At 54.7% G+C, this 141663-nt stretch overlaps 2 protein-coding genes and 1 pseudogene across 3 annotated transcripts; all 3 read right to left on the reverse strand.

Annotated features, from left to right (window-relative positions):
* Positions 1-19462: 19462 nt before the first annotated feature.
* LOC140901069 (cAMP-dependent protein kinase catalytic subunit alpha-like) lies at positions 19463-31699 on the reverse strand (annotated as a pseudogene). Its single transcript, XR_013634859.1, has 8 exons — positions 31690-31699; positions 29725-29786; positions 27813-27941; positions 27535-27633; positions 20876-20958; positions 19998-20124; positions 19660-19755; positions 19463-19543 (listed from the first exon to the last, which is right to left on the reverse strand). The product of XR_013634859.1 is annotated as a cAMP-dependent protein kinase catalytic subunit alpha-like (transcript).
* Positions 31700-37250: 5551 nt separating this feature from the next.
* LOC140900709 (cAMP-dependent protein kinase catalytic subunit alpha) lies at positions 37251-82755 on the reverse strand. Its single transcript, XM_073318385.2, has 10 exons — positions 82516-82755; positions 47437-47498; positions 46076-46204; positions 45803-45901; positions 43283-43365; positions 42420-42546; positions 42083-42178; positions 41843-41965; positions 40361-40525; positions 37251-39591 (listed from the first exon to the last, which is right to left on the reverse strand). Exons 1-10 carry the CDS (start codon positions 82559-82561, stop codon positions 39466-39468), a joined length of 1056 nt encoding a protein of 351 aa, XP_073174486.1. The 5' UTR covers positions 82562-82755; the 3' UTR covers positions 37251-39465.
* Positions 82756-92459: 9704 nt separating this feature from the next.
* Positions 92460-99878, reverse strand: ASF1B (anti-silencing function 1B histone chaperone). Its single transcript, XM_073318709.2, has 4 exons — positions 99672-99878; positions 96555-96670; positions 95486-95662; positions 92460-94073 (listed from the first exon to the last, which is right to left on the reverse strand). The coding sequence occupies exons 1-4, from the start codon at positions 99778-99780 to the stop codon at positions 93876-93878; spliced, it is 600 nt and encodes a 199-aa protein (XP_073174810.1). The 5' UTR covers positions 99781-99878; the 3' UTR covers positions 92460-93875.
* Positions 99879-141663: the final 41785 nt, after the last annotated feature.

Below are 141663 nucleotides of genomic sequence, written 5' to 3' on the forward strand. Positions count from 1 at the left end.
GATAATATCGATGTTGATTCTCAAGCACTTTTTTCAACTGTTAGTTATTTAAATGTTCACAGTTGTGGGAAATCCTGGAGGGGGCAGACAATAAAACAGTAGATGTTGAGATTCAAAAAGTTAAAGATACCTAACTGGTGCCCCGCTCTAACTCCAGCTTCACAACACATTTTAAGGTAGGACTCTAACGAGCTCTCAAGGAGCATTTTTCTTACTTTGCCTGTCTGTACATTTCAATTACTATTGATGGAAATAGTCTGTCCTTGGTTTGTGTGTGTCTGGCGAAACTGACATTTACTTACATTTACTGATAAGAAACAACATTTACAGATAAGCAAAGTAAGAAAAATGGTCCTTGAGAACAGATTAAAGTCCCGCCTTCTGAATGTGTATGAAACGTGTTGTAAAGCTGGAAATCAAAAGAGATGCAATGACAAGGAACCGGAAATAATTCAGCAAAACACCTCCCTGTAAATGATTCAGCAAAATGCCCCACATTTTAAAATCTCACCCCATGCCCCCAAGGGCGTGAAATATACACTGCTATATAAACCAGCCTGAATACAAGAGTTAGAATCATAGAATATCAGGGTTGGAAGGGACCCCAGAAGGTCATCTAGTCCATCCCCCTGCTCGAAGCAGGACCAATTCCCAGTTAAATCATCCCAGCCAGGGCTTTGTCAAGCCTGACCTTAAAAGCCTCTAAGGAAGGAGATTCTACCACCTCCCTAGGTAACGCATTCCAGTGTTTCACCACCCTCATAGTGAAAAAGTTTTTCCTAATATCTAATCTAAACCTCCCCCACTGCAACTTGAGACCATTACTCCTTGTTCTGTCATCTGCTACCATTGAGAACAGTCTAGAGCCATCCTCTTTGGAACCCCCTTTCAGGTAGTTGAAAGCAGCTATCAAATCCCCCCTCATTCTTCTCTTCTGCAGGCTAAACAATCCCAGCTCCCTCAGCCTCTCCTCATAACTCATGTGTTCCAGTCCCCTAATCATTTTTGTTGCCCTTCGCTGGACTCTCTCCATTTTATCCACATCCTTCTTGAAGTGTGGGGCCCAAAACTGGACACAGTACTCCAGATGAGGCCTCACCAATGTCGAATAGAGGGGAACGATCACGTCCCTCGATCTGCTCGCTATGCCCCTACTTATACATCCCAAAATGCCATTGGCCTTCTTGGCAACAAGGGCACACTGCTGACTCATATCCAGCTTCTCGTCCACTGTCACCCTTAGGTCCTTTTCCGCAGAACTGCTGCCTAGCCATTCGGTCCCTAGTCTGTAGCTGTGCATTGGGTTCTTCCGTCCTAAGTGCAGGACCCTGCACTTATCCTTATTGAACCTCATCAGATTTCTTTTGGCCCAATCCTCCAATTTGTCTTTCTGTATCCTATCCCTCCCCTCCAGCGTATCTACCACTCCTCCCAGTTTAGTATCATCCGCAAATTTGCTGAGAGTGCAATCCACACCATCCTCCAGATCATTTATGAAGATATTGAACAAAACCGGCCCCAGGACCGACCCTTGGGGCACTCCACTTGATACCGGCTGCCAACTAGACATGGAGCCATTGATCACTACCCGTTGAGCCCGACAATCTAGCCAGCTTTCTACCCACCTTATAGTGCATTAGATAAGGAACAGACTGTTCACTGATGCTCAAGAGCTTTTGTTTAATCCAGGTTGTAGCTTCAAAGTGATCGTGGCCCACTTGCATTGTATGTAAGAGAGCAGTATGACTGCTCAGAGCTCCAGTATGAAACTGCAGAAAAACCTGAGAGTCTCTGGATTAAGTTTAGAAGTGTGAGCAACAACGGTGATGTCCTGGTGGGAGTTTGCTATTGACCACCGGACCAGGGGGATAAGGTGGACGAGGATTTCTTCTGGCAACTAACAGAAGTTACTAGATCACAGGCCCTGGTTCTCATAGGAGACTTCAATTACCCTGATATCTGCTGGGAGAGCAGTACAACGGTGCACAGACAATCCAGGAAGTTTTTGGAAAGTGTAGGGGACAATTTCCTGGTGCAAGTGCTGGAGGAACCAACTAGGGACAGAGCTCTTCTTGATGTGCTGCTCACAAACAGGGAAGAATTAGTAGGGGAAGCAAAAGTGGATGGAAACCTGGGAGGCAGTGACCATGAGATGGTTGAGTTCAGGATCCTGACACAAGGAAGAAAGGAGAGCAGCAGAATACGGACCCTGGACTTCAGAAAAGCAGACTTTGACTCCCTCAGGGAACTGATGGGCAGGATCCCCTGGGAGAATAACATGAGCGGGAAAGGAGTCCAGGAGAGCTGGCTGTATTTTAAAGAATCCTTATTGAGGTTACAGGAACAAAGCCTCCCGATGTGTAGAAAGAATAATAAATATGGCAGGCGACCAGCTTGGCTTAACAGTGAAATCCTTGCTGATCTTAAACACAAAAAAGAAGCTTACAAGAAGTGGAAGATTGGACAAATGACCAGGATACAGTATAAAAATATTGCTCGGGCATGCAGGAGTGAAATCAGGAAGGCCAAATCACACTTGGAGATGCAGCTAGCAAGAGATGTAAAGAGTACCAAGAAGGGTTTCTTCAGGTATGTTAGCAACGAGAAGAAAGTCAAGAAACGTGTGGGCCCCTTACTGAATGAGGGAGGCAACTTAGTGACAGAGGATGTGGAAAAAGCTAATGTTCTCAACGCTTTTTTTGCCTCTGTCTTCATGAACAAGGTCAGCTTCCAGACTACTGCACTGGGCAGCACAGCAAGGGGAGGAGGTGACCAGCCCTCTGTGGAGAAAGAAGTGGTTCAGGACTGTTTAGAAAAGCTGGACAAGCACAAGTCCATGGGGCTGGATGCGCTGCATCCGAGGGTGCTAAAGGAGTTGGCGGATGTGATTGCAGAACCATTGGCCGTTATCTTTGAAAACTCATGGCAATTGGGGAAGGTACCGGATGACTGGAAAAAGACTAATGTAGTGCCCATCTTTAAAAATGGGAAGGAGGAGGATCCGGGGAACTACAGGCCAGTCAGCCTCACCTCAGCCCCTGGAAAAATCATGGAGCAGGTCCTCAAGGAATCAATTCTGAAGCACTTAGAACAGAGGAAAGTGATCAGGAACTGTCAGCATGGATTCACCAAGGGCAAGTCATGCCTGACTAACCTAATTGCCTTCTATGACAAGATAACTGGCTCTGTGGATGAGGGGAAAGCAGTGAACACTTACTTACAAAGGAAAGCCAGGTAATAGTAATGGGGGATTCAATCAATAGACATCTAAACAGCTGAGTTTGTGATGACTGGGAGAACCGCATGGTAAATTGCCTGCCTGGTGCAAAAGTTGCAGCTCTCACCAGACATCCAGACAGACTTATGTGCAGTGCTGTGGTATGTAACCTAGCGTTTAAATCGGCCTCTGTACGAGATAGCTAATGTGACAGTGAATTTTTAAAAAGTCTCCAGATGTGATCCCTGGTAAGCCTGAGTTCAGTACCAGGCAAATTGTTGAAACTATAGGAAAGAACAGAATTATCAGACACCAATCCACTAGAATTCTTTGAGGGGGTCAACAAGAATGTGGAGAAGGGTGATCCAGTGGATATTGTTACCTCAAGGGGAATAATGTAATTCTTCAAAAGGGAAAACTCTAGAAATGGTAGAGGAGGGGGACATAGAAAAGGAAAACCCCTTTTCTCAGAAGGGCAGACTCGACTCTCTTCCGTGTCTGTCACCAGTTAGATTAGCTGACAATAGATGTGTCCCTCCCTCCCTATGTGGTACAGTGAAAATAAAGAGAAGACAAAGTAATATAGTACAAACAAAGGTAAGCGTATTAAGGGCAAAGGTACAGAAACTGGGTAAAATGGGGGGAGAAATAAAAGCATAAACAAACAGTGAATCAGTGACTGGTTTAGGAGCTTGAAGCTCAGACCCACAAAACATCCCTTGGTATTTGAGAAAACAACAAATGATACCCCAATAAAGAAGCCTTTCCCTACTATTTCTAGGCATAGTGGACACAATATACGGATGTGAGGCTCAGGACCTTCTGGTTTTAATGAAATCCAACATCAAGTATAAGAACTGTGACCCTTGGACTCCATCTTTGTAAGCTGACTTGTTTACAGTTAAGACACTGGATTCCCCTGGCTCAAACCGGATAGAACCAGCTTTTCCCGCCAGAGCCAGCCCCAACATTCTATTCCCTCAGAGCTCTCCCTGCCATAGAGACTGTAGGAGATCTTGTTCAGCGTCTGCGCGGGGCTGTCCGTTCCAGTGGCAGCACGTGTACGGTCAGGTCTTCCCACCGCTCCAGAGCCAGTGGGAAGAACACCGTCCATCCCGTAGCGAGACTGTGTCCTCCATCATGCACCACAGGGGCAGCAGGAGCTATGTTTTTAGCTGCCTCAATTCTGCTTTAATTGGGTACTGCCTATGAGCCTTGTGAGTTGGTCCTCCTACAACTATAGGCTCCATGTTTACTATCCTACAATCTTGTTTATCTCTTGCCCAAACTTCAGGGTGAAGGGAACACAGTGTCTCCACTGGACTTCCCCCCCAGTCTGGTATTATTGCCTTACTACTGGCAATCATGGCTATATTTTGAGATGGTCTTTCCTGCTTGGACCCTCCGGCCCATTCAATGCTGCTGGCTCTGGGGTTGATTACCACTCCTCTCCCCCCGCCCCAGTTCCTTAAGGAGATCTATGCTGCAATTTGTGTCTCCCTGCTTGGGGCAAACCCAGATTTGGCTTACATATGATTTGACGGGTAAGGGGGAGGTCTTGGCTGGTTATCGATATTGAGGCTTCCATGTCTATTAACATACTGCACGGTCGGCCCCCCACTCGTGCGTTAAGAAACATCCTGGGGTCCCAGCCACGGATGCTGCTGTTACCTATTTGCTAGCCAGTAGTTTGAGCAAAAAGAGGAGGGACCTGAGGGTGACTATGAGGGGATTCCTGCTGTGGCTCCTGCTGCCCTTGTGGTGCATGATGGAGGATGCAAGTAGCATGCCGTGTGAAAGGGAGGACTGGGAATGGGTCACTAACCCCCCCTCCTCCGGTTTTGCTTTGCTTTAATTGCCGTACTAAAGAAATGCTTAGCTTTTGCAGGACACGTGCAGTACCAGTAAACCAGTCTGGCCAGAGGTAAAGGTAGAGCTATGGTTAGGACATGAGCAGTCAGAACATAAGACGATTCAAATAAAATCATACACTGATGATTATGTCAATAGGGAGACTAGTATCATCACAATTCTAATAACAGCTGACTGCCCAGTTGTTCGTTGGTGTCAAGTGTCAGAAATTATGGAATTTTATGGAAGCATTTGGCGGGAAACATGGAATTGCATGGAATCCCCACTTATAATGAAAGACACTATCAAACCACGTTGTGGCCCTCTCAGACGGACAGTGTCTAAATTAATGCAACCAGCATCCAGATTACCTTTAAAGGCGGACAGCTGCATACTAATAGTGAAGGGGAAAACAAGGCTTTCCCTCATTTAAATATAATTACCTTGCATACTGCAACAATACAGGCATTGAACAAAACACACAGGCCTCTGTGCTGGAATTTGTGTGGGACTATGTAGCGAAGAAACCAAGTACTCATAAAAGGTCATGTGCCAATTATACCGGCACAGTGCCTGTGGAGGTTGGGCCTGTTGACTCTGTGTGGGGCCTACCACTTAAGGCACGGATGAGGTAACCCTGGGAGCATGGTGGACATTTGTTGAACAATGGCCCAAACTAGAATGTCCACAGCTGGGAACAATTAACTGAGTTATCAAAGACAGGGTGGAACCACCAGACTGTGTGTTATGCCCTGAACAAATTCCTCTTCCAGAGCCAGGATTGGTAATGATAGGACCAACGTTACCAGTCCTCACCTCGGTCCTGTTACGAATTACACCTGGTAGGACACGCATATAACTGCTGCGAATTATACCTCGTAGGACACGCACACAAATGCTGCAAATTACACCTGATAGGACACGCACACAAATGCTACGAATTACACCTGATAGGACACGCACACCAATGCTACGAATTACACCTGATAGGACACGCACAGTTCAAATCTAGGCTGAGGCACAGAAACGAAGTCCACAACTGCAGAGTTCCCAAAAGACACTAAGTTTATTACGCTCGAGCGTGGTGCCCCCCTGCTAGCTAGGAGGGGACCCTGAATACAGATTGTACAAAGGTTATATACTTTTTAGCAAAGCATGTTGCCCTCGTGCATCGTGCATCGGAAACCTTAGCCAATAAACAAACCCTTTTCTTATCTACCACCTATCCCTGCTTGGTGCATTCCTCGGGCTATACCAATATGTTGATTACACAGCATGGTCCTAAAGCCATGCATCAGTAACCTTTATTATCAGGATGGGATGCCTCACATCAAGGCCAAGAGAGAGGGAGTTAGAGACTGACAAAAACCAGATACTGAGAGTCAAGGCAGGCTGGAGACAAGGAGGAGGATTTTCACAGGGATTCAGTATCTAAGGATTACTCCTCCTGGTGTATGATGTGCTGGCATTTAGACAATGGTGGGCCCCAAACCAAAATGGAGTCACATGTGCTAACTTTTCCTTAACAGTCCTCACCACACCTACAGGGTCGAGCTGCACATCCCCTCAGAGAAAGTAAATAGACTATGTGCAAGGGTCAGGCCTCGAATGGGTAGGAACATTACTAGCCTGACAAATCAAATTGGTGAGCGCCTAACTAGACAGAGAAGGGGGTTAGTAGATACTATTGCAGGGTGGTTTGGTGCACATAATTCTGTTGGCAACATCTATGCCATAGCACACCAAGCTGAGAGGAGGAACCGACTTGAGTCAAGGCTGGCAGATGTCATAATATCTAATGCCCAGGGAGGATTGGATACTAATAGGGGCAGTCAACTGATCCTAGACAGCTTAAAGGATCTGTCAAACTCTGTATCCACCTCATTGGATATAACAAATTACCTGGGTCAAGAATTCACCAGCCTGTTAATAAATGGTACCAAAATAAAGGAATTGGAGGAAAGTTGTTGGAGAGCAGGGCAAGCATATGCATCACCACACAAGGAATTGTAACCGATCTCCTGGACAGCCGGGTCCACCCAGCCCTTATGGAAGTGGTGGGACCCCATCTCCCCAGTACCTCTCGATGGGAATGGGGAAACAGAGAATCAATGAGAGTCCAAAGACTGGTTTGGAAAGGTCGCAGCATAATCTTCAGGCTCCTAGTGCTTCTGGGAATCCCTCACTCACAATGAGCTAGAATGGTGACCTCTCTGCCAATATGGAGGAGCGGTCATGTTACTAAAATAGAAGAGATTGCATATTCTGAGGTCGCGGGGAAAGCATTGTACCCTAGTGAATGTTGCCCCCACTGATAAGGAAATTCTATGTATATGCCCTTATAATGTTCTAACAAATCTGTCTAGGTTCGAGGTGCCTGTCACTGAGAAACAGGTGCACAGGGAGCTGGTCCAGATGAATGGTACCTACTGATGTGTGACTGCCCAGAACCACTCCATCGAGTTAAATGGAAAGCCCTGCCCCTTGACACATCCATCTGTGTGCATGACAATCCCCTGAAGGGCAACCCTGACTGTTGACGGGACAGGGCTCCACCGTACTCCGCCAATGACGGGTAACCTAACATGGGATCCGGAATGGCACTATGGCAGCAAATATCTAGAGGAGGGTCTACAGGCCCTGCAGGCGAAGATCGAGGAGTTGGTGGCCGAGGCCCAGAGACACACTGGGGAAGGCCGTCTGAGGTACACTCAGATAGGGGAGACCATAGATATGGCCGGTGTTAAGTACTCTGAGGCACAGAATCTGGCAGTGGAGGTTAAATCAATGGGCAATGCTATCTCAGGTGACGAGATCCCCTGGGGATGGATCTGGGTGCTATTCTTCCAAATTATGTGGGTAGTGTCCATCCTGACATTCCTGATGGTGCTGATACTTTACCGGCGACTCTGAAGTAAGCTGAAAACGTTAAAATTGTATTTTTTCATATTCTCTGTGTATAAATAAAGTCTGCTGCAGTTTCCACGGCATGCATCCGATGAAGTGAGCTGTAGCTCACGAAAGCTCATGCTCAAATAAATTGGTTAGTCTCTAAGGTGCCACAAGTCCTCCTTTTCTTTTTGCGAATACAGACTAACACGGCTGTTACTCTGAAACCTGTTAAAATTGTTATATTTGATCTGGGGGGTTAGGGAACCCTTTGGTCAAGAGGAGGGACTGAAGGGCCATAATCCATTTAATGTGGGTGTAAAATCTTAACTACAGTTTCTGTTAAGAACTTTTCATATAGGCCTGTATGAGGGCTAGCTAACAGAGAACAATACATGGCTAAGAGAAAGCTGGGGTAAACAAACAACCTTGTGTGTTTCAAGTCAGTGAGCGGAGTCAGCATAACTCCAATGTAATTGAGTGTCCTGATCGTGAGTTATAGACACATGAAGTGCTGAGAAAGGCCTCAAAGTTAACTCCCTGATGCAGGGAGAAGATAGTGGTACAATACCCCTCAGATTCCAGACAGAGTTAGGGGAGAGGCCTAATATGATTGACATCAGTTATGACATCCTCCCCTCACAGATGTATGCCAATCCTACCCCACAGAAATGCAAGGGTAAAACTATAAACCATTGTTATGGTTAAGTACTAATTACTGCTTTTTTGCTTTAAATCTCCAGGAATGTATCTGTTGGCCAACAGAGGGCTGCTACCTCATTCCCCTGGACTCCAAAATTAGGATTTAACCTATCCATTTTAATAGAAATAGTTTAAGAGTAATTACCTGTGTTTTAGCAATATGTTAATTTGAACCATGGGCGGAGCCATTATGTAATCTTTTAGACCATTGGCTTATTGTGCTTATCTTGTCTTGCTGCTAGAACCTATCCAGGGGCTTGGCTTCTCTCCGCCCAATGAACACCCTATATAATCTATTGTAATCAATTGTTCTGCAGTGTCTCTGAGCCTGATAAGCAAAGTGACACTCCGCCAGCGCTGTGCGTAATAAACTCCTGTGCTTGACTCTACACGGTGTCCATTTCTGTTCATTCAAACACCCTAATGAGTATTTTATTTAAAAAGTCATAGTTTTAAAACAAAATAATCCATTTCAGGCTGTACAACAAACACAGGTTTTGTATTTTTTTCTACCACTTTAAAAAACAACAACAACAACCCCACAAACATTTTTAAAAACACAACTCATTTTGCAAAATAAAAACCAAACTGCTTTAAAACCAACTTTTAAAATCCATTTTAAAACACATTTTGCACAGAAACCCCTGTTAGTTTGAAACACACCAAACCAATAGTTTGCAGCCATATTCTTTTTTAAAAAAACCCAGCAATATACTTTTTAAAAAAATAAAACACACCTATGTTTTGCACAAACTCACTCCCCCCCAGCAGTTTAAAACACCAAACCAACAGTTGTCAACAAAATACATTTTTAAATACACACTTATCTCTAGCTTAGGCCCCTGAATCACTAACAATTTAAACATTAAAGTCAACTCTTTTAAGAAGACAAACAACCCCATTTAAAAAACAAAACAAAACTCTTTTTTTTTTTGAATAAAAACCAAACTGATTTTAAAACCAACTTTTAAAAACCATTTTAGGGCCCCCTCCTCTAACATTCCCTTTTGTGATCTGGGGTGGGGGAACTGAGTTGTCCACACAACTGGGCTGCTTTTGGCTATTTTTTTTCCCCTTTAGTTTAAATACATTTTTCTTTGAGGCCTTCTTAAAGTATTAAACAGTAAATCACCATACATAACAATCCTTAATGTTACTGTACCCATTCCCAAGTGTGGGGCCCCTTGCAGATATCAATGAACGTCTTGGGGCTTGTTTGTTTGTTTTTTAAACATGTTTCTTTCATGCTTAAAGTTTGAGGGTTGTTTTTGAAATAAAATGGGTGTACAACCATAGTAAGCACCTGACAAATACCCTCAGCTTTTAAATGTTTGATTGTCTTCAGAGCAAATGCTTGTTCTAAAGTATGGTGGAGGTTAGTGAACCCGTGGAGCATTTCAGTTTTGGGTTAGACTCTTCTTTATTTTTGTAAATATATTATTTTAATAACTTTGAGTTCCTAGAAAGAGTGACCCATAGAGTTCTACCAACACCTGGGGTCATATTTAAACTGTCCAAGAGCATCTGCGAACTCCTGAGGTTTTATTTCATTTCATATTAATCAGAGCTCACCATCCTCACCCACCCACCTCCCTTACAGTGGGTGTACACCCATCAAATGTAATTACTCATCACTGATACGATTAACCCTGATGGCAACAAGGATGGGTAATCTCAGTCACCCTGGCAATTTAGTGGGGGTGTGGTTAAAACCATTCAGTTTAACAGGGTGGGTCAACTCTATTGTACTCAAACACATATCTGAACAATCCCTGTTTTTTTTAAATTGTAAACAGATTTTTGGGGGTGCCCCCCCCCATAATTCTACAACATACATTTCAGCTTTTTGCTGTAAATGGGTCTCTTTTACACAAAGACAACAGATCACACTGCAATAAAGATAGGTACCATTATTTAGTAAGGACAGCATGGCCAAATAGTGATATTATATAATATATATTTTCGGAGTTAAAAACAGGGAGCATACCTCCTCTTGCCATCCAGCAGAAATTCAATTCAAGATAGTTTCCACTGAAAGAGGGCTGAAGTTTTTATACCATCCTAACTCTTTGTTTCAAACAGACTTCAAAAGTCTGTAGTTAGCAGGTTGATTCGATCACCACAACTCTGAATTAATACATACTTAAGGACTTTAGGACCCTGTAGAGAGGTTAGCCAGGCTCGTCTCCCACTGCCTCACTAAATTGGGGAATAGGTCTTGCGGGGAATTAGTCCGGCCGCAGGAGTCTTCCTCTGTGGCCTTTGTGAAGGTAGAAATAAACACAGTAAGCCCAGGTCCTACGTCAGGGTGGGGCACTGGTGAGTCAGGCACTCAGGCAGGAGCGGAGCAACAACAGTATATAATAGCAAGCCCAGGCCCGAGGTGTCAAAGGGCCTGGGAGAGTGGGAGACCGCTACCCACGAGTTGGGTGGCAGGGGGGATGCAGGCCCTCCCACTCCACTGCATCCCAGCCCAGGGCCCTAGCAGCGGCAGAAGACCGGCTGCTGCGTCAGTGGGGATCCTGGCCACAACACACTGACATGGGTTCTGGTAGTGCTGCAGCCAGACTAGTGTAGGCTGCCCCCGGGCTACTTCCAGACTCCCCCTCTTAAGGTACCTGGGTCTGGTTGGTGTCCTCAGGGAAGTCCAGCACCATGGGTTCCTCGGGATAGCTGGCGAGGGGTAGACTCAGCAACTGCTCCAGGTAGCTGGTGCGGGGGCAGGCTCAACAACTCCTCCGCGTAGCTGGCGCAGGGCAGGTCGGGCCAGTCCTTGGATTTACCGCAGGCTGCTGTGGTTTCCCAATTGCGAGCTAGGTCGGAGGCATCTGGCCTCTCCAGGGGCTGCTCTCTCAATGAGCTCTGGGGTGTCACACCTGACCCTCTGGAGGGCTCAGAGCTCCCTGGCTCCGCCCACTCTGGTGCCCGGAGGGACTCGTCTCTCTCCGGGGTGGCAGGGAACCACACCGCCTCAACCCCCCTCAAGTCTGGCTCCCGCTCGTCGGGGCCAGACTCTTCTATACCTCCTAGGTGGGACAGAAAGTCTGCATTTGCGTGCTCTTTACCAGCCCTATGCCAGATGGTGAAAGCATAGGGCTGTAACACCAGGTACCAGCACAGTAATCTAGCGTTGTTGTTTTTCATTTTGGTTAACCACTGGAGTGGGGCATGGTCTGTGCCTAGTGGAAATGAGGCCCCAAGAAGGTAGTACCCCAGGGCATCACAGGCCCATTTCACCGCAAGTGCTTCTTTCTCTATAACCTCATAGTTCTTCTCGCGATTGTAACGATACTGGTTCTGGTGGGACCCAACTGAGAGTGCCAAGTCAGGACAAATTGCTTAAAGCAGGGCAGATACAGCCCAAGGCTGAAGTTCCTTTACTAGTAAGGCAAACTAAACCAGCCCAACAGAGAAGACTTCACCCCACTGGCTAACCACAAGTCACACAAGCAATTCCGTTAGATATCCGATGAAGTGAGCTGTAGCTCACGAAAGCTTATGCTCAAATAAATGGGTTAGTCTCTAAGGTGCCACAAGTACTCCTTTCCTTAGACACTCCAGTTTCCCAGTATCACCACCAGTGCCACTCGTTATGGGGACAAATGGTTATGAAAACCAATACCCCAGTAAAAGAAAAAAGGTTCTCTCGGTCCCAAAGGACCAAGCCCCAGACCCAAGTCAATATACAAATCAGATCTTACCCACAAATCATGCTGTTGCCAATCCTTTAGAATCTAAAATCTAAAGGTTTATTCATAAAAGGAAAAAGATACAGATGAGAGCTAGAATTGGTTAAATGGAATCAATTACATACAGTAATGGCAAAGTTCTTGGTTCAGGCTTGTAGCAGTGATGGAATAAACTGCAGATTTAAATCAAGTCTCTGGAGTACATCCACAGCTGGGAGGGGTCATTCAGAGCTTCAGTTTGTAGCAAAGTCCTTCCAGAGGTCAGAAGCAGGATTGAAGACAAGATGGGGGAGCTGCAGCAGCTTTTTATAGTCTCTTGCCATGCAGTCTCTGCTTTCTTTGTCCAAAGACAAGCTGCCCATCGCATGGCCTGGAAAAACCTCAGAGTTCTGTCCATAGGCATGTCCCTGCATGCCTTGCTGAGTCACAAGGTGCCTTCTCTCAATGGGTCAGTTCAACAGCTGATGGTCCTTAATAGGCCATCAAGCAGGCTAGGCAGAGCTGACACCAACGTGCCTGGGGTGTCACCCAGAAGCATAGCACAAGTTTGAAAGACAGACAGTATAGAGCCAATACTTATGACTTTAAGCACAAAAATGATGCATGCATACAGATAGAAAATCATAACCAGCAAACCATAACCTTGTCCATAGACACCTTACACAACAACCTTTGTACAATATTTACTGCAAATATATAACAGTGGGAGCAACAGTGATCTATATGGTTACACATTATGTCAATAACGTCACACCCCCAATGCAAAATTGATGCAGGAAGGGATGACACAAACATCACTGACTGCATCCCAAGAGCTTTCCATCCTCGGTTGTCTTACCTCAGCTAGTATTGGGTTAGAAGCTGTACCAGTGTATAACAGAAATGGTTCATTAAAGTCATGTTCAATAACATGATTGAATCTCTTTACAAACTCAAGGTAAAACTTGAATGGAACAATAGTGGATTGGATCTGCTCTTGCAGCATGGTTCCTGTATGTCTCATGTGATCTTGCCAAGAGCTAAAGAACATAGCTACTTTATCCATACAAGCTTTGGCAAATGTTTGGAATCCAATAAACATCAAGTTAATGTAGATATTACTGTTGTTTATAGTACAGGAATCTTGGCATTTAGCCATGAAAGCAATATGGTAGTGTGCCTCAGCTTCCCGTTTCTTACAGCACATTAGGCTTGGAATGTCTTTTCCCCTGTGAAAAGTTCCAATACTGTTTACAGGTGTGAAACATTAGTATAACAAGGCCCTTTAACATAAAGTGTGTTCTGATGTATCGCTTTTAACACATTCAAGGGATTTTCCAAAAGATTATGCACATTGTACATTTTTTCAGTTTTTGGTAATAGCAACTCAATAGTTACACAAATTACCATTAGCAATAACAATAAATTCATTGCAAGTATCCATTTACAATCATTTTTGTCATGCCACACCTTCGGCTCAATGCCATTGGGGTTTTGGCATTTTAGGGATAACCTGTGGTTTCCCTTTGCAAAATCAAGTTCTCTTTTTCCTCCTTGTCCTGAAGGATCAAACCCTGATTTTTCTTGCTTAACAGAATTCATTGGCTGATTGGGTGTGCTCTCTTTGCTAACAGCTATTAGCAAGTCTTTTTTCTCCCTGCCAGCCAGGTAATTTGCATTAACACAGACACTAGCTTTTAGATTCTTAGCTGCTACCAATTTCAAGACTGGACACTCATTCTTCCCTTTAGCCCAGGGGTTCTCAAACTGGGGATCAGGACCCCTCAGGGGGTCACGAGGTTATTACGTGGGGGGTTGTGAGCTGTCAGCCTCCACTCCAAACCCTGCTTTGCCTCCTGCATTTATAATGGTGTTAAATTTATTTAAAAGTATTTTTCATTTATAAGGAGGGTGGGGTTGCACTCAGAGGCTTGCTATGTGAAAAGGGTCACCAGTACAAAAGTCTGAGAACTTGTGCTTTAGCAGGATTGGGTTCTTTTCCCCCACACCTTTTTCCTAGAAGGTTGAAAACTGAAACTTCCTGCTTACAGGAATTTGTGTTTACCAACTGCAGACCCTGAAGCAGATTTCTCACTTAGAGAATCAGCATGGAGACATTCCTGTTCCAACACCATGGTCTTCCCAATAAGTTGGCCAAACACAGCCACTTGGTCATAAGGAATTTAAACTGCCCTAACAGCTTTTACTCCACCTGAGACCTTCTCAAAGCTATCCACACTGGATCTTTCAAAAGGAAAGTCAGTGGATCCATTCACAACAGAAAATTTTTGGCTGTTAGGAATTGAAACTTCCTTGATTAAAGCACTTTCACACCCTTCAACCACAGCAAACTGCTTGCACAGGTTACTATGAGGATTTCTTTCTTTAGGAGCTTCTCTAAGCAACATTTCACCCTTCACTGAAATTCTGCCCTTACCCTCTTCACCTAGGACTTTTTCTAGAATCTAAAATCAAAAGGTTTATTCATAAAAGGAAAAATATATAGATGAGAGTTAGAATTGGTTAAATGGAATCAATTACATACAGTAACGGCACAGTTCTTGGTTCAGGCTTGTAGCAGTGATGGAATAAATTGCAGGTTTAAATCAAGTCTCTGGAGTACGTCCACAGCTGGGATGGGTCATTCAGTCCTTTGTTTCAGAGCTTCAGTTTGTAGCGAAGTCCCTCCAGAGGCAGGGCCGGCTCCAGGCACCAGCTTTCCAAGCAGGTGCTTGGGGCGGCATTTAGAATGGGGCGGCAGTCCGTGTCCTGCTGAGGCAATTCGGTGGCAGCTCCGCCACTCTTCCCGCTGCAGTGGCTTTGGGCGGCAGCTCTGCCACTGTTGTGGTGGTGGCAATTCGGCGGCAACTGCTTAGGGCGGCAAAATTGGCAGAGCTGCCCCTGTCCAGAGGTCAGAAGCAGGATTGAAGACAAGATGGAGGAGCTGCAGCAGCAGATTTTTATAGTGTATCTGCCTTCCCTCAATGGGTCAATTCAATAGCTGATGGTCCTTAATGGGCCATCGAGCAAGCTAAGCAGAGCTGACACCAACGTGCCTGGGGTGTCATCCAGAAGCATAGCACACGTTTGAAAGACAGACAGTATAGAGCCAATATTTATGACTTTAAACACAAAAATGATGCATGCATACAGATAGCATAATCATAACCAGCAAACCATAACCTTGTCCTTAGCACCTTACATGACAACCTTTGTACAATATTTGCTGAAAATATATAACAGTGGTTGCAACAGTGATCTATACGGTTACAAATTATGTCAATAACATCACAAGGGGGAATAATTTCTGGCTAAGATATAAGACCGGGTGGTCTTCTCCGTCGATTTCTTGGGACAGGATGGCCCCGATCCCCACCTCCGAGGCATCCTTGTGGAGGATGAAGTCACTGTCAAAGTCCGGGCTATATGGGACCGGCTCCCAGCAGAGGCACTCCTTGAGTGTCTGGAAGGCATCTCCACATTCTTGGATTCACAGCACACGCCGGGGGCTGTCCTTAGTCAAAAGCCCTGTCAAGGGGGCTATGATGGAAGCGAACTGGGGGATGAATCGCTGCTAGTAGCCGGTGAGCCCCAGGAATTGTCACACTTGGTGTTTCATGGTGGGTGGCAGGCAGGTTGCCAGTACTTGAACTTTCCCCACAAGGGGTTTCATCCGTCCTTCCTCTATGGTGTATCTGTATCTTTGGTTGCCTCTTTCCATCCAATGTGGCCCTTTTTTGGACTGGCCGTTAGTCCTGCCTTTCGCAGGGATCTCAGGACCGTGGCTACGTGTTCCAGGTGGTCCTCCCACCAGTGGCTGTAGACTACCACATCATCCAAATACGCCGCTTCATAGTCTTGATGGGGCCGTAGAAGGCAATCTATTAGTCGTTGGAACATCTCCAGGGCCCCATGGAGGCCAAAGGACAGCCAGGTAAATTGGTAAAGTCCCGTTGGGGTGGCGAATGCCGTCTTCTCCTTAGAGATGGGGTCGAGCAGGATCTGCTAGTACCCCTTACTGAGGTCAAGGGTGGTGATGAAACGGGCCTTCCCTAAGCGACCAAGCAGTTCATCCACACGGGCCATAGGATATGCATCGAACCTTGAGATCACGTTGACCCACCGCAAGTCTATACAGAAGTGCCTTGTTCCATCGGGCTTGGGTACCAAGACCACCCGACTGCGCCACTCACTCTGCGATGGCTCAATGACTCCTAGAGTTGGCATGGCCTGTACTTCCTCCTCGACCTCCTGCCACATTCGGTGTGGCAGGGGCCTGGTTGTCTCCCAGATTACCTTCCCCGGTTCAGTCTGAATAGCATGATGGACCAGCGTCATGTAACCGGATAGGACCATAAAGGTTCTCCTGAAAGCCTGCAGGAGACATTAGGCTTGTGCTTGTGCTGCTCCTCCGCGAGCTGGGGGCCTGTGGGGTCCTCTGTCAGGGGTGTGCCGGGACTCAATTCTGGTTCTGGCAGGTAAAGGTTAATTAATAGGCCCTCTCACTCCCACCGTGGTTTCAATAGATTCACATGATATTGCTGGGTCTTCTTGCACCGGTTGGGCTGGTGGACCTCATAGGTGACAGGCCCGAACTTCGGGCCACCTCATAGGGTCCCTGCCAACGGGCCAGCAGCTTTGATTCGACCAATGGTAGGAGGAGCAGGACCTGACCACCTCGCTCAAAGGCACCAACCTGAGCTTCCTGGTCATAGGTTCATGCCTGGGCTTCCTACATGGCTTTTAAGTTCTCGCGTGCTAGGGCTCCAGCCTGAGCGAGGTGCTCCTGGAGCTGGAGGACACACTTCAGGAGGCCCTGGGTTGAAGACGGAGACTGCTCTCATGTCTCCTACTTTAAGTCTAATAGGCCCCACGGGCGGTGGCCATATAGTTACTCGAACGGGGAAAATTTGTTGATGACTGGGGTACCTCGTGGATTGCCAGCAGTAAGGGCGGGAGTAGCTGGTCCCACCAGCCTAGCTTCTCTGGGGGAATTTGCACAGCATCTCCTTTAGGGTCCAACTGAATCGTTCCACCAGCCCGTTAGTCTGTGGGTGGTAGACGGAGGTGCGTAACTGTTTAACTCCCAGTAGCTCGCATACCTGATGCAACAGCTGGGAGGTGAAGTTGGTACCCTGATCCATTAGGATTTCCCGGGGCAGGCCCACTTGAGCGAAGACCTTCACTAGTTTGCTGGCGACGGTTCGGGGGGCAGTGCTCCACAATGGCATGGCCTCGGGAAAATGGGTGGCATAATCAGCAATGACCAGCACATACTGGAATCCCGTGGCACTTCTCAGGAGCAGGCCCACCAGGTCCCTGGCCATCCGCTCAAAGGGCATCTCCACTATGGGCATGGGAACCAAAAGGGCCTTGGGTACCTGTGGGGGAGCCACTAATTGGCACTCCGGGCAGGAGCTACAATAGTTCCTCACCTCCTGGTGAACGCCGGGCCAAAAGAACTGTGTCAAAATCTGGGTGTGGGTCTTTTCATGGCCCAAGTGCCCTGCGGCAGGGATGTCGTGTGCGAGCTTCATTACTGCTCGTCAGTGGCATCGAGGCACCAGCAGCAGGGTCTGTGGTTCTTCTGTGCGGGGATCCCGTTCCACCCGGTAAAGATGGTCATGGCGTAGCTCAAAACAGGACCACTGATTTGCACGATGCGGGTCAATCTCGGCCCCACTGACAGCAGCTAGTTGTTCATAGGCCCGACTAAGGGTGGGGTCTGCTCTTTGGTCACGGCAAAAGTCAGTGTTAAGTCAGAGTTTGACAGCCAGCCCAGGTGGGAGGTCCTCAGATTCCTCAGTCCCTTTCTCGGGGTCCGGGGCCTCCTCCTCCTCTGGTTGGGCCTTGGGGCAATCTCCTTCCAACGGAGAGGTCGAGCGGAGGATCTCCTCAAACGCCTGCCAGTCATGCCCCAGAATCACCAGGTAGGCTAGTCGAGGAGCCAGACCGATGACCATCCGTCTTGTGACCCCGGCCACCATTAGCAGGATCCGGGCACTGGGGTAGGGCTGCACGTCGCTGTGGATGCATTGCAGCCGGATTGTCCCCAGGTGGGGGTCGCCCTGGGGCCCCAAGGTCTGACGGATTAGCGTCTGGCCACAGCTCGAATCAATCAGGGCTAGGATTGGGTGGTCCCCAACAACTACCGGAACCATGATCTTAGGGCCTTTGGCAGCCGGGTCTCTTCCACACAGACGTGGCCGAACCTGCAGTCCATCTCAGTGCAGTCACGCTGTAAATGTCCATATTTCCTGCATAAAAAACAGGGCCCAAGTTCCGAGCGATCACCCCGGGTGGGGGCTCCCATCGGACCCCTGGGGGGACTCTGATTGATCCTCGAGACACTCAGCATGGGAGGCACAGATCCTTGTCGAGGTGGGAGTTCAGGGCATCTGGCCCAAAGCAAGCCTCTTGCCCGTAGGGGAGGCTCCGCACTTTGGTCTGAGTGTCCCCTTTCTTTTCGGGGTTAGGGAGCTCTGGCCCTGGGGGATGCGCTCTGGTAGCTGGCCCCACCAGCGCTTTGGCCACGAGGAAGTCTTCCATCAATGCGACTGTGGCGGCTAGTGTCGCTGGCCGATGGCGAAGCGCCCAGGCCCTTCCTCGCGCCGGGAGGATGTGTATGAACTGTTCTAAAATAATTTGCTCCGTGACCTCATCCGCGGTCCTCCTCTCTGGCTATAGCCACTGCTTGCACGCTTCCTTCAGCTCTTGGGTCTGGTGCCTGTGGGGTAGGTCTGGCTCTGGAACAGCTGCTGAAAGGTTTCTGGGCTGACGTCCAAGGCATCCAGGATTGCTGCCTTTACCTGGCTAGTCCCTTGCATCCTCCGTAGACAGCCCACTGTATACTGTTTGGGCTGTCCTGGTCAAGTATGGGGCCAAAAGAGTGGCCCATTGGCTCACAGGGGTCGAGGGATCATGCCCAGGTTCTCCACCACGTGTAGAGAGGTTAGCTGGGACTCATCTCTCTCTGGGGCAGCAGGGAACATCACCGCCTCACTAAATTCGGGAAGAGGTCTTGCAGGGAATTAGTCCGGCCGTGGGTGTCTTCCTCTGCGACCTTTGTGAGGGCAGAAATAAACATAGTAAGCCCAAGTCCTAGGTCAGGGCGGGGCAATGGTGAGTCAGGCCCTCAGGCAGGAGGAAGGTAACCAGCTGCCATTTCATAGATGAGGATGCCCAGAGCCCACCAGTCCACAGCCTTGTTATAACCCTGCCCAGGGAAAGCAGGCCAGGGTCACTCACCAAATATTTGGGAACCGGAAGGAACCACCTGGTGGCCAGGGATCAGCTAGAGATCAAGCAGCAGACAGGCCCTCCCCAGAGTACCTTGCTGAGGATGATCTCGGGGGCCAGGTATTCCGGGGTCCCACACAGAGTCCAAGTTCAGCCTTTCACCCACTTGGCAAAACCAAAATCCGCCACCTGGAGCCAAAACACAGAGAGGAGAGAAGCTGGATCAGCCCGGGGGCTGTGACAGCAGGAGGGGAAGGGAGGAAGCAGATGACTGATGTATTCTGGCCGTGTTATGTTTCTGGGGGTGTCTTGGCTTTGGGAAGGGGATGGCAGCAGAGAGAGACTTAGACAGGCAGGAGATCACGGCAGGGAGCCAGGAGCCAGCGCTGCGATGGGGACGGGAAGGAGTGGAAGAGGGGCGGCAGCGTCACCTCGATGTAGCCCTGCTGGTCCATCAGGAGATTCTCTGGCTTCAGGTCTCGGTAGATGAGATCCAGCGAGTGCAGATACTCGAAGGTCAGGACAATCTGAACAGCGTAGAACCAGGTGTGAGGTTCACTGCAATGAGGTGGGAGGAGAACGTGGGCATCCCGGGCCAGATCCGCCCCCTTTCAGCCAGCCCAGCACCCTTGGTCCCCTGCCGCCCCCACCTTCATCTTCCTTATAGATCCCCACGCAAGATGCCCCAACCCTTATTGGCCCGGTGGCCCCATCTGCCCAAGCCAGACCACTAGCCCTAGTACACACATCCCACCCACCATTGCTAGACCCCTGACTCCATCCAGCCTGGCAACCCAGGGCAAGCCCCTCCCAGACCAGCGTCTCGCCCCTAGCCTCAATACAGACACCCATGGACCCCCAGCTCCTTCCAGCATGACTCCATCTAGCCTGGCATCTCTGCCACTGACTGTGGCTAATGCTGGCAGAAGACCTCAGCAGCTCTCCCCATGGGGAATCCCTTCCTGACCAGCCCAGCTGGGGATCAGGTCACACCCTGCAGTAGGAGGATCAAAGCCAGCGTCGCTGCAGATGCTGCTAGTGGATAAAAGGTCTAGTTCTCTACTGAACTAAATCCCAAATTTACAGCTGTGGAAACTGAGGCACAGAGTGATTCTCCCCCCTTCCCACAAGGAGTGAATGGCGGAGGCAGGAATAGGATGCAGGAGTCCCGACTCCCAGTCCCTCTGCTCTAAGTGCTAGATCCCACTGTCCTCCCTGAGCCAGGGATACAACCCAGGAGTCTAACCGCCACCCAGCTCTAACCATTAGCAACACTGTCCCCAACATCGGCTCCCGTGGCAACGCTCACCTGAACCTCCCGATCCGCCGTAGGTGGGAGAACATCTCCCCGCCCAGGATATATTCCATCACCATGTATAGATTGGAGTTATCCTAGAAGGAAATGCAGCAGAAACTGAGTGCAAGGCATGGAGCCACTCCGGCCCCCCGTCAGTGCCTGTGACACCGGGATGAAGCTGCTCACCACACCCCTGCTCCTTTATTAGCCCCATCCTTTTCAGGGCACTAACCCCACATGCCTCAAGGGAGCCTGATGCACTGGCCTAGCTTCCCCATAGCACACAATGCAGTGCACCCGCTGTCTGGGCGATAACAGCCTACTACTGCCACCAGCTGCTGCTGTTACTCCTTTGGCTCAAGGGCCAGAGGGGTTGCGCCATGGTGCCGAAGGTCCCAGGCACACACCTGCAGTGGGAGTTGCTGCACAGATGCGGCTGGGGAACAGACTCACTAATGAGAGGGCGCAAGCTTTATTTGCTTGGAATATTTCATACTAGAGCCCTAGAAAATTCAACCCCTCCCCTCCTCTGGTTTAGGGGCAGGGACGGGCGGGGACAAGATGGATTTCCCAGCTGCGATGTCTATGATCAAAGGGGAAACCCAACGTGCCGCCAGGTCGGACACCCCAAAAGAGCAGAAGCAGGAAGTGAAACTTGTCAGAAGCAGAGTGTGAAATTGACCAGGCTGGCTCCATCCTCTCTCAGGGCTGCAAAGTCAAAGAGCAGCCTCCGAAGTAACTCCGCTGAGCCCAACAAAGCCATTCCGCTAGTGAGACCCGACCCGGCTCAGTGATGAGAACATGAGCACTAAGCACCCGTGCACAAGCCAGCGGCGACCACTGCCCCTGCCCTCGAGCCCTGTATCATTTTCCAGCTAGCCCTGGAAAGAGGGTCCAGCTGGGGCATGGGCACAGCGCCCCATGCTGGATGGTCAGAGACCTTTTTCTGCAGCCACATTAGGAGAGCAGGAGCCAAGAAGAAGAAAGTCACATCCTCACATTCCATCTAAATTATATCAAAACAATGGAATATCGGGCTATTAAGAAGGCTCCTGTCCGAAGAGTGCCCAGCATCACCAGGCAAAGAAACAGATCTTAGGATGCTCAAAGATCACTTAGCAGCAGTGTGGGTGTGAAATCTCTACCTCTTGATTGTTTTCCCTTTCTGGTCTCTGCTTCTCTGTTGTTTATCGGTCTGGTTCTTTGATTGTTTCTGTTATATAACTAATTTTGCCAGGTGTACATCAAAAAAGGTGGCAAGGTGCGCCTGGGTAAAGAATTGCTTCACACTATGTTTGGATTGGTCAGAGAATTATTTTGTAATACTTCAGTAAAATGATGGGTTAAGGTAGAGCTAAGCAGGACTCAAGTTTCACTCTATAAACTGGGGTCCAAAAGGAAGTTCTTGGGAACCAGCTCCAGGACACAGCCCAAGATCAGCGCTACCAGACCTCAACACCCTGCCAAGCACACCGTGCAGAAGCTGGAGTCCCAGGATGACCTGATCCTGACTGGCCAGCAAGGAAAGGTGACCTGCCTTATTGGGAGTGATGGGCATTGTATGAGTAGCATGTGTATTCTCTTCTGGCAACTGTGATGAAGTGGGGGGTTCTCTTGGTTTTTCCTTGTTTTTTTCAATGGTTTGCATGCAGAGGGGGTGGGACTCAGTTTCCCTGCTTGTTACTGGTTGAACGAGGTGATGGGAGAGGGAGTTTCATAGAATCATAGAATATCAGGGTTGGAAGGGACCTCAAAGCAGGACCAGTCCCCAACTAAACCATCCCAGCCAGGGCTTTGTCAAGCCTGACCTTAAACTTCTAAGGAAGGAGATTCCACCACCTCCCTAGGTAACGCATTCCAGTGTTTCACCACCCTCCTAGTGAAAAAGTTTTTCTTAATATCCAACCTAAACCTCCCCCACTGCAACTTGAGACCATTACTCCTTGTTCTGTCATCCGCTACCACTGAGAACAGTCTAGATCCATCCTCTTTGGAACCCCTTTCAGGTAGTTGAAAGCAGCTATCAAATCCCCCCTCATTCTTCTCTTCCGCAGACTAAACAATCCCAGTTCCCTCAGCCTCTCCTCATAGGTCATGTGTTCCAGTCTCCTAATCATTTTTGTTGCGCTCCGCTGGACGCTTTCCAATTTTTGCACATCCTTCTTGTAGTGTGGGGCCCAAAACTGGACACAGTACTCCAGATGAGGCCTCACCAATGTCGAATAGAGGGGAACGATCACGTCCCTTGATCTGCTGGCAATGCCCCTACTTATACATCCCAAAATGCCATTGGCCTTCTTGGCAACAATGGAATATTGTTGACTCGTATCCAGCTTCTCGTCCACTGTAACCCCTAGGTCCTTTTCTGCAGAACTGCTGCCGAGCCATTCGGTCCCTAGTCTGTAGTGGTGCATGGGATTCTTCCATCCTAAGTGCAGGACTCTGCACTTGTCCTTGTTGAACCTCATCAGATTTTTTTTGGCCCAATCCTCTAATTTGTCTAGGTCCCTCTGTATCCTGTCCCTACCCTCCAGCGTATCTACCTCTCCTCCCAGTTTAGTGTCATCTGCAAACTTGCTGAGGGTGCAGTCCACGCCATCCTCCAGATCATTTATAAAGATATTGAACAAAACTGGCCCCAGGACCAACCCTTGGGGCACTCCACTTGATACCGGCTGCCAACTAGACATGGAGCCAGTGATCACTACCCATTGAGCCCGAGGATCTAGCCAGCTTTCTATCCACCTTATAGTCCATTCATCCAGCCCATACTTCTTTAATTTGCTGGCAAGAATACTGTGGGAGACCGTGTCAAAAGCTTTCCTAAAGTCAAGGAACAACACGTCCACTGCTTTCCCTCATCCACAGAGCCAGTTATCTCGTCATAGAAGGCAATTAGGTTAGTCAGGCATGACTTGCTCTTGGTGAATCCATGCTGACTGTTTCTGATCACTTTCCCCTCCTCTAAGTGCTTCAGAATTGATTCCTTGACATGCTCCATGATTTTTCCAGGGACTGAGGTGAGGCTGACTGGCCCGTAGTTCCCAGGATCCTCCTTCTTCCCTTTTTTAAAGATGGGCACTACAGTAGCCTTTTTCCAGTTGTCCGGGACTTCCCCCAATCACCATGAGTTTTCAAAGATAATGGCCAATGGCTCTGCAATCACATCCACCAACTCCTTTAGCACTCTCGGATGCAGCGCATCCGGCCCCATGGACTTGTGCTCGTCTAGCTTTTCTAAATAGTCCCAAACCACTTCTTTCTCCACAGAGGGCTGGCCACCTCCTCCCCATGCTGTGCTGCCCAGCGCAGTAGTCTGGGAGCTGACCTTGTTCGTGAAGACAGAGGCAAAAAAAGCATTGAGTACATTAGCTTTTTCCACATCCGCTGTCACTAGGTTGCCTCCCTCATTCAGTAAGGGGCCCACACTTTCCTTGACTTTCTTCTTGTTGCTAATATACCTGAAGAAACCCTTCTCGGTACTCTTTACATCTCTTGCTAGCTGCAACTCCAAGGGTGATTTGGACTTCCTGATTTCACTCCTGCATGCCCGAGCAATATTTTTATACTGTATCCTGGTCATTTGTCCAATCTTCCACTTCTTGTAAGCTTCTTTTTTGTGTTTAAGATCAGCAAGGATTTCACTGTTAAGCCAAGCTGGTCGCCTGCCATATTTACTATTCTTTCTACTCATCGGGATGGTTTGTCCCTGTAACCTCAATAAGGATTCTTTAAAATACAGCCAGCTCTCCTGGACTCCTTTCCCCCTCATGTTATTCTCCCAGGGGATCCTGCCAATCAGTTGCCTGAGGGAGTCAAAGTCTGCTTTTCTGAAGTCCAGGATCCGCAATTCTGCTGCTCTCCTTTCTTCCCTGTGTCAGGATCCTTAACTCAACCATCTCATGGTCAGTGCCTCCCAGGTTCCCATCCACTTTTGCTTCCTCTACTAATTCTTCCCGGTTTGTGAGCAGCCGGTCAAGAAGGGCTCTGCCTCTAGTTGGTTCCTCCAGCACTTGCACCAGGAAATTGTCCCCTACACTTTCCAAAAACTTCCTGGATTGTCTGTGCACCGCTGTATTGTTCTCCCAGCAGATATCAGGGTGATTGAAGTCTCCCATGAGAACCAGGGCCTGCGATCCAATAACTTCTGTGAGTTGCCGGAAGAAAGCCTCGTACACCTCATCTCCCTGGTCCGGTGGTCTATAGCAGACTCCCACCAGGACATCATCTTTGTGGCTCACACTTCTAAACTTAATCCAGAGACTCTCAGGTTTTTCTGCAGTTTCATACTTGAGCTCTGAGCAGTCATACTGCTCCCTTACATACAGTGCAAGTCCCCTACCTTTTCTGCCCTGCCTGTCCTTCCTGAACAGTTTATATCCATCCATGACAGTACTCCAGTCATGTGAGTTATCCCACCAAGTCTCTGTTATTCCAATCACATCATAATTCCTTGACTGTGCCAGGACTTCCAGTTCTCCCTGCTTGATTCCCAGGCTTTGTTGTTTGTTGTTACAGAGGACCAGGGATGGAACTTGGGACCCCGGCCAATGGCCTGGAGAATGGATACCCCAGTGACTGGTGACCTGGTGACCAGGAGGCCCAGCTCAGGAGTCACAGCTGGCTCTGGCCAGAGGGAAGACAATGGGCTGTGAAGAGAGGACCCGGGTCACCTGACCAGGCAGTTCCAGCCAGAGGGGGCCAAAGGAGGGCTGAGAGGAGAGGAGGCCCAGGGAACCCTGCTTACCAGGAGAGAAGACAATGGACAGAGGCGGGGCTTGGAGGAAGTGATATCAGATGCCCAGCTGGGAAGCAGGGGGCCTCGGGACTGGAGAGAGAGAGCAGGCAGAGCTCACCTCGATGCAGGCGAGACTTGGATGTGCTGTGCTGGGGGAGGGCAGGCCTGAGGGCCCTGAGAGTTTCCTATGCTGTGTTCAGACGCTCAATAAACCCTCCTGTTTTACGCCGGCTGAGAGGCGCTCCAGTCTAGAGAACAGGGTTGCATTATTCCCTCTGGGAGTGGAGGCCCCGGGGGTCCAGAGCCAGTGGACTCCCTGAGGGGGCCCCCGGTGAGAGACAGGTGTGCTAAGGCTCAGAGAGGTGCGGTTCCAGGAGAAGGAGGGGCTTAACCCCGAGAGAGACTGGATCCCCGAGAAGGGCTGTCGCACTGAAGGGGTTCCCCCCAAGGCCTGCACGGGGCCAAGAGTGGGCACGACCTGTGAGTCCGTGACAGTAACTGTTAATAAACAGAGGTTAAGGATATTTCTGTGTGAAGCTCTTTCACTGGTAAAACACCCTGCAAACCCGCAGAGTGTGAGGAGTCGCCCTGAGCCCATGGAAGGGTGAGGGTGGGTGCTTAAATTAAGAGGGTTACCCCTTGAGCCCCAGGACTAGTGTAAAGGTGGGTGCCCAAGAGTGTACGGAGAACAATGCCTGAACCCTGCTGTCTCTAAGGGGACGAAGGGAGCTCAGCCTTGGCAGCGTAGCCCATCCTTGGTCTCCCTGCTCAGGCAGTTCTGGTCTGCATGACATGGGCCTTCCTGACCCTCTACCAACTAAACAGGCCCCAACACCCTAGTGGTACCTTGATAGGGCCCAGTCAGCACGTACCAGGACAGACTCCTAGCTCAGAGGGGTAAATCCAGAGCAGTCACATTGATTTCAACAAAGTTCTCCCATATTTACACCCGCGGATTCAGGTATTTATTTTACGCTGTCATAGGAGAAGCGATTGGCTCAGCGAGCCAGCCTGTGTGACAGCAGCCGCTAGCCCCAGTGCCACTGTGTCACCCGAGAGCTACACAGAACTGAGCAGGAGTGACATTTCCATTGTAGCAGCTTCCACAGACAAGGGGCCAAGATCAAAGCTATTTAACCCTAGAATGATGAGGGGCCCCAAGAAAACGACTCTGCCAGCACTGCCTGCTGCTAACACGCCCTTCACCCTAGCCTCCAGGCTCCCGCAGGGGCTGCAATTTATCCTGCAGCCTCCTCTGAGCTGAGAACTCTTCCTCGCTACAACCCACTAATCTCAGGCTGACAGACAGGAGACAGATCTCCCTTCAGAGCCAGCCCCTCTTTAATCAGACCAGCCACAGCTCTAAGGCACAACTACTTTTGCTCTCCCTCCTACACACAGAGTGTAGCTCACAGGCCCCAAGATCCAGGTTCAGGGAAGAGGTTCCAAGCCCCATCGCTGGGGCCTGAATTTTAGCTTTCACAGAAACTCCATCAGGAGGAAACGATCCCACGTGATGGTTTCAAAGTCTCCACAAAGCCAATTTTGCATGAAGTTAAGTTAGGACTTCCTCTGAGACTCCCCTGCAAGCCAGACCTCATGCCCTAGGGCCAGCGCATGGGAGCCGGAAACTGAAACTGACTAGGAACGAAAGCAAAACTGACCAGGTTGCGGGGGGAAGCATCACTGTTCAAAACCTGGAGTCAAAAGCAGAACAGAAGAGAGTGAAAAAGGGGAATGATCCAAACTGATTTTTCTTAGCTCCAAACTTGTCACGCCAGGAAGGTTTGTTCTCAGGATACAAGAGATGCAGACTGTGCCCTTCAACCCCTTCAGCACAACTTTGGTTTTAAATAGGAAATAAATCAAGGGGATTGTGGGAGTCGGGGGCAGACAGAGCCCAGGGCCGGGCTGGCAAGCGAAGGACAGCTACTTTGAAAGAATACTCTAGCTTGACGAGGAATGGAAAGTTGACGGCCTGGAGGATCCGTTTCTCGTTGAGGGGGTGCTCAATTTGTTTCAGCTTCACTACCTGGGAGAGAAAAGGAAGTAGCAACATCAGATCTTCCTCTGCTGGCACAGCACCCCCTATGCCTCGCACGCACTCCCCTCTCCAGCATCCCCACGCAGGATTCAGCCCCAAATCTCTCCCCCGCACTGGGGAGTCCACGGCCCCAGGGCAGATCTCTACGGCAGCCCCCAGTGTCTTACCTTCTGCTTATCCAGGATCTTCATGGCATAGTGATTCTCGGTCTCTTTGTGTTTCACCAGCATCACCCTCCCAAATGAGCCTGTGCCCAGGGTCTTGATTCGATCAAACTGATCCAAACTGGCTGTGTTCTGGAAGGGGGAAAACAAATGTGATGTGGGGCCAGACTGGTCCTGGGGGCATCAGGAAGGAACCTGCTCGCGACAGTGGGATTTGCACTGCAAGACCGGCGGGGTCTTTACTGACCATGAGGGGCTCAGAGCTTCGGTTTTTATAGCTCACCAGAAAGGCAGCCCCTCCAGGGTCAGCACTGACTGTGATGGGAGAGCGCTCCCTACTGAGCCCGCCACTCCCTGCAGCACAGCACCCGCTAGCCCCGCACTGGGGTTGTTCTTGAGAACATTGATATGAAGACAGAAAAGGAGGACTTGTGGCACCTTAGAGACTAACAAATTTATTTGAGCATAAGCTTTCGTGGGCTACAGCCCACTTCATTGGATGCATGCAGTGGAAAATACAGTGGGGAGATTTTATATACACAGAGAACATGAAACAATGGGTGTCACCATACACACTGTAATGAGAGTGATCAGGTAAGGTGAGCTATTTCCAGCAGGAGAGCAGGGGAAGGGGGGAACCTTTTGTAGTGATAATCAAGGTGGGTCATTTCCAGCAGTTGACAAGAACGTGTGAGGAACAGTGGCGGGGGGGAGGAGGGGAGGGAGGGGGGGAATAAACATGGGGAAATAGTTTTACTTTGTGTAATGACCCATCCACTCCCAGTCTTTATTGAAGCCTAAGTTAATTGTGTCCAGTTTGCAAATTAATTCCAATTCAGCAGTCTCTCGCTGGAGTCTGTTTTTGAAGTTTTTTTGTTGAAGAATTGCCACTTTTAGGTCTGTAAGCGAGTGACCAAAGAGATTGAAGTGTTCTCCAACTGATTTTTGAATGTTACAATTCTTGACATCTGATTTGTGTCCATTTATTCTTTTACGTAGAGACTGTCCAGTTTGACCAATGTACATGGCAGGGGGCATTGCTGGCACATGATGGCATATATCACATTGGTAGATATGCAGGTGAACGAGCCTCTGATAGTGTGGCTGATGTGATTAGGCCCTGTGATGGTGTCCCCTGAATAGATCTGTGGACACAGTTGGCAACGGGCTTTGTTGCAGGATAGGTTCTGGGTTAGTGGTTCTGGTGTGTGGTGTGTGGTTGCTGGTGAGTATTTGCTTCAGGTTGGGGGGCTGTCTGTAAGCAAGGATGGGCCTGTCTCCCAAGTCCCTTTCCCCTCTGGGCCTCAGTTTCCCCATCTGTGCCATGATGTTAATGACACAGGGTGTGCGGGAGGACTAGCAAAGTGACAGTGCTGCAGAGGGACCAGCAGCTCTGCCTCAGGAATTACCCACAACCACCCCAGGCGGGATTTCCAGAGGGGACAGACCCAGGGCACTGGGGCACTGCGCTCAAGCGCAGACAGCAAATGGAGGCCCTTTGAACAGGGTCCCTGTTAGCACAACCCCCCTGGGAGCCAATCTGGGGCTGGGCTGGGCGACCGCACTGGAGCCTTGGAAGGAGGATGCGGGAGGGGGAGACAGCCTGGATCAGGAGGATCTGGATCTCTCAACCATGGTTAGTGTCCCCCTCCCACAGCAGAGAGGAGTCGAAACTACAGAGTTCTTGGCCCTTCAGTTACCAGAGGGCAGATTGGTGGGGGTAAGAGGGGCAGAAGAGCAACATGGGTCCACTCAGCCCTGCCCCCCAGGAGCAAAAATAACCCCAGACCCTCAGCGGAGGCTGTGTGGCAAGGTGGAAAGAGATCCAGGGGGTGACTGCCAAGTAATCAGCCTGGGGCTGCAAAGGCCTTGATTAGGCGGCGGTTGGGGGTGATCTGGGTTGGGGGCACAGTACCTGGGAGGGGTTCTCCCATTTCTTGAGGAAGTCTTCTTTGGCTTTGGCTAGGAACTCCTTCACTGTAAGGGAAAGAGAGAGGGAGCAGCATGAGGAGTCAGGAGGGGGGGCACCCAGCCTGGTGGACAAAGCTCCCCTTTCAGCCCCACCCCGGCTCAGCGAAGAGGCACACAGTCACAACAGGGCCAGGGATTTTAAGCGTATCAGCAGGATGGCGGTGCCTGATTGGCTACAAAGGGCAGCTCAGCTGAGGATTGGCGAGAGAGAGATCCATGCGGGTGCGCTCCCGCAATACCGCCACCCCCGTGCCTGCCCCTAGACAGACCGAACAGTCCCGTCAGGGAGGGCTAATGCACTTGTGCCTCTATCCCCCCACTTGGGGTGCCTGTTCCACGCCCCTCGACACACAACCTGCACCCCACAAGGAGACACTCGTACAACCCTCCAGTCAAAGGACGTTAAGATGCGTGGATCACGTTGCCCTAATGGGAGGATACAGGATCTACTACTGCTGCCAGCAAAGGGGGGTGAAGGGGAAGGAGATTCCCCCTTAGCTCAAAGGGCAGAGGCCTGTGTGTAGCCTTCTCTCAACCATGCAGGCCTCACAGATCAATGACACCAACAGCCCACAAGGGGGTGCTCCACACACACACAAACACCCATGAAAGTCACAAACCCCAGTTGGGCTTTGCCCACAAAGGGGTTAAAACAACCTGCCAAAGCCACAGCAGCAGCCTGGGACCAACCAAGTGTCCCACTCTCTGGCATCCAGCCAGGTGGACCTTCCTTCGCCAGCCGGGCTCCCTGTCCTTGCTGCCAGATCCCAGAACCATGGGAGGGAGGAAGCGGGATGAGGGTTGGAGCAATCTGCAGCATCTGGAGGGATATTTGGTACTGAGAGCCCCTTTTATCTTCGCTGCCTCCTGCTGCTCCCAACAGGGACAAGTCCCGCAGCTCTTAACAGTGCAAGAGATGCCCACGGGATTTGAATGGCTGCAGCAGCGAGGCCAAGCACAGAGCAGCAGCAGGGGACTGGCTTTGAACCCAGAGCTCACCCCTGCCCCCACCATCACAGGAAGTCTCCCCCACACCGGAGGTGCATAAAGTTAATTGCCTCCACCGGGGATCATTGGTGCTGAGACGCCAGGGAGGGGACAAGCTCAGAGCCTAGATCCAGATGTGGGTGCTGCAGTTCTTGGGGGTCACAGATGCACAACCCAGGAGTCAACTCCCTGCCACCCCACTCTCTCCATTACAACCCACTCCCTTCCCAGAGTTGGAGACAGAACCCCAGGAGCCCCCCACTTTAATCACTAAATAGCAACACTTCTGTGGAAACCCGGCATCACTGCGCTCTAATCCTGTCATCCCTGCCCTAAAGAAAGGGCTGAGAAATGGGCCAGGCAAGGGCCTGAAATGCACCAGCGAAGCAGGACGACATCTTATAGATGTGACTGATTCACTGCTGGAGGGAAGGAGACCAAGACCACACCCAGGGGGGCAGATTGTCCAATTACCACTCCAGGTAGAGGGACTTCCAGCTCAGCCGCACCCTCAGGCAGCCAAAGGGGAGGAGACAAGCACCCACTGCCCTCACACTGTTGCAGCCCACTGCTAGCCGAGCCCTGGGCTCCCCCTCTCAGTTCTGCCAATGCCCTTCAATCCCAACTCGGTTGCATGTGGCTCTTTTGTGGCCCTGGCAGGTCACTATGTCAAAAGCCCCCCACCTCCCCGGAAGGGGCAAGTCAGACCCCTGGGAAATGGTGGGGTTTACGGTCCAGTCTGGCTCCTGTGATGTGATGTTTGTTGGTGTGAAGGATAAAACCTCTCCCAGCTGCAGCACGTCTGCTGCTTGACACCGCAGAACCTGGTCCGTCCTCTGGCTTTTCGGACGAGAATTTGGGGCCCCTTGAAGATCTTTGGGGGGGGCGTGTCCCCTTTGCACCCCCAGGAACTCCCTACAACACAGCCCCATGCCAGGGGCACAGGGACGGCAGTTAAAGGCTCTTGCCACTGAGCCCGAATTCCAATAATCCAACACATAAATGTCCAAAGGAAAATGGCTTGGGGTTCTGTCAGGCCTGGTCCGTGGCTGTGGCCTGACGCTGGAGGCTGTGACTGGGGGGGGCGGGGGGCGCCCTGGGACTGGCTAGTAAAATGGTGTGGTCTGTCACCTGCTCCTGTGATGGGCGGAGGAGGGTGGGATCGGGATCTGTGAACCCCGCCCCCCCGGAAGTGAAAGATTTCCTGGCCCGCCGCCCGCCACCCTGACATGCAGGAGCTGTCCTGGGACGAGGGGTTGGACCCCAGCCCAACCCATGTTCAGCAGCCTCTGGCGGTGGCTGGGACTTGCTCAGTCCTGAGCCTGGGGTCCTGGGCCTCAGACCAGTGCTGAGGGCCCCCCGGTGATCTGTGGGTGCGGGTGGGGCATCAATAGAGCCATAAGGGGGGACGGTGCTGACCCCCGCACAGCCTCGTTCTGAAGAACTCCCATGATCCCCCGGGACAGTCAAGCTAAGCGAAACCCCTCGGTGCTGGGAATGAGCCCCCCCTCCCATCAGCTCCGGGCCCCAGGAGCTGAGATCCTCTGATCTACCCCCCAACCCCGCTTTCCTGCCGACCCCCCAAGGACACCCCCCGGCAGTCCCAGCTGCCCCAGCCTGGCGTGTGGGAAGCAGCTGCAGAACTGGCAGGCAGGGAAGGAGCCAGCATGTCTGGCATTGATCAGCTTGGAGTTTGTCCACGTGGAAAGCTTTTAAATCCTTGGTAATTTCCTTGGGCGTTTCGAGCAAAGTGGGGAAGGTCGGGATGGGGTAAGGGCTGGGGGCTGACCAAAGTGTAACAGAGACCAGAGCCCTGGAGGTGCCTCGTCCTGGAAGTGGGAAAGAAAGAGGCAAAGGGGAGAGGGATAGCTCTGTGGTTTGAGCATTGGCCTGCTAAACTCAAGGTTGTGAGTTCAATCCTTGAGTGGGTCGTTTAGGGATCTGGGGCAAAAATTGGGGATTGGTCCTGCTTTCTGAGCAGGGGTGGGACTAGATGATCTCCTGAGGTCCCTTCCAACCCTGATATTCTATGAAAGAAAAAGAATGAAAAATGTAGGAAAGAATCCAAGTCTCCCAGGAGAGTTGGTGCCTGGGTCTGTCTTTTAACCCTGCCTGTGGTTAAAGCAGCTCCCTCCATCACTAGGGGGCGCCAGTGCTGGACCCTTGCTCTAGGACACCTACACTTTTTGGACCAATGATCCAGACACGGCAGCGTTTGGGGGACTTGCTTAGGAACCCAGTGACCTCATTGATCTAGGCCAGGGATGGGCAAACTACAGCCTGGGGGCTGGATCTGGCCTGCGAGTCCTTTTAAGCCGGTCTGCGAGCTCCCACTGGGGAGCGGGGTCTGGGGCTTGCCCCGCTCCAGCACTCCAGATGGGGTACAGTGTTTGGGCCACATCACACAGCTCCCGGAAGCTGCGGCATGGCCCCACTCCAGCTCCTAAGCACTCCAATGGGAGCTTCAGGGGTGGTGCCTGCAGATGGGGCAGCGCGCAGAGCCACCTGGCCACGCCTCCGCATAGGAGCCAGAGAAGGGACACACTGCTGCTGCTTCTGGGAGCAGCTTGAGGTAAGCACTGCCTGGAGCCTGTGCCCCTGAGCCTCTCCTCATGCCCCAACCCTCTGCCCCACCCCTGATCCCCCTCCCACCCACTGAACCCCTCGGTCCCAGCCCAGAGCACCCTCCTTCACCCCAAACCTCTCATCCCCCCCCAGAGCCCACACCCACAACTAGAGCCCTCCCCCTCCTCCCCACACCCCAACCCCAATTTTGTGAGCATTCATGGCCCGCCATACAATTTCTATTCCCTGATGTGGCCCTCAGGCCAAAAAGTTTGCCCACTCCTGATCTAGGCTATTGGGGCGAAGGCCCTCTAGAACCTAGATCACAACAGTATTTTGGCATTGTTTTAGCCCACAACAGTTTAGTGTCAATCTAGAACATGCTGCAGCATTCTGGAGCCTGAGTCTAGAACACCATGGCATTTTGCTGTTCGTGTTTACACTGGGGTGTGGTCAGGGATCACCCGGCACTGTACATACATTCAATAAAATGAAACAGGAGATGATGGCCGTAGCATTTTGGAGGTTGGCTCCAGCGGGGGCAATGCAGCCCAGGGCCCAGCACTCTGCCCTGTGACTCAGAAGCCAACGGTTCCAGCCCTGGGTCTACCAGAGCCCTGGGCTGAATAGGTGCCGCTCCATAGCCCAGTTATGACCATTTCAGAGCCTGTCAAACAAGGGGGTTTCCATCTAAACCGTCTCTCTACCGCCAGGGAAAGGGACCCAGAGCTCGTGTGGAAACAAAAACCCAGCTTAATACTTCACATCGCAAACGCAGTCGCTGGTTTCCCTTCTCTTCTTTCTCTTTACAAAGAGGTTTGTAGGACTTTTAGTGGGGTGTTTGCCAAGGGACTGAGCAGGATGAGGTCTCTGGATACCAGCGCCCGAACCTTGTTTAATGTGGGAGAGGGACTGGGTTCTGTTACCGCCTTTGGGCCCCTGTATTCCAGCTAAATCAATACAGAGCTCCGACGAGACAATCAGGCCAGGCAGCCTAGGTGGGCTGAAGTGTTTCAGGCAGCTAATCTAGAACACTGCAGGATGTGGGGGCAAATACTGAAGAATACCAGTGTCCAGAAAGAGCATGTCATTTTGCGTCATTGCTCTAGAAAGCCACGTTACTTTGGGCTGCGACTCTAGAATCCCACAGCATTTGGACCCGGCCTCCAGACTTACCACATTATTGTATCTAGAATGCCGTTGTGCTTGGTGCGACTGCTCTGGACCAGCCCTGTGTTTCTGGACACGACTCTCGAATGTCACAGCACTCGGGATGATATTCTGGAATGCCTCCATGCCTTAGGCCGTGACTCTAGAATATTGCCGGGTTTGGACCAGCCCTCCAGAACACAGCGGAGCTTTTGGGTTGCGGCTCTAGAACACCACACTGTTTGAAGCCCTGCCTCTAGAATGCCAGGGCACATGGGGGCCCGTTATGAGAACTCTGCAGTATCTAGGCCCATCATTCTAGAACACAACAGCATCGCGCCCCATGGCGCTAGACCAGGGGTGGGCAAACATTTTGGCCCACGGGCCACATCTGGGTGTGGCAATTCTATGACGGACCATGAATGCTCATGAAATTGGGGGTTGGGGTGCGGAAGGGAGTGAGGGCTCCAGCTGGGGGTCCGGGCTCTGAGGTGGGGCTGCAGATGAGGGGTTGGGAGTGCAGGAGGGTGCTCCGGGCTGGGACCAAGGGGTTTGGAGGGTGGGAGGGGGGTCAGGGCTGGGAAAATGGTGTGGGGTGGGTGCAGGCGCCAGGCGGTGTTTACCTCAAGCAACTCCCAGAAGCAGCAGCATGTCCCTGCTCCAGCTCCTACGGAGAGGTGCAGCCAGGCAGGTCTGTGCACTGCCCCATCCTCAGACACCACCCCTGCAGCTCCCATTGCTATGGTTCCTGGCCAATGGGAGCTGCAGGGATGGCACTTGGGGCGGGGGCAGCGTGCCCCTATGTGTAGGAACTAGAGGGGGGACATGCCGATGCTTCCAGGAGCCACGCGGAGGAGGGGAAACCCTGGACCCCGCTGCCCAGTGGGAGCTCAAGGGCCAGATTAAAATGTCTGGAGGGCCAGATACAGCCCCTGGGCCATAGTTTGCCCACCCCTGCTCTAGACCAACACGGGAAATGGGCTCGTGGCTCTAGAATGCCATCCAGGTCTGTTTCTGTAACTCTCATCACCCTTTCCTGTCTCTGCCCCACAAACTGTTCCTACCTTGATTGTGCAGTCCAGATTGGATGCTGTTCTAAGAGATCTGCTCCAGGAATCATTTGGGGGAAGTCCTATGGCCTGTGTTCTCCAGGAGGTCAGACCAGATGATCCCACCGGTCCCTTGGAAGCTCAGACTCTATTTTGTCCTGTTCTCACCATGCTGGCCTGTTCTGCGCCCCTCTCTCCCCCCACTGCCCAATCTGCACCCCGGAAGCCCTGACTCTCCATTCACAGATGCCTGGTCTGGCACACTGGGCTCTTTGATACCAATTTTAGTTCTCCAATTTGCTTTAAAGTGCCATAGATTGCTCCAAGGGCGACTCTTGGGGAAGTGCGGCAGCCAGGGCTCTCGGAAACAGGCAAAGGGAGGGGAGGAATAGCTCCATTTGGAGGAGGAAAAATAATCACAGCTTCTGACAGATGATATGTTAGTGACGGGCAGTCTCATCCCCTTCCCCCCCTCCCCCCAGTAACCCAGTGGTTTGGGCACTCACCTCTGCTGGGGAAAAGCAAGGTCCTGCTCTCACTCCAATGTAGAATGGGATTGAATTTGAAACCCTCAAATTCTCTCTCAAAACACAATCAGTTTCCAGCCCGATTGCACTTGGAACTCCCTTGTGCGAGGGGCTGTATGGAAGGGCTCATCACTTTCATTTTATTCCTGATCAACTACCTTTCATTCACAGGGGTTTCCTCTCTCCCCACCACCACACAGGGAATTAGCTGGCGTCTCATTATCTGATCCCCTTTGGAAGCAGATTCACACACATGGCAGGAGTTGCCCTGCAGTAAGGAAGGTGTGCACATATCCACACTTTGCGGAGAGTATTCTGCTTCTGGCAATCCCCTGCATTGCTGCACACCGGGGTAGGCCTAGCTGTTCTCCTCTCCTGCCCCGGCCTCATAAGGCTAGATTATCGATTCAGACAGGACCACTGTGAGCACCTCGTCTGACCTGCGTAACACAGGCCACAGGACTTCCCTGAATCAACTCCTGTTGGAATTGGAGCTGATCCTTTAGAAAAACCTCCCATCTCGATTTAAACAGCGTCAGTGATGAAGAATCCACCACGATGCTTGGTGAATTGTTCCAATGGCTAATTACACCCCCTCTCCCCACCCCAGTTAAAAATCTGCCCTTTTTTCCTGTCTGAATGTTTCTAGTTTCAGCTTCCAGCCACTGGCTCTCCTTCGACCTTCGTCTGCTAGCGGGACTCGCCCATTATCACAGTTTTATTCCCCATGTGGGTACTTCAAGACAGGGATCACAGCACCCCTTAACCTTCGCTTTAAGAAGCTCCTTGCCTCTGAGCATAAGGCAGATTCCCCCCCATTTAATCGTTCTCATGGCAACTCTCTGCCCCTCTCCAATTTTTCCCCTTCCTTCTCAAATTGTGGGTGTCAGACCTGGCCATGGTATTCCAGCAGCTGTCGCCCCCCGCCAGACACCGAGATAAAATAACCGCTCTGCTGCTGCTTGCGATGCCCGTTTATCCATCGGCCAGACGCCCCCCCACCCCATTGACGCGCGGACACTCGCCCCTTGGGGCTTCCAACTCCAGGCGAGTTCAGGTCCCGCTTATGGCAGCCGCCGGCCCCCCGGCTCCATCCCTGAACTCCTTGGGCCTCCGGGGAGAGGAACAGCTCCCGGCTCATCCCAGCCACGACAACTGTCCCCTGGAGCCCAACAGCCCACATGCCAGTCTGATTTTATTTTTTTTAAACAAAACTTTATTGGTAATTGTTTCAAATATGTTGACAACAAAGCACACTGTTAAAGAGGAAGTGGGGGCTGGGGGGGTTGTTTTGTTTTTTCCAGTGAAACAAGTTTTGTTGGCGGACACAGATGTGTTTCCCAGGGCGGGGCGGATGATACCCTCACCCTCTAGACGGGACTCTCAAGCTTCTTTGTGGAAAAGGGGGATTTGAGGGGAAGGGGGGAGGGCTAGCCACGGGGCTCCCCCCTCCGCTCCTGACAGCGCTCATGTATTTATAATATATATAATTTATCTATGAAACCAAAAGAAGCTCACACACCTTCGCCCCGGAGAGAAACAAGAAATTCAACCGGCTGGTGAATACACACAGTGGGAGACAGGCTGGGAGGGTCAGAACAGGACCACCCCACTGATGCACTGCATTGGGGGCGGGGGGGTGGGGGAGGGAGGATAAGTAAAGAATCAGACAGGAAGAAAAGTAAATGAACAGAACAAGAGCCCTCCCCCCCCCCCACACACGCACCTTCCCTCCTCCCAAATAAAGCAGGATCATGGCTAGGTATCAGCACCCTTCCCCCACCCCCTCCAACCTGACCACAGATCTAATGGAGTCGCTCCCTGGGGGTGTGGGGGGGTGGGGAGATCAGGGCCTAGTTGGGATCTTGAGTTCCTTGCCCCCCCTGCCCCCCATTTGCTGGTATCTCCTCCCGCCTTGTCATCTTAAAACGTAAATCGAAAGCATAAAATCGGAGGTACAGAATGGAGCCCCAGGCTTTAAGGTTATTTCTGCAGGGCACCATTTGGCCTATGGGGGGAGGGAGGGAGAAGAGTGTACAAGCCCCCACTGACCTGGGCGAAAATAACCAAGTGCCCCAGAACCAGATCCTCCTGCACCCCCCACCCCGACACACAAGAGGACAGACCAAAGAAGGGGTGAGGGTGGGGGGCTGCTCACATTCATAGCCCAGATTCAAAAAGCAGCATTTTATTTCTAAGGGGAGCTAAAAATCCAAAACCCACCAGGGAGATCCCCTCTCCCAGCACCTCCATTCCAGCCTGTAACAGACCCCCAGATCTCCCCCCGCTGGTGTAAGATACCCCCAAACCAGACACCCCGCAGAGAGCAGTGGGGGTGGGGAAATACAGTCAAATTCTACCTGAAAAAAAAACAAAAACAGATCTCTCTCTCATTTTTCCTTGCTAAAACCTAGACACATTCAAAGCTTGGAGAGTTAAAATTCGGGGTGGGGGGGGGAAGAAGAGGGGAAGGGAGGTGTCACCAGGGATGGCAGGGGCTGATGTAGGGTAAGGTAGCCCAGCCCCAAGCCTGGATTTTTAAAACCTCTTCCCCCCATGCCCCAAAGGAAAATAAGGTTTAATTTACTTATTTTTCATTTAAAAAAAAAAGAAAAAAAGAAAAAAAAGGAGCCCCCCCCCAAGTTTATAAAATGAGACAAGATTTCCCTCCTTCTTCCTCTTTCCAGAGTGACGGTGGGGGGCTGAGATTTTGTCTCCCCACCAACTCCCCATGTATGTGTGTGTGGGGGGGAGTGGGGGGGGGAGAATTCAAAGCTATTCTGGAAGCCAAGATGTTGACCTGCCATGACAGTGCATCTTTGCTCCACACCCTGCTCCCAGAAGGCTTTGCAAATAGCCATGAAGATCTAGGGGGGGGGTAGGGGGTAGGAATTTGATGGCAAAATACGCCCCCTGCCCCCCCTTCAAAAACTAAAAGCCACCAATAAAGCCGGCCAGGATGGTGGGGGTACAGCACGTGTGGATTAAGAGGCAGCGTGGGGGTAACCGGATCGGTGCGAGGGGGTGGAAAGTAACCAGTGGGAGCTGAGTGTGTGTGTGTGGGGGGGATCTGTTTAAACCCCCGGTGAGGGGGGGGATGATGAGAGCGGCAGGCTTGTGATGGCGGGGGGGAGGAAAGCATGTGCAAGTGGGGGCATCAGGGGTGCGCATGGGAGAAATTAGACTCCTGCCCTTCTCTACTGTCATTTACTTAGTACAGGTTTAGAATAAGGGGTCTCCCACTCCCCCCCAAACCAGATCCAGGCAAATCCCTACCCCCCACCCACAAAAATAAAATACACAGGCAAGGAACTCGGGTCTTTCTGCTGATCAAAATCAACCCCGCCCCCACCTGCTCCGTGCGCACCCTCCCGAGCGGGGGGAGGGGGGGGAAGGCTGCCGCTGGCCCTAGAACTCAGCAAACTCCTTGGCGCACTTCTCAGTGATGGAGACCCGGATCTCCTCTTCCTCGTAGTCGTCGAAGTTACTCGTGTCGCCGGGGCCTTTGCACTTTGGTATAAAGGGAGCTTCCACCTGCAAAGGGAGGGGAGGGGGAGGTTGGGAACGAGGTGAGGGATCAACATTAGCATCTCCCCCCCCACTCCTGGGTCTGCTAGGGGTGCATGATCAGGCCCCAACTTTGCAACAAGGCAGGCAAGGATCAGCCCCCCCCCCACCCGCCTACTCTCCAGCCAGAAACCCACACACTTTGCAATCATGGAAGGGGGAGCCCATGACCCCGCTTAGGAGCCCATGAGCAGGGCCCCCAGCACTCTTAAGGATACAGGATCGGGCCTCTTCGCAACCAGGTGAGGGATGCAGGATCAGCGCCTCCTCAAGCCCCCGTTTATCTAGCCAGAACCCCCTCCTCTCACTTTGCAATCAGGGAAGGGCAGGGGGTCATGAGCCCCTTGGATCCCCGTAAGAGCCCCCACTTGCATCATCAGGAGGGTTTTAATCAGGACCTTCAGCCCAGCCCTCTCCCACCAGACATGGAGAAATAATGCCATTAGCTGGCAGCAGCAGTAGTAGGCTGTTATCCTCAGGGGGTGGGGACAGGACCTTGCTTTTGCCACCATGTTACAAACAGGTGACTGAAGGCACCCGACTTTAAACCAATGCTGGGTGAGCATATCTCCCCCTAGTGGTTGCACCCAGCCACAACACCCTGCTACAGAGTCCCAGGAACCAATGCGCTCCTAGAGGCCTGGGCACTGATGATCACAGGTTCAATTTCTGCTGATGGAGGCTGCACCAGGTGGGAGTTACCCAGGCTCTCCTCTGCCTGCCGTCGCCCTCCTACCTTCCTCTGGTAGACGGCGATCCAGTCGGTGGTAGCAAACCACTTGTGGTTCTTGATGTCGTTGACCCCGTTCTTGAGGTTGCCAAAGCGTTTGGTGAGGTCCACCTGCAGCAGGTTCCGGAGCAGGTCCTTCAGGTCTGAGCTGAAGTGAGAAGGGAACCGGACCTGGGGTGGGGAGGAGACACAGAGGTCTGGCTATTACCTGCCCTGCCCTCGTGGCTAGATTCATAGATACACCTAGTAATGTACAGCCCCTAGCACAGGGGGGTCCTGGGCTATGCCTGGGGGCTGAGATACGACCGTAATACACCTAATATGTACATCACCTAGCACAATGGGGTCCTGCTCCATGACTGGGACTTGTAGGCATTATCATAATACACCTAATAATAAACAACAAGCCCTTTAAAAACACTCCAGAACAATAGAATCATAGAATATCAGGGTTGGAAGGGACCTCAGGAGGTCATCTAGTCCAACCCTCTGCTCAAAGCAGGACCAATCCCCAATTTTTGCCCCAGGTCCCTAAATGGCCTCCTCAAGGATTGAACTCACAACCCTGGGTTTAGCAGGCCAATGCTCAAACCGCAGAGCTATCCCTCCCCCCAATAAGTGGACAAGAAGTGGGGGCGGCTACTGAGGACTGACACAGGAGCTGAAATGGTTCATTAGCAGCAGCCCCCCAGCTCTTATTGAGCATTTTTCCTCCACAGATCTCAAAGCAGGGCTGCCACATCACTATCCTCATTTTACATAAGGGGAAACTAAGGCACAGGGAGACGTGACTTGCCCAAGGTCACTCAGCAGGCTGGTAGGAGAACCGCAAACAGAACCCAGGCCTGTTGAGTTCCACTAGGCCACACAACTTTGTTTTTTTAAAACCCCACTAGGTTTAAAGCTGACCGCGTCCGACACGAGTGCTTGGAGATCCTTGGCGAGAAGGCGCTGGGGTGGGCAGAGGAATATTATGGGCTCTTGGTTACTATGGTGATGAGGTGCCTGGAGGTGACTGATGTGTTTAAGGAACGTTTAGTCTTGAAACATAGCAGGGTTGAGGAGAGTTTTGCAATTCACAACCGTGTATAAGAAAACCAAAGGCACCTGTTCCAGGAGTCCCCATGAGAGTTACAGGGAGCCCAATGGTGACGGGGTGGGGGATGGAGTCCATGTGTCGGGGAAGTAGGGGTACGTCGCGAGAGAGGGTCCATGTGTGGGGGACACAATGGGGAGGATGTCCATGTGTTGGAGAACAGGGGTATGTGGCAAGGGAGGGTCTATGTGTTGGGGTGCAGGGGAATGGGATACATGACAGGGAGGATGCCCATGTCTTGGGGATTGGGGTAGCATGGGAGGGAATTAGCATGTGTGGGGTGCAGTGTGTGAGCATCTCTCTGGTCCGTTGCTGAGACTTGGCACCCCACTTTTGCTGGTGAACCCCACCTCAAAATATCACACAAGTGTCCCCTCTCCCAGCCCAAATACCTTGCCAGAGACAATCTTCTCGTAGATCTGAATGGGCTGGTCCGCGAAGAATGGGGGGTAACCAGCCGCCATCTCGTAGATGAGGACACCCAGAGCCCACCAGTCCACAGCCTTGTTATAACCCTGCCCAGGGAAAGCAGACCAGGGTCATGCACTGAATATTTGAGGTGTGGGGGGAAACCACCTGGTGGCCAAGGATCAGCTAGAGATCAGGCAGCAGACAGGCCCTCCCCAGCTCACCTTGCTGAGGATGATCTCGGGGGCCAGGTATTCCGGGGTCCCACACAGAGTCCAGGTTCGGCCTTTCACCCGCTTGGCAAAACCAAAATCCGTCACCTGGAGCCAAAACACAGAGAGGGGAGAAGCTGGATCAGCCCGGGGGCTGTGACAGCAGGAGGGGAAGGGAGGAAGCAGATGACTGATGTATTCTGGCCGTGTTATGTTTCTGGGGGTGTCTTGGCTTTGAGAAGGGGATGGCAACAGAGAGAGACTTAGATAGGCAGGAGGTCACTGCAGGGAGCCAGGAGCCAGCGCTGGGATGGGGACGGGAAGGAGTGGGAGGGGGCGGCAGCATCACCTCGATGTAGCCCTGCTGGTCTATCAGGAGATTCTCTGGCTTCAGGTCTCGGTAGATGAGATCCAGCGAGTGCAGATACTCGAAGGTCAGGACGATCTGAGCAGCGTAGAACCGGGCGTGAGGTTCACTGCAATGAGGTGGGAGGAGAACGTGGGCATCCCGGGCCAGATCCGCCCCCTCTCAGCCAGCCTAGCACCCTCGGCCCCCTGCCGCCCCCACCTTCACCTTCCTTATAGATCCCCAGGCAAGATGCCCCAAACCTTCTAGGCCTGGTGGCCCCATCTGCCCTAGCGCACACATCCCACCCACCATTGCTAGACCCCTGACTCCATTCAGCCTGGCAACCCAGGGCAAGTCCCTCCCAGACCAGCATCTCCCCGCTAGCCTCAACACACACACACACAGGGACCCCCAGCTCCATCCAGCCTGGCCTCATCTAGCCCTGGCATCCCTGCCACTGACTGTGGCTAGTGCTGGCAGAAGACCTCAGCAGCTCTCCCCATGGGGAATCCCTTCCTGACCAGCCCAGCTGGGGATCAGGTCACACCCTGCAGCAGGAGGATCAAAGCCAGCGTCGCTGCAGATGCTGCTAGTGGATAAAAGGTCTAGTTCTCTACTGAACTCAATCCCAAATTTACAGCTGTGGAAACTGAGGCACAGAGTGATTCTCCCCCCTTCCCACAAGGAGTGAATGGCGGAAGCAGGAATAGGACGCAGGAGTCCCGACTCCCAGTCCTTCTGCTCTAAGTGCTAGATCCTACTGTCCTCCCTGAGCCAGGGATACAACCCAGGAGTCTAACCGCCACCCAGCTCTAACCATTAGCAACACTGTCCCCAACATCGGCTCCCGTGGCAACACTCACCTGAACCTCCCGATCCGCCGTAGGTGGGAGAACATCTCCCCGCCCGGGATGTATTCCATCACCATGTACAGATTGGAGTTATCCTAGAAGGAAATGCAGCAGAAACTGAGTGCAAGGCATGGAGCCACTCCGGCCCCCCGTCAGTGCCTGTGACACCGGGATGAAGCTGCTCACCACACCCCTGCTCCTTTATTAGCCCCGTCCTTTTTAGGGCACTAACCCCACATGCCCCAAGGGAGCCTGATGCAGTGGCCTGGCTTCCCCATAGCACACAATGCAGTGCACCCGCTGTCTGGGCGATAACAGCCTACTACTGCCACCAGCTGTAGGTCCCAGGCACACACCTGCAGTGGGAGTTGCTGCACAGACGCGGCTGGGGAACAGACTCACTAATGAGAGGGCGCAAGCTTTATTTGTTTGGAGTATTTCGTACTAGAGCCCTAGAAAATTCAACCCCTCCCCTCCTCTGGTTTAGGGGCAGGGATGGGCGGGGACAAGATGGATTTCCCAGTTGCGACGTCTATGATCAAAGGGGAAACCCAACGTGCCGCTAGGTCGGACACCCCAAAAGAGCAGAAGCAGGAAGTGAAACTTGTTAAAAGCAGAGTGTGAAATTGACCAGGCTGGCTCCATCCTCTCTCAGGGCTGCAAAGTCAAAGAGCAGCCTCCGAAGTAACTCCGCTGAGCCCAACAAAGCCATTCCGCTAGTGAGACCCGACCCGGCTCAGTGATGAGAACATGAGCACTAAGCACCCGCGCATGCGGAGACCACTGCCCCTGCCCTCCAGCCCAGTGTCAGTTTCCAGCTAGCCCTGGAAAGAGGGTCCAGAGCTAAGCAGGACTCAAGTTTCACTCTATAAACTGGGGTCCAAAAGGAAGTTCTTGGAACCAGGTCCAGGACACAGCCCAATATCAGACCTCAACACCCTGCCAATGACACCGGGCAGAAGCTGGAGACCCAGGACGACCTGATCCTGACTGGCCAGCAGGGAAAGTTCACCTGCCTTATTTGGAGTGATGGGCATTGTATGTGTCGTGTATATATTCTGTCTGGTAACTGTTAATAAATTGAGGTTAAGGATATTACGGTGTGAGGCTCTTTCACTGGGAAAAGACCCAGAGAACCCACAGAGTGTGAGGTGATGTCCTGAACCCAGGGAGGGTGAGGGTGGGTGCTTAAATTAAGGGGGTTACGCCTTGAGCCCCAGGACCAGGGCAAAGGTGGTGCCCTCGAGCATACGGGGAACAATGCCTGAACCCTGGGGTACCCTAAGGGGATGAAGGGAGCTCAGTCCATCCTTGGTCTCCCTGCTCAGGCAGTTCTGGTCTGCATGACACAGGCCTTCCTGACCCTCTACCATCTAGACAGGCCCCAACGCCCTAGTAGTACCTTGATGGGGCCCAGTCAGCATGTACAAGGACAGACTCCTAGCTCAGTGGGGTAAATCCAGAGCAGCCGCATTGATTTCAATGACGTTCTCCCACAGTTACACCCGCGGATTCAGCCACGGGGTATTTATTTTACGCTGTTGTAGGAGAAGCGATTGGCTCAGCGAGCCAGCCTGTGTGACAGCAGCCGCTGGCCCCAGTGCCACTGTGTCACCCGAGAGCTACACAGCCCAGCCCCACGCAGCTGGCACGGAGCAGGTGGGATATTTCTATTATAGCAGCTTCCGTGGACAAGGAGCCAGAGATCAAAGCTATTTAACCCTGGGATGATGAGGAGCCCCAAGAAAATGACTCTGCCAGCACTGCCTGCTAACACGCCCTTCACCCTAGCCTCCAGGCTCCCGCAGGAGCTGCAATTTATCCTGCAGCCTCCTCTGAGCTGACGACTCTTCCTCGCTACAACCCACTAACCACAGGCTTACAGACGAGGAGACGGGTCTCTCTTCAGAGCCAGCCCCTCTTTAATCAGGCCAGCCACAGCTCTAAGGAACAACTACCTTTGCTCTCCCCCCTACACACAGGGTGTAGCTCACAGGCCCCAAGATCCAGGTTCAGGGAAGAGGGTCCAAGCCGCATCACCAGGGGCCTGAATTTTAGCTTTCACAGAAACTCCATCAGGAGGAAACGATCCCACATGATGGTTTCAAAGTCTCCACAAAGCCAATTTTGCATGAAGTTAAGTTAGGACTTCCTCTGAGACTCCCCTGCAAGCCAAACCTCATGCCCTAGGGCCAGCGCACAGGAGCCAGAAACTGAAACTGACTAGGAACGAAAGCAAAACTGACCCGGTTGCGGGGGGAAGTATCACTGTTCAAAACCTGGAGTCAAAAGCAGAACAGAAGAGAGTGAAAAAGGGGAATGATCCAAACTGATTTTTCTTAGCTCCAAACCTGATCCCAGAAGTCACACCAGGAAGGTTTGTTCTCAGGATACAAGAGATGCAGACTTCGACCCCTTCAGCACAACTTTGGTTTTAAATAGGAAACAAATCAAGGGGATTGTGAGAGTCGGGGGGGGGGGGGGGGAAGAAGAGACAGCCCAGGGCCGGGCTGGCAAGCGAAGGACACCTACTTTGAAAGAATACTCTAGCTTGACGAGGAATGGAAAGTTGACGGCCTGGAGGATCCGTTTCTCGTTGAGGGTGTGCTCAATTTGTTTCAACTTCACTACCTGGAGAGAAAAGGAAGTAGCAACATCAGATCTTCCTCTGCTGGCGCAGCACCCCCTACGCCTCCCACTCCCCTCTCCGGCGTCCCCACACAGGGTTCAGCCCCAAATCCCTCCCCTACACTGGGGAGTCCACGGCCCCAGGGCAGATCTTTGTGGCAGCTCCCAGTGTCTCACCTTCTGTTTATCCAGGATCTTCATGGCATAGTGATTCCCGGTCTCTTTGTGTTTCACCAGCATCACCCTCCCAAATGAGCCCGTGCCCAGGGTCTTGATTCGATCAAACTGATCCAAACTGGCCGTGTTCTGGAAGGGGGAAAACAAATCTGACTGGGGGGGGGAGGAGGGGAGCAGACAGACAGACTGGTTCTGGGGGCGTCAGGAAGGCATCTGCTCATGACAGTGGGATTTGTACAGCAAGACTGGAGGGGTCTTTAATGACCACAAGGGGGTCAGAGCTTTGGTTTTTATAGCTCACCAGAATGGCAGCCCCCACAGGGTCATCACTGACTGTGATGGGAGAGCGCCCCCTACTGAGCCCGCCACTCCCTGCAGCACAGCACCCCCTAGCCCCGCACTGGGGTTGTTCTTGAGAACATCCATATGAAGTACATGTCACATTTCACCACCTGAGGGCACCAAAGGAAACCACTACAGTTTTAAGGAGACACTGACAAGGGACTCCCTGCTCCTTGGGCAGAACCAAACTCCAGTTCCAGACAGGCGACCCGCCCACCTCCATTCAGTGGGGCTGGCGGGGGCGGGGCTGGGAGTCAGGACTCCTGGGTTCTAGCCCTTGGTCTGTGAGGAGAGGGAGTGAAGTGTAGTGGTCAGAGGGCAGGAGACTAGGAGTCAAAAGCTCTCTTCCTAGTTCTGCCACCAACTTCCTATACCCATGACCAAGTCCCTTTCCCCTCTGGGCCTCAGTTTCCCCATCTGTGCCATGGCGTTAATGATACAGGGTGTGCGGGAGGACTAGCAAAGTGACAGTGCTGCAGAGGGACCAGCAGCTCTGCCTCAGGAATTACCCACAACCACCCCAGGTGGGATTTCCAGCGGGGACAGACCCAGGGCACTGGGGCACTGCGCTGAAGCATAGGCAGCAAATGGGGGCCCTTTGGCTCCCAGGGGGGTTGTGCTAACAGGGACCCTGTTCAATCTGGTGCTGGGCTGGGCTGGACGACCGCGCTGGAGCCTTGGAAGGAGGATGGGGGAGGGGGAGACAGGCTGGATCAGGAGGAGTCCCACATGGTTAGTGTCCCCCTCCCACAGCAGAGTGGAGTGGAACCTACAGAGTTCTTGGCCCTCCAGCTACCAGAGGGCTGGTTGGGGAAGGGGGGAGGGAAGAGCAACATGGTCCACTCAGCCCCACCCCCCAGGAGCAAAAACAACCTCCAGACCATCAGAGGAGGCTGTGTGGCTAGGTGGCTCAGTGATGGGGAAAGAGATCCAGGGGTGACCGCAGACTAATCAGCCTGGGGCTGCAAAGGCCTTGATTGGGCTGGGGTGGGGGGTGATCTGGGTTGGGGGCACAGTACCTGAGAGGGGCTCTCCCATTTCTTGAGGAAGTCTTCTTTGGCTTTGGCTAGGAACTCCTTCACTGTAAGGGAAAGAGAGAGGGAGCAGCATGAGGAGTCAGGAGAGGGGGGCATTCAGCCTGGTGGACAGAGCTCCCATTTCAGCCCCCCCCCCCCCACACACGAAAAAGCACGCAGTCAGAAAGCAGGTGAGGATTTTACCGGGATGCTGATGCCAGACTGGATACAAAGGGTGGCTCAGCTGGGGATTGGCTAGAGAGAGGTCCATGTTGGGGAGCTCCTGCAACATCCCCACCCCTGTGCTTTCCTCTGGACACACCGAACAACCTCGTCAGGGAGGGCTAATGCAGCCCTCAGCGCCCAGCAAGGGGATGCACTTGTGCCTCTATCCCCCCGCTGAACATGTCACTTGGGGTGCCTGGTCCACGCCCCTCGACACAGAACCTGCACCCCACAAGGAGACACTCGTACAACCCTCCAGTCAAAGGACGTTAAGATGCGTGGATCACATTGCCCTAATGGGAGGATATGGGATCTACTACTGCTGCCAGCAAAGGGGGGTGAAGGGGAAGGAGATTCCCCCTTAGCTCAAAGGGCAGAGGCCTGTGTGTAGCCTTCTCTCAACCATGCAGGCCTCACAGATCAATGACACCAACAGCCCACAAGGGGGTGCTCCGTGCACACACACAGAGCTGCAGAAGGCAGCCGTGAAAGTTGCAAACCCCACTTGGGCTTTGCCCACAATGGGGTTAAAACAACCTGCCACAGCCTCCACAGCAGCAGCCTGGGACCAGCCAAGTGTCCCGCTCTCTGGCATCCAGCCAGGTGATCCTTCCTTCACCAGCCGGGCTCCCTGTCCTTGCTGCCAGATCCCAGAACCATGGGAGGGAGGAAGCGGGATGGGGGTTGGAGCAATCTGCAGCATCTGGAGGGATATTTGGTACCGAGAGCCCCTTTTATCTTCGCTGCCTCCTGCTGCTCCCAACAGGGACAAGTCCCGCAGCTCTTAACAGTGCAAGAGACGCCCACGGGATTGGAATGGCTGCAGCAGCAAGGCCAAGCACAGAGCAGCAGCAGGGGGTGGCTTTGAGCCCAGAGCTCCCCCCTGCCCCCACCATCACAGGCAAGTCTCCCCCACACTGGAGGTGTATAAAGTTAACTGCCTCCCCCAGGGATCATTGGTGCAGAGATGCCAGGGAGGGGACAAGCTCAAAGCCTAGATCCAGATGTGGGTGCTGCAGTTCTTGGGGGTCACAGATGCTCAACCCAGGAGTCAACTCCCTGCCGGCCCACTCTCTCCACTACAACCCACTCCCTTCCCAGAGCTGGGGACAGAACCCCAGGAGCCCCCCCACTTTAATCGCTAAATAGCAACACTTCTGTGGAAACCCAGCATCACCGCGCTCTAGTCCTGTCATCCCTGCCCTAAAGAAAGGGCTGAGAAATGGGCCAGGCGAGGGCCTGAAATGCACCAGCGAAGCAGGACATCCTACAGATGTGACTGATTCACTGCTGGAGGGAAGGAGACCAAGATTACGGGGATTCCCCTGATCCCACAGGACAGGGCAGGGCAGCCCTGAAAGGGTTCTGGGGATCACCTATTTGCTGGCTAACTACCCCCGCCCATCCTCCCTTCACCCTCTAGTCCCCACAGCCCATCTCCTGTGGAGCCCCACAGAGCGGGATTGAATTCACATCTGCTTCCCCCCAGACGCTCAGTCTGTCTGACCTACTTTCACTTTGTCTCCTACTCTCTCTGGACTATTTATAGAAACAGGCTTGGCTCACCAGCCACTGTCTCCCACCATCGATCCCAGCCCCAAGGGGGCGGGGAAGAGGGATCCTTGCATGGACACGGGACAGAGAAGACAATTTCCTGCACTCTCCTGGCCGTACCTTACAGAACTAAGTTTAAGTAGCTTAGGAGTTCATTGTATTACAAAGGCAGGCGGTTATGTATTATTGTGGGACTGTATGTGACGTCTCCGATGGAAACCCAGGGAAGGGTTATGGGCTTTGAGGGACCATCTGAAACTATGGGGCCTTTTAAAGTTAAGTACATTTCCCAGGAAATCTCTAAGGGGAGGGGTATGCAAACGTAACGCCTCTGTTATGCAAAACCTCAGCCGCTGGAAGCCGCTCCCTGAGGAGAAACCCACTGCCTGTGAGTTACCTGGCTGGAAGCGGGGTGATCTTTGGAAAGCTTATTAGCAGGCGTGCTGGTTCTTTGCTGGTTTTTAAGAGGTTTTCCCTGCAATGCTTTTACCGTAAGAATCAATGTGCTTGCTAACAGCTGTGTGGTACCTTATACCCCTGGAGACTGGGCTGTTTGTAGCCTCTGAGGAAGGAGGGAAAAGCAGGCCGGCTGAGGCAGTCTGGCTTGCTGGGGAACTCACAGTGTAGGCAGGGAGCTGTGCAGCCTGGAAATCCCCAGGGCAGGAAGGAGAGAGATGCAGGTCTCTGCCCAAGAGAGGTGATGACTGGGAGCCAGAAGCCTAAGTGGCTTCCCTGGCTGGACCATGAGGGGCAAATACAGGTGCAGTTGCCCTGACCTGCAACACCCCTCCCCCCACTGTTCTTCCCTGGCATCATCCACACCAGATCAATGCCTTGGGAGGGGAGATCAGCCATTCTGCCTTCTTCTGGAGGTCTAGGAAGACTTGTGAGGCTCTGCTAATCAGTTACATAAACTGGGGGCAGCCCCAGACAGTGATGGAGGAATCTTCTCTGCACCACCAGCCTCTAATTCACTTGGCCCAACACCAATAATTTGTTCCCTTTTTGGGCCTGTCTCATCTTAGAGTCTCGTTCTCTCTCTTCAGGGCCCTGGGCCTGGGCCAGGGACCCCTAGAGTGGAAAGATCTGGGATGGGGATTGTGGCTGACAGCCCCACTCCTCAAGTCCCACGGCACTTTCTACCACCCAGGTGTAGCTCATCTGTGAGAGAGACAGAGCTTCTTTGGGAGCCCATCCAAGAGGGTGGAACTGATTGCCACAGGATCTAAGGATCATCTCAGACTTCCCCACCTCTTCCTCCTAGTGCTATGTGCTAAACACAACGCAGCACAGGCATATAAAAAGAGACCCTACCAAAACCAACACCTCCACTGCACACACAGCTCTCCCCCTGGTGAAAGTACAGAACCCAGGCACAAGGAGTCCTCGGTTGCAATCAATATCTCTGGGGGCTACTGTAATTAAAAACCGTTTAACGAGCAGCCAATTCAAATTTGGCCTCCAAAAATGTAAGTTTTGGTTAACCCCCATCCCCCAATGCTGTCTAAAAACAAATCCTGAAATATTCCAATTATTTTTAAACTAAGTCCCACTTGAAACAGACGAAGGGTCCCTCACCCCTCTTGCAGCTGAGAGAGCCCTAGAGTGAAATCTACTTTCAGCAGGAGTGAAATTGATACGACTGAGATCTCCTCTGCTAAGCAGACAGACTTACCTATCTCAGGGTTTTATACGGATGCCCAGCTCCCTAGTATATGAGCAAAAGCAATAGCGGGAATAGGGTAACATTTTCCAAAGGGCTTATAGGCTTTAGGAGCCTGCATGCCATTGACGGTAACTCGTAAATAGTAAATGGCAAACTGGATTTTTAAAATCCTCTCGTTTTAATAACCCCAAGATTTTGTAGCCTTTCCTTTCCAACTCAGTGGCCTTTCAGCTGAGAGAGCCCCTTTAAAGACCCATGAACACATTTCTATTCATGTCAGTTTTGTCAGGTGGCACGAATCTGGCATATGAAACTAATTGACTGTGTCTAATTACACAATAGACTAACAAACTGACCTGTGCAAGGAAAAGCACCAGTGGATATTGGCTAATGGAGACATTTTCATACCGCTAATCTTTTGTACCACCTTTCAAAGAACTTAGCAAAACCTTAAGTTCCTTAGACCTTCAAGGAGGTAGGTACTATTTCCTTTTTTATGGGAAGGGAAACTGAGGCAGGGAGATGTGACCTTGCCCACTGTTGCACAGGAAGTGGAAGAATTGAGAAGAGCACCAAGAGTCCTGACTCTTAGGAATAGAGCCCAGGAGTTCTGATTCTCAGTCCCCTGCTCTAACCACTAGATCCCACTCTTCATCCCAGAGCCAGGAATCCCAACTCCCATTCCTTACTCTGACCGCTAGACTGCACTCTTGCTTATCACAATGCATCCAGGTCTCTTGTACCTGATGCAGCAGCACGAGGTATTATTCGAATACCTGGGACAGGGATCAACACTGGTAGACAAAGGAAAATGTATGAGAAGGTCGGACCACTTAGGACCTCAGATCCAGTTAACAAAGCCATTCTCTGCGGAATGGAAATCAGCGCCTGATTCAAAGCTCAGCAGGGCTCAGCACCAGGGTTCTAGGGATCTGTAATTAGGAGAGATCAGAGTTATCTGGAAAAGAGCTGAGTCTCCTAATCAGAGGGCAGACTGCTCTTAAAGAGACATGACAAGTTTTAGGCCCAATATTTGTGATTACAGAAACCTAACGCACGCCAGCTTGTGGGTAGCACTTTCCAACCTCATGCTTCACCTTCGAGCCTCTGCCTTTCAAACCAAGTCAAGTTCTCAGTCCCCATCTTCAAGGTTTCCATGGCCTGTGCCATGGGGGATCTAAATGAGCGTATGACTTTGACAGAAAGATAAGGCTGACAACTCTACTTGCTCGGTACAATGGCACTTTCCACCACGGTGAAGTTCAGCTGTGCAGGAGACAGAGTTTCCTCCAGGTCTGGTTGCAGACTGTGGAATTACCTGCCACATGAACCAGGGACCATCCCAAATCCAGACCCATTTCTTTGACCTACGGAACCTCAAAAACTATAAGACACTCCACTGCCTCACTTCTCCTTCAAGGGAGGAGATGAGAGAACAAGCCACATGACAGATGTGAAGTCACATCATTTAATACACAACTGGAAGGCATTCAGATACTGCGGTGATAAGAGCGGAATAACAACCTAGAGAGGAGAGATTAGGCTTGTTTCTGAAATCCCATTGCAGGATCAGGGCCAGGTGCGTAAGAAAAACAACTGAGTTGCACAAGGCCAGGGTTACAAAACGTTACACAACTTTCCCCCTATTTGACAAAATAGGGGGGCTGGTTTGACAAAACTTTGAAGTCCCTACCCCCAAAACCAGTGTTGGGCCCCCAGCCTCTGCAAATCAACACAGGAGAAATCAGAAACAAAGTGAAATTGACTAATCGAATTTCACCACGCCCCAGAGGCACAAAGAGCATGAATGGTGAGAGCAGATTAGAGGTTTACAGGGACTGGTCACCTTGGAATGCAGCCAGAATTTAAAAGCAGGCTCATTCCCCCTGCCATTTGGAGTGTAACTGACAGGGGGTCAGGACTCCTGAAGGCAAAGCTTCCACAGCAGCCAATACTAAGTGGTCACTAAAAGGATCATTTCATCCGCCACCAAAATGCAGCCACCTCTGGGGTGAAACAGGGCAGCTGTTTCAGGACACTGTACAACAGTAAAGAGATCCTGAAACTACAGGCGAAAACTCAGGGAGGGAGAATGGCACCGGGGTTAACACCCACACAGATTCCGCCCTTGCGTGCCCGAGCGATGATTGTCCGATAGGAACAAATGTGCTGACAGCTCCCCCATGGGCTTGTTCCACTCCCCTCCATCCTCCCTCTTAGCCAAGCATCATCACCTGCCATCATGGATTTAGATTTTAAGCCCTTTGAGGCCTGTTCCCCCAGGCCACTAGATGCACGTTAGCAACCTGCCTCAGCCCCACTTTCCACATTGGATGCCATTTCTAGCCACGGGAGGGTTTCCACTGGGATGACGCCTGACCAGGATGGGGGGAGGGGCGGCACGGGGCAAGCTGCAAGCACCACAGGAAAGAACCATCACTAGTGCAGCCCCAGGCCTTATTCTGATTCCAGCTACATCCCGCCCATCTCATGCCCCCAGCTGCTCCAGATCCCGATCTCCCAAAGTGTAAACTCCATCTTACCTGGGCAGAACCGAGGAGAATCCACCCCCTCCCCATCCCTCCAGTGCTGGTGGCTGAAGGGTTAAACCCAGAGCTTCCCTACCACTAAGGACTCACTGTCTCTCTCTGGTGAGCACCAAGCAGGTTCCAAAACAAACTGGTTTATTTCCTTTAATGAGCCCAGTGGGGAAAGAGGCCCAAGGGGGCAGGTGATGGGGCTGGAGCGTAAGCGATCCAGGGCCTGGCTCCTGATGCGAAGGATCTAATGAAGATCTACATTACAACCCGGTCTGGTGCACGTGGTCCGCGTTACACCCAGCACCCTGCTAACGATTGCAGGGGCCAGTGCACGACTGTCCTGCCTCTCGCTCGGGCTGGGGAACAGAGCTGAGTACTGAGACCTTCACTACAGTGATCGGGGTGGACAGGCCAGGTGGCTGTGGGAGCCAGGGATACGGAGCCCTGAACCCCGACATCCTCCTGCTGGATGGCCGCTGGGCGCAACGAGCTGCCAGGTTTTCACCTCCCATGGGGATTGGTTACAATGATGTCAAGCCTATGATTCGATGGCACCGACAGGCCCCCACCAGGCCTGGCCGCATTGAGCTAGGTGCTGTACAAACAGAAGCCACGCTCCCTGCCCCAAAGAGATCACAACGGCAAGATCACAGCCAAGGCTGCTAGTAGAAACTGGCATAGAGAAGCAGCGCAGCCTAGCAGGTAGGGTTCTAACCTTGGGCAAGTCACTGCCTCGCTCCAGGGCTCTGTTTCCCCTCCCCACTCAGGTCTATTTAGACTCTGCACTCTTCAGGGTAGGGACTGTCTCTGACTGGAAGTATGTACAGCACCCTGCACGATGGGGCCCTGAGCTCAGTCAGGGCCTAAGAGCAACCGTAATGTAACCACATGCAGGTAGAGGTGAGGGTTCAGGTCTCAAAGGGTTAAAGCAAATTTCAAACGAGCTGACCATTGACCAGAACTGGCTTGTGCTTTGTGATTTCCCCCGAGCCACAACCCAGAAGGGCAGGGAAAATCTGGGTGACAGCAGAATTCATCTCCTGCCTTTAAGAGACATGGGTTTAACTGCAGCTCAGGTCACAGAGCCAGTGCGAAGCCTAGCACAAGCCGCTGGTCTCTGGTGGGGAGAGGCCTCGGGCCCAGAATAGCAGGGGGAGCAGTGGGTTGGGAGGAAGGGGGCACGGCAGAGCTGTGGGGGAGTGGGGGCAGGATCACCGTGTGCCTGCTGTGAGTCATCAGCTCCCCTTTGCAGAGAGGAAGGAAGTACAGACCCTGGCACTTCAAGCCATCAGGGATACTAAGGGAGGGGAGATGACCACACACCCTGCCTGGGATCCCCTCCCCCAAAGCCCCCCTTTACCGTCCATGCTGTGACCCACGGAGGCCGCCGGCTGTGGTTATGAGGTCATGGCAGGCAGAGAGGGAGGTCTGGCCTGGCGCCTCATGGGGGACTTTGTCCCAGGCAGCAGGAGCAAACACAACCTCTGCTTCGACCCCGGCTTCTCCGGCGAGCCGAGGAGAGACCCGAGCCAGCACAGGGCCCAGGGCAGCTCCAGGGTATGTCTCTGGCACCACCACTCCCTCGGCTGCATCGGAGGGGCCGGGTTTATGCCAGGCTGGAGGGCCCCATCGCGGTGTCCGGATCTTCCGGTGACAGGTGCCTTCAAGCCCCCTTGGCGCAGGGGGTCTGTGCCCGTTAGCGCCTATTGCCCCTGGATACAGCAGTGTCCGCCCCCAAGGTCAGCCTTGCCCCGGACTCCTGGGTTCCTGTTTGCCGCTAGAGGTGGATCTGCCAGTGCTGCCAATCCCACTTGCCTGGGGATGGAGGCAGCAACGAGGCGAGGGCAACGCCCCAAAGTGTCCCTTCACCGCCCCGGTATGTAGGGCAGCTGGTTCCAGAAAGCAGCGCCTGCCGCCAGCCCTTCCATGGGTTCTGAGCTCTGGGCGTGAGGACGCACATCCAGGGAGGGGGTGGGGAGGACAGGGACAGAGCTGATCACATGGTGGAGGGAGACAACGTTCACACAGCGATGCTCCAGGGGTCTATTTATAAATAACAACTGCAGCTTCCCCACCCCACCCACACTGGTCTAACTGGGTTCTTAGCCAATACCCCATCACCCATAATCCCTTGGGGCATCTGGACACTGCCCTGATCCACTCCTGGAGGAGGAAGAGAGGATCCCCCAACTCCTCCCCCACACCACTTCAGCCGCCTCACTGTAACTCCCTATCCCCCTATGAGCTGTGAAAGCCCGTCTCTATCCCCCCACCCTGAGGATCTCAAAGCAGAACTCCCATGGCATACAATCAACCCCAGTTTACAGGTGGGAAAACTGAGGCAGAGAGAAGGGAAGGAATCTTGCTGAAGGTCCCATGGCAGAACAGTGGCAAAAAGGGAACAGAACCCAGGAGTCCTGGTTCTCCACACCTTCGCTAAGCAATACACCACCCCTCCCTGCCTCGTGCTGGGAATAGAACCCAGGAGTCTTAGCTCTAAGCCCCCCGCCCCTTTCCTGCTCTAACTCAGTAGATCATCCTCCTCGTGGCCGCAATAGGGCACCCCACAAAGCAGGGATGCTAAACAGGGATCCCTTATCCAGGGAACTGGACACAGTATTGCCACTGCCAAGCTGGCACTACATGGTGTCGCCACTAGGGGTCCCCCCTAAATTCTGGCCTGGAGTGGCAGGGAAGACATACCTGACATAACCCCACTACTCTCCACACACAAACACCTCTGACCCCAGTTGGGAGGGCCTAGCCGGCCAAGTGGGGGTGGGAGATGGAGCCCAGGGGCCAGCCGGCCTAGCTGGGGGCAGGGTAGGGGTTAGGCTCTGCTTTTACTGGGGCTGGAACGCACCCACTTTGCAGAGGCTAAACCCTTGTGTGCCGACAGTCCCCCAAGGCCTTCCCACAATTCCCCTGCAGGGCAGACAAGTTCTCCCGTGATGGCCAGGGAAAGAATCTGAGCATCTCAGCACAAAGAGCCCTGGGATTTTTCCCCGAAACAAGTGCAGAGCCAGTGAGGACAGTTACTCAGACAGGGCTTTGCAGACCCACCCGTAGGCTCTCAGGAGCTGGCTTAGCCCTGAGAAACTTGCCACTGATCAGCGCAAGACCAAAGCTAGCCAGGTCCAGAGGGAGTCCAAAGGGTTGTGACAGCCACCGTTTTGGTCAACACCAAGGACTGAACCAGGGAACTGCGGAGCTAAAGGCCGGAGTCTTTACAGCTTTCCATCACAGCCAGGCTCTGCAGCTGGGGCAGGAACAGACTCGCAGCATCTATGGGTCAGGGACACACAACACACACTAGGTTACACTCTCCCCTCCTCCCCCAAGGGAGCATGGGCCAGGGTGGTTAAAAGCTCCAGCGGATGCCACAAAAGCCAAATGCCTCCTGCTGCCTGGCTGTCCCCGGGTATGTAACTGTACCCTCATGCCAAGAGATAAGGTCAAAGACATGACTTGAAATCCCTTCCTGCCCCCTCTCCTTCATACATTCGCTCATCCCTAAACACATTCATTATATACACGTGGGACTCATGGCAGCCACCTCAGAGGTGGGTCATGGCAGCTGGTCAACAACGCACAGCAATGCTGCATGGGGACTGCTCCCCCAGCACCAAAATGCAGCTGCTTAACAGGCACATTGCGGTGCAGAAGAGTGAAGGATCCAACACACTGGGGGGTGGACTTCAGAGGAGGTGGCGTACCCTTAACCACGCTGGCATTTTTATTGTGGGACCTGCTCCTGCGCCCAGTGAGGTAACGGCCAAGAGCACTCAGGAGGCCTGACTGACTGTGTGAGTTCAAGTCATTTTCCAGCTCTGTAAACTGGGGCTGAGGATTGTGCTGGGGGGCGGAGTTCATTCACAAAGGTGCTTACAAGTTCCTTGGCGGGAGGCTGGCGAACATCATGAAGGATGGGCTGGCCACCGTGGCCACCTGGACTAGTCAATCCGAGGACTGGCAATCCCAGCACTGGGCATCATGCCACCTCCTGCATTTCTGACGAGAAGCCCGACTTTCTCAACTCTGAGATATTGCCAGGATCTTTTCCCTCCTTGGCAAACGCCGCCCGGATCCCCGCATCCAGAGAGCGCCAGGCTATAGCCGGATCCTGCACGGAGCTCCTGGAGTTTCCGATCCCGATGCCAGCACGCTGCCTCACCCCCACCGCCCGCTATCGGAACAGATGAAGGACAGAACTTTTGCCCCAGGGCTGGAAGCTGATGCAGCAGCAGCAGCCCTGATCGATTTCCCAGTGGCCAGATTTAATGCCACACTCAGTGAACACAGCTCTGAAGCTGATCCATGAGCGTGAGGGGAGAAGCCAAAGCTAAAAGCTGGAGAGAGCCCCGCCCTCTTTGATCAATCCCTTGCCCAGCTGTACCTCGGCTGCAGATCACGCTGGGAGGCAGTGTCAGGCTGGCTAAGGAGGGGAAGCTGCTTTCTGCTGCTCTCAGACAAGGGAAGCAGCAGCAAAGGCTCTGGCAGGGGAAGGGGAGACTGGAATAGCGTAAGGGGAAATTCCTCCGCCACCAGCCAGAGATTGGATAGCCAGAAGGGCCATTGCCCGCAAGGGAAAGGCTGGAGGCTCTCTCCCTCTGAATGCTTAATACCGGAACAATCCTGTACTGTCCCTCAGTACAGATACCCTGTACTGCCCCTGCTCCGACCACTAGACTCTGCTCTCCCTGAGCTGGAACAGAACCCAGGAGTCCTGATTCCTTCAGCCCTACTCTAACCATTAGACAACACTCGCCGCCCAGAGCCAGGGACAGAACGCAGGAGCCCTGCCTCCCAGCCTCTCACCACTACGACCAATACAGATGCAGGTGGGTGAATTTCTCTAGCCTTAGAATCTGGGCCAGCACTCCCCTCGCAGAGCTGGGAATGGAACCCAGGAGTCCTGGCTCTCAGGCTACGGCTTGAGGGAACTCTCTCAATGTCCCTACACAGCTGTTGCGAGGACCCAATGTCATCTACACCCTAATTCTGTGGCACCCCCCAGCCCAGCCACCAGCTCAAGTGCAAAACCTCTGCTATTGGCTGCTGCGCTGCCTGGCGCAGGGGGGACAGAACCAGGGCCCTCGAGAGATAAAAGCAGGGGCTGCTCCAGCTTGAGCTAAAGAGCCCCGGCTCGGCCGGTAAGATTCAGATCCTCAGCACATCAGACACAGACAGGGAACCCCTCACGCATGCTCATCAGTCAGTTACACGGGCCCTGCAGAAAACAGTGAAGCCAGATACGAGAGCCTTCCCCCTCTCCCCTGGCCCCAAGACCGGCTCCACTGATCCTGGCTAGTGCCCCCTCCCGGTGACACACAGCAAAGCAGCCATCATTTGTATTCACACAGCATCTGGCCTCCCAGCCCATCACAAAGCTAGCGACAGACAAGCTGTATGCAGGGATGCTGAGCTGCAGCCACCTCTGGGGTGGAACATGCCAGCGGGTGACCCCGGAATGGCAGGAGCAGGGGTTAAGGAGGCAGAAGGGAGACAGGCGAGCTGGGGCCGGGGCCGACCCTGGGCGTAGCCTGTGAATAGCCTGGGTCACAGCACCATTGGCTTCGCATCAGCCCCCAGCACCGGAGTCCATATTGAGAGGGGAGAGCACCACCCTGCAGCACAGCGCCCCCTGGCACCAAGGTGGGGCACTGGGCTCAGCACTGATGGAGGGGAGAGAGCAGCCCCCACGCTGCTCCCTGCAGCACAGCGCCCTCTGGTGCCGCACTGGAGCACTGGTGTGAGCGCCGCCTACCGAGCTCCCAGCCTGGAGCACAGCGCCCCCTAGTGCAGCACTGCTTGCGAGGCGCAGTGACCCCCTGCAACTCAGCACCCCCGAGCTGCACGCTGGGACATAAGCGTCAGCCCCCAACCCCTGCGGCACGCTGCAGTTCCTAGGAGAGCTCCCAGGCATGGCGGTTCGGAAACCCAACTTCCTCCTCAACCCCCACAGAGCATCCAGCTTCCCGCTGGCTTGAATAGTCACCACCAAGGCAACAGACCAGCGTGCTTTGCCACCTGCGGGCGAGGAAGAGGCCATCGCAGGCAGAAAGGGGTTAACGCCAAGAAGCAGAGTCTCAGTTACCCAAGGTCAGAGAGCAGCCAGCTCTGTTTCAGATGGTTAAAACGCCTCCTCTCAGCTAGAGTCCTGTGAGCTTCCCCCACCACCACCACCACAGCTCCACCTGGCTGCAGCGGAGAAACAGAGCACAGACCAGGAGGGTCAGCTCGTGGGGGGAGCGAGGGGGCTGCACATCTTTACTACGCGGATCCTAGGTGGGAATCAGGCTCCAGGTCAGCAGAGCAATTTATTCTAACTCCAGGGCACTTTGAGATGCAAACTGGTTTCACGCAGCAGCTGCTGGCCCGGGTCCTAGTGCGAATTGCCCCGATTTCTAGTGCCAGTCCAGTAGCAGCCTCAGATGAGGAGGGAGCAGGGTCTGGCACCAGGGGTCCCTCGTCCCAGCCACCGGCAGGGTCCCTCCAGGGCAGACAGCGCAGGGATGGCAGCCCTGTTGGGGTTCTCAGCTGGGAGGGCCAGGGCTGCTGATCTAGTGTGAAATTAACCGAAGCCTGGATGTCTGAGACAAAGAGGCGGGCAGGAACCTGCAGAGGGAGATTTGGTTGCGACTGGGCAGTGATCTATGAGGAGTCTCCTGACCTCCAGCCAGTCAACAGTTACTCCAGATCGCAGCTGGATGGGCGACTGTGATGTAACTAACACACAGAGAGTCCATCCCCTTTAACAGGCAGCAGCTAGCAAAGAAGGCAACACCCCCAAAGGGCCCCTCCTACTCCCTCCTGGAGGTTTCCAGTCCCAGCATGGGCTTGCTAATGCTGATGCTCCACCCAGAAGCTTCCACAGCGCTGCCCCCAACGAGAAGCCTGATGCCTTAGAATTATAGAATATCAGGGTTGGAAGGGACTTCAGGAGGTCATCTAGTCCAACCCCCTGCTCAAAGCAGGACCAATCCCCAGTTTCTGCCCCAGATCCCCTAAATGGCCCCCTCAAGGATTGAACTCACAACCCTGGGTTCAGCAGGCCAATGCTCAAACCACTGAGCTATCCCTCCCCCCGCCTTGCTCTGCTGGGTCAGATAAGAAGACAGAGGCAGTGCCAACCAGTGGATCAGACCCTGGCCTGGGAATCAGGAGACCTGGGTTCGAGTCCTGGCTCTGCCACGGACTTGCCATGAGACCCTGGAGATGTTGCCTTGTGCCTCAGGTTCCCCATTCGTATGCTGGGGATGATAGCCCTGCTCACAGGCAAGCTGTAAGGATAAATGCATTGACTGAGGTGCTCAGATGCTACAGAGATGGGCCCTCAGAAGTGCCTGAGATCAAGAGAATAAACCCAGGAGTCCTGGCACTCAGCCCCCCTGCTCTAACCAATAGACCCCACTGCCCTCCCTGAGCCAGGGAGAGAACCCAGGAGTCCTGACTCCTGGTGCTACCAAACTGTGGCATATAGTTAGTTCTTACTCACTGGGCTAACTTGCCCCCCGCGCCATGCCCGCCGGATCTGGGGGCAGCACTCGGAAGGCCGAGACAGCAGAGGGTTAAAGGTGCCGGAGAAGCTGCTGGCACCAGGTGCTTTACAATCTGCTATTTTAATCCTGGCTGCCCTGCCAAGCACTATTGTTACAGCCTTGTCTGAACATCCAGAGGGGGCCTGGGATTGGCAGGAGGCCAGAGGTAGCTCATCCCCCACATCCCCCCTCCCCTCCCCCACCGAGCTAGCCCAGAGCCCCCAGTAGAGGGAGCAGAGCTGCTTAGGGTCATGTGGGGACTTCCAGATCCCCCATGGGAATCCCACCCACCCAAAACTACAGCCCGGGCCACGGAGTGGGGATGTGACCTCGACCCAAGCGGCTGTGCAGTTAATTCAAGAGTATGAGCTGATCAACGCCCAGGTAACACTTGACAGGCTGCAAATAGGGAGCTGGGAGTGGGGGGTTCATCTCTGATAGTCACAGCTGGGGAGAAGAAGAATAAAAGGAAGGAATGAGGGAAAGAAAGAGGGAGCGTGAAAGAGAAGGAGGAAGTGAAAGTGGATGAGAAGGAAAGAGAGCCAGGATGTCAGAGAGGAAGTGTAAGTGACATGAGAGGGCACAAATCTGTCCCAGCAGCACAGGGAAGTAGCCATGACTCTCCCACAGAGGGGAGCCAGTGGGTCCTTGTGCCACTCAGGGCAAAGGGATCCGAGTGCCCAGCCTCCCACCCACACCAAAGATCTGCAGCGATCAAGAACCAGGCGTCTGGCCTGCAGCTTCCCAGGTGCAGTGGGGGGAACGGGAGGGGCCACACACCAGGGACTGGCCTTTGGAATGGAGGGAGAGTGGGAATAGAGAGGGGAAGAAAGACAGAGAGGGAGTAATGAGGAAGAGAAGAATCCACAGACCCCACTCCCTTCCCAGAGCTGGGGACAGAACCCAGGAGTCCTGACGTCCAGGCCCTGCTCTAACCATTAAACCAGTATGGAAGATCGGGAGCCAGGTCTCCTGGGTTCCATAGCCAGCTCCGCCCCCAAGTCTGCAAGTCTTTTGGCAAGTCACTTCCCCTCCGTGCACGTCAGTTTCCCCCCATCACAAAACAAAGATAATCTCTCCCTTCGGAGGGGTTGTGTGTGTGTGGGATTAGCTACCATCGGCAGAACAGCGAGAGCCGATGGACCAGCACACACCGCACGAACTCTGGCCCGGCGCAGACATTCAGGGAGGAGAGAAGTCACACTCGGTTGGCGGGTTCAGCCCTCCTGACATAAGAGCTGCCATCTCCAGAGCCCACGTCCCACCCCACGCCTCCACGGCGCCATCATCAGCTCCTCAGCATGGCAAGAGGCTCGCGTGGCTGGCGCAACACGGCTGATGGCTCAGGAGCGACAGGAAGACGAGTCCCTTGATGTCAAGCTGCTGCCAGCGGTGACTGGGAACCGAGAGCTCCTAAGGCCTCATCCGCTGAGTGAGCTTCCCCCTCACCTCGACCCTGCCCCGCTGGGAACCTTTCCAGGGGGGAGCTGGGCAGACCAGACTCAATCCGTGGTCTCTCCACAGAAGCCACCACAAACTTCAATGGCACCTACATCACAGGGACACCCCCCACTCCCCGCATCCCCACTAGGACTCAGATGCTGCATCACTTTTCCCCAGCACTGAATCACGGCAGCCCTACCCCCTGGGATCTGGGGCTGCACGTGGTCCTACCAACAGGGCTCCCATCCCAACTCACTCTGCTCATTCCAGGTGGCAGTGTGCTCGGACACACGGGCCATCTCGCTGCTGGCCAGGGCCCCCGCCTCGCTGCGTGGCCCCCAGTAGAAGATCCGCCCAGCCAGGCTCTCCAGCTTCTGAAGTGGTGACATCTTAGCGCCTTTGTTCCTGCTGGGGTTGGGGCAGGTCATTTCTGCTCCATGGCTCATGTTTCCCTTCATTTATTTATCTCCCTCCTTCCCCGGCCCTCACAACCAGAGTCAATGCGAAGCTCGGACCTGATCCAGGAATCCTCCAGCCTTGGCCATTTCCCAGCAGCGGAGAAGACAGCAGGATCAGGGACTAGAGGGGCAGCCCCAAGCCTCAGCAAAACTCCTCCACTCCCGACAGAGACAGGGGGCTTGAGCTGATTGCTCTCGACTTCTAACCACTCTTGACTTCTAACCGGGAGAGAGAATTTCCATCCAACAGCTCCCCCGCCCTGCAGCAGCCCCAGAGCGTGGCTGTCAACTCAGAGACCTGCACACGACTCTTCAGAGCCAGCCAGTCACATCCATGCACACTCCTCCCTGCCTTTTGCTCAAGGCGGGGAAGACCCAGGGACTTGGAAACTGTATCTTCTCTCCCACCTCTGTCCGGAGAATTGGCTTCCCTGGTGGAGGGAAGGGAGCTGTAGTCAGGGAGTCTGGTCACTTACGCAGCCAGCCAAGTCAGTTTCACTTCCTGGAGGGTGAGCGGAGGACAGATTCTGCTTCAGAACTGCTGGGACGGGTCTTCCAGAACAACAGACAGTGGCAAGGGGAAACATCAACACAGTAGGGCTTAAAACAGCGCCCTGGGTCTCCGCTCCTCTCAAATCCTTGGGCCGAAAGCAGCGTGAGAGGCTCCCTCTGGCTTCACTGCTGATCCTGCATGCACTGGGGGGCAGACCCCTGGAAAAAACACCATCCTACAAGTACAGTGCCCCCTGGGCCAAGCCACTGGGGCTGCAAAAGAAATCGGGGGGCTTCGGGTGGGCTTGTAGCTCACCTGAGGCCTGAGTCAGAGGGGTGCAGGTCCTTAAATCCACTGCTGGGGGCCCCGCTCGCAGAGATGAACAGCAGGGGGTTGCAACACATCAAAGGTGGCTCTCCAAGTGGCGTTCAAAGAGACCCACATTCGGAAACCCTCAACGGCACCCTGCAACAGCACTCCAGGGAGTAGATCTCGAAGCATGGGTTTGACTCTCGTGCCACGCAGTCCCAGGCAGTACTGACCACCGGTAGGGGAGGGACCCAGGACTAGTCACCTGGAGGTTTCTTTACTTTGCCTTTCCCAAACAAGCGCTGCTGTGCTCCTTGACCTTGGGAGCGGGAAGCCACTGTCAGCGGAAACCAAAGAGAGCCGGGTAGCGCTCCGGGGGAGAAGCAAGAGGGTGGGATGGGAAAGGAGGAGGCCCTTCCTTGCGAGTCTCAATTTCCAAACAGCTGGGGTCTGCAGAGACCAGGACTTTGCAGGCAGGAGGGAATCCGGAAAGGAAGCTGCTCACCATGGGTGCAACAGATAAGGGGGCTACTGTGTGAGCCCCCCAAAGGCACGGAGGAGGTGATGGACCAGCCGTCCAAACAAGTGCACCCACAGGAAGAGCTGGATCCAGAACTGGAAGTCAAAATCTGAGCTTTCCTCAATCCCACGAAGGTCACTGGGTCTGAGCTCCATGCCGCCGCCCCCGGTGATGCAGACCTCGGCTCCTGGCTGCCGGGATTCTGATTCAGGCTGCCCTCCTTATCTACGCCACCCAAGGCTCCCCCATGGCTGCACAGCTTCCAACCGGACCTCTGGGACCCTTTGGGGGGGGGGGGGAAGCGGGATCTCCAGGGGAGAAATGTCTGGACGGTAGCAGGGTGGGAAGCAGCCGGCTTCGCTCCTGTCGCTTCCCAGGCTCAGGGCTCAGCCTGCCCCGGTGAGGAGCGCGCTAGGTATTGTTTCAGAAAGCGCCCCATGGGAGCAGCCTCAAAGGGGGAGGGAGAGCCAGGGCTGGGCACACCGCCAGGTTCACATGAAGCCCTTAAAGGCGTCGGCTCCCTGCTCCACTTCTGCTCTCAGCTGCTCCATCAGCTGCCGCAGCTAGCCACTGGGCGACCAGCACTCCCCGGGAATCTCGGCACACGGACCCATGCGGCAGGACAGGAGAGTGAAATCATAACATTCACCCTGGATCCCATGGAACCTGGCCCGGCAACTCAGACCATCATGGCCAACTCCCTGATCTCAGGAAGGGAGGGAAGAAGGGGAGGATCTTCAGGATCTCTAGGGCAGCAGTTCAAACGCAGTCCAATGTGAAATTAATTTGGCAGGTCTCAGTCCAATTCCCAGAGGGAGAGACCGCCCCATCACAGAATTATCCTAACTCCCAGCCCCCCTGTTTAAACACACACCCCAGCCCCCACTCACTGCATAAGAGGAAGGGCCATGTTCGCTGCACCTTTCCTTTCTGGTGAGAGAGGCTGGTGAGGGGCAGATTATCTTCTGGGCTCCCATTCAAGCCCCTTTCAGGCCTTACAGGCATGGGACTGGGGGTGGGCTGGGGTCTCGCCACAGTTCCCAGATGGGAGGGAGATGGTTTTGTGATGGGGACGCCCATCCCTCTGGGAATTGGACTGACACCTGTCAAACACCTTTCACATTGCAGTGGGTTTGAGCGGGGCTACTAGGACTCAGGACTCCCGGATTGGAGGGCTGAGAGTCTGATCTTCCTGACTCATCTGGTCTTTGTCAATACAGCCAGCTGGGGCAGCTGAGGACAGTGCTGCTCCCGCGTGCAACACGACCGGCTTATTTGAGCTGCGTCTGGGTGAACGGAAGCCTTGACGTTGACCAGCCAACAAGAGCAGATCAGCTGAGCAGCTGGGCGGGAAGGTCTCCACCAGCTGCTGCAAGCTCAGCACCCCGGGGGTGGGTCTTGAGACAGCCCCTCCTACCTGGGACCTGTGCTGGAGCTCCCCCCATCGATATAAGGCCTAAAAGGGGGTTTATTGGAAGCCACTCTCCATGGAAGAGATTGGAGCAGGCCATCAGTGCCTGTCCTCCAGAGCTGGAGCCTAAACCCCCTTCCATGGAACCCGGGGTATTCAAGCTGTTCAGGTCAGAACAATTCCATTGCCAGCCCCGTCTGAAGGCACCAGCAGAGGGAATTAACTGGGTGATCAGTGTGGGGGTAACAGATATGTAGCTGAGTCCGCACTCCTGAGGGGCTGCCCCCCGCCCCCACGTGCCAATCCGACAGGCTGGCGAGAGCGACGCCGAAAGGGTTAACCTTGTGTAGGTGCAGCTTTGGCAGCACCAGGGGAATTTTCTGCCATCTCAGGTGGCGGGTCCCGCAGGCTCAGCACGAAAGGTTTAAAATATTCCAGCGTGCTCACTAAAAATCATCTGCCTGCAGCCAGCAACGAGCAGCAGCAGGAGGGACAAACGGGCACAGCAGATGGCATTTTGCCCTCCTCAGCAATCGGAGCACCATGGCCTGGCCACAGATGGTGACCCCAGGGCAGTCAGCCTCATGGGGCAGCACCAGTGAGAGCCCCACTTGGTACACCTGGTCTAACTAAGGGCGTGTCTGGTCTGGCAGCCTGAAGCTCATTAGTCATTCATTTCAGCAGTGGAATCCCTGCTCCACCCCAGAAGTGGGTGCATCAGGGAAGCATTGAATGTTTATTGCTGAACAGCCCTGTGCACCCAGGGAGGCACCACTGGGAGTACAGGCCATTTAACCCAGATAGGTTCATTTTGGCGGAACAGGCAAGCCACCCTGCTTCAGAAGCCACCACAGGGACTCATGATCTTTGAACAACTGAAGCCCACCCAAGCAGTTGCAGGTGTAGAACATACACATCTTGCCCCCCTTAACCCTGCTTCTGCTCCCCCAACAGCAGCCAGCTGGGTCTGTGAACACCAGGGAGAAGGGAAGATGTAACGCACCGGTGTGGGGGGGGAGGTTTGGGGTGGGGGGAAGGTAAGAGACAGCATGAAATATAGATTTAGGCTCTGCACACAATCCTCCACTCCCTAAGTTACAGCAAGCTTTCTGTCACAGCTTACAAGGGGCTGTGGCGGATTCTTCAGCACAGACAATTTTCAAAACAAATGTGGATGCTTTTCTAAGAGATCTGCTCCAAGTCAAACGGGCTAGCCAGTGGTTTTCAACCTCTCTCATTTGCGGACCCCTAAACAATTTGAAATGGCGGTGCAGACCCCTTGTAAATCTTCGACACTGTCTGCAGACCTCCAGGAGTCTGCCGACTACAGGTTGAAAACCACTGGACTAGATGAACACTGTGGTCTCAGCTGGCTTTGGAACCTCTGACAGACGGCCTTGTGGTAAAGGCAGGGGACTGGCATTCGGGAGATTTGGGTTCCATTCCCAGTTTTGTCACTGACCTCACGCAACCTTGGGCGAGTCATTTCAGATCAGCTCCCTGTCTGTAAAATGGGGCTATGAATCCCTCCATTGTGTGTCTGCTCTCTTTTGATTCAAAGCCTTTTAGGGCAGAGACTCTTACTAGGTGATCAAGGGTCTTGGATCGGGTCATCACGAACTACTGTAATACAAATAATACAAACCCATCCAATTCTTAACCAGGTGAAGACTAACCAGAAGGAACGCAGGAAGCCAGCTGGGATACTCACATCACAAACATGCCAATGCAGGAGAGAACTGCACTTATTTTCAGCACCCAAACCATGTATATTTACAAACCAAGAGTTCCTCAAAAACCAAATGCAGAGAGCAATTTTGCTGCAGGATTTGAAAAGAAAATACAGTCCAAAAAAACCCATTTGCTTGAGCATTCAGAGAGACGTTACTGGTTTAAAAAAACATTACAGCAAAAACTGTGTTTCCTTCTTGTGTTACCAGCACCTGGGTTTATTAAACTTAAAGCTTGTTTTTAATATAAATCCCTCCGCACTTATTGCCTTTATAGGTAGTTCAGCATAGACAAATGGGGGGAAAAACATCCACTACAGCTGGTCAATTTCACTCCAGTTCGAGTCAGTTTCACTTCTGGTACTGTACTTAACTCACTCCACATAGCTAGTCTGAACTGTGAACAGTAGATGGAGACAACTCAGCAACTGCTAGTGCCGATTCCTTGTTTACAGCCACTAAACTGCATCAACCCATTAAAGACTTTCTTCATCTGAATGTGAAATAATGTCTGCAGCACAGGTCACCCCAAATCAAAGAGTATACTGCAGAATTAGAAGGTTCAGAGAAGGGCAACGAGAATGATCTAGAGCCTGGACAAACTCTCCTATGAGGAGAGATTGAAAGGATTGTTTACCTTTCGAAAGGAGACCAATAAGAGGGGCTGTAATAAATATCTATAAAATAATAATTGGGCTGAAGAAGGGAGATCAGGAGCTTCTGTTCTTCCTGTCTCATCCCACAAGAGCCAAGGGACACTCAGATAGAATTAAAAGGTAGGGAATTCACAACCAATAAGCGGAAACACTTTTCAATTAGCTTATGGAACTCACCACCACATGAAGTTGAGACCAAAACCAGCCTGGACATTCACATGGAGAAAGACTATCCGGGGCTACAATTTAAATTACAACAATAATTCTGGAATGGCTATTAAACCTTGTGCTTCAGGGTTTAAGCTGAACTGCTAGACACCAGGATGAGACTTATGGCGGCGGAAAGTTTTTGCCCCACGACTACTGTGGGTTCGTTACCCTTCGTCTGCTGCCTCTACTGCTCATGCAACATGGACCTCAGTCTGGCAATTGCTACATTCAGGTTATGTTTCCATATCGACTGTTGCTGTTGCTGCCCCGGGACATTAGGGGATCATGAAGGAGGAGCTGCTTGATGGGATGGCACAATGGGAACAGAGGGCCCCATGGGGACCGCCTCAACCCCACACTATCAAAAGGGTGAGGTAACACTGAGCTCTTAACTAGCATTTTTCATAACTGCAGATCTCAAAGTGCTTTATAAAGGAGGCTCAGTAACACACGCCCTATTTTACAGATGGGGAAACTGAGGCACTGGGAAGGGACTTGCTAAAGGTCATAGCTGGGAATAGAACCCAAGTCTCCCAAGTCCCCATGCTCTATACACAAGGCCGTACTGTCTGGTTTGCAGGGGAATTTGGAATTTCTTAATTTCTAGGAACTTTGAATTTAGGGGTTGTAAAAACAAGGTTGTTACACACCCCAAAGTCTAAATCAACCCCAGTCCTGTCTACACAGGGAAATGCCCCCTCCTCCACCCCTCCCAAAAACTTCTAGCCAGCTTTAGAACTAGCTGGAGCCAGAGCATTGACCCGGCTCTGACAGCTCCAACCATCGGTTAAGATGGGCCTGGGCAGCCTGGGCCGTGCCATGACTCCAGCCACTATTCAGAACTGGTGAGAAATTTTGGGGGGGAAATTTTCACTCGTCTTCAAATAATTCATGGGTGCACTGAGTTTAAGGCCAGAAGGTAGCACTGATGATCATCATCATTCTAGACTGACCTCCTGCATAACCCAGGCCAGGGGATTCCATCCAGTCACACCCGCATCCAGCCCAACAAACTGTAGTGGAATAAGAGCAGATCTTTTAGAAAGAAACATCTAGCTTGGATTTAAAGACTCCAAATGATGGAGGATTCACTGCATCCCTTGGTAAGCTGTTTGCATGGTCAATTTCACTCCTTGTTAAAAATTTGATCTTTATTATTCCCAGTTTGAATTTGTCAAGCATCAACTTCCAACTGATGAATTGTCTTGCCTTCATCTTCCAGATGAAAGAGCCCCTGCTATCAGAAATCTTCTCCTAGTGTATTTATAGATAGTGATCAAACCACCTTCTGTTAGACTGAACAGATTAAGCCTCTTACCTCTCTCACTCAGACCTGGTAGATCTTTTCTGAGCCCACTCTACCCCACATCTGATTTAAAGCACAGACACCAGAATGGGATGCAGTTCGATGGTGAAAGGCTAGAAACAGATTGTGCAACTGGCCAGGTGAATTTCCCTGTCCCACGCTCAGTCAAATGCAACAGAACATTAACCAAACAGCATCAACTGTGAACATCGGTAACATGTTTAGACAGTAGGACACATTTATATGAGTTTTATGTTGACAGCGTCCCTTGAATTTCCTCAGCCCGCCTATCTCAAGAGACGGAGGAGCCAGAATCCTCTTACACTGGGGCTGGAAAAATGATCTTAAAGTAATAGCAAAACATGCTTGTGAAAAGGGTATCACATCGAGCATGTGGCCAGCATAGAGGATGACAGCTTACTAGTGCTGCCAGCTAATAGAGATCACGCCTTCAGGTGACGTGGTAGAGGACCTCACTTGAACACTGAGGATCCTGGGTTCAAACCCCACCAGGACAGGGTTTGCTATAACATCACCCCTGCTGAGAACTAAAAGATTATCCCAGAAATCAGAACTCTCACACTTGAGTAGTTATGGGAGACAGATTCTCCCACAGGTCACACTGGTGTAACTCCAAAGTTACCAGGGCAATGGGGGCACCCCCGGCAAAAAAATTTGAACCCAGTTTTGATATTTACTAACAAAGACCAGGCCATGAAGCAAACCCTGCAGGGCAGCAACGTAACTAAGAGCTCCACTCATCTCCTCTAGACAATTCAGTCTCTTGTCGCTTTTCCCCTTCCGCCCCTGAAATCAGTCTGTTCCTTGGTCCTGCCTGACTCCACAGATCTCATACACTTCCCCACGCAGCCTGCTCACCCCTGAGGAGGAAGCAGCTGGGGGTGGTTGAGTCCCAGGGACAATGGAACCTGGATTGTGACTCAAGAGACCAAAGTTCAATGCCCAGATCTGCCTACAGCTCCTTGTGTGACCACTTTGGAGAGTCACTTCCTCTACCCTGCTCCATGCTTCAGTTTCCAGATCTGTGAAATAGGGATAATACTCTCTTGCTTCACTGCAAGGATCGAGTCTGACCGTGAGGGGCTCAGATCCTATGTCAATGGGAGCCACACAAATCCCTAGACTGGTCCACACACGCCTTCCCACCCCCAATACTATTCACCAGCGTTTAACAATCCCATGGGAAGGGACTGCCCTCAAGATCACCATTCAAATCACTGGAGGAAAGAAGAGACCATTCCTGCCCCACCCCAGCCATGTACCCGACACATCCCAAGCCACAAAATTCATTAGAAGACTCACCACCCTCCATCAAGAAATTCAAAGTCAAGGCCCCACCCCTTTCTGGGAGGCTCCTCCCACAGCCCCAGGCTGGAGATGAAAGCATGTTCCCATGGCAACCGCCAATTCCAATTTTTTTTTTTTAATTCAAACCCCTTAATTTTCCTTCTTTCAATTATTTAGTGTATTTAGTGCTGGGATTGGGGCCTGATGCCCTATTGGGGGCCAGCAGAAGTGACCCATATCCTAGGGGGCAGAACAGGGCCCGGGGCGGGGCAATAACCAGCACCCCCTCGAGGGGAAAGGCCCTGTGTCCCATTCCCTATTACGCCCGCCTGCCAGGACCTTCACTCCCACCCCGGCTCACCTCCGGCCTCCATCTTGCTGGCCCAGCCTGTGGCCTCCTCTGCGCTCGGCCTACGGCTCCTCGGCAGGGCCAATCCAGCCGGGCCCTGTGCCTGCCGCTGCAGGGGGCGAGAGAGGCGCTCGCTCTCAGCCAGGGCCCCCGGCGCTCTGCCAAGCGTGGGGCAGACTGACCCCGCCAGGGAGCCGTAGCTGGGGGACGAGGGTGGGAGCCACCCAGGATCTGAGCCCTCCGGGATTCCATAGATGGGGGGCAGGCCAGGGGAGCCAATGGGGGGTGGTGCAAGGGCTTGGCCCCATGGGGGCTGGAGGGCCGAGGCCAGGGGATCTGCCCCTGCACAGGGCTGGGAGGGCGACAGATTTAAAGCAGAGGAAAATCAGAGCGATACGAGGGGGCAAGCAGACACCCCCTGGAAGCCACACAAACCTCGCGGGCTGCAGTTCGGGGCAGGGGCAACACGTGGCATAAAAAAATCCTTCCCCCTCCCCTCCAGACGGTGTGTTTGTGTTTGTCCTACCGATGGACAGGCCATTGCTGTCAGAGAGACGGCAGCAGCAATCTCATGTGATGCAGGTTTGCCAGACGGCGATCGCTGCTCTCTGCCTCAGGACGATCGGTGCCAGGTTGGCATTCTTCCCCTGCCTTTCAAACAAACTTCCTCCAAGAACCGAGTGTTTCCCCCAAGCCGGCCAATTTCTCTCTCTAGCATCCACTTACCCCTCAAGTTTTATTAAACCAGATCTTTCGCGTCATAGAGGGAGGCTGGTGCAATGGTTAGAGCACTAGCCTGGGACTTGGGAGATCCTGGCTCAACTCCCTGCTCTACCTCAGACTAACCTTGGGCAAGTCACTTAGTCTGTGATTCAGTTTCCCCATGCTACAGAGGGGGATGAGAGCACTTCCTTGCCTCACCGGTAGGGTTAGAGGATAAATATATTACCAGTTGTGAGGAGCTCAGATACTATCATAAACAGAGCCAGATAAGGACCTTAGAGAGAAGGATAATGCACTTCCTTTTTGTCCATACATGTTTTATCCCCATTTCTTATTCGACAGCATTAAAGAAAAAGCAGCTCAGCGGCTCTTAGTCATTTTAAGATCATTAATTTTATCTCCCTCTTCATCAACAAGACAATGCACCTCTGCTACTTACCTAGTTTACTCCTGAGGTCTTCAAAAGCCCCGTTTTCCCTTAACCCTTTTCCCGATTTTCTGCTCTGGCTGCCTCTCCCGAGAGCTCCTCAACCTTTCCTCGTCACTGAAGAGTCAAAGTTGAACCTGGCATGATTCCATTCTGTCTCTCTGAAATACCCACCACAATTCAACTGGGATTCCTTCATCTTCACTTCCTGTCCTAAATTCCTAGGCCCACTCCCTCCCATCCCCTGTTTTACTGTAGCTGCTACAGAGGAACCCAGGTCAGCAGCTCACAGCAAGGAAGCGAGAGGGTGTAGGGGGAAGGTGCAGTCCAGGCAAAGGGGAGTGATCGTTGGTTTGATCCCTCCTGGGACTCACTCAGGCATATCCCGAGAGGTCAGAGGCCCTGGTGGCTCAGTTTGCCCAATGCCAGCAACCGCCTCAAGACTCACACAGACTCTGAATCATCCCAGCAGAGCCAGAGTAGGGTGGGTAGCCATTTACATACAAATCCCGCACCACACCCAGGGGGCAGATTGTCCAATTGCCATCCCAGGCAGAGCGACTCCCAGCTCAGCCGCACCCTCAGGCAGCCATAGAGGAGAAGACAAGCACCCACTGCCCTCGCACTGTTGCTCAATGCAAGCATCTTTGAGCTATGCCCAGTTTGCCCAGCTGAAAGCAACTGCTCCAAGATGGGGACAGCTTAGATACATGCTCAGGGCTGGTCTTCACTGCACGGTTAACTCAGGTGCAGCCCTTAACTCGAGTCGCCTCCAGTCCACCCACAAGTCAGCTGGCCTGAGAGAGGCTACGGGCTACAGCACTAACTCGTCAGCTGCTAAGACAACTGCTCTGTAGCATACACAAAGGCCAACCTCCCTCGAGTGCCACTAGTCCTCCAACGGCTTCCCACGATTCCCCCCTCCCCTCCAGGTTGCCAGAGAGGACGGACGAGCTCTCCCACAGGTCACTGGGAAAATCCAACTAGCGGCTCAGTTTACTGCAGCTCTAAGAGCCACGGGAGGTGCTCCCAGGAGTCTTAGCCATGCACTGGAGCTTGGCCAAATGAACGCTGTCGCAGAGACAGCCCCTTGGTGAGTCTGAGCCAGAGCACCCACCCCATCCCACCAGCACACAGCCGAGCAGCAAGCCCTCCGGGTTCTCCATTATATACAGACACCCCATCGAGAGCTGCAGACGGTCCCCCATTTAACCCCAGGACAGGGACAATGCAGGCAGCGCAGACCTCCCCCCACCCCAGTCTCCTCCAATACGCATCAAACCCTGCAAGGATTGCAGACCAACTCCCCTCGAGGGTCCCAAGGCCTCCCCACACATCCCCCACATGTGCCCAGAATGCAGTTCGCTAGGAAAGAAGCTCCCCCCACACACCCTGTTCAATCCTTAACGAAAGGCTCGGATGATCCTAGAAATTAGAGTCACTTTGTGCCAGATCTGCCCACAGGTCTGAGCTCCTAAAATCTCCAGCTGATGTTTACAGTGTTGCTTATGGCCTATAAAGCCCTGCATGGCCTGGACCCAGCCTTCCTGTGTGGTCCTCCCCGACGCCATACTCCACAGCTGCCGGAAGTAGCACACCCAAGCTATGAAGAAGGGGGTGGCTGGCAGGGAGTTCTCTTCTACGTCACCTACACTGTGGAACGTGCTCCCCACCCCAGTGATCGTCAGGGAAAGAGAGAGACACCCCCCCACCAGAGGATCTGGGGAGTGTGGTGGCCACCTGTGAGGTACAAGAAATGGGACACCCAGTATGACCCTGAGCCCATAAAACTGGCCAGCCGGCCTTGCATACTGAGTCCCCTGACTGATTTCCCAGGACAGCTACTTCAAAACAGGGACAATCCTGGGGAAACCTGGACCAGTGGCAACCCCAGCAGGGAGAGGGCTGAGGGTTTGCTTCCTAGATGAAACGGCAGAAGAGAGCCCCGGGCAGCGGCTGCCGGGCTTAGGTCCAGCTGGACCGAGCATGTAACGCTGCCGGGTTTGAAGCAGTCGTGTTGATGGTGTAGTACGGCCTAGAACCTTGGACAGCTGTCTTTTTAAAATCAAAATATGGAAGGGCGGCGCCGGCCCTGTCCCAGGCACATTTAATAATTAACTTGCAAGAGGAAATGCCCGTCTCCCCAGGGAATCTCTCGGTGGGAGCCAGGGGATGGCAGGAGCACACGCAAACTGGGCGATCAGCTGTCTGGGCATCGCTCTATGGGTGATCAGGGGGTGACAGTTCCATTGTGCCAACCCCAGAGGCAGCTGCCTCAGGCGAGCCCAACACTGAGGCTCCAGCAGATTTCCACATTTGCGAGTTTCTGATCCCAAAGCGCCCCCTGCAGGCTAAGGCCTGCAACCAGCACAGCAAGGCACTCAGCGGGGTAAGCTGCTCTGGGCAGAAAGACATGGCCACATGGTGGATGCCCCCCGGGTTCACACTATGATGCGGCTGCCGAGAGCTTGTTTGACACGGGAAGGACCCTGCCAGCCCTGTGGAGATGCCAAGGAGAAGAGCCTGGCGTGATGCAGGGAGCTCCACAGGGAGCACGGCAGTGTCAGGGAAGGCAGTAGCCATTTCCCAGCTGTGGTGAGCAGTGCTGAACGCAAGGGGGCAAATTCAGGACTCCTGGGTTCTATCCCCAGCTCTGGATCTAGTGGGACAGAGCAGGGGGGACAAGGAGTCCCGACTCCTGAATTCTCTTCCAAATCTAGGCAAGTCACTTCACCTTCGCCTCAGTTTCTCCACGTGTAACCAGAGCCGATCCTGCCTCATCTTGGGAAGACGCTGTGTCCTTTCCATCCAAAGATCCCAATCTAAGCACTAAACCACATCGGTTAATATCTTCCCTTAAAGCCATCATCATCCCCAGCCCCACCCGGCAGCCTGGCCCCACACACCCAACAAAACAGGGCCCACCGGTCAGAAACCAGCCTGGGAACTGACCTCCAAGCCCAGTGCAAAGAGGCCCACATATGGAAGGGCCACAACCCGTCTGCCCCGGCACAGGGCACCCCACAATCACCACATCACCACTGCCCGCCCCCTCCACCGGGAGCTGGTTAGAGCCAGGCTTCTGCTGCAGACCTGGCTGCCAGGCAAAACTGAGCAGCGGTGGCAGGAAACAGACATTTTCAGCAGATGCGGCTCAGTTCTCTTGGGACGCTGGCTGTCCCTGGTGGGGGAAGACGGACAAATCACCCTCCTCCCCCAACCTGGCATCTCCATGGACACGGGAACCCCCTAATCCCAGCAGGGCAGAGGCTAGACTCAGAGAAAGCCACTAAGAGGTTCACTGCATCTGCCTCTGAGCCAGCTGGGAGAGAGGCGACTGGCACGCGCTCAGTGGTATACTGGGGAATCCAGCATGGCACTGCCCGCTGCCTGACTCTGCAAACCCTTATGCCACATGCGGAGTTTTACTCATGGGAGGCGAGTTACGCCCTTGTGTCCTGGCAGGATCAGAGCCCCAGTTCCTCACAGAAAATGGATAAACAACAAGGTAAAAAGCTCAGACGGTGCTTTCACCAAATCAGTTGGCCAGAGGCGCAGCTAGCGTGAATCAGCATGGCCGCATTGACTTGAAAACTGCCTTACACCAGCCGAGGATCTGGCCCCATTGACTCCAATGGACCAAGGGTGATTTGCACCAGCCAGGGAGCCGGCCCTGTATCTCCAATGCTTAATTTTGTTTTCTTAAGTCCCACCAGTCTCAAGGCAGCAGCCAACTGTGGCCCTGCAGCCGTGGCAAGGGCCATCGCCCAGGGGTGCTGAGGGGAGCATCCAGCTCGTGCCAACGTCACCGTTCGCCGCACAGTAATCCCAGCTGGCTCTGCCTTAGGGGGGAATCTCTGACCCGTCCTGGCTTTGTCCCAGCCCTTCTGCTTCTCAGCTTCACCTTTTCTTTTTTGTCTGTCACGAGGAGGAAGCGAGGAACACCTGTGCTCACAGGGTAGGTTAGCAAGGCAGCCCAGGGGCCGGCTCAGCCAGGGGAGAGGTTAATCGACCTTCATTACATGGAGAGTCTTTAAACCATAGGGACTGGGTCAGACCCAGGGTCCATCTAGCCCAGGATCTTCTGACAGCTGCCAGCACCAGCTGCTTTGGAGAAGGTGCAAGACCCCTGTCGAGATGAGATCACATGCCAGAGGGGAGATGCCGCCTGGCCTCCGTCAGAGGGCAGCTCAGAGGGAGGGTCAATAGCCTTTCCAGCTGCCTTGATTAGTTTTCTTACCCCTCACTATTATCACTCTGTCCATCTAAATGGATTATTGGGTTCTGAATCCTGGTCTCTTTCAGAAACACAACATGGTATGACAGTCATGTGGCAGTGAGTTCCACAGGTTAATAGCACAATAGGACATCCCCTTTGCTCAGTTTTCAATTTGCTGCCATTCTGGCAAATGTTTGTGCCTCACCAGGCAGGCTGAGACAGAAAGGGTGGTCCAGTCGTTAGAGTGCTTAACCTGGCTGACCTGGGTTTAAGTGTCAGACCCTGCCAGACTCCCTGAGAGCGTGTCTACACTGCAATAAAAGACCCGTGGCTCAGCTGCAGCTGGTCCACGTCAGCTGGCTCAGGGGCTAAAAATTGCACCGTAGACATTCGGGCTGGAGCCGGGCTCTGAACCCCAGCAAGGAGGGAGAGGTTCAGGGAGGGAGGGAATTTTTTGATGAAAATCTTTTCCCCTCAGAAAGTGAAAATCGGCCCAAGCCGGAGCTGTTTGCAGGACAGGGGGGTTGGACAAATATCCCCATTTGGGAATCACTGGGAAACCGTTTCCAAGCTGCTCAAACGCCCTGCTCCGACATTTCTAAACGGCTCCACGTTAGTTCAAAACCATGTCATTTCACCAGGAATTTATACTGAAAAGGTAACAAAAAACATTAAAAGGTCAAAATGAAGGCCAAGCATTGCAGCTGACCTGCTACCAGGTCAGCTTTCGCATGGCCAGCGCGCAAAGAGTTTGACTTCGAACTCTGATTTCGGGATGGGACATTTTGTAACATCTCCAAAATCCCCCTAGGACGGAGCAAATAAAGCAGGGAGAAGAGCACCGCCCCTTCCACACAGATGTTGTGAAGGTAACTGTACTCACATGTGAGGGGTGCAGACACTACAATAATTAGGACCATATCAACACCCTACGCAGAAGCACCCCATATACTTTCTCTGTCCCTTTCATAGAACGTCACCCGTGGGATCAGTCACAGGCATTTTGATGGAACTGCTTCAGCCAGAGGCCAAGACGCTGCTGAATCCAGGGTAGGTCTCTCTCTCTCGCACACACTTCCTGCAGGCTCTGAACGGAAAGGTGATCACGGTAGCTCCGCAATGCGCAGAACCGCCGCTAGGCTACAGTGCAGTCAAGGCAGGAAAAGCCAGCTGAGCTCCGAACGCCAGTTAAAGGGAAGGGAGGGTGAGTTTCAATCAAACTCCCCTGATCTGACCCTCCGCCACGCCATCAGGGGTTATTTTGTGGCTAAGGTGGAGGAACAGGAGTCAGGAGGACGCTGGGTTCTCTCTCCAGTTCTGAGAGGGAGGTCTGGTGGTCGGAGCAGGAAGGGCTGGGAGCCAGGATGCCTGGGTTCTTTCCCCAGCTCTGAGAAGGGGGTGAGGTCTAGAGGGGAGAGGCTGGAATCAGGACCTCTGGGTTGTATCCGTGCCTCAATTCCCCATCAGGAAAAGGTGAATGATACTTTCTTTTTCTCAACTTTTTGCCCATCTTGGACTATTCAGGCTGCAAGTTCCTGGCGCAGGGACAGCCTCTCACTGCACCTGTGCAGTACCTGGGACTGATCTCAGCACGGTGCTACCAGAGTTCAAAAGTCACTACTGGGCACAGAGTTGGGTCTAGTGGGTTAGAGCAGGGCATGAGGTGGAGGGTCAGAACTCCTGGGTTCTGTTCCCAACCACAGGAGGGCAGTGGGGTCCAAGGGTTAGAGAAGGGCAGAACTAGGAGCCAACTAGGACTGGCCTCTGCCACCAACTTGCTCTTTGACCACAGGCAAATCACTGCACTTGGTAGCCTCAGTCTTCCCCAACCTCCTTCCCCGTTTGTGAATGGCCACTGACCCCCCACTCCTACGGACACTGGGGCCTAACACTGACATACGCTGCTGGGTGCGGTGACAGCTCCGGGTCTGATCGCAACAGACGCCCTCGTCCCCTCACAAAGGCTTGGCAAGATGCAACCATTCCACGGCCCCTCCAGCCTTCCGACCACCCCGACCCCTGGAAAATGGAGGAGGCCAGTGAGCCTTGGGGAAGGTAGGTCCTGAAATCACCAGCCCCCAAACAAGGCTCCCAGCCAAGGGAGACCCACCTTCCTGGCACAGCAGAGTGCATGTGACTCATGTGGGATTGATGACAGCAAGACACGGCAGGTGGGCACCAGATTCCTTCCCAGCTGCAGGATTTCTCTCTATTGGCCATTAACTGGGGCTCCACTCCAGCGCCCAAAGTCTTGGCTACACCCAACAGCAGGGTATGTGTGTGTTTGTACAGGACTCTCTCGTGTTACAGATACTGCCTAGCGGTTAGAGCACTGCGCTGGGGCTTAAGACATCTGGGGTCTATTCTCGGCTCTGCCACTGGCCTGCTGGGTAACTGTGGGCAAGTCGCCTCCTCTGCCCGTGCCTCAGTTTCCCCATCTGACCTCCTTGTAAAGCACATGGAGATCTATGAATGGACAGAGATGTTGAAGAGCCAGGGATTATTATATGGTTGTACAAAGCTCCTAGCATAAGGGGGGCCCTGATCAAGGCTGCAACGTGCTACTGCTCTACAGATATAGTCACCAGGAAGGGCGGCGGGGGGGGGGGGGGGGGGCGGGGGTCAGCGGCCTAGTGCGTATTTGCCTCCTCAGAGACATCACCTATTGGACTCAATTGAAGGTTGGATAAGGGGCTAGATGGACCCAATGGTCTGATCCGACATGGCAGGATTTGGGGGGGGAGAGATTGGTCTGACCCAGTGAGGCAGGGATGCCAGTTAGATGGATTTGGTACTGCAGATGGGGGGCGGACACCAGGCTAGATGGGCCCTTTGGTTGGATCCGGCATGGCAGGAAGTGTGCATATATGGGGGGAGGAGGGGAGACCGGGACTGGTTCGATCTGAGATGGGGGCAGGGGTTGGGGAAATATCAGGCTGGATGAGCCATTGGTTTAGCGTGGCAAGGGAAGCCAGCGTTAGATGGGCCCGTTGCTCAGATCCAGGGAGGCCACACTAGCCAACAGTCTCCTGGAAGAGCACACAACCAGACAGATCAATGGCATGGCAAACCCTGTGTGCGTGAAAGGAGATTCGCCTGTGGCACAAACCTATCAGGGAGGCTCTCAGACAGAGCTAACTGCCTAATAAAAGTCCCTGCGAGGCTCGCTTTCAATAGATCATTTTCGTCCTTAGGAAAAATCACGGCACTGATGTTCATTTTTACAGAACCTTTTACTCTTTCCTGAGCTCCCTCCTGGCAACAGCTCGGGCTGCCTCAGCTCTGGCTACGCGGCACCGGGATTCAGCTGCCGGCAAAGCGATGACGCTACCTGCCTCAGCACCAACGCTCTGCCCTGCTGCTAGACAAGCTACCCCTGGGAGCTGTCCGATTGGCTCGTCTCCTTAGCCAGCCGAGGGTTCAGAAGAGTCTCTCTGAGCAAAGCAACTTTGAGCTCCACCCTGCCATCTTCCACGGGGGCGCGTCTGTCTGTCTGTCCTGAGCTCTGGACCCTTCCTTTGTTTTTAAAAGGGCCAGCGCTCTATTGTCAGCGCCCGAGTGCAGCCTGTCACACCCGCCTAAGAGCAATCACAACAAAAGCAAGTTAGTTTCAATGCACATTTGGTACTTGAGGCTCTCGGTGAAGTAACCAGCAACTGGACCTCATGAGAAAACAAGATCTAACTCCTTTGTGCCCCTCTGGACCCTGCTCCCACGTCACATGGGAACGGCAGGGAGATCATGACCCAGAGGCTTGGGGTCACTCCCCTCATCCACTTGAGACAAAATATTTTGAGACTTAGACCAATTAGGTGTATTCTGAGGGCTGAAGCATATTCTCCAGCAGACAATAAAAGCATGAAGCCAGCCAGCCATCTATGGCCGATTCCCCCTCCCACCCTGAGCCCCATGCTGCTTCCCAGAGTGGAACAGGAACAGAGATCTAGCGAGCGGAGCAGAGAGCACCCACAGAGGTGTCAGACTCCACTGGATGGTCCCATTTTATAATGCCAGCTGCACCTCTCCCTTTACAGCACCAACCTCCGATCGGCAAACAGTCATTTACTAGCAACTTTTGGGGAGCGGAGACCCACGCCCCCCAGGGCTGGTGCACCCTGAACTGGCCAGACAGGCTGCAGGCAGTGGGACTTCTATCCAGGCAATGCAAAAGGGTCAGGTACCCGTTCTCAGCTCATGACTGGGGGGGAAGGGGGGGGAAGAGAATGGGACACAGCAGTTACGAGGGGATGTGTAGGAGTGGGAAGGTGAAGGAAGATGGGGGACCCCAACAAAACCACCCCTGCAAATGCGTCCAACACCTGGTTGGAGAGATCAGGGTGCAATACCCCAAGGCAGTGGTCCTCAACCTTTTTTCATTTGCAGACCCCTAAACATTTTTGAATGGTGGTGCAGGCCCCTTTGGAAATTATAGACAGTCTGCAAAGCCCCAAGGGTCCGCAGACCACAGGTTGAGAACCACTGCCCTAGGGTCCCCACAGCCCCAACCTGGCCTCCCCTGGGACATAGGGCCAGAAAGAGACACCTCAGGTGTGAATGGAGAGGGGTGTCCCAGACACATGATGAGGTGCGGTGGGTGGGGCGCAGGCAGCAGCAGTGTGGGGCATGGAGGGACAGGGCAGGGGAGGCACACAGATGATAGAGGCTATAGGCTCGGGGTGGGGGTTGGGAGGGGAGGAGGGAGGAGATGCAGACGGGGCAGCACAGAGCTGCTGGGTGTCCCAGGCAGGTGAAGGGGGCGGGGGTCCCAACCACCCTGCAGCAGCCTGACCTCTGCACGCTCACCCGGCCGGGGCTCACCAGGCCCAACCCTCCTTTCTCCAGAGCCGCTGAGCCCCGCTCCCCCAGGCCCAGGTAGCTCCCCGCAGCCCCCACGACCCCGGGCCTGGCACTGTCCAACACAAGGCGGGTCCCGTCTTCACCGCGCCCCCTGCCCCACCCCCGATCCCCCGCACTCCTTCCCCTGGGCCCCGCGCTCCCCGGCTAGCCCCCCACTCCCCGTGATCCCTCACAGACGCCCCCCATCTGCCCCAGGGCCCCGCGCTCCCCCCACTTGCTGCTCCCCCAGCCATGACCCACTCGTTGCTCCCCCCAGGGGTCCCCCATCAGCCCCCATCCGCCCCAGGGCCCCGTGCTCCCCCATCCCCTGGGGGCCCCGATCCCTCCGCCAAACCCCCACGCTCCCCCCACTCGCTGCTCCCCCCCACTCACCCCGATCCCCCAGTTCCCCCACCCCGGGGCCCCCCAGCAGCTCCCATCCGCCCCAGGGCCCCACACTCCCCCATCCCCTGGGGGCCCCCATCCGCCCCAGGGCCCCGCGCTTCCCCATCCCCTGGGGGCCCCGATCCCTCCGCCAGGCCTCCATCCGCCCCAGGGCCCCGCGCTCCCCCATCCCCTGGGGGCCCCGATCCCTCCGCCGGGCCCCCATCTGCCCCAGGGCCCCGCGCTTCCCCATCCCCTGGGGGCCCCGATCCCTCCGCCGGGCCCCCATCCGCCCCAGGGCCCCGCGCTCCCCCATCCCCTGGGGGCCCCGATCCCTCCGCCAGGCCCCCGCGCTCCCCCCACTCGCTGCTCCCCCCCACTCGCCCCGATCCCCCAGCTCCCCCCGCAGGGGCCCCCCAGCAGCTCCCATCCGTCCCAGGCCCCACACTCCCCCATCCCCTGGGGGCCCCGATCCCTCCGCCGGGCCCCCATCCGCCCCAGGGCCCCGCGCTCCCCCATCCCCTGGGGGCCCCGAACTCTCCGCCAGGCCCCCGCGCTCCCCCCACTCGCTGCTCCCCCCCACTCGCCCCGATCCCCCAGCTTCCCCCGCAGGGGCCCCCCAGCAGCTCCCATCCGTCCCAGGCCCCACACTCCCCCATCCCCTGGGGGCCCCGATCCCTCCGCCGGGCCCCCATCCGCCCCAGGGCCCCGCGCGCCCCCCGCTCGCTGCTCCCCCCGCCAGGCCCCCCGGGGCCGCGACCCCCCCGCACTCACCGCTCTCCAGCTCGCCGCCCTTCTTGGCCGTGGCCGCGTTGCCCATCGCGGCGCTGGGGCCCGGGCGGGGCCGGCTGCGGCTCCCTCCGCCCCCGCTGCTCCCTCCGGCGCCCGCTGCCCGCAGGAGGCTCGGCTGGGCCCGGCCAGGCCCCGATCCCCCCCCGCCGCCAGGCGGAGCCGCCGAGACCGGTGTCGCCTCCCCTCCCCCCGCGGCGGCGGCTCCTCGGGCTCCGGACCCCGCCCCAGCCCGGCGCACCATTGGCCGCCGCCGCCGCCAGCCGCCCGCGCGAGCCCGGCGCCCATTGGCCGAGCAGGGCACCCCGCCGCACCATTGGCCGACTGCCGTGACGCGCGACGCTCCGCGCTGCTCCCTCGACGTCGCCCCGACCCTGACTGGGCCCGTCCGCCTCGGTCTGCCGCTTTCATTGGCCGACGGCCACGTTTAGCCCCGCCCCCGGGCGCTGATTGGCCTCAGAGGGCTGAGGTCGCGGCGTTCTATATTTAGAACGTCGGGCCAGACAGCGTTCGGAGGAATGTTCAACGTGAGGGGCGGGGCCGTGGGAGGAAAGGGGCGGGGCCTGTGAGCTAAACGCGGGGCAGACGGGAAGGGGGCCGGGGAGAGAGGGACAGAGCTATAGACCCATGGGGGTGGGTGGCATGGGGCCAGGGGAGGGGGTCTAGGAACCACCCTGGGGTGGTGTGGGGACAAGGGAGGAAGCCTAGGAACCACCCTGGGTCGGGAATGGGGATGGGCAGCGGGATCAGGAATCATCCTGGGGTGGTATCGGGACAGGGAAGTGGGGCTAGGAGGCATCGTGGGGGGGACATGGGGACAGGGAGTGTAGGAGTGACAGAGCCATTCAGGCTGACCGGGAGCCTACAGCGGAGGGGTCCGCTGGGTGACTCATTTGTGGGTGTTGCCCAGGGGCACCCTGGTGGCCCCTCCCCCTTCACTCAGCCTTTCTTGGAGGGGGGTTGAGCAGCTGACACCTTAGGCCTGGGAAGAGGAACTGCTGTGAGCTTTACCTGGCCTGCGGAGATCTGCTGCCTCTCCAGCTCCTGACCCAGGATGTGCCTCCATGACCCTGCTGCTTTAATAAGCATCATTCCTCAACGGACACACAACTGGGGGCCAGTCAGCAACTGGGCTTCCGCTGCAGTGCAGCCCCCGGGGAGGCAGGTTCTCCTCCCTGCAGGTGTTCCCCCCACCCTGTCTATTCAGACCGTGAGCCCCTCACACCAGCACCCAGCCCACTGGGGCCCCAATCTCTGTCAGTGGCTCATAGGTTCTACTCTAGTACAAATAAATAAATAGCTTGGTGGGGCCTCAGTCCCAAACTCAGAACCTCTGTCTACAGCTTGAGCAAGTCTAAGTCCCACTAGGTGGGAGCTGCAACAGATTCTAATGCTCTAAGGATTGGATGTGCAGGGGAGAGAACCCAGCACATTGGAAAGAGGGGCTCTTCATCCACACGCCACAATGTACCATCAGGGTGATGAGCTAGGCGGGAAAGGGTGGGAGGGGGAGAGACTTCCCTAGCCCTGTCCCCCCCACCTGACTCTCAAACCTGTCTACAGAGCAATTTGTCTTTGTCTTTCAGGTGATGTGGATGGCATCCTCTGGTAGGTACTTCCCAGGGCAGGATCACCCCCTTTGCCTGAACCCCCATTTCAGATTGCACTAGACAGGGCGGCTCTACCAATTTTGCCACCCCAAGCCGTCGCCGCCGAAGGACACGAACTGCCGCCCCATTCTGAATGCCACCCCACGCACTTGCTTGGAAAGCTGGTGCCTGGAGGCAGCCCTGCCACTAGACATATATCCGCCACCCCCTGAACCAAGTATAAACTTAGCTAGCTTCATCCAGGAGCTGCTGTCACCTGTCTGTTTTGAGAAAGCATCTGTTTAAACAGAAATAGGATTCCCCCCTTAGAGTCCCTGCCCCGTCTCTGCAGCACACTCTCCCTAAACACCCCTCCCCCCAGGCATGGGGATTTAACACACCCAAAAGAAAGAACACTTGTGGGATTCCCTCACTAAGACATCGGCAACCTCGTGAATTGCTGTTCAATCCACACAGGTGTCACTGAGGACAAATTTGCACTGCTGCTCCCAATCCAGCAAGCTGCTCGGCCTGGGCAAAGCCTTATGGTAGCAGCTGCTACAACTGAGATTTGGGCCCCCCTGTGCTAGGTGCTGTAATTCCGCATATGCCCCGGAGAGCTCTATAGCGGCTGCTGCTGGGAATCACAATAGAATCCAGCTCCGCCGTTCCATCAAGAAAGGCTGGTCCCATAGTTAAAGCACTGGGCAGGGACCGTATGTCTCTCACTGTCAGTGCAGCACCCATACTGCCAAGGCCTTGATTCCAGCTGCAGCCTGGAGTTACTACTGCAATATTAAATGAAGTGCTTAAATTGTAATATTTTAGAGTCCCCAACTCTTGGAATTTTAGCATGACAAGCGGGTTCGTTGCTGTTTAAAGCCTCTGCTCATGGACTTGTGGGATTATGCAAAAAACTCAGCGTTGTTTCTAGCCTTCGTTGCTGCAGAGAGAAGGTTGAAAAACATGACCCCTAAAGCCACAAAACCACAGTAGGCAAAACAAGAATCACCCCCCTCTTTATTTTAAAGAAGCTCATGGGTGTTTTTTTAAGCCAAGTTCACCCTTTTGAATGCTTGTAGTTAGCAATACTTTTCCCTTAACTCTGCTTAGTGCTCCGGGCTTTCTAAAAGCAACTCCTCCATTTAACAGAAGCTGCATCTTCCCAACGCAGGGCCGGGTCGCTCGCTCACTCAGGAGAAAGGAAAGAGACAGGCACAAAATAATAACTGAAAAGCAAAGTCAGACCACCAAAACTTTGTGCTTGATGGTAGACGGGATGTGCAGCTGGCAGCTGAGGTGAAGTTATGTCCACATGGCTCTCTCCCTCACTCCTTCCCCAGCTCGCAGCCTGGGAAAAACATGCCCTGAACTAAACTAAAATTGATTGCACACAGCATGACCTAGGAGGCAATCGACTTTTTGATCAAGATAGCAAACCAGAGCAGCTGCTGTAAGGCTGCATAATTCCATTGACTTCAGTAGAGCCGAAGCAGTTGAGGATCTGGTCCAAAGGTTCCAGTGAAGCCATGTCTGATTTACAGCAGCCTGGGATTTGGCCCAGACTTTAATAGGAAATGAAGGTCGAAGTTAGGCAGTTTAACCTCAAAAGGGGATTTTGTAAAAGCTCTGAATTGATTCAGTTTTGAAACATCAATACAAGAAGGGTTTTTAGGAAGCCTGCTGGAATGAAAGCGAACTCACTGATTTCAGCTTATCCCGGCAGCCAACCACAGCCTGGGCTCCAGGAAGGAAGTGGAACTGACAAGAAAGTGTGACCTTGTGGGTCACCTTGAGGGACAAGAGTGTAGCAAACAGCACCACCTCTGAGAAGACAGTTTGATCTAAGAGACACAGGTGCGATTAGCTGAGGGCAGGCCACTGGGGTTTTAAAGATAGATGGGCTGCAGAACTTGAGGTACGTATTGGTTATGCTTTGGGGGCCTAAATCTTCCTCTTCAACAGAGCCCTTCCCACCATTACCTGTAGTGTAGTAACACCTAGGAGGCTAGACACACAAAGACCACCCCTACCGCAAGCAGCTTAGTCTAGTATCACCATTGCACAAATGACAACATTTATCCCCCCTAAAAATATACAACAAATCACACACAAAGAACCCCATAGCCCTGAGTTTTGCCCTGACACTGGAGAAGAGGTAGAGCTCCCATGAAGCCCACTAGGGACTTTACATGGAAGATGCTGAGCCTATGGGACTGGGTGGCTGTTTATGTGGTGTGAGACAGAGACGGCAATTTCCTGCAATATCCTTGAGAGGTTTATGTATTATTGGGGGCTGGGGTTGTATATAACCTCTCCGGGGGCAGATGTGACAGATATGAGACCAGGGAGTTCAAAAGACTATTAAAAATGTGCCAGACAACTATGGACTGTTGAGACAATACATTTTAAGTGGATTTCCTGGAGAATCCCTAGAAGGGAACATGAATGCAAATTTCTCCAACTCCAGTTATCCAAAAACCCAGCTTGGTGAAGCTATGCTGTGAGGAAAGGGGCAGCATCTGCTACATTACCTGTCACAGAAGGCCAAGAGCAAAGGCCAAAGCTGTGTAAAGAAACAGCTGATAAGCCCAGCCTGGGTTCCTGATCTAAGATGGGTGAAGTTGTAACCACTGGAAAAACCCAGGTGTGGGGCTTTGAAGGACTAAAACCTGCCAGAGCCCCATGTTGGAGTTGGGGAGACCTCTGGTGAGCTTTTTAGCATGCGTGTAGATGCTTTTATTGTTTTAATGTTTTCTCTGTAATGTTTTTCCCTTAAGAATAAACATGCTTGCTTTGAAGGAGGTGAGTGGCAACTTGCACCTGTAGGCAAGGCACTCGTCTCAGGCCTCGGAGAGAAAGCAAAGCATAGGCAGTGGCCTTCTTGGGATGTCTGTGTTGCTGAGGACTGTACAGCGTAACGCAGGGAGCTGGGAAGCCTTGAAGCCTCTGGTCAGAAGGGGGAGAAATGTGGGTGTCCTCCTAAGAGAGGGGACAGCTGGGACCCAGAAACCTAAAGTAGGGGCCTTTGGTTGGCCAAGAAGAGGGAATACAGGTACAGTTGCCCTGAAACTGTGACATTGTATGGAGGACTACTTGGAATTACAAGCTGTCATTTTAACAGGGTGGGGTTCCTGGTCCTACTTGCAGGGTTAAGGGCTCCAAAGGGAAGCGTTCAAGCAGCCAGTCTGGAACAAACCAGCCTAGAATGAGGTCGGGCGAGTTATGCCTTGCTGCCTTGGGGAGCAGCCTGCTTCGTCTCTCTCTGTTTGTGGGGTTCTGAATTCTAAGAAACAAAGTCATATTATGTTAGAACCAGGCAATTTAGGTTTTTATCTAATCTGTGTGTAAGACTGGAGTTTTACACTTATGTTCCTAAGGTAGATTCAAACATCTAACGATACCTACATAAAATATCACTATCTAACTCTTATATAGCACCTTTCATCCATACATCTCAAAGCACTTTGCAAAGGAAGTTTTCCCCATTTTACAGATGGGGAAACAGACACAGAAGGGCAGTGACTTGCCCAAGGTCACCCAGACAGCCAGCAGCAGTGCTGAGAATGGTAGCCAGGTCTCCTGTATGTCAGAGCACCACCACACTGCTGGCTAAGAAGCAAGTCAGTTTCCATTATTCCTAAAACAAGATAGCCTGACACTGCAAAGTGATCTGTCGTCCGGCTCACAGCAGTGTCTGATTTTTGTAGGGCTAGACCTGTTCAGTGTTTTTAGACTGACCCCTTAACAGCGAGCTGCCTGCCGGAAAGAGTGGGGCACTCTTTCTTTACAATGGAGGAAGGAAGTCTGAAAAGTTGGGGTACCCAAACCCTGTTAAATGAGGGAATTTTCCTCCTTGATTTTCAACTTGGGACTATCATTAGTGATCCGGCAGGAACAACTTGAGGTCTCAACTGAGATCAGCACCTCACTGTGCTAGGTGCTGTGCATGTACCTAGTGAGAGAATCCCTGGACCGAAAAGCTTGCCATCTAAATAGAAAGGGTAGAGGGTGGGTGGGGAACCAGGAACACAGAAATGACGTGACCAAGATCACACAGCTGGGAACAGTCCCCAGCTCTCCCACTCTTGTGGCTGCTTGCTACTGCTGAGATAAGTCCTCCCAACTTGATGATCACTTTAGACAAGCTATTACCAGCAGGACAGTGGGGTGGGAGGGGGTATTGTTTCATGGTCTCTGTGTGTATATAATGTCTTCTGCAGCTTCCACGGTATGCATCCGATGAAGTGAGCTGTAGTTCACGAAAGCTCATGCTCAAATAAATTGGTTAGTCTCTAAGGTGCCACAAGTACTCCTTTTCTTTTTAGAGTGAGTGTGGTGATTTCACAGCCCTAAATGGAACTGCATGTCAAATTCTAACCGAGACGTCTTTTCCCCCCAAAGTGTCCATATGGCTGTAGAGTCAAAGAGGCATTACAAAGTTTTAAGCAAGTGTGGAAAAAGTCACTTCCTCTTTTAACTTGTCTGGCTGCCCTAGGATGGCTTCTGTGATCTGACATTCTTGGCAGTTCTCTAATTTATACAGCCTCTCAGGAAAAATAAGTTAGACAAAACCCACATTTCTCATGTAAAGAGAAAGATCATTCTGGCTGCCTGATGATCAGGAAGCAAAACCAAAGTAGAAACAGAAGAGGCAGCAAAGCCAGTCACTCCGTGTGGTTCACCTTTCGCACAGTAAAGGGTGAGATTAAACACCAGGTTCTGTGGTACTGAAAGGTGACAAGTTCAGAACTGATTAAAGGAAATACTCCATTCCTCCCCATATGAACTGAGGAAACATACTGCCACTGGATACTGAGCACAAGAGCTTAGCTGGATTATTATTACTTTAAAGATCAGACATTTATGTGGCTAATGAGACCATCCAGAGCGAGAACAGAGAAGATTTAAGCAGCAAACAAGAGATCTAAATCCTCCCAGGGACATGAGCTAGCCTCTAAGTCTTGCAACTTCAGAGGATGCTTTGGTTATGCCGTCAGTGCAGGGTACATCCACCTTCCTCTTACGCAGCTTGATGCTGGCCGGTCAGGAAAATGGGCTGTATGGGCCATGGGTCTGATCCCACGAATGGAGTCAGGAAAGGAAGAGATGCAAGCAGAGATCTCACCAAGAAGGGGAAATGCACTTTCCCTGCCTTGCCAGGAGTTCCTGGCTGCTGCTTGCCTGCCAAGGCACAGACAAACTAAATTGCAGTGTTGGGGACTAGGCTCAGATTGGTAAATAAGCATTTGATTAAGGGCTCAGGCCGCCCCTCCCGTGCTGAAGGGCTGGTTCGGCGCCACCGGCATGATTCCCATTAGACAAGATCAAAACAAACCACAAACGCAACAAAAGGCGGCAATTTTCCTCCTTTGTCAGGGCTTGGTAGCTCCTGGCGGCTGCTCACTGAAGGCCTGATGCAAAGCACAGTAGAGGCAGCATGGGGAACAAACTCCTACCAACTCTGGCCCCGTCTTCATTCATGGACCTTCTAGGGGCCTGGCTCGAGTGAACAATTGGTGCAGGGAGGGAGGCAGGTAGGGTGCCCTGCCAGTCTACATCCCTCACAATCGCATGGGAGAAGAGCTGCAACAGGGAGCAAACCAAGCAGAGATTGGTGGGTAAAGATTTGCAGGCAGGAGCTCCCCACCCACCTAGATCATCCCCCAACCTCAGCTGGGAGAACTACTGCCCAAGCTGCAGTCTCACGAGCCATCAGCATTCAAGTCTCCACCGGCCTTGGCAGAGTCCTCTGGCAAAGAGAGGATCTGCTGTTTCACATTCTCCCCCAGGCGCGAGAGGGCAGAGGTAGAATATCGTGCCTCAAGCAGAGAGGACCTGTTAATACCTGCTTTCCCCTTTGCAATTCACCTTTCACTGTAAAAGGGGGCCACACTCAACGCTAGCTAGACATGGGGTAGCTCCTGATCCTGCTTTACCCAAGGTGTACAGGGAGACTGACATCCAGGAACTGAATCTGATCTCCCGAGTCCCAGTCCAGTGTCTTAACCACTCGTCTATCCTTCCTCAGTCCTTGCACACACTTCCCTGGGACACCATCTGGGCAGAAGGATGCATACATAGGATCAAGGCCTTCTTTCGGTCCACAGCAATTGTTTGTCAGTAGCCAGAGTGATTCATTAGTTCCTATAGCAGAGTAGATAATTAAGCCCATCTCAGCTCCTGCCGTGATATCCGATGCTTCAGAGGAAGCCGACTAACCTTTTTAATACACTCAGCTAGTGGTCTGTTGCTGCATAGATGGTGGTACCAGTCCTCTCCCTTGCTGGGAAACAAGCTTGTTAATTGCAACAGGAAATCCCTGGGTGTGGGGGCGTGTGTGATTGGAAAGATGTGCGAGGAAGGAAAAAAAGGGGGGGGGGGGAAATGGACGCTTGTCCCTAAATCCTCCCTCAGGCACCCAAAAAAGAGTTTCTTTTACAGCTTCGAGGCTAAAGCAAAGCATCAGAGAAAGTTCCAAAAAATCCTCTAGCACAGAGTTTAGTCACGTTTTCTGGACTCAGCTAGGGCTTTAATACAAAGGTGACCTTGAAAGGATCCATATAAAATCAGGGTGCGTTTCTTTTTTTTGATGGAGAAGTCAGGCTTGAGAAGTTGGAAGTTTTACTGTTTGTTTTTTTTAAGCCTTAGAAATAATCAGAAACACTCAGCTGGGGCTTCCCCTGGTATTGATTGCAGATCAGAAGAAAGTTTGTGACGGAGCCACTTGAGAAGGAGGCTGCTTCCTCACTGGTGGTGTCATGGATGTTCAGGTGTTTACAAAACACCAAAGAGTCTGACACGGTTTGAGGTCTTGATTACTGTGCTGGAATCACATACCCAGGATGAGATGTTGTCTGACCACGCACTAGAAAGCTGCAGCTGTTTACTGTTCAATTGTGCCAGGTGCTGTACAGACACTGAACAAGATTTTAAGATGTTCAGACACAGACCATCTAGATTTAAAAGTGCTCTGGTTAAACTGATGCAAACCCCTAATGTAGACACCCTTAAACCAGTTTAAGTCTCACTCAGACAGGTTTAGCTAACGCCAGAACGTTGGAAACGCATAGCTTAATTTGCCATTAGAGGTATGCCCTCGTTTAAAATCTAGTTAAGCTGGTGCACCTTTCTAGCATGCACCTGGCAGTCATGTACACCAATGTGAGCTGGGGATGGGTCATCGCCATTTTAATTTAGTGAGACAAGGTAGGTAGGTGAAGTAATATCTTGTAGTGGGCCAGCTTCTGTGAGAGAGAGAGAGAGGCTTTCGAGCCACACAGAACTCTAGATGCCGTGTGGCTCAAAGGCTGGTCTCTCTCACCAACAGCAGTTGATCTAATAAAAGAAATTACCACACCCACCTTGTCTCTCTAATATCTTGGGACCAACATGGCTACGCCACCACTGTATGTTAATTTAGTAACATTTTTACACTCCCTGTGCACTAACAACCGCACAAAGCACAGCTTTAAGGGAGAATCCGTCCGCCCCCCCCCCCCCCGACATGATTTGGGCAACTGCTTTACACCCCTATACTTGAGGTTTGCACCGCTGGCAGCAACACCAGTGTGGACACAGCTCGCCAGCTCACCTTTCCCTCTTGGGATGAGCCTTTTGCCAGTTCTCCCACCTAGGCAGGACCTGAAACGTAACCTGGGAGAGACAGACAGAACACGCTTGGCTGCTGACGAATAAAGCATGCCCAGGCCTCTGCAGGCTGCATTATTCTGGAGCCTAGAAGTCTCAACTGAGAGGCTGCACAGAGAGTGTGAGACAGCCCCTGCCCCACAGAGCTCACAGTCTAAATAGACAAAGAGTGGGAGGGGAAACTGAGGCACAGAGGGGCAAGGGACTTGGCGAAGTTCACACAGAGTCAGTGGCAGGACTAGGAATAGACCCCAGGACTCATGTCCCATCCACCACACCCATTTCTCAAACTTTTCAGGTTGATAACCCCTTACCTGAAGTCAAAAATTTTCATGACTCCCTCCCTGTCTCACGTTGACTACAAAGCATCAGTGATGATAACACTAAGCTTGCATGTGCATGGAGAGGCTGGCAGGATACTTACCTTGAAGAGGACAGCTACACGGGTTGTCAGGGAGTGAGATTCTCTTTGCTTTAGATGGCAATAAGATTTGTCAATGTCTTAGGACCCCACCCCCAGGGTCACAACTCACCGGCTGACAGACCATATCGGACCGTGCCGCCTCTGAAGAACGCTGCTGGCATAGCCCCCAGCCAGAAGCACCGTGACTATGAAGGAAGTGGGTGAGGCCGTGCTGCCAGGCCCCGCACTCATGCCACGCTGTTTGCTCCAGTGCATGAGACAGCAAATCATTCCAAGAGCTTTATTCCTATGTTGACTTAAGACACTTTCAATCATTAAAAAACAACAACAAAAAATCCATGTATGCAGAGTACTCCTACCACATCAGAGAGGGAAACGGACAAGGTCAGAACAGGGCACTTCGGAACAGAACTGAACTAGCGATTCCCCCAAATAATCTCTCTTTTCCCCCATGCAGGCCGGTAGAGGGCTCAAGATCCCGGCTGGGTTGTAACTGGCCATTTACTCTAGAAAGCGAATAGAATCACCATCCCACAGCCGGGTGAGCGGGGGCATGCTCCATTCCGGATCAGGCTGCAGATGAATCAGTCTAGTGGAACAGAAGCGGGTTTCCTAACACAACACAATAGACCAGTAGGTGTTGCCAGAGCGGCGTTATCAGAGGCTCTGCTTGAGGGGGAAGGAAGGAAGTCGATCCACCAGGAAAGGGCCGAGTCTAACGCACCCTCATGCCGATCAGACAGCTCTTTGCCACACGGTGCCGTGCATACCCCCCACCCGAGGTCAAGCTATGTGATCACAAGGGCTCTGTATGTTGGTGCCCCTTCACCCCCGGAAAGGCTGTACACAGGAGAGATGCTGGAGCGAGTTGTGCCCCAGAGGAGCTGGAGAACCATGATGTGCCGCAGCTAGGACGAGAGACAGTCTGAAGCCCCCCAGGGGTGGGGATTTCAATCCTGCAGCTGGAGGGAGCTGCTCTAGAGTTATTGGGATGCTCCCAGGAGAAGGAACTCCCAGGTAGCGGAGCAGCAGCAGCGCTGTAAAGCCACAGTGGGCAGCATGGGGCTGGAGGGGAGAGCATACGACTGCCCAGCTAGAGCCAGTGAAGGAGGGGTCGGACGGGGAGTCCGCCTCAACTGTGGCCAAGGACACCAGGCAGGTGCATGTCATGGCTGCAGCCACCCTGGAAGGAGCGGAGCTGGGTCAGCGCAGAGGTGGGGATGGTTCCCAGAGACAAGCCAAAGGAGCTGGCTCACATTCCCGGCAAGCCACCCAAGCCCCAGGAGCTCCCTGAGCTGGTGGCCTGATGCAGGGTGGGTGGGACTAAGTGCTTGTCAAGGGTGATTCCTACCGAGCCAGCAATGATTGGTGCAGAGACAGAGAAAGTGGGGGAGGAGCCCAGCAGACCTACAGCTCCCATTCCTCCCTAGCCCAGCTGCAAAGCAGGTGCCCGCAGTCTCCTCACAGATCATCCCCTAATGCCCATCGGGGAAGGGCCACAGTCAGACACCCCATTGGTTAAGGAGAGGCATTAACCCTTTAGTTACCCCACTAGAACATGTCCAGGTTTTTCCACTGACTGTGGTACTTGGATGCAGCCCCCTTGAAGCCAGTCAGATCCCCTTCCCCAGGCAGTGGCTGTGTCCTGGGATTCCCGTGTCCAGGTCTGGCCGTGCCCCGGATCACATGCAGTCCATGGAGTTCTCAGGCAGGATGCCGAGAGCAGTGCCCGGCCCCTTGGCTGAGGTGCAGCTGGCAGACAGCACGCCCTCGGGCTCCGGGTCCACGTTCTCGATGTCCTCCATCTGGTCACTGGGGCCGTCCCAGTTGATGTGGAAGCGGGTGACACGGGGGTTGGAGGCCAGAATGTTCCTCTGCAGCTAAGCAGGGGGAGGAGGAGTCAGACAGCTGCAGGGCTTGTTATACAGCAATCTGGGGGCTAGAGACACCTAACAGCCCCCCAGCCTGTGTAGGAGAACCCTATGGGGGGAGAGATGCTGGAAAATTTCCAGTCAATCAGCTGGCTGTAGGGGCCCTTGCTGGGATTTCATGCTATGGGGAAAGAAGTGGGGCCTTCCCACCCCCAGGGCGTACCCTGGCCTAAGCCAGTTGAGATGGGAGGGCAGGACAGCACTGGGATATAACCAGGAGTCAAGTCTTTTCTTCCTTAACTAAGGGCATGGCTACACTTGCAGATGTAGAGCGCTACAAGTTAACCCAGCCCTTGGAGAGCGCAGTAGGGAAAGCGCTGCAGTGTGTCCACACTGTCAGATTCAAGCACACTGGCATGGCCACATTAGCAGCTCTTGCAATGCCACAGAGAACAGTGATGTGGTAGCTATCCCAGCATGCAAGTGGCTGCAACGTGCTTTTCAAATGGGGGTGGGGGTGGAGTGTGACAGGGAGCATGGTGTGTGTATGTAGGGGGAGAGAGCGTGGATTTGTAGGGGGCCGAGCGCATGTCAGCATGCTGTCTTGTAAGTTCAGACAACAGCAGACCCCCCTCCCCCAGCCTCTCTCTCTCACACAATCACAGCAAGCAACATTGTCTCAGAGAAGATAAGCAGCTGGCTGTCAGAAATGGAGCTTTGAAAGGGCATATCCGCATTCCTACAGCCAAGTTCAAAACAATGACAAGAGTGGCCACTTGACTTAAGGTGATTATGGGACTTTCTGGAGGCTGATCAGAGTGCAGTAATCCAACACCGTGTTCACATGGACGCTGGGGTGTTTAACGAGGCACAGCAAGCATTATGATTCTCATGGAGGTGGATTACCAGAAGTGCTCCAGCTGCAGAGTCCAGGCACTCTAAGTGCCTTGCCAGTGTGGATGGGTCGTGAGTTAGGGCGCCTGGGGCTGCTTTAATGTGCTCTAAATTGTAAGCGTAGCCAAGCCCTTAGTAAAGGTCTAAAGTACCAGCAGCCCTGCTGTACAGAGGGGGAAACCGAGGCACAGGGTAGCAGGGAAGCGACCTGGGCAAGGACCTACAAGTAAATCAGTAGCAGAGCCAGGAAGGGGACCCAGGTGCACTGACTCCCAGTCCCCTAGCCAGGGACCTCGAGACTCACCCTTTCCCTAGCCGGGCAGGGACCAAGAGCTTGAAATGCCGTACTAGGGCTCAGAGCATCAGAGAGCTCCCTGATCCCAGCCCCCCAACCCCGTGAGGAACTGGGTCAGACCAGGGCTCTGCAGTGGCAAGAGCCTCCTTGCCCAGAAGGCCCGAGGTGCCCCTTACAAAGACCCCATCGGCAGGGTGTGAGTCAAGAGCCCCCCTCTGCCAGCTGCTCGTACCTGGGAGAAGTCTGGCTTAAGGGGCGGGTTCTCCCGCAGCTCAGGGTCCGTGTACTCGTTGTTGACGTAGTAGCCCACGCGGATGAACTCCTGGCCCAGGTAGGTGCAGGTGATGAGCACCACAGTCACCCCCACCGCGTCACTCTCAGGGATCAGGCTGGGGTTGGGGGCTTCGGCCTGGAAAGGAAGCAACATCCCCGCCCCAGGAGGAGGTCAAAGAGCACGTCAGAGGGGCACCGAAAGCCAGTCACACTGGTGAGTTTTTAAGCCAGAAGGGACAACCAAATCACCCTGTATGACCTTCTCTCTATCACCAAGCCCAACAGCCCAGATCAGACCAAACTATGGGAGACCCAACAGTTGAATGCCACAGGGAGAAAACAGGAGGGACTGAGGTGCTAGCGATGACTGGGAATTGATTTAGTGAGATCTAACCAGACGAGCTGAGCAAGGACCCCTGCTACGCACGGTAGAGAAAGGCGAATAACCACCAAGGTCCCTACCAATCTGACAGCAGGGTTGGGGTGGGAGATTTCCTCCTGACCCCAAACCTGAAGATCAGCGTGACCATGAGCACGGGAGCAAGACTCACCAGCCAAGCATCTGAGAAAGAATTCTCTGTACTCCCTCAGGATACCAGCCCACCCTGTCCACAGTCCATCTCCAGCTGTGGTCAATCCCTGATGCTTAAGAGGAAGGACAAAAATAACCCTGAACACACAAAGGGAAACAAGTTTCAGAGTAGCAGCCGTGTTAGTCTGTATCCGCAAAAAGAAAAGGAGGACTTGTGGCACCTTAGAGACTAACAAATTTATTTGAGCATAAGCTTTCGTGAGCAATTGGCTTCCTGATTCCCGCTAGCTAACATTGCTCTCTGCAGACATCATGCTCGGAAGGGTCTTCACCACCATAATAAGGCGTTGCCCATTCATCCTGCCTCCTCAGTCAAAAATACTGCCACAGATTAAGGGTCCCAAGCTGCTTTGGTTGCATTTCGCCTATCCAGTTGCTTCCTAGCCCCAGACCAGGCCCTCTAGCCCCGCCCAAGTCTCTCACTAATGCCTCTTACCTCAAACACAAACATGTGCCTCCCAGCTGGGACAGGCCCCACCAGCACAGAGTCGAGCACCTGGTCATACTCCTCGCTCTCCGCAGAGCCCACATAGATGATTTTCCACTCCAGGTCTGAAAGGGAAGGGGACCGCAGTGAGAATCAGCAGCAGCCCCCGAGTAATGCTGGGGAACCGATTCTGCTCTGGATTTACACCAGCATAACTGAGCACAACACCCAGATTTACACCAACGTGATGGTCTGACCCTGTCCCTTGTGTTCCCCATCGGTTTCCCATCCAGAACTTAATTATCAGTGTCTCACAACCACCAACCCCTTTGTGCTGGGCACTGCCCAGACATGCTAGGACACCACCACAAAGCAGACAAGATAAAGGAAGGGTTATTATGCCCTTTTACAGGGACACTGAGGCACAGCAAGCTTAAGTGACTTGCCCAAGATTCAACAGACGCTGTGGCATGGCCCAGAACCGAATTCTGATCTCCCGAGTCCCCAGCAAACACCTCAAACATGAAACCATCCTCTGAGCTGCAAGCTCCTTCCCTTCCTCCTGCCAACCCATTTCTTCGAGGGATAGGGATCAAAGGGGACCCCAGAAGGTTAGATTCTGTAGACCACCAACAAGAGATGGGAGACCACCTTTTGGCAAGAGATGAGACCAAAGCACTGACCAGAGTCTCCGACAGGTGCAGCCCCAGTGGGAAGGGAGCCAGACTCTGCTCTTTAAAGCTCATGAGAGATTTCCTGATTATGGGCCAAGGGATCATCTTAAGCATTGCCTGCACTCAAGGCTGCACCAGTTACAGCCAGAATGGTTTCGTTGCAAACCCCCATCTGTCTATCCGGTTCCATCTGCAGTTCCTTGTCTGATACTTAGATCGGAAGCTCTTTGGGGCTGGGTCCTTCTTTTTTGTTGTTTGTACAGCGCCTGACACAATGGGGTCCTGAGTCATGTTACCTCCTGTGTGGGTGCTCTTAATTACATTAAGCTCAACTCTGGTTTTAAATCAAGTTAATAATCAGTGCTCCTCTGAATACAAGCACATGCACTAGGGTTGCCAAGCTGTCCATTCCAAGGGATGAGTTTCAGCTCCGAGCAGGATCTGCCTTCTTTTACCAAAGCCTGGTACCCAAACCTAAGAGGCGCTCAGGCATGTCCAAGCCTGAGCCAATGCCAGGCCTATGCCCCCATGCACAGACATCAAGCTAGAACAAGTATGCGTATGGGAGGGTGGAAGGGTAGTTTTCACTTCCACACCTGAGGGAAGCATGCTATGTAACATGTAAACAGTTCCCAGGAGACTGGATCCGGGTGGCCTTTGCCAGGCAGAGTAATGCCACATAGCAGGGGGAGTTCAGATGAAGGGGGATATGTAGTTTCTCAAAACAAATCAGAAACAGCAGCTTTTCACATACAGAAGCTGTGTAATTTACAAGAGAGGGGATGCATTAGCCAGAGATTACATAATAGGCTAGAGTAGCTTACCAATAGAGGGAAGCCTTCCTTGAGGAACAAACTGCAGCATATATCCTCAAGCTGCTACGAGCTATAGCCCCCTTCCCAGAATAGAGAGTAGTGGGGGATGATCCCACACAAGCCCCTAAGAGCGAGGAAATTCAGTCTGATTGAGAGCTGATCCTCCCCCCAGTGCACTGGAAAGCTTATCTGATTGGTTCGCAGACAGGTTTCCCAGAGTGGCATGGCCCGTCCTGTTTTAAGATCCCCGCACAGGGCAAGCCGCAGAGTGAGGCGGGCTATGCAGCGGGTGATGCCGCCTGTATCAGGAGGATCACCTTGGAGAAGATGGACGGTCCAACAACGCGGCAGCATTCCTGCTGCCCCCACTCAGCGGGGCTGTGCTCAGACTCCGCAAACAGCCCATTTTCAAACAGTAAAGCCAATGAGACATGCCAATTTCTCAGCCCCAAAGACAGCAGAGAGATTTGGCTGCTGCCACTCCACAGCTTTGACACCCCCTGAAGTTAAGAGGCTCAGGGCTTAGGCCATAAAGGGCTTTGCAAGCTACGCTTTCGTGACAACACCGCTCTGCGGCGTGACATCTCACGCTATCCCTTGCACCCTTTGGAAAGTCTCTTTTCGACCCCTGGGCTCCTTTCTTCAGAGAGAGGAGCCAGCCTCCCAGAGATGCCTCAGAAGCACTCAGATCTCTTAATACAATGGCTCTAAAACTGCAGTCTAAGGGCCGTTTTCCTTGATGGGCTGTTTTAAGAAGAAGGGGCAGGAAGGGGTTTAGGGTCTTTTGGATGGGAAATCTTAGCGGCGGAGGGCAGACAAAGAACTGGAAACATCACTGCCACTATTCTACCTTTCAGCGCCATCGTTTCGCTGCGTTAAGTAATGTCTCATTCACGTGTTTATTGCTGGAAAATATTCAGCCCAGGAAGATTAGTCTGGCTACACCCATGCTCTGCAAAAGGCAGAAGTTTTCTGCCCCGAGGCCTCTCCGGACCAGAAGGATTCTCTGGCCACCGAATCAAGCTGTGCGTGGCCCGCTTTCCAGAAATGCTGGGCACAACGTGATTCTCACCCATCAGGGCACATTTAAGCCGCGGTGTCGATAAAAACTGGCACCAAGGGAACAGAAGTTTGCAAGCAGAATCCCCTGGGGGCTGCCAGGTAAGAGTCTCGCCGTCCCCCCCCCCGGCGAGGGGCGAGGCGGGGCTGGCAGGGTTAATGGGGGTAGTTCAGCTGGGTGATTTTGACACCCAAGAGCTCGCTGCAGCCCGCTGAGTGGAGCCAGAGGCGGGGCGCTGGGGGGGGCCGGGGGAGGGGGGGCTTCCAGCTCCCGCCCGCTTCCCCAGCGCGGCCCCGCCCCTGTCTGGGCCTTGGCGAGCGACGGCGGGCCAGGGGACTGGCGGCCCGGAACCCAGGAGTCCGGGGTCCCTGAACCCGGCGCATCCGCCCCGCCCGCCCGGGAGGCCCCGCCCCCTGCCTGTGCGCGGTGGGGGGCCCGCTCCAGGCCGGGGCGGAATGGCGGCGGGGGGGCTCCCAGGCCTCAAAGGTCCCAGGGCCGGACCCGGAAGGTTCCCGGCGGCGGGGGGGGGGGGCGGCAGCCGGGTGCCCCGGTGTCGGGGGCTCCCGGCCGGACTCACCGTGCGGCAGCGCCTCCCCGCACTCGAACTGCACCTGGAAGCGCAGCGGGCGGCCGAACGGGCTCGGGTTCTCCAGCACCGACACCCCCAGCACCGACACGCGGGACATGCCGCCGCCGGGACCCGAACCCGCCGCCGCGCGCGCCACAAAGCGGCCCCGCCGCCCGCGCGCGCCGCCTGCGCGCACAGCCGGCCAATCAGCGCGCGTCACCCGCCGGCCTCCGCCAATCCCCACCTCCGCCCCACACCGACGCGCCAATCCCCGCACTTCGCGCCGGGACCAATCCCCGCCCGGCCCGCTCACTTCCTGCCGAGCGCCGCGCCCCTGCCCTCAGTCGCCAATCGGCTTTCCCCTCCCCGTCCCTGGCGGGAGCCGGATGCGACCAATCCGCGTCCGCCTCGCATTGCTCCCCGCCAATCCGCGCGCGCGCCGACTTTGGGGACACCAGCGGCCAACAACCAGCCAGGTCGCTTGGACGAAAGAGGAAGGAGGAGGGGGAGGAGAGTCTGACCAATCAGGAGGGGAGATGAGGCAGAGGCGGGGGAGCCTGGGTGGGGGGCTGTAGGGGGCGGTGCCTGGGCCTTATAGGGCCATATGGGACTGGGCATTACATTCCTGCAGGGGTTGGTGGGAGCCAGGCGCTAGGGGGCGCCTGGAGGTGCCAGCCCTCAGACCAGATTTAAAGCCAGGGGGAGGGAGCTGTGGGGTGGGATCGAGGGGCACTGGCAGAGCACTGCCCTGGTGCTGCGCTGAGAGAGCAGAGTGTCCCCTCCTGGCTCAGGGCATCCACCCCCCGGCTTCTCCTCTGAGTGCCTGACCCAGCCGAGCTCAGGGAATTCCCCTCCGCCTCCCCTACTTCCCCCTCCTGGAGGCTGGGCCGGATCCAGGGTTCTTCTTCGCTGCCCGCCCGGTCTGCCCTGTGGCCGTTCAGCGAATGCCAGGCCCCACCCGGTCTGCCCTGTGGCCGTTCAGCGAATGCCAGGCCCCACCCTGCATGGAGCTAGGCGAGCAACCCCTGTGCACGTTACTGTGTGGCTGTTACACACCTGCTGTGCCGCTCCCCAGACATAGCTGCATTTCAGTGCTCGGTGAACTATCCCCACGCAGAGCTGCTGTGTGACTGTTACACACCTGCCATGTCCCACCCCGGAGGTGGCTGGATTTAAATGCTGGAAGAATCGATACCTGGACCCACCTCTTGGGGTTTGTGAGACTTCATCCCTTTGTGTGTATGAACGCTCTGAGGTGTCGCGAGGAAAGGGGTGGGGGAAGCACTATTACCCTTTGCCAAGTCTTGGGCTTGGGACAACGAATCCGGACGAGTGGGGTAGCTAAATAGATGGTTAGGTGCAGGACAGGCAGATGGATATAGAGAGTGCGGGGGATGGATAGAAGAGGTGTATGTGGAAGGAGGGAGGGGAGGGGAGGGGGAAATGGATAGAGGATGTGGGGATGTGTGCGGATGTTTGAAGATGAATAGTGGGGATGGATGGATGAGGTGGGGGATGGACAGAGGGGTGTGGAAGGAAGGATGGATGGATGGGGTTGGTGGGTTGGATAGAGGGGTAGGGATGGGTGGGGGTGTTTGAAGGTGAATAGAGGGGATGGATGGATGGAGTGGGGGATGGACAGGGGTGTGGATGGAGGGATGGGTGGGTGGAGGGATGGATCGAGGCATGTGAAAGGAGGGAGGAAGGGATGGGGTCAGTGGGGATGGGGGGGATGTTTGACAATTAATAGAGATGGGGGTGTTTATAGATGGATGGATGGGGTGGGGGGTGGACAGAGGGATGTGGATGGATAGATGGATGGATGAGGTTGGTGTGGATGGATAGATGGAGTAGGGATGGGTGGGGGTGTTTGAAGATGAATAGAGGGGATGGATGGATGGGGTGGGGGATGGAGGAATGGGGTTGGTGCGGGATGGACAGAAGGGTTTGGATGGGGTCGATGGGGATGGATAGAAGGGTAGGGATGGGTGGGGGTGTTTGAAGATGAATAGCAGGGATGGACGGGGGGGTGGATGGAGGGATGGATGGATGGATGGGGTCTGTGGGGATGATAGAGGGGTGTGGATGGAGGGATGGGGCAGGTGGAGGGATGGACAGAGGGCGTAGGGATGGGTGGGGGTGTTTGAAGATGAATAGAGGGGATGGATGGATGGATGGGGTGAGACTGGACCGAGGGGTGTGGATGGAGGGATGGGGTGGGTGGAGGGATGGATAGAGGGCTGTGGATGGAGGGATGGGGTAGGTGGAGGGATGGATAGAGGGGTGTGGATGGAGGGATGGATGGATGGGGTCAGTGGGGATGGATAGAGGGGTAGGGATGGGTGGGGGTGTTTGAAGATGAATAGTGGGGATGGATGGATGGGGTGGGGGATGGACAGAGGGGTGTGGAGGGGGACAGAAAGCTGCACACACTCTGCTATCAGGCACCGTCTAACCCAGACCAGGCCAAACTCCAGGGCTTGGATCAGGCCTGGGGAGCCTCAGCGTCAGTGACCCCCCACTCTAGCCAGCCGGCCCCCGCCCAGCCACCCGAGGAGGCTGCTGTCCAAACCAGATGGACAGACAGAGACAAACTGCAGACAAACGGGGGGGGGGGGCAGTTGGGGGGCTTGTCACACCACTGACAGGCAGGCGCCCGGCAGCCATGCGGGACGAGGGGGTGGGGTCAGCACCTCCCCGCCCCCCCCGCTGCACAGAGCTGTCGGAGTGAGCAGCCCCAGAGCAGCGGCGATCGATTGGATCCATCACCAGGCTCCCTCCCCAGCTCCCCTTTGGCCCCCAGCCGGCCAGGGGGAGCGGGGGCTGAGGCCGGGGATCCCCGCGCACCTGACAGCTTGTCAGCCCTGCCAGTGAGTCTCACTCTGCTGAAGGCAGGAGCTCCCGGCCCCTCGGCCTGGCGCGCTCCCCAACCCCCATGCTCCAGATGCCTGGCATGGCGGGTTGGATGGTGGAGGAGGGAGAGCCCAGATACAGATTTCACAGGGGAGACCAGAGTTTCTCACAGGGGGTCCTGACCCAAAGGGGAGCTGCAGGGGGGTCCCAAGGTTATTTTAGGGGGCCCAGAGGGCGGTGGCTGTTGGCTGGTAGCCAGCTCGGTAGGCAGTGCCCCGTCAGCAGCAGTGCAGATGTAAGGGTAGCAATACCGCAACCCCCCCCCACAATAACCTCATGACCCCCCCGCAACTTCTTTAGGGTCAGGACCCCGACAATGACACCCTGACAGTCCAGATCGAAATAGCTGAAATCGTGAAATTTATTATTTTTAAATCCCATGACTGTGAAATCGACCAAAATGGACATGACTTAGGTCGGGCCCCACTCATGCTGCAACTGCACGCACCCCGCCTGCCCCCCAACGCACGGAGCCCGGAGGCAGTGAAATGGCCACGGGTGCAACCCTCCCTGTGGCCAGTAGGTGGTGCCTTCGCCTCACCGCCAGGCTGCAGGCCCAATGAGGTGGGCATCAGCCGGGTCGGGCTGTGGGGCAGGGAGCAGGGCTGGGGGAGGCAAAGTGGAAGCCGAGGGCCATGGCGGGGGCAGTGGGGGGATGCCTCCGTCCTCAGCGCTAGGGGGAGGGGAATTATCCACATCTCCGCACACCCCCCATTCCTCCCTCCCCCGGCCCCATGCTTCCATCCACCCCCACACACGACACACCCCACCTCTGCCTCCCCGAATCCCCCCCACGCCCATTTCACAAACCCACTGCCCACTCCCACGCCTGCCCATCCCTCCCTCCCTTCCCACGCTCCCATCCTCCCCCACATTCCCATCCCTCCTTCCCCCCACCCTATGCCTCCATCCACCTCCATACATGACACACCCCCTCTCTGCCCCCCTCATCCCCTACCCAGGCATCCATCCAGCTCCACACACAACACGCTCTGTCCCTGCCTCCCGAATCCCCCTCACCCATCCCAGAATCCCACTGCCCACTCCCACACCTGCCCATCCCTCTCCACACCCATCCCTCCCCCCATCTCCCCCCACGCCTCCATCCACCTCCACACATGACACACCCCTTCCCTCCCTCCCCACACACCCATCATCCCCCATGTACCCATCCCCACACTAAGGCCTCCAACCTGTACCATGCTGGTGGTTATCCTCTCACAGCAGCTCTGCCAGGGCGCCTCAATCCCGACGCGCAGCCCCCCGCTCCCCTCCCGCCACAGCTCTGCCGGTGCCCCTCGATCCCACTGCGCAGCCCCCTGCTGTTCCCCGTGAGCAGTGCCCCACGCTGTGGCAGGGAGCGGGCAGGTTTCAGGGGGTGCCGGTGCTGTAATTACAGTGTAACGGTGTCTAATGAAGATGAGATCGTTAATTGCAGGTGGTGGAGTCTGGGAGGCTGCAGCTGCTTGTTCCCTCCTCACTCTGGAGACAGCACATGCCAGCCCCCTTGGAAGCCAATGGCCCATGGAGCCAGAGCCAAGCCCCCTCCCCCTACACCGGTTCCGAGAGCCCAATGGGACCCGGAATCCTTGAGCTGGGCTCTGGCTTCACAGCCCCACTCCCAGCACCCTTCCCTGGCCAGCACGCGGGGTACATTTTCTGGGGTAATTTCTGGAGTCCCCTCCCCCAGTTCTGCCAGTGCCCCTCAATCCTGACCTGCAGCCCCCTGCTAGCCCAGCCCTGCCCCCTCCCCCAGTTCTACCGGTGCCCCTCATTCCCGACCCACAGCCCCCTGCTAGCCCTGCCCTGCCCCACTTCCCCCAGTTCTGCCGGTGCCCCTCACGCCCAACCCGCAGCCCCCTGCTAGCCCTGCCCTGCCCCCTCCCCCAGCTCTGCCGGTGCCCCTCATTCCCGACCCACAGCCCCCTGCTAGCCCTGCCCTGCCCCCCCTTCCTCCAGTTCTGCCAGTGCCCCTCACTCCTGACCCACAGCCCCCTGCTAGCCCAGCCCTGCCCCCTCCCCCAGCTCTGCCGGTGCCCCTCATTCCTGACCCACAGCCCCCTGCTAGCCCTGCCCTGCCCCCCCTGCCCCCAGTTCTGCCAGTGCCCCTCACGCCCAACCTGCAGCCCCCTGCTAGCCCAGCCCTGCCCCCTCCCCCAGCTCTGCCGGTGCCCCTCACTCCCAACCCGCAGCCCCCTGCTAGCCCAGCCCTGCCCCCCCTGCCCCCAGCTCTGCCAGTGCCCCTCATTCCCGACCCGCAGCCCCCTGCTAGCCCTGCCCTGCCCCCCCTGCCCCCAGTTCTGCCAGTGCCCCTCACGCCCAACCCGCAGCCCCCTGCTAGCCCAGCCCTGACCCCACCCAACACTGTTAGTGTCCCTCTGTTGGCGATGGGGGGAGTTACCCAGCCTGGACCCTGCGTCCCAACCCTGAATCACCCCCAGTCCTGTCCCCGCACCAGACTCACTCCACTTACTCTCTCGCCCCTCCCATGATTCCTCACCCCCACCTGCCCCCAGTGGTCCCTTCCCCTGAAAGGTCTCCTCCCCTCAAACGAGCACAACCCCTCCCTGGGCCCCTCTCAATGGACGCCCTCCCCCATCTCTGCTTGGATCTCTGCCCCACCCAGGCAGTACCGGGTTTACCATGGCACCAGTGGCTCCACGGCACCGGGCCCACACTCAGACGGGCCCTGGTGTCTGGATCGTAGCCCCGCCTCCCCTTCCTGAGGCCCCGCCCACCGCTCTTCTTACCACCAGCGTCCCTCACCCCCACCCCCCGCCTGACCCCTGGGCATGGCTGGGCTGGGCTGGCTCTCTGGGGTCACCAGGCATCTGCCCTGCTCCCCAGCGTGGCTCCGGCTCCGGGCGGCGGTCTCTGATGCCCACCACCTGTGGGGCCCCGCCGTCCACCTCCCCGGCCGAGCCACCTGGGGCTGGTGGGGGGGCCCTCCCACACCCCCCAACTGCCCCAGTCATCACCCCAACATCCCCCTCTCCTGATCAGCCCTTGCTTGGCTTCCCCCTTCTCATCCCCCACCCCTGCTGTGGGTCAGCTGGTGCACACCTGGGGCTTGTTAGCAGTCGGGGGCCTGCAGGATGTGCGTCCGCAGCAGGAGCCCCTTGCGATCCGTCCCCTGCCTGGGGTTCAGGGCTGAGAGGTCCCCTCTGCTCTGTCTCTGTGAGATGTCCCATCCACGGCCCCCCACTGCACCCCTTGCTCTGTCCAGCCTCAGCCCCACCCCCCTCTGTCCATCCATCCTTCCCTGGACACTCCCCTCTATCCATCCGTCCCTGGACACCCCGCTCTATCCATCCATCCCCCTCTGCCCATCCATCCTTCCCCGGACACCCCCCTCTGTCCATCCCAGGCTGCGTCTGTCTCTCTAGCGTCTGTCTGTCCTTCTGTCTTTCTCTCTGTGCTGTCCCCGGAGCTGCCTGGCACACGCCCCCTCTTCCCAGGCCAGGCCCAATTCCGGGCAGCCTCGTTCCAGCCTCTGTTCTGTGCAACAACACGGGATTGTGGGGTGGGTTTGGTTCTAGCCACGTCTTTCTGGCCACACGGGCCGTACACCCACCCCCACCACCCGGCTGCACCGCCACCGTCGAGGGAGGGGGCCACCCCTCTGCGCCCCCTCCTGGCCAGGCGTGGCCCTGCAGGTGCACCCCACTTTCCCTTCCCCCAGCTGGGGGTAACCAGAGGGATTGCTTCGAGCTGAGCAATGAGATGCCAAACACACAAATGACCGTGGGTCTCCTTTCAAGGCTGGGCCTTGGGTCCCAGACCCGGTGGGGGTGGTGGTTGCATGTGGCTCTTTTGGGGCCCCGGCTGGTCACTATGTCAAAAGCCCCCAACCTCCCCGGAAGGGGCGAGTCAGACCCCTGGGAAATGGTGGGGTTTACGGTCCAGTCTGGCTCCTGTGATGTGATGTTTGTTGGTGTGAAGGATAAAACCTCTCCTAGCTGCAGCACTTCTGCTGCTTGACACCGCAGAACCTGGTCCCTCCTCTGGCTTTTCGGACGAGAATTTGGGGCCCCTTGAAGATCTTTGGGGGGGCGTGTCCCCTTTGCACCCCCAGGAGCTCCCTATAACACAGCCCCATGCCAGGGGCACAGGGACGGCAGTTAAAGGCTCTTGCCACTGAGCCCAAGTTCGGATGATCCAACACATAAATGTCCAAAGGAAAACGGCTTGGGGTCCTGTCAGGCCTGGTCCGTGGCTGTGGCCTGACGCTGGAGGCTGTGACTGGGGGGGGCGGGGGACACCCTGGGACTGGCTAGTAAAATGGTGTGGTCTGTCACCTGCTCCTGTGATGGGCGGGGGAGGGTGGGATTGGGATCTGTGAACCCCGCCCCCCCCGGAAGTGAAAGATTTCCTGGCCCACCGCCCGCCACCCTGACATGCAGGAGCTGTCCTGGGACGAGGGGTTGGACCCCAGCCCAACCCATGTTCAGCAGCCTCTGGCGGTGGCTGGGACTTGCTCAGTCCTGAGCCTGGGGTCCTGGGCCTCAGACCAGTGCTGAGGGCCCCCCGGTGATCTGTGGGTGCGGGTGGGGCATCAATAGAGCCATAAGGGGGGACGGTGCTGACCCCCGCACAGCCTCGCTCTGAAGAACTCCCATGATCCCCCGGGACAGTCAAGCTAAGCGAAACCCCTCGGTGCTGGGAATGAGCCCCCCATCCCATCAGCTCCGGGCCCCAGGGGCCGAGATCCTCTGACCCTTCCCCACTTCCCTGCCAGCCCCCCAAGGCCACCCCCCAGCAGTCCCAGTTGCCCCAGCCCAGCGTGCGGGAAGCAGCTGCAGAACTGCCAGGCAGGGAAGGAGCCAGCGTGTCTGGCATTGATCAGCTTGGAGTTCGTCCACGTGGGAAGCTTTTAAATCCTCGGTAATTTCCCTGGGTGTTTCAAGCAAAGTGGGGAGGGTCGGGGTGGGGTTAGGGCCGAGGGCTGGGGGCTGACCCAAGTGTAACAGAGACCGGAGCCCTGGAGGTGCCTCGGAAATGGGAAAGAAAGAGGCAAAGAAAAAGAATGAAAAATGTAGGAAAGAAAGAAAGAATCCGAGGCTCCCTGGAGAGTTGGTGCCTGGGTCTGTCTTTTAACCCTGCCCGTGGTTAAAGCAGCTCCCTCCGTCGCTAGGGGGCACCAGTGCTGGACCCTTGCTCTAGGACACCTACACTTTTTGGACCAGTGATCCAGACCCGGCAGCGTTTGGGGGACTTGCTCAAGAACCCAGTGACCTTTTTGACTCATGTTCTAGCACCCGAGACCACATGGCTCATTGATCTGGGCTATTGGGGCGAAGGCCCTCTAGAACCTAGATCACAACAGTATTTTGGTATCGTTCTAGCCCACATCATTTTAGTGTCAATCTAGAGCATGCCACACCATTCTGGAGACCTGAGTCTAGAACACCATGGCATTTTGCTGTTCGTGTTTACACTGGGGTGTGGTCAGGGATCACCCGGCACTGTACATACATGCAATAAAATGAAACAGGAGATGATGGCCGTAGCATTTTGGAGGTTGGCTCCAGAAAGCAGCGGGGGCAATGCAGCCCAGGGGCCAGCACTCTGCCCTGTGACTCAGAAGCCAACAGTTCCAGCCCTGGGTCTATCAGAGCCCTGGGCTGAACAGGTGCCGCTCCATAGCCCAGTTATGACCATTTCAGAGCCTGTCAAACAAGGGGGTTTCCATCTAAACCGTCTCTCTACCGCCAGGGAAAGGGACCCAGAGCTCGTGTGGAAACAAAAACCCAGCTTAATACTTCACATCGCAAACGCAGTCGCTGGTTTCCCTTCTCTTCTTTCTCTTTACAAAGAGGTTTGAAGGACTTTTAGTGGGGTGTTTGCCAAGGGACTGAGCAGGATGAGGTCTCTGGATACCAGCGCCTGAACCTTGTTTAATGTGGGAGAGGGACTGGGTTCTGTTACCGCCTTTGGGCCCCTGTATTCCAGCTAAATCAATACAGAGCTCCGACGAGACAATCAGGCCAGGCAGCCTAGGTGGGCTGAAGTGTTTCAGGCAGCTAATCTAGAACACTGCAGGATGTGGGGGCAAATACTGAAGAATACCAGTGTCCAGAAAGAGCATGTCATTTTGCGTCATTGCTCTAGAAAGCCACGTTACTGTGGGCTGCGACTCTAGAATCCCACAACATTTGGACCAGGCCTCCAGACTCACCACATTATTGTATCTAGAATGCCGTAGTGCTTGGTGCGACTGCTCTGGACCAGCCCTGTGTTTCTGGACACGACTCTCAAATGTCACAGCACTCGGGATGATTATTCTGGAATGCCTCCATGACTTAGGCCATGACTCTAGAATATTGCCGGGTTTGGACCAGGCCTCCAGAACACAGCAGAGCTTTTGGGTTGCGGCTCTAGAACACCACCCTGTTTGAAGCCCTGCCTCTAGAATGCCAGGGCACATGGGGGTCCGTTATGAGAACTCTGCAGTATCTGGGCCCATCGTTCTAGAACACAGCAGCATTGCGCCCCGTGGCTCTAGACCACCGCTGTAAATGGGGTCGTGATCCTAGAATGCCATCCAGGCCTGTTTATGTGGCTGTAGGTGATTCCCATTGCCCTTTCCTGTCTCCGCCCTACAAACTGTTCCCACCTTGATTTTTCAATCCAGATTGGATGCTGTTCTAAGAGATCTGCTCTACGGCCTGTGTTCTCCACGAGGTCGGACCCGATGATCCCACCGGTTCCTTGGAAGCTCGGACTCTATTTTGTCCTATTCTCATCACACTGGCCTGTTCAGCGCCCATCTCTCCCTGCCCTGCCCGATCTGCAAAGCTAGTTGCATGCACCCCGGCAGCCCTGACTCTCCACTCACAGTTGCCTGGTCTGGCAAATTGGGCTCTTTGATACCAATTTTACTTCTCTGATTTGCTTTAAAATGCCATACATAGCTCCGAGGCAGACTCTTGGGGGAGCACGGCAGCCAGGGCTCTCAGAAACAGGCAAAGGGAGGGGAGAAATAGCTCCATTTGGAGGAGGAAAAATAATCACAGCTTCTGACAGATGATGTGCTAGTGACAGGCAGTGTGAGCAGGGAGGGGCGCCGGCCCTTTAAAACAGGGGGGGAATCCATTTCCTACAGCTGCTGGTGAAATTCTGGGCTTGATTTTTGGTGACTAGCAACTGACAGAAGCCTGGGAATTAGCAGAGCTCCCCCTCCCCCCCGCATTCCACCACAAGGAAGGAGGGGCCTGCATCCTGTCCAAATGGCTGAATGGAGTTGTTCTGGACCAAGCCCCAGCCAGGACTGATGTGGTCCAGTCAGAAGTATCTCGGGTAGGAGTCAGGACATTGGGGTTCTGGCTGGGCCTACTCTGGGCAAGTCGCCGCCTTTCTCTGTGCCTCAGTTTCCCCTCCCAAACAGTAGATTGTAAGGTCTTTGGGGGCAGAGGCCGTCTCAGTGTGTTTTTCTGCAGACAATGGGGCTCTGATCTCGGTTGGGGGTCTGTGCAGCACCAGACACAATGGGGCCCTCATCTGGGGCTTTCTGTACAGCACTGGGGACAAGGAAGCCCTGATTTCAGCTAGGGCCTCGAGGTTCTGGTGTGTTATTAATAGCTCTGAGTTTGGGAATACGTGACAGGTAGAATTATTCGGATGATGGGTTGGACTCCTGGTTGGCTTTCCGTGCTCGAGCTCAACCATCAGCTATGGGCTGGAGGCAGGAGTAGCCAGGCGGATTCCCTGGCGTCTGCTATACAGTGGGTCAGCCTGGAGGGCCTGAAAATCTAGGAATCTATGAAAGTTGCAAACAGAAAGAGAAGGGAAATTCCTCCAGTACATTATTTGTTGCAAACTTTTGGCCCCGTTCTAGCAAGGACCCTGTTACCCCCTCCCCCCGACCGCCCCATTTCTGGGAGCAGGATGTCTGTTTTATGATGCATATAAAAGGCAGCCCTGCTACTCCATGTTGGGGCATTGGGGTCAGCGCTGAGGGAGAGGGGAGAGGGCCCCCTGCTGAGCCCACACCCTGCTCCCTGCAGCACAGCGCCCCCTAGTGCTGCACTGGGGCATTGGGGTCAGCGCTATCCAAGAGGGGAGCGCCCCCTGCTGAGCCCTCACCTCGCAGCACAGCACCCCCTCCCCCGCCAATTCTTTTCCCTGTCTGTGCGTCCCCTGTGGCCAGGCATCCCCCGTGAAATGGCCGATCACGCGGCGCCGGTGGCTCGGCTTGTTCGGTTCCCTTCCTCCACCCTTGCTCTGTCTCATTTTCCTTCTATTTATTCTTGTTTTTCCCCCCTCGAGAGAAAAAACGTTGCTCTCAGCACGAGAAAAAATAAATAGCAGTGAGCAGCATCGGAGACGGATGCCGGGAGCGGGGCGGCTGCAGAACGTCCAGGGGAAGAGCTTAATGATATGATGCTTCCTCGCTAATGAACTTCTCCTTGTGTTCACACACAGCCTGCTGTTCTAGCTTCCCCTCCAACCACCCAAGCAAACAGCCAGCCCTGCAGGTTTGCTATGGGGCTGCCTGGAGATTTGCCTTCAGCTCCCAGCTCTACCACCACCTCCCTGTGTCTCCTTGGGCATGTTACTGCCTCCCTCTGTGCCTCAGTTTCCCCAGCTGCATCATGGGGTTAAGGAGTCTTCCTGTGTCTGCTTAGCTCTTTGGGGCCTGGCCTGTCTCTCGCTATGGCCAGGTCTGCGCTAGACACATTTTGTGGCTACAGCTCTGATGGCAAACTCGCTGTGACAGGCTCAGCTCATTGCTAGCACCTCCCCCTGGCCAGGCGTGGTGTGGCAGCTCTCACGCTTTACTTCAGTCTCCTGCTGCTGGCTGCTCCGGAGGAGCTAATCGGTGCTGGCTGGAACCGGAGACTAATAGTGGGCTGCATTGTTCTGAATGCAGAGGCAGGGTGGCAGAGGAGCCTGGGACCCCCCACGCCACCGGGCAGCCCTCCCTGGGCCACATCCTTCCCCTACCTGGTCAGCCCCATCCTGAGCTGTCAGTTTCCCTTTAACAGCCACTTCCATCTTCATAGAATCATAGAATCACAGAATATCAGGGTTGGAAGGGACCTCAGGAGGTCATCTAGTCCAAACCCCTGCTCAGAGCAGGACTAGTCCCCAACTAAATCATCCCAGCCAGGGCTTTGTCAAGCCTGACCTTAAAAACTTCTAAGGAAGGAGATTCCACCCCCTCCCTAGGCAACGCATTCCAGTGTTTCACCACCCTCCTAGTGAAAAAGTTTTTCCTAATATCCAACCTAAACCTCCTCCACTGCAACTTGAGACCATTACTCCTTGTTCTGTCATCTGCTACCACTGAGAACAGTCTAGAGCCATCCTCTTTGGAACCCCCTTTCAGGTAGTTGAAAGCAGCTATCAAATCCCCCCTCATTCTTCTCTTCCGTAGACTAAACATCCCAGTTCCCTCAGCCTCTCCTCATAAGTCATATGTTCCAGCCCCCTAATCATTTTTGTTGCCCTCTGCTGGACACTTTCCAATTTTTGCACATCCTTCTTGTCGTGTGGGGCCCAAAACTGGACACAGTACTCCAGATGAGGCCTCACCAATGTCGAATAGAGGGGAACGATCACGTCCCTCGATCTGCTGGCAATGCTCCTACTTATACAGCCCAAAATGCCATTGGCCTTCTTGGCAACAAGGGCACACCGTTGACTCATATTCACCTTCTCGTCCACTGTCACCCCTAGGTTCTTTTCTGCAGAACTGCTGCCGAGCCATTCGGTCCCTAGTCTGTAGTGGTGCATGGGATTTTTCTGTCCTAAGTGCAGGACTCTGCACTTATCCTTGTTGAACCTCATCAGATTTATTTTGGACCAATCCTCCAATTTGTCGAGGTCCCTCTGTATCCTGTCCCTACCCTCCAGCGTTTCTACCGCTCCTCCCAGTTTAGTGTCATCTGCAAACTTGCCGAGGGTGCAATCCACGCCATCCTCCAAATCATTAATGAAGATATTGAACAAAACCGGCCCCAGGACCGACCCTTGGGGCACTTCACTTGATACTTTTCAGAGTAACAGCCGTGTTAGTCTGTATTCGCAAAAAGAAAAGGAGTACTTGTGGCACTTTAGAGACTAACCAATTTATTTGAGCATGAGCTTTCGTGAGCTCCAGCTCACTTCATCGGATGCATACCGTGGAAACTGCAGCAGACTTTATATACACACAGAGAACATGAAACAATACCTCCTCCCACCCCACTGTCCTGCTGGTAATAGCTTATCTAAAGTGATCATCAAGTTGGGCCATTTCCAGCACAAATCCAGGTTTTCTACGTAAAAGAATAAATGGACACAAATCAGATGTCAAGAATTATAATGTTCATAAACCAGTCGGAGAACACTTCAATCTCTCTGGTCACGCAATCACAGACATGAAGGTCGCTATCTTAAAACAAAAAAACTTCAAATCCAGACTCCAGCGAGAAACTGCTGAATTGGAATTCATTTGCAAATTGGATACTATTAATTTAGGCTTAAATAGAGACTGGGAGTGGCTAAGTCATTATGCAAGGTAGCCTATTTCCCCTTGTTTTTTCCTACCCCCCCGCCCCCAACGTTCTGGTTAAACTTGGATTTAAACTTGGAGAGTGGTCAGTTTGGATGAGCTATTGCCAGCAGGAGAGTGAGTTTGTGTGTGTGTCCCCGGGAAAAAAAAGTGGGGGGGTGAGAAAGCCTGGATTTGTGCTGGAAATGGCCCACCTTGATTATCATGCACATTGTAGGGAGAGTGGTCACTTTGGATGGGCTATTACCAGCAGGAGAGTGAGTTTGTGTGTGTGTGGGGGTGGAGGGTGAGAAAACCTGGATTTGTGCTGAAAATGGCCCACCTGATGATCACTTTAGATAAGCTATTACCAGCAGGACAGTGGGGTGGGAGGAGGTATTGTTTCATGTTCTCTGTGTGTATATAAAGTCTGCTGCAGTTTCCATGGTATGCATCCGATGAAGTGAGCTGTAGCTCACGAAAGCTCATGCTCAAATAAATTGGTTAGTCTCTAAGGTGCCACAAGTCCTCCTTTTCTTTCCACTTGATACTGGCTGCCAACTAGACATGGAGCCATTGATCACTACCCGTTGAGCCTGAGGATCTAGCCAGCTTTCTATCCCCCTTATAGTCGATTCATCCAGCCCATACTTCTTTAACTTGCTGGCAAGAATACTGTGGGAGACCGTGTGAAAAGCTTTGCTAAAGTCAAGGAATAACACGTCCACTGCTTTCCCCTCATCCACAGAGCCAGTTATCTTGTCATAGAAGGCAATTAGGTTAGTCAGGCATGGCTTGCCCTTGGTGAATCCATGCTGACTGTTCCTGATCACGTTCCTCTCCTCTAAGTGCTTCACAATTGATTCCTTGAGGACCTGCTCCATGATTTTTCCAGGGACTGAGGTGAGGCTGACTGGCCCGTAGTTCCCAGGATCCTCCTTCTTCCCTTTTTTAAAGATGGGCACTACATTAGCCTTTTTCCAGTCATCCGGGATTTCCCCCGATCGTCATGAGTTTTCAAAGATAATGGCCAATGGCTCTGCAATCACATCCGCCAACTCCTTTAGCACTCTCGGATGCAGCGCATCCGGCCCCGTGGACTTGTGCACGTCCAGCTTTTCTAAATAGTCCCGAACCACTTTTTTCTCCACAGAGGGCTGGTCACCTCCTCCCCATGCTGTGCTACCCAGGGCAGTAGTCTGGGAGCTGACCTTGTTCATGAAAACAAAGGGAAAAAAAGCATTGAATACATCAGTTTTTCCACATCCTCTGTCACTAGGTTGCCTCCCTCATTCAGTAAGGGGCCCACACTTTCCTTGACTTTCTTCTTGTTGTTAATATACCTGAAGAAACCCTTCTTGTTACTCTTAACATCTCTTGCTAGCTGCAACTCCAGGTGTGATTTGGCCTTCCTGATTTCACTCCTGCATGCCCAAGCAATATTTTTTTAATCCTCCCCGGTCATTTGTCCAATCTTCCACTCCTTGTAAGCTTCTTTTTTGTGTTTAAGATCAGCAAAGATTTCACTGTTCAGCCAAGTTGGTCACCTGCCATATTTACTATTCTTTCTACACGTCGGGATGGTTTGTCCCTGTAACCTCAATAAGGATTCTTTAAAATACAGCCAGCTCTCCTGGACTCCTTTCCCGCTCAAGTTATTCTCCCAGGGGATCCTGCCCATCAGTTCCCTGAGGGAGTCAAAGTCTGCTTTTCTGAAGTCCAGGGTCCGTATTCTGCTGCTTTCCTTTCTTCCCTGTGTCAGGATCCTGAAGTCAACTATCTCCTGGTCACTGCCTCCCAGGTTCCCATCCACTTTTGCTTCCCCTACTAATTCTTCCTGGTTTGTGAGCAGCAGGTCAAGAAGAGCTCTGCCCCTAGTTGGTTCCTCCAGCACTTGCACCAGGAAATTGTCCCCTACACTTTCCAAAAACTTCCTGGATTGTCTGTGCACCACTGTATTGCTCTCCCAGCAGATATCAGGGTGATTGAAGCCTCCCATTAGAACCAGGGCCTGCGATCCAATAACTTCCGTGAGTTGCCGGAAGAAAGCCTCCTCCACCTCATCCCCCTGGTCCAGTGGTCTATAGCAGACTCCCACCACAACATCATCTGTGTTGCTCACACTTCTAAACTTAATCCAGAGACTCTCAGGTTTTTCTGCAGTTTCATACTTGAGTTCTGAGCAGTCATACTGCTCCCTTACATACAGTGCAACTCCCCCACCTTTTCTGCCCTGCCTGTCCTTCCTGAACAGTTTATATCCCTCCATGACAGTACTCCAGTCATGCGAGTTATCCCACCAAGTCTCTGTTATTCCAATCACATCATAATTCCTTGACTTGGCCAGGACTTCCAGTTCTCCCTGCTTGATTCCCAGGCTTCTTGCATTTGTGTACAGGCACTTAAGATCTTAACTCGCTGATCATCCGGCTTTCTCAGTTTGAGGCAGGAGCCCTCCCCTCTCGAGCTCTCCTGCTCCTGGATGGGGAGCTCTCCTGCTCATGCGGTGGGGCAGGGTCGTCCAGGGCAGGAGCTGCTTTTTAACCCCTTCAGCCCCAGTGCGGGTTTAGTCACCCCGACACACTCCCCTGCTGGAGATGCAGAGAGCTCTTGTGCTGGTCTAGCTTATGCCAGAGACCCCAGCAGAGCCTAGAGGACCAAGCCCCAGCTCTCAGTCAAGCAGAACAAGGAGCAGACCCTAGGTGAGTGCACCGAGAGCTGGGCTGGGAGGGGACACCCGTCTCCTGCACTGTTGGGAGAAATATTGCCAAAGATTCCCAGCCTCCAGGCTTTGCTTTGTAAAATGGAATTCTTGTTTTCCAGCCAGGGTCTGTGCAGCGCCCGGCACAACGGGGCCCTGGTCTCGGTCGGGGTCTGGGCAGCGCCCGGGGCCCTGGTCTCGGTCGGGGTCTGGGCAGCGCCCGGCACAATGGGGCCCTGGTCTCGGTCGGGGCCTCCTGGCGTTACTGTAAGACAGCGAGTAAAGTGATGCTTCTGCTTATTCACAAACACTCCCCCCTCCCTGGGGAGCCAATCAGCTCTCTGCTCCGCACTGTTGGAGTCATGGCTGGCAGTGCAAAGCGAGTTCAAACTGCTCTGAAATCAGTCTGATTAGAACTGACACCTCTTGTGCCCTCGTGTAAATGGTGGCACAAGAGGCAGGAGTATGGAGAGCCCGGGCTGGGCCCGCCCAGAAACACACGTGCTGTACGTCGGGCTAACACACACCGCTCTCCACACACCCAGTGGCAACACGCACAGCTCCGTGCACACACACACTGCATGATGTGCTAACACAACCCTGCAGAGAGAGAGACACACACACGCTCTGCTAACACACACAGCTTCTACACACACAGTGGACCCTGGGCACCTTGCCCCAGGCGTATTCCCTGGGCCTACCCTGACCCCTGCTCCTCTCTCCCAGTGGCGCCCAGCCCCCAGAAGTACCCCCGCCAGCAGTGCCCAGCCCCCAGCAGTGCCCATTGTGTGTGGGGGGGGGGGGTGTGGGTGTTTGCTGGCGCAGGGCCCATGAATACTTGATACCGCTCTCCACTCTCATTGTTTGCAGCTGAGGTGGAATTTGTCAAAGCTGGAATTTTAATATGAAAATAATAACCTGCAACGCAGCTAATTAATCCCTAATTAGAGGACGTGGCTGTGGGCTGCTCCTCGCTTTGGAGCAGGAAGCTGGGCTCTGGCTTGTGGGGGGAGGGGTGAGCATCCCCTTCCCCGCCTCCCAGCCTGGATTTCGGCTGCCCAAGGCCAGCGGATTTCGGCTGCCCAAGGCTGGGACATCCCATCTTGCCGGGCAGCTCCAGGCACTGACCCCCCAGATCACCCCCCCTCCCAAAAGCCCCTAGGTTAGGATCCAGGGCCAAACAAGGCCAAGCTCCTTGGGGGCCAGGTTTGGGATCAGGCTGTTCTATAACTTGGGGGGCGGGGATAGGACTCAGGAGTCCGGGCTCCCAGGGTTTGAGCCACCTTATTAGGGAGGCGACAGTTGCAGGCTGAGGTAAGTTCACTCTGGGCGAGTCACTGCGGTGCTGGCTGGCGTTCCCCTGCCGAGCGAGGGCGGCCGCATGGCCCTACAACCTCCAGCTGCTGCAGGCCCCCCAGGCTCTGCGCTCACTTCTGGGGGCTGAGAAGGCTTCTGGGGGCACATCCCAGGGGCCTCGGCACCACCGAACCACCCAAAGGATCCTTTCCCAGGGGATTGTGGGTGAACTCCACTGTCCTTTCTGGGTGCAGGCGGGGGGGGATTGTGGGAAGGCACTGGAGGACCGGCAGCAGGTGTGAGGCTGTAGTCTGGGCTCACACTGCAGAACAGCGGGCGGGTTGAGTGACCCGTAGCTCACCCCCACAGGCTGGCCGACGCTGGAGCTGTGTGTGTGGATGGGACCCAAGTTCAGGGCAACACTCCAGGTAACTCTGCAGTGAACCCAGGCCGGGAAAGCAGGGGCAAACCCACCAACCTACAGCTGACAAAAACCCGTGTTTCCTTCCCTAAACCACTGAGCATCCGCTCCAAGCATGGAGTGAATTTTCTGAGCCTTTATGAGCACATTGGCTAATTAGTTTATGAGCAAAAATTAATTCAAGATGAGTCCTGTAGGAAATCTAATACCATTGGTTTTGCTCCAAATTATCTTAATAACGGAATGACTCAGACAAGTGTAACTTTCCATGGAGTTAAAACTCACAGACAGCTCAGGCTGCCAGAGGAAGCATTTTAGAATGAAATGGCAGTGCAAGTTAAGGCACCCAAACAACCTTAACTGTGCCCTAACAACCTTAACTACCTTAAATTTACTCTGACAACCTTAACTGTACCCCAACCAATCTTAAATTTGGCCTTCTCCAGCCTTAACTCTGGAAACATTTGAAAATGGCTTTAAAAGTCATGCCCAGCTACCTTGGGCCCACAACAGTGCAGTGTTCAGGTTGGTGAAGGGCAATGTCTGGGTACTGTATGGCACCACTAGTGGGCAGACGGCACGCCTTGATCTATCCTTCCCCACTTGCGACCATGCCGGCACCACTAAGGAGGCCCAGAACTTGGAGCTGCTCAGCGTCTGGATGAGGAACAGCAGGCTGAAGTTGAAGCTGAGCCAAACAGAGGTGATGGTGGTGGACAGAGGAAAGTATTCGGGGGAGTTTGCAGCCATGAGGCAAAGGTTCCTGTCCACAACTGGGCAATTCAGCCCATAGTCCAGGAGCACTTTCGGATTCCTCGATGATGCAGATCTCTCGCATCGCAATGGCCACGGGTGATGTCTTCCGCCATCGCCGGCTGGCTCACACATCCCATCCTGGCGGAGGATGGGCTGGCTCCAGTTACCTGTGCCTTCGTCCGCCTTCGGCTGCCTTCCCGCAGCGGGGTTGTGGCTCCGCTCCTGTCTCTTTCCACACAGACAACGAGCCGGAGACCCGCAGGTAAAACACCCGGCGCTTTAATGATGTTCGTTGCCTTCCCGGATGGCGCAGCCTTGACACTGCCCTCTTGTTCCCTCCCGCTTCCCATGTCCTGCCTGTGCCTTGCACCCTCGGCGGTGAGCAGCGTTTTCCTCTCGCCAGCCTCCCCTCAATCGGTCGGTTCAGCCCAGCTCCCACGCCCGGGTGTGCACAGGGCGAGGAGCTGCAGTAGCAGCGACTGGAGTTTAGGATCAGCTGCTGGGCTCCAGAGCTCGGGCACAGTGACAGACCTGGGCACCAACCCTTCTGCCCCCAGGGAACGCCAGCCAGCGTGACTGCCATGGTGTGGCTCCTCCGCAGTGCCGGCTGCCCTTCCTCTGCGCCCTGCGCTGGCTGCCTAGCGAATTTCGCACCCAGGGGACAATCGCCAAAGCCTCCATGAGCTAAAACTCCGGGATGAAGGCCGTGATCCTCGATAACGGCCCAGTGGGAGTCGCAACGACAAGAGTAAAGCTGGTCTGGGCAGGAGACTGACTTTCTCGGGGGCTGGGCCCAGGCTGGAGAATGAACCCACCCCCCAAGAACTAAGGATCATTCTAAACCTCCCCACTTCCTGCCGGCCCCCCCAGAGCAATAGGTAGATGTATTATATAAATGAACAGATACAAATCCCACCAAAACACGCTGCTCCACTGCCCGACGCTTCTCCCTCTGGGGCGAGGGTGCAGGAACAAACGCCACGTGACCAAATGCGCTGGCATGTTGCTTGCTGCCCAGCTGGATGGTGCTCAAATGCCATGGGGAGGAGCGCGGTGTGAAATCCTCTGTGGACATGACAGGCTGGAGTTCAGACCGTGCCCTAGGTGCATTTCCATAGCAGAATCGGGCTGGGTTTCCATTTAATCTTGATGCTGAATTCCTGGGGTTTCTAACACCTGGTTTGGGGGCTCATGACGACACCCCTGAGGGTTTGTTACCCCAGGGGTGCTCACAACCTTCACTTCATGTCAACATAGTTTGTAAATTGGGACTAGAAGCCAGGAGTCCTGATGCCCAGTCCTCTGCTCTAACCACTAAACCCCACTCCCCTCCCAGAGCTAGAGAGAGAACCCAGGAGTCCTGATTTCCAGCCCTCTGCTCTAACCACTAGACCCCACTCCCCTCCCAGAGCTAGAGAGAGAACCCAGGAGTCCTGATTTCCAGCCCTCTGCTCTAACCACTAGAGCTCCCTCCCCTCCCCTCCCCAAGTTGGAGAGAGAACCCAGGAGTCCCGATGCCCATCCCCCCTGCTCTAATCACTGGACCCCAGACACAGATCCCAACTCCAGCCCAGCCTGTGCCCTGCGAGTAACCTGCTCCTGCTCCTTCTCTTTGGCTTGGGTGGGTTCGGCACCAGGCCTCCTGCCAGCTCTGCTCATACCCTGGCTTCTGACCTGTCTCAGCTGTACCCCAGAAGAGGAGGGGAAACCCAGGACCACAGCGACCCCCTCCCCTGAAACCTGGCAGGCACTGACTCAGCGGGATCAAACCGGAGATATGGGTCAATGAAAACAGGGACTGGCTGGTTCAGGGAGGCGAGGAATGGGACATGGGGTCTCTCCCCTCCAGGAGTCACCGGCAATCCAGGCCCAGGCAGGGGACTGGCTGGCTCAGGGTGTGGGGAATGGGAAACAGAGGCTGAATCCCCCCATGTACAGATGGGGAAACTGAGGCACAGAGCGATGCTGTGACTTGCCCATGGTCACATAGAGCACAGCCAGCACTAAAAGCCAGGCGTGCTGTATCCCAGCACTGTACTGTACCCACTAGGCAATGCTGCCGCTGTGCCACACCAACACTTCATCAATAACCCAGATGTAGCGAGAACCTTTCAGGAGCCTTCCAGATAGAACAAACTGGACAGAGCAAAAGCATTCTGTGCTGAGATGCAGCCGCCTCTGGGGTGGGACACAGGGGCTGTTTACACAGGGACTGTTACCCCAGTGCTAAGATGCAGCCATCTCTGGGGTGGGACACAGGGGCCGTTTACACAGGGACTGTTACCCCAGTGCTGAGATGCAGCCGTCTCTGGGGTGGGACACAGGGGCTGTTTACACAGGGACTGTTACCCCAGTGCTGAGATGCAGCCGCCTCTGGGGTGGGACACAGGGGCTGTTTACACAGGGACTGTTACCCCAGTGCTGAGATGCAGCCGTCTCTGGGGTGGGACACAGGGGCTGTTTACACAGGGACTGTTACCCCAGTGCTGAGATGCAGCCGCCTCTGGGGTGGGACACTGCCTGCCCATTTACGAGCCAACCACCAAGAGAAAAAATGAACGCCCCCCATGCCACACCCTGCCCAGCTCCTTCTCAGGCCCTGCTGGGAAGCGACATAAAAACCCTTGGTGGCAGGTGGGGAGAGGACAGCCGAGAGCATCCCATGACACCCCCGCCCCGGCTCGTCCACTCTCTGGCTCCATGGGGGCTGCTCTGAATATTTCACAACCCTCCTGAATTATTAACCACACGTCACTGACTTAATAGACCAGGGAGCAGCTGGGGCCTCTGGAGGGTCGCAAGGGAGCTAATGGGGGGGAGCCTGGCACTAGGCAGAGACGCACGAATAAAGGCTGACAGCATGGTGTAGCGGGATGGCGGGGGGGCAGTGGGGTATGGGACAGGGGCAGGGAGAAGGTCAGAGCTATTTAAAGCCACCTGCCTCCTTGTGCTTATTTGGTCCATGGCTGGGGGTGGGGTGTTGAATATTTGAAGGGCCAGGCTGGCGGCTGGGGAGAGGCTGGAGACGTCTGTCCTCTCGTTCAACTTTCGTACCTTGGTTCACCATGCGGTCACACGCAGTCGGGCAGGGGTGGGGGGGGATGCGGCGCCCGGGTCTTCTCTTGCTGGAGTGCGGCCCAGCTGTGCAGCCTGGCTGGCTTTGTCCATCTCACCGCATCAGGGAGTGTGTGTGTGAATTAAACCCTCCCCCTCCCCAGTGTGTGCCCTCATCAGTTCATCCTCCCCCCGGCACTGAGATGCAGCTGCTTCTGGGGTGAGACATCAGAGCCCAAGTTCCCCAGAGCCAACAGCTCATCAGGTCATTGGGTTAAGGCACATCAGTGGCCAAGCCAACTGTAGCTGAGGGAGTGAGGTGGCTGGGCTCATGTCCCACCTCCTTTGGCTGCCCTAACCCGATGGATCAGGTCTCCATTGTGCACCTGGGTGAACTGGGGCGGGGAGGGGCGAGGGCTTCAACCCCCACCCACCTTTTGGGACTGTAGCGAAGTGCTTTAACCACTCAGTCACGACACCACAGGCATGTGGTCACTGCATATCCAGGGATCTGTTGTCCGGCGCTGTGATGCAGCCAGGGCATGGCAGCTGTTTATACAGGTATTAGCCAACTGATGCTGAGATGCAACCACCTCTGGGGTGGGCTGTTTATACAGGGATCCCTCACCCGGCGCTGAGATGCAGCTGCCTCTCAAGTGGGCGTAGGGGCTTGGTATATAGGGACCCCCCTCGCCTGGTGCTGAAATGCCATTGACTGTGTGGTGCGGGATGTCAAGGCAAGGATTCCTTGCCTCTCACCGAAAAACCACAATTTCTAGGGACCCGGTAGTATTTACAGGGATACATTGCCTGGTGCTGAGATGCGGCCACTTCTAGGGTAGGATGTGGCAACTGTCTGCACAAAATTCTTGCACCCAGTGCTAAGATGCAGCTGACTCAGGGGTTGAACTCTGCCAGCCTATTCATGGGCCAATCACCCTGAGAAACTCCTCTGCTGTGGGGAAAAGTGGACTACATCCACCCTGATCGCATTGGCCCTGTCAACACTGGTCCTTCACTTGTGAGGTAACTCCCTTCCCTTCATGTGTCAGTATAACAATGCCTGCATCCGTAATTTTCACTCCACGCATCTGATGAAGTGGGTTCTAGCCCATGAAAGCTTATGCACAAATAAATCTGTTCGTCTTTAAGGTGCCACCGGACTCCTTGTTGTTTTTGCGGAGACAGACTAACACGGCTACCCCCTGATACTTGACAGAGCAGGGAAGTGATTTGGCCAAGGTCACCCGGCAGGGCCAGGACGAGAACCCAGGTCTCCTGAGTCCCAGTCGCTTGCTCTCTCCACAGGCCATGCTGCTGGGGAGGCCACCAGCTGATCAGAGCCCAGCAGCACGGCTGGGATTCAGACTCTTCTGCTTCAAAATTGCCAGCCACCGGAGCTAAAAGGCAGCCTCCTGTGGCAGTGCAGGGCCTATGACACACAGATGAGCATCAGGGTTGCTCTAGTTAATGCTCTGCTCTCCGTAACCCCCTATGGGCCCTGGGGGGCAGAGAATAGCCACAGCACAGGGTTCCCCAGCCCCGCCCTGTCCCGTCCACCTCCCAATGGGCCCTGGGGGGGCAGAGAATAGCCACAGAGCAGGGCACCCCACCCACGCCCCCCCTCCACTTCCCGATGGGCCTTGGGGTGGGGCAGAGAATAGCCACAGAGCAGGGCACCCCAGCCACGCCCCCAGGTTCACCCTCCTATGGGCCTGGGGCTGGGCGGGCAGAGACTAGCCATAACACAGGGCATCGTGGCCACATCTCCAATCTATGCTGTGGGCAGGGAGCACAGAGCCACACCAGCTGGGGAGGCCCAGTGAGGGGCTGGGGGGGGACATTTTCACCCCATATATGCTGCCCGAGAAGCGGGGCTGATTGAATCACCAGAACATGCCCCAGATACGGACCAGTGTGTGTGTGTGTACGGGGGAGGGACCTGGCTGCCTTTTCCATACGGCACCTGCTTCTTCGCCTCCTTTCTCCCGTCCCTTTCTTTCCGGCCTCAGCGGCTAGCTGTGGAATGGCGCGGTGCGGGGCCTGGAGAGGCAGGGGTTAATGACAAGCCGTCTCAGTCGCTGTGGAACAGGGAAAATTGGGCAGTTAATATGCAATAAAGCTGCCCTGGGAAACTTCATTAAAAGCTGGTTAGGGCTGCAGCCCTGCGCTGGAGCGAGAGATCTCCAGGGAACCAGCATTCACACACACGCACTCCACACGCTCGGCTCTGGCCATGGGCCCCAGCTGACCCCTCACCTCCACTGCCTCTGGGCCCTGGGCGTCTCCAGCCACGGCCCAGCGGAGCCTGAGCCCTGCTTGGCAAAGCACCTCATCACCTGGGAGAGACGAATTCTTCTTCTGTGTATCATTGTAGCACCTGGATACCCTGAGTGAGGTCAGGGCCCCACCAGGCTCTGCACAGACTCCTGACCGAGATCAGGGCCTCGTTGTGCCAGGCCATGCACAGACCCCAACCAAGATCAGGGGCCCGCTGGAGCACTGCAGAGACCCCGACCGAGATCAGGGTTCCCTTGCCCTGCAGCATCGCCAACAAGAAAGGGGCCGCATCGCCCTCAGGTGACGTCCTCAGTGACCCCCCAGGACCTGCGCAGGGGATGCTCTCGGTGACCACCCTGGGTGTGCCCAGATTGATGCCCATGGTGATCTCCTTGCACAACAGGGGCCCTGATCTCAGTCAGGGTCTGTACAGCGCCTGGCACAACGGGGCTCTGATCTCAGTCAGGGTCTGTACAGTGCCCGGCACAACTGGGCCCTGATCTCAGTCAGGGTCTGTACAGCGCCTGGCACAACGGGGCTCTGATCTCAGTCAGGGTCTGTACAGCGCCCGGCACAACTGGGCCCTGATCTCAGTCAGGGTCTGTACAGCGCCCGGCACAACTGGGCCCTGATCTCAGTCAGGGTCTGTACAGCGCCTGGCACAACGGGGCTCTGATCTCAGTCAGGGTCTGTGCAGCGCCCAGCACAACTGGGCCCTGATCTCAGTCAGGGTCTGTACAGCGCCTGGCACAACGGGGCTCTGATCTCAGTCAGGGTCTGTGCAGCGCCCAGCACAACTGGGCCCTGATCTCAGTCAGGGTCTGTACAGCGCCTGGCACAACGGGGCCCTGATCTCAGTCAGGGTCTGTACAGCACGTGGCACAACGGGGCCCTGATCTCAGTCAGGGTCTGTACAGCGCCCGGCACAACGGGGCCCTGATCTCAGTCAGGGTCTGTACAGCGCCTGGCACAACGGGGCTCTGATCTCAGTCAGGGTCTGTGCAGCGCCCAGCACAACTGGGCCCTGATCTCAGTCAGGGTCTGTACAGCGCCTGGCACAACGGGGCTCTGATCTCAGTCAGGGTCTGTGCAGCGCCCAGCACAACTGGGCCCTGATCTCAGTCAGGGTCTGTACAGCGCCTGGCACAACGGGGCCCTGATCTCAGTCAGGGTCTGTACAGCACGTGGCACAACGGGGCCCTGATCTCAGTCAGGGTCTGTACAGCGCCCGGCACAACGGGGCCCTGATCTCAGTCAGGGTCTGTACAGCGCCCGGCACAACGGGGCCCTGATCTCAGTCAGGGTCTGTACAGCGCCCGGCACAACGGGGCTCTGATCTCAGTCAGGGTCTGTACAGCGCCCGGCACAACGGGGCTCTGATCTCAGTCAGGGTCTGTACAGCGCCTGGCACAAAGGGGCTCTGATCTCGGTCAGGGTCTGTGCAGCGCCTGGCACAACGGGGCCCTGATCTCGGTCGGGGTCTGGGCAGCGCCTGGCACAACGGGGCCCTGATCTCGGTCGGGGTCTGGGCAGCGCCTGGCACAACGGGGCCCTGATCTCGGTCGGGGTCTGGGCAGCGCCTGGCACAACGGGGCCCTGATCTCGGTCGGGGTCTGGGCAGCGCCTGGCACAACGGGGCCCTGATCTCGGTCGGGGTCTGGGCAGCGCCTGGCACAATGTCTGAGGAACTCCTGGGTATTTTTGGACAGTGTACAGATTTCCTGCATGGCTGCTCGCGGTGCAGCTGAGCGTGCTGTGTGAATGGGTGTGTCATGCCCAGGAGTTGGGCAGGTCAAAGGGCAGTCCCAGGGTTTCGCCAGGAGATCCAAGCCAAGCAGGGGGCACAGTGCGGCAGCTGGATAGGTCAGGGTGAGAAGAGCCATGAGAAGAAGAGAGCCCAGGGCCATTGTTGTTGATCCAAGGTTTCAGCAGAGTACCAATGCTCCAGATTATTAGGACATACCTGCACAGGGCATTTCGCCCCCTCCAGGTATTGCCTCCAGGTTTTGAAAGCCACCTTGATAGCAAACAGCTCCTTGTCCAAAATCTCATACTCACGCTCAGCAGGGGAGAGTTTTCACAAGAAATGTGGACAGGGCGGATGCTCTCGTTGGGACAATCCTGCTCCGATACCAGCGTCAGGGGCATCGGGTTCCCAGCTGAAGGGCAGACTTGGGTTGAGGTGCACGAGGCCGGGCACGGCGATGAATGTCTCTTTCAGGCTTTCGGAAGCACTTTGGGCTTTTGATGGCCAGATGAATTTGGTGAGTTTGGGAAGCAAGGAGGTGATCAGAGCCAGAATGTTAGACGAACCCTGTATAAAGTGCCTGTAGACATTTGCAAACCCAGTACAGAGTTGGATTTCCCAAATGCTTCGCTTCTACCTTATGAGGATCCACGGGGATCCCTTCGGGGACAGTACATACCTGAGGAAATCTACGGGGTTGTTTGAAGATACATTTTCCTGTTGGCGAAGTCTTCCCAGTATTTTGTGCACACGCTGCTTGTGTGGGGGCTGATCCTCAGAATAGATCATGTTATATAGTTAGGCGACCGCATAGTGCTCCAACGTACCCTCAAAACATCACTGATCAGGTGCTGAAAGGGGGCAGGTGCCTTGGTAAAGCCCAACGGCATCACATGGTATTCAACATGGCCATATCATGTACGAAACATGGTCTTCCACTTGTCCCCTGGCTGGATCCTGACCAGACTGTAGGCCTCCTGCCCTGAGATCCGGATTAGTGAATATCTGGGCTGTTCTTTCTCAGTCTAGGAGCTCCAGGATCGGGGTAGTGGGTATCGATTTCACGTGGTGATTTTGTTTAGGACACGGTAGTCCATGCACAGCCTCAAAGATCCATCCTTCTTGTTGAGAAAGTGGATGGGGGTCCCAGCTGGAGAGGTGGACTGGCAGATGAAATCATTTTTTAGATCTAGCCATCAGTTCAGACTCTGACCTGGAGCATATTCACATAAACGGGATCTTGGCGCCAAGCTGCAAGTTGATTGGGCAGTCAGAGTCAGGATACGGGGCAAGGTGTATGCATTCCCTTTTAGAAACATGTCTGCGAAATCTTGGTATACCTCACGGGGAGAGACACAACTGACCCTAGAAGTAAGAGAGCCCATCCTGCTGCTAGACCCTGTGCACCCCGCACCATACCCAAGCCTGGGTGGGAAGTCTGGCCAGGAACTCTGTGAACTTAGGCCGGGGAGCCAAAAGGCAGTGGTTCAGCCATAGTCTGAGCTACACGTCATGATGGGCCACCGCTGGGAGATACCTGGGTCATGCTTGGCCAACCAAGTATCGCAGGAAAGCGTGGGGACCGGATTAGGCTGGACCGAAGGAGCTCATGATGTTCCACTGCTTCCAGAACCGTGGTTTCCTGACTGAGGGGAACAGAGGCAAGCACTGAATGTCAACTGTCTCGACTGGGTCGAGGTGGCCTTGGCTGTATGGGGAGACCAAGTACTTGGCATCCATGAAATTATTCCATCCCTGGAGTGAATCAAAGCCCACTGGAGGGGAACAGCTTGTCCGGAGTTCTGAAGTCAGGTGTAGGAGAGGAGGGATTTTGTAAAGGTGGGTGGACCCCTGGAAGGGCTTGCCCAGTAGGGTTCAACTCCCTCATGGGGGCTAAGCGTATCTGCTGCCAGGTGGTGGAAGTGGCCCAGATAGGACGCTGCTGACCCTGGGCCTGATGGAGCCTCTGTCAAGCCGCCTCCGAGGTGCAGGCCCAAAGTGAGTCATCGAAAATTGTTGCAAAAGCCCCCAGGAAGGAGTCCCAGGGAGCCATTGCAGGATGAACCTGTTCTAACAGAGCAGATACCCAATCTAGGGCTTCGCCAGTGAGAGGCTAATGACCAGGCCTAGGTGGCCTGGTCTGTCACGTAGACATGAGGCCAAAATATAAATAGGAGTCTACTCTGATTTATGAAACCACAAAACTTGCTGCAAGTATCATCATAATGCTCCTGTAAAGGCACCATGGGCTCGGATACTGAAGGAGCTGTGGGCCATGGGACTGGGGAAGGTGGCCCCATTTGCAGCCCTGTAATCCATGTCTGAAGGGTGCAGGTTTCCATCTGGAGCCGGTCCATGTTGGCCAGTAGGACTTGGTTTTCCACTTGTAGGAGGCGACCTTCTCCTGGGGACTCGCTGTTCTCGAGGGCACCAGTGACGCTAAACCTGCAGGTTCCATGCCCGCTTCCATGGAGCAGGGGCGAGGCCAGGAGGAGACCGAAGGGTGGTCTGAGCAAACCATAATGCCCGGGAGGCAGGCGAGCCAAAGGCCGGTCCTGGTCAGTGGTCAGAGTTCCCGCAAGGGAGCCGATGGCCAGGCGACGCAGCCCAAGCTGGAGGTACAGCGAGCGAGGCAGCTGGCGGGATCAGGTGGGTTCGAGCAGCCACGAGCGGACAAGAGCTCATTGCTCAGACAAGGCCAGAGGGGAGCAGGACATTTATATATATAGTCTCCAGCCAATCAGGGTCAAGGCCATGTGGCCAATCAGGAAGCGGGTTTGGAACCCTGGAAGCTGGCCCAGGCCCATCCACACCTCTAGTTCCCTGAGAATCAAGGCAGTGCTGCCGGAAAACCCCAGGGTGGCCCGTCCTGACGTGTGTGTGTGTGTGTGTGAAAACCTAGGGGTCTGTCCTGACTCTGTGTGTGTCTGGGTGCAGAGAGTGCATATGTGAATGTGTGTTGGTGGAGCAGGCATGTTGGCACATATCCCTGAGAAGGGAGAATGCGTGTGGATCTGTGGAAGGGGCGGTGTGTGGGTGAGTGGGTATGAATGTGAACGGGGGGGGGGTGTGCTTAGCCCCTTGTTAGACCCTGAGCGCTGTGTCTGTCTGTGGGGGTCTCCTGTGGGTGTGATACTCACAATACCCCCAGTTACTCCATGCAGTATTCCATCAATCCCCGCAAGTTACTCCAGATGATACGCATCATTCCTCAGCCCAATACTCCCAGTTATTCCACATAATACTCACTGTTACTTCACACAATATTCACCATTATTCAGCCAATACCACCAGTTACTCCATGCAATACTCATAGTTATCCAGCCAATCCTCCCAATTACTCCAAGTGATACTCAACCATCCCCCCAGTTACTCCAGGCGATACTCTGCCAGTCCCCCAGTTACTCTATGCAATACTCTGCCAATCCCCCAGTTACTCTATGCAATACTCTGCCAATCCCCCTCCCCAGTTATTGCAGGTGATACTCAATCCAATACTCCCAGTTAGTCCACGTGATACTCACCGTTACCCAGCGCTGTACAAACACACCATGTAAATCAGCTCTGAAGGCAGTTGACTGACACCAATTCCTGCTCGTGGGGACCCCGCTCCCTGGCTTGGGCTGTCCTCAGTGGCTGATGGACAGGATCCCACAGGGAGCGGGACAGAACAAGCCCCCGGGTTGCCTGGCCACCTCCTCCCTCTAGGCCATCACCTGCCCAGCGCAACCAGGAGCTGCCCTGGCTCCCTCCCCACACTGGCCTCTGGGTGGCGCCACAGAGCCAAGGGGCGGGGGATAGACATCAGACCCAGGCCAAAGCCGGGTATAATGGAGAGGCAGGAATTCTCCCCACCACCCCAGAGCCACCCCTCTTCCGCTATTGACCTATTTATGAGGCTCGCTCCAGAGTGAGCGGCTTAACCCGCCATCGACCTCCCACAATGCACTGTCCTTTACCTTCCCTGGCTAGGCTGTAATGAGATATTCATGAGCCAGCCTCGTCCCAGCCCGGTGCTGTTTGCTTAATTCCGTCTGGCCGGGAGCGGATGTTTTATTAATGCCTGCACGCCCCAACCCGCTGGATCTGTTAGAGCAGGAGACGAACACACACACTGTGCGATGCTGACGGGCACACAGCCGAGAGCCACACAACACACACAAACGCACCGATGCAGACCCATGTGTGCACGCTTCACCCATGCACACAAACACACACATCCACAGCCACCCAACGCGCAGAAACACACAACCACACACACGCAGGGAAAACGTAAGGCAGCAGAAAATGTCTCCCGCGTTTGGGCTGTTACCAAACACCGGCCCCTCGCCCTAAAACGGGCGTCGAGCCGAGGCTCCGAAGGTGCGACGTCACCGCGTATTAACTGACACGCGTGGCACGTCCGGCACAGACCTGGGGCCCTCCCTGCCGTCACCCGGGCTGGCCCAGCTCAGGCCAAGGGTTCCGCGCGCCGCGTCTACACTGGGCTTTTCCAACGCTCGTTAGAAAGTGTTCGCTAAATTCCGGGATCGATTAGGTCTGACCCTGGCCCTGCATTCAACCATGGTGGCAGCCTAACGCTAGCTCCAGCCCTCAGGTCATCCCGAACGCCAGCTTCAGATCGCCAGCCCGTTGCTGCAGCTTGGCTTTCGGCATCAAACTAGGCCGGGACACCCCCTCTCATGGGTGCCCCCTGCTGGCTAGTGAAGGCAGCTCCCCGCTTAGCGTGCTGTCTTTTGTGGATCCTGTTCTCAGGCGCCGTCTCTCCCAGTCAGTGTATTGGGAGCACGGGGACCTAACTCAGCTTCGTGGCTTGCAGTGGTTTTCTAGGCACTATGGGGCCTTGGTCGCTCTGTGCCTCTGTTTCCCCATCTGTAAAGTGGGGTTCATGACTCTTGCCCTCCTGTGTAAAGTGCTTTGAGATCTATGGGGGAAAAGCACTAGAACAGGGCTTAATTTCAGACTTAATAATAATATTAATTAGTGCTAATTATTGATGCTATTGCTTATTAATTACTCTTAATCTTATCAATTAGCATTAGTATAAATAATTATTGTTCTTAACCAACGTTGTCATCAATTCTCAATGTCATGGCTCATAATTAATTAGAACAGTTAGTAATTATCGCAATGAGTGTGAATATTTATGAGCAGTGCCAGTAATTATAATTATTATTAATCATTGTTATTCTTGGTTCTTGTTGTGGATTGTGATAATTAATTAGGGGTGTTAGTAGGGGTTAAGGCATTGCCATTGATATGGATATTTATTGTCAGTATTAGTAATTACTGTCATGATTGTTAATAATTTGTAACCTCAATTAATTACTAATTATTATTAGGACCCTTCTGATTGTTCATTATAATTATTACTATCCTCATTATTATTTGACATAATTATAATTATTACCATCCTTGTAATTAGCCATTATAGGGATTAGCATATGTATTATCATTCATTACAATTTCAATTATAAGCAACATTATTATTTGCTTTCATTCTAATTACTAGCCTCTTTATTATCATAATTCTTTCTAATTATAATGATTGTCATCCTTATTATTAGAATCCTTATTGTTCATTATATTTACTAGCCTTCTTCTTTCTTAAAAGTCTAATGACTGACATCATTAGTCATTATAATTATTAGCATCATTATCATAATTTTTTCTATTTATGATTATTTGCACCCTTTATTTATTATTGTTTGAACCTTTTATTTATGATTATTAACTATTATTCTTTAGAATCAATTATAGTCATGGGCAGCATTATTATTCTCTATTATTCCTATTAATAATAATAATTATAATTATTAGCCTTATTATTCATTATATTTTTGTGTCAGGATTATTCATAATACTGCTAGTTAGTAGAATCAGGATCATTATTCTAACTATAATTATTGCATCCTTGTTATTAATAATAATTCTAATGATCAGCTTTTTATTGCTTTTTTATTCTGTTTAATATAACTATTCTTTATTACAATTCTAATTATTAGCATTTTTATTATTTACCCTAACTATTGGGATCCTTATAATTTATTATAATGACCATTATTAGCATATTTATTGTTACTGGTATTTAGCATCATAATTATTAGCATCATTATTATTTGTTAACATCATAATTATTGGCATCCTCATTAGCAATTATTGCCACTGCTATCCATTATTAGGACTGATTGTTTCACTCTTATATTGCTGTTAATTGTGATTATGGACAATTAATAACAACCCCACAGCTGCAAGCTCCAGAGCTGCCTTTGGGGGTTGCTTGGCTTAGTTGAAACCCCTCAGTCAAAACCCTGAGTTCTTTTTCTAGACTCTGGGGCTTTCCAGTGGATTTGGGGTTTCTCCCAAGTGTTTGATTGGCGTCTGGGCCATAACGAGCTCCCAGAGGGGCATGGCCATTTCCCAACCAAAGCAGCACCCAGTGGGATCCAGTCCAGCTCCGGTCAAAACTGGGACCAGCCCGAGCGGTGTCCGTGTCCTCAGGGTACAGGCTGGCTCAGCCCGGAAGGGTGGTGCAGTGGCCCTGGATAGCCTGGGTTCACCCTCGCTCTAACCTCTGTGTCCCTGGCCAAGTCACTCGGGCCCTGACTGTCAAAGGGGTTTAGGTGCCCAGCTCCCATCAGTGAAGCCCATGGGAGTTAGGTGTCTTTTGGAGGAGCTGGCCTGTGTGACTCAGCCAGGGAAGCCCCACGTTTAGCAGTGATTTCGGCCCCGCTATATAAAGGTGTTCGGGGTCTAACAGTGGGGCGAGGAGCCTAGCAGGATTTCCTCATTCCTGCTGAAATCAATGAGAGTTTGGCACATTGGAAATGCCCACTAGGCACCTATCTGCCTCTTTAGGCACCTAATCTAGGCCTTTGTCTTGCTGGGCCTCAGTTTCCCCATCTGTGCAATGGGGATAGTACTGGTGCCCTGGGTTGGGAGGGAAAATATGTGTGGTGAGGAGATAAACATTGTAGGGCTGGGGGCTCAGTACTGCCCTGAGAGAGCCAGACTCCCCTTGCCCATCCCACCCCGGGCCTGGGAGCCCTTTGTGGCAAGGACCATCTCTGTTCTGTGTCTGTACAGTGGGGTCATGGGCCATGGCTGGGCTCCTAGTGCTACCGTAATACACCTAATAAATATTGTACAGCACCTAGCACAACGGGGTTGTGGGCCATGGCTGGGCTCCTAGTGCTACCCTAACACAGACCCAGCAGGCGTTTGACTTTCAGGAGGGCTCCTGGGGTGAGGGCTTAGCCCCCGGCTCTGTGCTGGGGGTCAGAGTGCTCAGCACTGGGACAGAGGGAGCCCTTGGGGGAGTTTGGCACCAGCGTCACTGCCCCAGTGTACAGCACCGCACCTGGCAGTACCCAGGGGGCAGCGCAGCCTGTGCAGCCAGAGAGCCTGAGGGAACTGCAGGGTCTCACAGCTTCACTGGAGAATCCGCCCTAGAGTAAGCCCAGCTCAGCTCTGCCATCAGGGAACCCTTGTGATCCCCGTACACCCCTCTCCAGCCATCCCCATCCACCCCTTCCGTTCACCCATCTGTCCCCATTTATCCCCTCCACCCATCCATTCCCATCCACCCGTCAGCCGTCCATCCATCCATCCATCCATCCATCCATCCATCCATCCATCCATCTGTCCATCCCCATCCACCCCTCCATTCACCCATCTGTCCCCATTTATCCCCTCCACCCATCCATTCCCATCCACCCCTGTCAGCCGTCCATCCATCCATCCATCCATCCATCCATCCATCCATCCATCCATCCATCCATCCGTCCATCCCCATCCACCCCTCCATCTGTCCATGCATTCATCCTTTATCCATCCATCCATCCCCATCCACCCCCTACCATCCATCCATCTCTATTCATCCCCTCAATCCATCTATTGATATGTTGTCTATTAAGTCCATCCACTTCTCCGCCCTCATCCCCGCTGTCCCCCCCCCACTGTGCCCATAGGACTGGGGCACTGGTGATGCCCCATTAGCTGTGCCCATCCTCGCCGTCAGGGCAGGTGTGTTTGCTGGAGGTAACTTCAGCTGTGACACTAATTCCACTTGCACCTTCCTCCTTTTCTTCTTTTCTCTCCTTCGCCTCCCCCCTTCCTTCCCTTTTATCCTGCTCCCGGTGGGCGGGTAGAAGGGGCCCTCCCTTCCGCCAGCAGGGCCCGGCCTGTCCCCCTCTCTGCTCCCCTCCCTCCCTGTCTCTTGCCCAGCAGCAGAAATGGGGGGGATGCTGCGAGGAGAGGCCCTGGGGTGGCTCTGCCCTGTGCTCCCCTAACCAGCCCCATGGGGGGGGTCCTGGGTGGAGGGTTGGGGCTCCAGGCTTCCTTCTCTCCTCCCAGGTCCTGATGGCGGGAAGCCTGCAGGTCTGGGGGGTGAACAAGGACACCCCTGCCCCGTGCTTTGCCCTCCGCAGCTCTGCTGGTGCCCCTCAATCCCGACTTGCAGCCCCCTGCCAGCCCAGCACTAGAGGGGACAAGCTGTGTGTGTGAAGGGGATGAAGATGGAGCCCCCACAGCTCCAGGGAAAGGAGGGCCAGGTGTCCCTCTGCCGTTCCCCCCTCCACACACGCCAGGCCCATCCCCGGCAGTGGGAAACACCCCAAAGCCCCAAGGGACCTTTAAAGGCTTTGGGGGAGGGAGGGTTTCCCAGGAGGCAGCAGGCCGGGTAGGGGGGAGGAGGGGGCACTTAGAAAACACCCCATCTCTGCAGATTCCCTGCCCCCCGGCCTGGGCAGCTTCACCAGCTGACACCCACTGCAAACTGCCCCCCACATGTGACTCCCCACGATGCACTGACCTCCAGCCCTCACCTCCAGGGCTTCTAGCTCAGCTCTGGGGGGGGGGAGTGGGGTCTAGTGGTTAAAGTGGGGGCTGGAGGAGGGGAGGGTAGCGAGCCTGCCCGCCTTGGAGGAGCCTAGCTGGCGAGCACATGTGAAGAGCTATGGCTTTAATAACACCCCTCCACCAGCCACCCCGTTAGGCCCCAACTCCCTTCACATCAGCACCCCCCCCCCACGGGACCCCTCCCCCACAGGCGCTTGCAGCTGGGGCGAAGCTGCATGGCTCCTGAGCCTGGCTGTGGAGGGGCTGGAGGAGATTTAGATCTTGGCCCACAGCCCAGAAAATCTCTCCCCCAGCAGAATGCCCCCCACACGGTCCCCAGCCAGGGCTGCAGATCGGGGCAGTGGGGGGGTGGGCGTGACTCAGGGGAACAGATGGCCTCAGGAATCACATGCTGCCAATGATTTACCCCCTCCCCAGCACACACACACGTGCTTGGGGGTGTATGTGCGGGGGGCTGGTGATGACTCAGCAGCAGCCGCTCATCTGGGGTCCTTCAGAGCCATAGGTGGGGGTGGGCCCAATTTGGGATGGGGAGGCCGGGGGGATATCAGGCAGGAGCTGATCTCGGCAGCGGGAAGAGACTCGCTATCTGCTGCTCTGCCCTTGATGTGGCTGCACCACGGCTGGGCAGAGGCACGAGAACACCCTGCCCCTTGCCGAAAGCCCCAGCTCCTGGAGTCATGGGACTGCAGCAGACTCACCGCTTTCCTAAAAGGGAAAAGAGAACCCCAACCCTATGTTTCTGGCCCTGGTGGGAGGGGAGAAGCCCCTGACGACATGAGTAGCGCTTCCGAGTCTTGTGATCTTGGACACGTCGCTTCAAGCCCCAGCTCCCTGAGTCAAGGTGTTTAGTGGAGAATCCTGGCTTCTGCTACAAAAGAAAAGCGAAAGTTTCTAGCCATGGCAGGTGCAGAGAAAGGCTGGACGATTCAACCCTAAAGGGCTGGGACCCCAGGAGGCTCCATCCACCCCCCATTTAGCTACCCCCATCCACCCCCATCTCTCTCTCTCTCTCTTTTGTTCCCCTCTCTCTGTCCCCACACGCTCTCCACCTCACTCCCCAAAGCCCTGTATAAGCCCCTTGCTGGCAGTGCCCGGCCAACCCAGTGCTGCGGGGCACGTGCCCTCCCTGCCCTCAGCTCCGCACCCCGGGGACGGGGCCAGTCAGGGAGCAGAGAAGCCAAATGATAGTAAATGTCACTGTTTGGGGGCAGGGGTGAGAGTGGATGAAAGGTGTTGAGAGCATCACAGCCCCCAAAGGGTTAATGCCCCTGATCTCTGCTCCCCCCGCCCCCGCCCTCCAGGGATTGGCACAGACCCTCCAGCTGGGCTAATCCCCACAAAGAGCCTCCAAGGTTCCCCAGACTCTGAGCCTCGGGGGAAGGGGGCAGAAGCGCTGACGGGGGATGGCACTGGGGGCTGGGCCACGGATTCTGCCATGGCTGGTGGGTGTCAGTGTCCCCCCGTCCGTCTGTCCCCCCGCCAGGCAGGCAGGTCCAGTTCTAGGCTCAGAATCCGGGGGCGGGGGGTGCGGGGGAGGGCACCCTGTGACAAAGGGAAACTGAGACTTGGAGCGGGGCCAGGGCGCTCCCCGGGGCACATGGCGCATCAGTGGGAGGGCTGGGGATAGAACCCAGGCATCCTGGCTCCCAGTCCCTGCTCCCCCCGGCCGCTCTAACCGCTAGACCCCCTACACATAGAGCAGGGCTCGTCCCTCCAGCAGGGGGCAGAAGGGACACACATATGGGTGTGCACACCCACACACCCACACACCCACACACTCACACACACACTGTATTGTGACAAGGACCCTGCAGAACTGCCAGTGTGCCCTGCAAGCCAGGCCAGGCAGAGCTGCCCGTGCCCCACATGCCAGGCCGCGTGGAGCTGCCCATGTCCGATGTGCCAGGCCCTGTGGAGCTGCCCATGTCCCATGTGCCAGGTGGTGAGGAGCTGCCTGTGGCCGTATGCCAGGCTGTGAGAAGCTGCCCTTTCACATGTGCCACGCCACGTGAGGCTACTCGTGCCCCATGTGCCAGGCTGTGCAGAGCTGCCCATGGCCGTTCACCAGACCATGTAGAGCTGCCCAAGCCCCATGTGCCGGGCTGTGCGGAGTGCCCGTGGCTCCGTGCCAGGCCGCATGGAGCTGCTCATGCCCTGTGTACCAGGCTGTGCGGAGCTGCCCATAGCCCATGTACCAGGTGGTGAGGAGCTACCCATGGCCACGTGCCATGCCATGTGTAGTTGCCCATGTGCCATGTGCCAGGCCGTGTGGAGCTGCCCATGCCCCGTGTGCCTGGCCATGCGGAGCTGCCTGTGCCCTGTGTGCCAGGACACGTGGAGCTGCCCCTGTCACATGTGTCAGGCTGTGCAGATTTGCCCTTCCCTGTGTGCCAGGCTGCCTGGAGCTGCTCATTCCTCATGTGCCGGGCTGTGTGGAGCTACCCATGCCCCACGTGCCAGGCCATGCGGGGCTGCCCAGGCCCCACATGCCAAGCCGTACGGAGTTGCCTGTGCCCCACGAGCCAGGCTGTGCAGAGCTGCCCAGGCCCCACGTGCCAGGCCATGAGGGGCTGCCCGTGCCCCACGTGCCAGGCTGTGCAGAGCTGCCCAGGCCCCACGTGCCAGGCCGTGCGGAGCTGCCCGTGCCCCACGTGCCAGGCCGTGCGGGGCTGCCCGTGCCCCACGTGCCAGGCCGTGCAGAGCTGCCCAGGCCCCACGTGCCAGGCCGTGCAGAGCTGCCCGTGCCCCACGTGCCGGGCCGTGCAGAGCTGCCCAGGCCCCACGTGCCAGGCTGTGCAGAGCTGCCCAGGCCCCACGTGCCAGGCCGTGCGGAGCTGCCCGTGCCCCACGTGCCAGGCTGTGTGGAGCTGCCCGTGGCCATGCAGGCAGATCATGGCTGGCGTGTCAGAATCGTTTGTTGGAAGTGTCGTCTGGGCGTGTGCCGTGCCATCTCCCCTGGAGGAGAGGCTGCTGCCAGCTGCCCAGGCTGCCCGGGTACTGAAGGGTCAGGGCAGTCGAGGAGGAGCGAGCCGGGCAGCTGTGGGGTGCCTGGGGCCAGCCAGATCTGGCAAGGGGCCGTGGGGAGGGCAAGCGGGCAGGGTGCAGCCTGCCCCCGGCCCCATGTTGGGAGAGGATGGACAAGTCCCTGCTCACTTGCTGTCCCCGGGGGGAGGGGCTGGCCCTGGTCATTCTGACTGAGGAAGAACCGTCCTGGATCCCCCCAGAGCCAGGCCCCAGCCCTTGAGTTGGGTTTTTGGGTGAGTTTGTTCCCAGCCTGGCTCCTGAGCCTGGTCCCAGCTCGGTCAGGGCAGAGAGTGTGCGAGGGGCCAGGGGACTCAGGACGCCTGGGTTCTAGCTCCAGTCTCCAGCTCTGGGAGGGGAGTGGAGTCCAGTGATTAGAGCGGGAGGGGAGGGCTGGGGGGGCTCAGGACTCCCTGGGGGTCTGCGTGAACATTTTTCTGGGAGCCTGAGGGGTGTCACCCCCACCCCCCGGGGGAGGCGGCTGGACTGGGCTGGGGGGGCGTGTGGAAGGGGCTGATGGTCACGAGGTGCTGGGCCCCGGTGGAGCAGGAACAGACCAAGCTAGTGGGCTGGAAAATTGTGATTTATGGCTTGATCTTCCCAAGCTCCAACGCAGGCTCTGGGGGGCACCCCCCCCCCACAGCCAGCTCCTTGCCCAGCTCCCCAGAGTCCTTTTGTCGCCCCCCCCCAGTCCCCCCCCATTAGCTTGCAGCGGGAGTGCCCTATTGACCCTCCCCAGGGCTCAGCTTCATTATCCCTCCCCCACCCCAGGGGCTGGAGCTCCGGCAGCTTAGGATCCCCAGGGGTTAGGGCCTGTCTCCACCCTCGTGGTGTAGCCCCGGCTGCAGGGATCGAACCTGCGGCCTCCCCCTTGTCACGGGGCCCTGCGAAGCCCTGACCTGTGGGCGCAGCTGCGCCGGTCTCTAGAGCAACGTATGTGGCCCGGCCGCTGGGGGCTGGGTGGGGGACACCGCGGTGCTGCGCGGGCCTCCTGTGCGGGACTGCCATCGCTGTCAACACCCAGCCCCCCTCCGGAGTGTCCCTTCGCCAAGCAGGAGTCGGGGGAAGAGACGCAGCTGGGTGAGCCCACACTGGTGCCCAGGTGGGGGCCGGAGGCCAGGGTGACAGGCTCTGCGGGGGCAAGCGTTTCGAGTTACCACTGCACCACGCACCACTTGCTGGTTTGCTGCCCCGCAGCATCCCTCGTAGGTACCTATAGACTGGAATTGAGTCACCCCCAACCTTCTCTGTTAAACTAAACAACCCGAGCCCCCGGGGTCTCCACGGCCGGCCCCTTTTCCAGCCCTTTCCCCGTTCTTGTGGCTCTCCCATGACCCCTCCCCAGCTGAGCGACTCGCGCCAGGCGCTGTACAGACCCACTGCACAGAAAGCACATGGCTGGCCCTGGGGCTGCCGGAAGAGATGGAAAATGTGGCCGGAGGCCAAGGACAAGAAGCCAGTGGCAATGATCCTGTCAAATGTTCGGAGTTTTAAGCCAGTCTAAGGGAGAGCTGCACCTTCCCCTTAGTGATGCCCAAATGCTCCTGCCTCAGTGACCCCTAACGTGAAGACCCCCCTCCCCCGCACCCTGCTCCCCCAAACTGCCTTCCCATCAGCCGCCGGACTCAGCATCATGCTTGATGGTGTGTGTGCATCTGCCCTGGCCCAAGGGTTACAAGGTGGACTTGCCCCTCCCACCACAAGCCATGGGGCAGCAAGCCAAGTGCATATGGGGGGAGAGGTGGTCCTGGGTTCAAATCCCGCTGGGGCTGGGCAGATCTTGACACTCCAAACGACTCAGTTATTATGACTTCATTCTCTCAAGGCCCAACCCCAAGCCAGAGCGAGTCAAATGCTCCTGAGCTCTTGGGAGCAGGGCTGAATGATCATAATTAATAATTGATAGTTAATAGCCCACCCTGGGTAAGGCTGGTCTGACTGGGGCTGGTCAGGACTGGGCCATACAGCCAATGATTCTGTAATTAATACCCAACTATTGATTCTTGCTCGTTCACAAGACTCTCCCCAGAAGTAGGCTGCATTTGGGCCTGGTTGCTGTTGGCTGGGCAATAAGAGCACTAATTATTAATTAATAACCAATCATCACAATAATTAACAGCCCATCATTAATAAACTCCTCTCCCCGCTACTCAAGAGCCTCTGGCTCAGTCTGCTGGGCGTTTGGTAATAAGGAAGCCCATTAATCATAAGTGATCACCAACAATTAGCATAATTAACACCCTCTAATCTGCAGGGTGTTGTCCCTGGGTCTGACCCTTGGGTTCAGGCCACTGGCCCCGGACCCCATAGGGACCCCCCGCCAAGGGCCAGGGCGCACAGCTGCTGGTCTCTGGCTGCCAAAGTCAGTGGGCAGCGGTTGTGTGCTGCGGGAGGGGTTAGGCACCAGGCTGAGAGCTGGCAAACTCATTTCACTCAACAGCTTGCAACACGCCGGCCGGAAGATCACCCCAGAGGGCTGAGAACTGAACCCCAAGCTCCTGAAGCCCAGCCTGGGATGGCAGCTGGGAACCCCCAGAAGTTTGGGGGTTCATTGAGGCTCCCTGGGTCCTGCTCTCAGGTACAGAAGTGCCATCCCTCCCTCCCCTGGGCAATCCTCCTGCTCCACCCACTCCAGGCAGGAGATATTTGAACAGCCCCTGGAGGCTCTGCCTCCCCGCCCCCCGGCAGTGCTCTGGGCCCCCCCAGCCGCGGGGGGGGGGTTGGGGCAATTGGCTCTACATGGCTCTTTGGGGGGCAGCAGCAAGCTGTGCCCGCCTGCCAAGGCCGAGCCTCTTGCTGTGCCCCCTGTGGGTGAGCAGGGCTGGGATCCACCCGTCGCGGATCGAACAGGGATTCTCCCTCCAGGCTGTGGGCCCAGGCCCTAGATAAACCCTGCGGTTCCCATGGGCTGCCCAGGCTGCTCTCCAGGGACTCTCCCTGAGTTCACCCAGACAGCGGCAGCTCTGGCTGAGCTGTCCCCACCCCAGTTCCCCCGGCCCCGCAGCGCTGGGGGTCGGGGGCTGCAGGTGTCTAGGGCCAGCCCTGAGCGAGGCCCCAGCCAGGTTCCAGGGAGCTGGGGGGCTCAGGAGCCCTAGAGCTCCTGGGGTCCCAAGGGTCAGGGGGGCTGCTGGAGCGCACACAACCTGCTTTCCATCCCGCCCCCTGGGATCAGATCCTGGGGCCCGATCAGAGCTGGCGCCCCCGGGAGGGGAAAGGCCCCGTGGCTCATTCCCAGCCCCCTAGCAGGCAGGGGATGGGCCTCGTCTGCTCCCTGATGCCCAGTGCTGTTCCCCCCACTCCATCGGCCTCCTCTCAGCGCCAGCCCCACGCGGGACCCCCAAGCGCTGCCCACCTCGCACTGGCCAGTGTAATCTGCTCGGCAGCAGGGCGGGGTGGGGGGGAGTTGGGTATGGGACCAGTCCCCTCCATCCCCCGCTCTGGGAGGGGAGTGGGGTCTAGTGGCTGGGGGGCCGTGGAGAGAATCCCTCCCCTATCCGGGAACAGAACCCTGGAGTACGGATCCCACCCGACACACCTTCTACCCCTGGGCTCCCCCACACTCCCCCCAGCTTTGCTGGTGCCCCTCAATCCCGACCTGCAGCCCCCGCTGTCCCAGCCCTGGGCTCCCCCAGCCCAGCTCTGGTAGTGCCCCTCAGCACCCCGTAATGAGCGTGTCAATTCCCGGCTAATGGGATGTTAGGACTGACTCCGCACCCAACGGGGCAGCACGCGGAGGCCACGCAGGGAGGGGAGGACAGCACAGCTCTGGCATGATCGGCCCCCTCCCTCCCCTGCAGCCCCCTCCTTTTCCTTCCCTGCCCCATCGCTCCCCCACACTTCCAGCACCTCCTTCTCGCCTGTCTCCCTCATTCACCCTGTCTCCCTCTCCGTCTGCGCCCCTCTGTCCCTCCACAGATCCCTCCGCTCCATCCCTCCCCCGTCTCCCCATCACCCCTGCACCCCTCCGCTCCATCCCTCTCCCCATCCTCCCTGCACCCCTCCGCTCCATCCCTCCGCCCCCCCGCTCCCCATACCCCCTGCACCCCTCTGCTCCATCCCTCCCCCCATCCCCCATGCACCCCTCCAGTCCATCCCTCCCCCCATCCTCCCTGCACCCCTCCGCTCCATCCCTCCCCCCATCCTCCCTGCACCCCTCCGCTCCATACCTCCGCTCCCCCTGCTCCCCATACCCCCTGCACCCCTCCAGTCCATCCCTCCCCCCCATCCTCCCTGCACCCCTCCGCTCCATCCCTCCGCCCCCCCGCTCCCCATACCCCCTGCACCCCTCTGCTCCATCCCTCCCCCCCATCCTCCCTGCACCCCTCCGCTCCATCCCTCCGCCCCCCCCGCTCCCCATCCCCCCTGCACCCCTCTGCTCCATCCCTCCCCCCATCCCCCATGCACCCCTCCAGTCCATCCCTCCCCCCATCCTCCCTGCACCCCTCCGCTCCATACCTCCGCTCCCCCTGCTCC

Source organism: Lepidochelys kempii, chromosome 20 (assembly GCF_965140285.1).
Source record: "Lepidochelys kempii isolate rLepKem1 chromosome 20, rLepKem1.hap1, whole genome shotgun sequence".
Lineage (NCBI taxonomy): Eukaryota > Metazoa > Chordata > Testudines > Cheloniidae > Lepidochelys > Lepidochelys kempii.

What these genes read in the sequence shown, in the direction of transcription:
- LOC140900709 (XM_073318385.2), bottom strand. Translation starts at nt 82,561, where the DNA reads ATGGGCAACGCGGCCACGGCCAAGAAGGGCGGCGAGCTGGAGAGCG. An exon ending in AATGGGAGAGCCCCTCTCAG is followed by an intron (nt 46,205 to 47,436) that starts GTACTGTGCCCC and finishes TCCCCCTTCCAG; the next exon opens with AACACGGCCAGTTTGGATCA. An exon ending in CGGCGGATCGGGAGGTTCAG is followed by an intron (nt 42,547 to 43,282) that starts GTGAGTGTTGCC and finishes ACCTCATTGCAG; the next exon opens with TGAACCTCACGCCCGGTTCT.
- ASF1B (XM_073318709.2), bottom strand. Translation starts at nt 99,780, where the DNA reads ATGTCCCGCGTGTCGGTGCTGGGGGTGTCGGTGCTGGAGAACCCGAGC. An exon ending in CGGGGAGGCGCTGCCGCACG is followed by an intron (nt 96,671 to 99,671) that starts GTGAGTCCGGCC and finishes CTTCCCTTTCAG; the next exon opens with ACCTGGAGTGGAAAATCATC. An exon ending in TTAAGCCAGACTTCTCCCAG is followed by an intron (nt 94,074 to 95,485) that starts GTACGAGCAGCT and finishes CCCCCTGCTTAG; the next exon opens with CTGCAGAGGAACATTCTGGC.